Raw genomic sequence first — 144,179 nt, forward strand, 5'->3', positions numbered from 1 at the left:
TGTGCTTTTTGTCACATTTTTTCTTGTTCAGAATTGTCTTTCTTTGACAGACGGAACCTTTCTCAATATCAGCTAAAAAGGAAGGAAGTATGGAATGTATCCATTTGACAAGAAGGACTCTGCGTATGGAACTCAAAATAGTTAGCATTATAGGAGGATGATAAGAACAAAGTTAATTATTACAATGTGAAGGTCGATTTTTGGTATGTTTAACTATATCATCGGTAACTGTATGTATCTAACTATGTTTAGGGCATACAGCATGGACACAGGCAAAACTATCAGTTTCGCTACGCAAAGTTAGCATGTCGCAAAATGACAAAAAAATTGCTGGTCTTGGTAAGTAAACATTTGCACTGTTCGAAATATATCGTAGACACCTCATTCAAATGGTTAACCATGGATGTATGGAGTTGGCCCGCAGTACATCAGTGTCCACCATCCTGGATGTGGCAGGTCCGTCTTTGAAGTAATGATGTGTCCATGCGAGACGCATTGGGCCGCTTTTAAAGGAAGTGTCAAAGCGGCTCCTCCGCTTTGATAGGCAGCAAAAGTAGTATGCTTTATTCAAACCCACAGTGGAGCAGACCACTCTTTTTTTCAAATACGCCAGCTTGTGCGTGTCAGCAAAATTACGAAAACCTACCGCCGCATACACTTTCGCCACCGGATTTATGCTGGTCATGAAATTAGAGCCAATAGTGTTGTGGAGCTAAATACATACTGTCACAAAATAGTAGAGTCATAGTAGCCTACAAAGGTGCCTACATTTTCCCCTTAGTTTAAAGATGCCTTTTTTATACGTTAAGCATTATGTGTCACCCCAAAATAACCGCTGGTCTCACCTGGGCCACTTCACTGAATATTCTCTGGCTCTGCCTCTGCCTAGGCCTTCTGTTTTACCTGACTTATCCACATCTTAATACAAGCACTCTCAGCAATTATAGAAACCATCAATACTATACAAAACCACATCAGCAGAGAACTCTGGCACACACGTGGGGCCAGTTCAGAATCAATATTCTGGGGCTGTGTGGCGCAGAGGGTAGGTGTACCTCCTACAACCAGGGGGTCACCGGTTTGTATCCCTGACTGAACGCATGTTGTTATCCATAGCCAAGACACTTAACCCACATTTCCCAAGAATTAATGTGGTTTGCTGGTGGTCGAGTAACTGACGGTGTAGTGGTACACTTGCCTGACTTTGGTGCGGGAAGTGTGGGTTCAGTTCCCACTCAGTGACAATGTGAGTGTGAATGGTTGTCTGATCAGAATCAGAATCAGAATCATCTTTATTTGCCAAGTATGTCCAAAACAGATGCCAATATATGTGGCCTGCGACTGACTGGCGACCACTTCAGGGTGGAGTCTGCCTATTTCCCGAAGGGATGGGCTCCAGCGCCCCCTGACCCTAACCAAGATAAGCGGTGTTGAAAATGGATGGATGATGGTGGTCGGAAGGACAAAATATTTTGAAAGAAATTTCATTTACAATGCTTTTTTTCAGAAGCCAAAGGTAATACTGTGTATACTGTATGTAGGCTGTTGTACATATTAATCAGAATACATGATTAATAATTTGGAATATTGACAATGTGTGAATTTAATTGGTGACCGCTCAGGGCGAGCAAGGCCTTCTGTGCCGGACACAAGCAGAAGCAATGACCAACATTTACAACCTAAATTGTAATATTTGTTCCAGGAAATAGTATTAACATATTCCCGAAAGTCTATTCTCTTCATTCCATAGTAATTCTATTTGCTGGACCTTTTCCAGTATGGTATGTTGATGTAGGATATTTTTTGTGTGCAATTAGATTCCAGCATCTATGTGCTGCTACGTCAACCTAATTTGCTCAGGGCACTCAGAATCACTAGTGGTGGCTGATGTAACTTCGCCAGAAGCGACACCTGAGTTACTTCCAGTGTAGCGTAATTTTAAGTTTAATCGTTAAAATCAAAGTAATATTTCACAAAAAGGGGCACCACGTCACTTTTTATAAGTATAAAATTTTAGGAAAGTGACGAGAAACCTTTTTATCAGTCACGTAATCTGAAAGTTGCTACACTTTATGCAATTGTGAGTTCTAGATGACAGAGGTTCACTTAAACTCAGAACACACACAAAATACAACCAAGCGTCTAATTTTATGGTATATTTAATGACATCTACAAGGGATCTAGAGGGAAACACACAAAGGGGTCTAATTAAAGAAAGAAAACAACACTAATAATGGTAAAAAGAAGGAACATGGGCGTACGAAAAGGGAAATAGAACATTGTGTGTTGGACTAAGGTGGAAAACGCAAGCATTTAACACGTCAATTTCGGATGAGAGAGAGAGGACAAAGTAGAGATTTTGTCTGAAGCTAGTAATTTCCCCGGAATTATTAGGCACTAATATTGTCCGGTCTGGCAAAAGCTTGCCGTGTCTACTCACTAGCGTAGGTTAAGGCTGGTGAGTGGTAGTCTCTCTCTGGGCACATCTCAGGAAGCAAGGAGACAGATTTGGTTGAAGACGAAAAAGATGGATAAGAATGGAACAAAACAAAAGAGGCGGAAGAAGAAAAATAGTTGTTTGTCACGCCTTGTTGGAAGAGTATGATCGTTTCTCTTCCTGCGGCTCGCTGGCAATTTCAGAGCGGTCACGTGTGGCTGGAAGCGTACCTGGTACATTAGGAGCAGCTGCCCTGATCGCGTTGCGGTAGCCCACAGATATGCTGGGAAGCCGAGTCTGTTCTCATCCTGCCCTTCGCGGTTATTGAGCCGTGTGCCCGAACAAAGACTTGGCAGGGGTGGCTGAGGCCAGCCCGGCTGGCGATCTGCCAGCAAGACAAGACTTCAGAAGTCAGAGGAGAGAAAAACACAAGAGACCAAAAACACATAAGCGCCACGGTTAGTACCCCAGGGGCGGGTCGAAGAGGGACGGAGAAGACCACACCCATCAGCTTGAATCTTGTCTACAAATATGATAACATGGGTTTAAAATCATATATTAATATAAAATAACCTCAACTTGGTACTCTCTTTACTCAGAGGTCAAGCATATCAGACTGACTGTTTATACTTTAGTTTTGGCAAATCAACTGCTTATGGTGGAAATCACATTTCATGCTGCTTGGAGTCAAATCAAGATAAACAATTCTCAGAACCTCACACTTGCATTTGTAAAGTTCACACACTGACACAGACATCAAGGCATAAATTTGGAAAATTTCTGCAGAGTTCGTGAAATATCAAAACAGACGTTTATCCTTGGTTAAACACCAAATGAGAGTCCCCCCCCCGGTTCGACTTTGCAGTTCGCAGCAGACTTTGTTGCGGTTGTCGTTTTGTCCCAGCAATTGTTCCTATTCCCAGACAAGTGGTCCGGTGGCAACATCTGGGGGCATTTTGTAGTGTATACGGGTTAAATAAAAATGTAATTAATTTAGGAGAAAAAAATTAGCTGGAAGCGACGCCTGCGTTACTTCCGGTTTATCGTAATTTTAAATTACAGCGTTATAAATCAAGGTATTTTATCGATAAGAGGGGCACCACGTCGCTTTTTATGTGGATAAAATTTTGGAAAAGCGACAAGAGACCTTTTTATCAGTCTCGTAATCAGACGGTTGCTACACTTTATTAAACTTTGATAAGAGTTCCAGACGGCCAGAGGTTTATTTCCTCGAACCCAAACACACACAACAATGCAGGTAGTGAATTTTATGGAAAATTTAATGATCTAACATTGGGAATCTATAGGGAAACAATACAGAAAAACACAAAACAAACAAAGTACAGACAAACATTTGCAAAGGAAACTGATTTGTGATGTGTGATTGGTAGAATGAGCCTGTTCTCATTCATTTAAACCCAAATATGCACTAATCGTTCGCGTTGTGCCCACTTCCGTCCCCCCCGGGGTGAGCTCAGGCCCCCAAAAAGGGTAGCTCGGAGCGCTTGCAGGATGCTCTGCAGTCAGCGATGATCCGATGTGTCCTCGTCACCACATGGTGAGATGGGCGTCCTGACTGGGCCAGTCGTCGGCAAATTGGTCGGGTGAGACAAGAGCTGACGCAGAGAGCATAGCTCCAGCCTTTTTATGGCCAAAGCGAGCCAAAAAGGGGTAGTCCCCACCCCCCTTTCTTTCTTTCCCAAAAGGGGAGCTGGACCGCCTCAGATTGTTAATTTTCCATTTTGGGATTATTTCGTGGTTTAAAACCATTCATTCATCCTCCGTTCCGCTTATCCTCACTAGGGTCGTGGGCGTGCTGGAGCCTATCCGAGCTATCTCCGGGCGAGAGCCGGTGTACACCCTGACCTGGTCGCCAGCCAATCGCAGGGCACATATAAACAAATAACCATTCGCACTCACATTCATTCGGGAAATTTAGAGTCTTCAATTAACCTACACTGCATGTTTTTGGGATATGGGAGGAAAACCCACACAGGCACGGGCAGAACATGCAAACTCTACACAGGCAGGGCCGGGATTTGAACCCCGGTCCTCAGAACTGTGAGGCAGATGTGCTAACCAGTCGGTCACCGTTCCGCCGATTTAAAACCAGTGGAATAAAATATTAATTACTGGATTTAAGATAACGAGACCATTTCCCGCTTTGCATTGTCCCACGGCCATCCTGTTTAATCCCTGTAACTAACGTTTCAAGTGTTATGTGATTTGGTGAAAACTGTAATATTTGTATGGTGGCATTTGTGTGGTGTGGAGTAAAACATCTCACCTGGTTCAGTTGACAACAGATTCGACATCAGACATCCAAGTTTGCAGAAATACAGTCCCTAGTGGTGTGGCATGTAAAGTCCTTAAAATATGAACTCCCAGACAAGTCCGGTAAAGACTGTTTAATGCACCCGCGTCTGTACTGCTGTTCCGTTGCCTGTGGGTGTCGCTGTTGCTCTGTCCAAACTCCCATCTTGACTGGCTAAGTGCTGCGGTACTCAGCAGGGTGGAGACGCCTTTGTTGGTGAAATCCTCCGGGCTGGCTGGTGGTGGTAGTTAATGTAGTGTTCTAGTGCGACCTAGGTATCTTTGGTCTCCGCTTTGATGCTCCGGGTGCTGGACAATAATTGTTGAAGCTTTGTCGGTGGAATTATTTCCCATTCTTGCTTGATGTACAGCTTCAGCTGTTCAACAGTCCGGGGTCTCCGTTGTCGTATTTTACGCTTCATAATGCGCCACACATTTTCAATGGGAGACAGGTCTGGACTGCAGGCAGGCCAGTCTCGTACACGCACTCTTTTACTACAAAGCCACGCTGTTGTAACACGTGCAAATGTGGTTTGGCATTGTCTTGCTGAAATAAGCAGGGGCGTCCATGAAAAAGGCGTTGCTTGAATGGCAGCATATGTTTCTCCAAAACCTGTATGCACCTTTCAGCATTAATGGTGCCTTCACAGATGTGTAAGTTACCCATGCCATTGGCACTAACACAGCCCATACCATCACAGATGCTGGCTTTTGAACTTTGCGTCCATAACTGTCCGGATGGTTCTTTTCCTCTTTGGATCCGGAGGCTCTGCATAGTAGAGTTTCAAGTTGCACTTACAGATGTAGCGCCAAACTGTATTTACTGACATTGGTTTTCTTAAGTGTTCCTGAGCCCATGTGGTGATATCCTTTACACATTGATGTTGGTTTTTGATGCAGTGCCGCCTGAGGGAATCGAAGGTCACAGGGATTCAATGTTGGTTTCTGGCCTTGCCGCTTAGATGCAGCGATTTCTCCGGATTCTCTGAACCTTTTGAGAATATTATGGACCATTGATGATGAAATCCCTAAATTCCTTGCAATTGTACATTGAGTAACATTGTCCTTAAACTGTTCAACTATTTTCTCATGCACTTGTTCACAAAGAGGTGAACCTCACCCCATATTTGCTTGTGAATGACTGAGCAATTCAGGGAAGCTCCTTTTCTACCCAATCATGGCACCCATCTGTTCCCAATTAGCCTGTTCACCTGTGGGATGTTCAAAACAGGTGTTTGATGAGCATTCCTCAACTTTCTCAGTCTTTTTTGCCAGCTTTTTTGGAACGTGTTGCAGCCATAAAATTTCTCAGTTCTAAGTTAATGATTATTTGCTAAAAACAATAAAGATTATCAGTTTGCACATTAAATATCTTGTCTTTGTTGTCTATTCAATTAAATATAGGTTGAACATGATTTGCAAGTCATTGTATTCTGTTTTTATTTATGTTTAACACAACGACCCAACTTCATTGGAATTGGGGTTGTAATAGGAGGAGGTCTGTTTTAAATTTAGTGGTATAACCCATAATCTTACTTCTCCTTGCCTGTGATCGAATGCCATTGACATTCCATGACACAAAGGTTAAGTGTGACATATAATGGGTATTATGTGCGTTTTCTGTTTTGTTTTTTTTCTTTTGAGAGTTTGCAGCAAATGTTATGGTATTATGTTGATAGACGTTATTTAAATATGGTGATAAGGATGGTATATTTAAGTACAGCAAAGCCAGGGTACATAAAATGGTCGCAAACAAACATAGAAAACAAACAATAGTCATGATGGGATAATATGGTGTGTAATTGTTTGCAGTGCACGGGGAATGTGTTGTGAGGATTGTGTGTTTGGTGTTTGTGTGAGAACAAGAAGAGCAGGGAAACAGAGAAATGAGTGAGGATTTTGCTGGTGGTATGCGTGGTTCCGTTCCTTTGTTTGTCTAAGAAAAATAAAAGAAGGAAACAAAATACAAGCTTTCGACAATTAATTACGACAAAAAAATCACGAGAAGTACTTATCTAGAGGAGCCAGGGGGTGACGTTGGCATCACGAAACAGTTGACCATCGATGAACAGCTTGTTGACAACCAACCACGCTCATTTGACGTTCTCACTTTCTTTGTTCTTCATCAACCGGTACAAGATTGTGATTTCCTCAGGGAACTGGTTGTTCATTCCAAAAGATGGAATTTTCAGCTTTCAGCTCACAACCTTTTGTTTTCACTAACACTCGAGGGTTAAGGCGCCCTGCGGAAAGCCCAATACTCCAAACCAAATAGTTCGCAATCAATAATATTGTAAACATCAAACAGTTCAAGGTTTCAATCCAATGGTTCAAGATAGACAATATTTTGTGTCAGGTTATTCTCTGCCAGTATACACAAATCATTAGATCTGCCAACCCTTGAGCAACCAACATAAAACTGACCATGAGAAAAACATGGAGAACACAAATCCAATCCAGCAGCTTTCAGAGACTGACCTTGTGACTTGCAAAACAAATTGATATTGGAAACTGAAGCCTTCTGAGTTGAACTGGTAAATCATTATAAAATGGTATTCGGGGTATAAATGCTGTCTCACCTTTAGAAGGAACTGTGATTATATTAGCTTTACGTTACACAAACATCGATATACTTAAAGTTCAGACTTTGTGTGTCATTTGTCAGGGAGCTTTCTGGAGCGGGAACGTTTTCTTGCACGTTTTTGACCGCGTTCTGGCACGTTTTTGCATGTTCCGGCACATTTTTGCGTGTTCCTGCACGTTTTGCTGTAAGCCTCCACTTAAAGCCTCGTCATACTCCAGCGCTCGCGCGGCCGACAACGCCCGCATTGCATCACGTGACCGACGAATTGGCCCGGGCGGTCCCTCTGCGTCGCTTGACGCGCACACGGCAAAAATTGTTGCTGCGCGTAGAATGCCGCGGAGATCATCTCTCGTGATTGGTCCGTTTTAATCACATGCTGTGATGATATAATTTGTGTTCCTCCCGGTTCCATTTTGCGTCATAATTAAACGTATCATCTGGTCACCTATGTCCATTAGTTCTAGCAGACTCTGTTCCACGGCCACCATTGTTGTTGCTTTGTTCCTTGTTACGGAAAGGAAAATAAAAACTGCTACCGGAAATGGCCAAAAAATGCAGAGGAAACTCCACCCTGTGGCGTCCTAGCCAATACCAGCCATAGCGACACCCCCGACTTGGAGGAGAACTGCAGTACACTTTCAAAACAGCACGCGTGGGTGGCACTCGAGTATATGTTCCAAACAGGTGTTTGATGAGCATGCCTCAACTTTCTCAGTGTTTTTTACCATCTGTCCCAGCTTTTTTGAAACGTGTTCCAGCCATAAAATTCTAAGTTAATGATCCACCCATCCATCCATTTTCAACACCGCTTATCCTGTTCAGGGTCACAGGGCGCTGCAGCCATAAAATTCTAAGTTAATGATTATTTGCTCCAAACAATAAAGTTTATCAGTTTGAACATTAAATATCTTCTCTTTGTAGTGTATTCAATTAAATATAGGTTTAACATGATTTGCAAATCATTGTATTCTGTTTTTATTCATGTTTAACACAACGTCCCAATTTCATTGGAATTAGGGTTGTAGGTAATGCTTGGCTGACCATTTCCAGCTTTGCCTTTTCTTAAAAACTTGGCCTTTAGTTGGTCCACCACCAACTTCTGCTGGCCAATGTAGTTGTAACTTCTATCACTGGCTTAACTTTCAGCATTATCCATGACATTAAAAGTTTGCAGCAATGTGATACCTCATTGGCATTTATCACTCCTTTTATGCAATTGCTGCGATTGGCTGGCGACCGGTTCAGGGTGTACCCCGCCTCCCGCCCGAAGATAGCTGGGATAGGCTCCAGCAACCCGTGCCCCTAGTGAGGATAAGCGGTTAAGAAATAGATAATAGAACCCCCTGCTAAATCAGAATCAGAATCATCTTTATTTGGAATTTGTCTCCGGTAGTTGGAGCCGCTCTAGTACAACAGACAGCCAATTTACAGAACACTTTGGGGACATAAAGACATTGACAAAAAACAATTGTGCAAAAAGATGCAGAGTCCTCTAGCACTTAGAGCAGTTCGAACGACTAATATTGCAATAGTCCGGTGCAATGACCATTGTGCAAAGGGTGCTGAGACTTCAAGGAGTGTATGCGGTTTAAAGTGACGAGTAGTGCGATAATCTGGGACAATGTTGGTTGTGCAAATGTTACAGATACTCCTCAATCAGTGTGCAAATGGAGCAGATGCTACTCTGGCATGAGTGGCCAGTATATGCAAATAGTGCAGCATGGCGAGACAACTACAGCGCTGATTATTCCAAAATGGCAGCTAAACTTGACCGTGCTAATGCTGGCTTAATATTGCTAGTCAGTGATGCTATTTGGCTGAACTCGATTGTAAGCTGTGTCCCCTCATGCAAGTTCACAGGAAAGGCAGCTTCAATTCTGTAGGACACCCAATGCGATCGGTTTGAAGTTATATTTTTGGGAATGTACACTCAATTAAAAATAAAAGTACAATATTTACTTTTTTTTTTTAAAAACAATATTTATCCTAATTTCAGATACTCTCTTTTTAGCCTTTATGATTTCTTCACTCTACTTGTGTTTCCAAATGAGAAATAGACATTTTTGGAACTGCTGCCAAAGCCTCTTCGGCCGCCATTGTTCCCACAGATTTACTGCAAGGCTACTGGTGGAAAAGCGTATATACGTGAAATGATTGACACATTCCCGGGCCACGCCTCTAAGTCTGTACAGTATCTAATTGGACAATTCTCTCCGTCACAAAGACTTTGTAAATGAATAATAAAAATTAAATATGAGGCATTACATGAGTTTTCAAAAGATCATTTAAATATTTTCTTTTACTGTCAGGCTAAGCAGAGAATTGTAACATACTGTATTTGATAAAAAGTGTTGTTGTTTTTCCAATTACCCACTGCACCTTTAAATGGTTTGGCAGGACGGATCTGGCCCTTGAGTTTGACGCCTGTGCCCTAACTGATGAATAAAACTAATCTAAAACAATGTACTTTGGTCTTTACACAATCATCATTAACCTTTTCATGAATAAATTTACTTTCATGAGTGCAAAATATTTTTTGGGACCTTAAGCGTCAAACCACTTCTGCCATATGACTCTTACCCAGAGGTGGGACCAAGTCATTGCTTTGCAAGTCACAAGTCTCAAGTCTTTGCCCTCAAGTCCCGAGTCAAGTCCCAAGTCGAGACAGGCAAGTCCCGAGTCAAGTCTCAAGTCGTACACTTTGTAATTCGAGTCCTTTCAAGTCATTTTACAAAATAAAAATATATTTTAATATACATAATATTTATATTTAATTACGGCAAGTCATCGATTTACGAACGAGTTCCGTTCCTACGCTGGTGGCGTAACACGAATTTCCGCTTAAGTCGGATTTCACCATCGAAATTTACGGCGAAATACTTCTGTTACGGGTATTGTCCCACGTGATTGTGACAGCAAGCTCAATGTATGTGGGCGTGTGCGTCGATGTGTGAGTGAGACGGGACTGCGCGGGACTGTGAAGGAGGAAGGAGTGCGCGCCAGTGCGAGTGTGTACAGTAGCAAGTAGAGTGACGGCAACCGGGGAAGAGTAGCGATTAGCGGAGGACCGGTTGACGTTGAATGTGCAGAGGAGCTAATAAAGCTATTAAAGCAGCAAATGAGTGCTTTGTACCTTTATTGTTGCCGCCACCCAGCTCAGCTGTGCAACGAGAGAAGGGAGTTAACCCCTGCGTCTCCCGATCACAGTCAGGTGACCGTAGCAGGAAAGGTTAACAGTTCGTATAAAGAAACTAAAATACATTAAAATAAAAAAATAAGATGCTGTACTTTCCATTAATGCTGAGCGTGTGAAAAAAGGATGGCGAAAAAGGCAAAGATACTCCCGGCGCACAAACACAGACAAGCTGTATGGACTAGCTAAGCAGAAACACTATGGTGCTGGGACAAAATGGCGGACGAGGCACGGGCGTCGTAAAGTCGAAACGTCGTAGGTCGAGTACGTCGTAACTCAAGGACTTCCTGTATTCATTAATTCATTTATTTTCCGTACCACTTATCCTGACTCTGGTCGCGGGTGTACTGCAGCCTATCCCAGCTGACTCTGGGCAAGAGGCAAGGTACACCCTGAACTGGTCACCAGCCAATCACAGGGCACATATTAACAATCAACCAGTCACACTCACTTTCAAACCTATGGGCAATTTAAAGTTTTCATTTAACCCACCATGCATGTTTTTGGAATGTGCGAGGAAACTGGGGCACCCAGAGAAAACCCATGCAGGCGTAGGAAGAAGATGCAAACCCCACACAGGCGAGGCTGGATTTGAACTCAGGTCCTCAGAACACTGAGGCAGATGTGCTAACCAGATGTGCTAACCAGTTGTCCACCCTGCCGCCTATATTTAATTAATATGTATATATTATATCCTCTCCTTGAGCCGTCACCTTATCGTGGTGGAGGGGTTTGTGTGTCCCAATGATCCTAGGAACTAAGTTGTCTGGGACTATTAGGGTCACCCATTGGAAAAAAGGTCCCGGACGCGGTTCACCGGGGCCCCCCTCTGGAGCCAGGCCCGGAGGTGGGGCTCAAAGGTGAGCGCCTGGTGGCCGGGCACAGCCTGAAAGGGTAACGTGGGACCCCCTTCCCATGACCTCACCACCTGTGGGAGGGTCCATAGGGGTAGGGTGCAGTGTGAGCTGGGCGGTGGCCGAAGGTGGGCACCTTGGCGATCCGATCCCCGGCGAAAGAAAGTGGCTCTAGGGACGTGGAATGTCACCTCTCTGACAGGGATGGAGCCCGAGCTCGTGTGTGAGGTTGAGAAGTTCAGACAAGATATAGTCGGGCTTGCCTCCAAGCACGGCTTGGGCTCTGGTACCAGTCCTCTTGAGAGGGGTTGGACTCTTATCCACTCTGGAGTTTCCCACGGTGAGAGGCGCCGAGCAGGTGTGGCTATGCTTATTGCCCCAGGGCTCGGCGCCTGTACATTGGGGTTCATCCCGGTGGACGAGAGGGTAGCCTCCCTCGACCTGCGGGTGGGGGGATGGGTTCTGACTGTTATTTGTGCCTATGCACCAAACAACAGTTCAGAGTACCCACCCTTTTTGGAGTGCTTAGAGGGAGTACTCCATCGTTCTGCCTGTGGGACTCCTGAGGTAGCTGATGGGTACTGGCTTTGGTGGTTGCTGAGGCAAAAACTCGAGCGTGGGAGGAGTTCAGTGAGGCCATGGAGAACGACTTCCGGACGTCTTCGAGGAAATTCTGGCCTACCATCCGGCGTCTCAGGAGGGGGAAGCAGTGTACCATCAACACTGTGTATAGTGGGGATGGGGCGCTGGTGACCTCGACACGGGACGTTGTGAATCGGTGGGGAGAATACTTCGAAGACCTCCTCAATTCCACCGACAAGCCTTCCCATGAGGGAGCAGTGTCTGGGTTCTCTGAGGCGGGCTCTCCTATCTCTGGGGTTGAGGTCAACGAGGTGGTTAAAAAGCTCCTCGGTGGCAAGGCCCCGGGGGTGGATGAGATTCGCCCGGAGTTTCTAAAGGCTCTGGACTTTGTAGGGCTGTCCTGGTTGACACGCCTCTGCAACATCGCGTGGACATCGGGGACAGTGCCTCTAGATTGGCAGACTGGGGTGGCGGTCCCCCTTTTTAAGAAAGGGGACCGAGGGTGTGTTCCAACTACAGGGGGATCACACTCCTCAGCCTCCCGGGTGGACTTGCACGTTGCCAGAACCAAGACAAGAGCGTCCAAAATCCTCTCGGACCCTCCGCATCCCGGTCACCAGCTCTTCCAGCTCCTTCCCTCAGGTAGGCGCTACTGATCAATGCAAACTAGAACTAGCAGACATTCCAACAGCTTCTTCCCTCTTGCGATCAACTTCTTAAACACCTAACCTTCAATTTCATTACAACATGCTGGCAATTTTTTGACTTGAGTTTGTTGTCACATTTCTGTGGGGCAAAATATGTATTACTCGTGCACTCACTGTAGTTGTCTCGCCATGCTGCACTATTTGCATATACTGGCCACTCATGCCAGAGTAGCATCTGCTCCATTTGCACACTGATTGAGGAGTATCTGCAACATTTGCACAACCAACATTGTCCCAGACTATCGCACTACTCGTCACTTTAAACCGCATACACTCCTTGAAGTCTCGGCGCCCTTTGCACAATAGGCGCCTTTTGCAATATTAGTCATTCGAACTGCGAAGTGCTAGAGGACTCTTTTTGCACAATTGTCAAAAAACAAACGGCATTACATTACCAGATAACTAGCAACCCTTTACTGCTCAGTGACTGTTTTTTTTTTTTTTTTTTTTGTCAATGTCTTTCTGTCTCCAAAGTTTTCTGTAAATTGACTGTCTGTTGTCGTACTACAGCGGCTCCAACTACCGGAGACAAATTCCTTGTGTGTTTTTTGGACATACTTGGCAAATAAAGATGATTCTGATTCTGATACGGTCTTTTCAGTGGTGCTGGAGAGGAGGGTCTGTCGGGAAGTTGAATCTCAGATTCAGGAGGAGCAGAGTGGTTTTCGTCCTGCCCGTGGAACAGTGGACCACCTCTTTATCCCAGCAGGGTCCTCGAGGGTGCATGGGAGTTCGCCCAACCAGTCTACATGTGTTTTGTGGACTTGGAGAAGGCGTTCGACCGTGTCCCTCGGGGAGTCCTGTGGGTGGTGCTTCGGGAATATGGGATACTGAACCCCCTGATACAGGCTGTTTGGTCCCTGTATGACCACTGTCAGAGTTTGGTCCGCATATCCGGCACTAAGTCAGACTCGTTTCCGGTGAGGGTTGGACTACGCCAAGGCTGCCCTATGTCACTGATTCTGTTGATAACTTTTATGGACAGAATTTCTAGGTGCAGCAGTGACGTAGCGGGGGTCCCGTTTGATTGCCTCAGTTTTGAATCGCTGCTTTATTCAGATGATGTGGTTCTGTTGGCTTTATCATGCCATGATCTCCAACTCTCACTGGAGCGGTTCGCAGCCGAGTGAGCCTGGCAGCTCCATACTCATCACCCTTCTACCAATATACTCACTATCTCTCCTCTGGACGTGTCCAAACCATCAAAGTCTGCCCTCTCTAACTTTGTCTCCAAAACATCGAACATTGGCTGTCCCTTTGATGAGCTCATTTCTAATTTTATCCAACCTGGTCACTCCCAGAGAGAACCTGAACATCTTTACTTCCGCCACCTCCAGCTCTGCTTCCTGTTGTCTCTTCACTGCCACTGTCTCTAATCCGTACATCATGGCTGGCCTCACCACTGTCTGATAAACTTTGCCCTTCATCCTAGCAGAGACTCTTCTGTCACATAACACACCTGACACCTTCCTCCTCCCGTTCCAACCTGCTTGGATCCGTTCCTTCACTTCCTGACCACACTCACCATTGCTCTGGACTGTTGAGCCCAAGTATTGAAAGTCCACCACCATTGCTATGTCTTCTCCCTATATAACTCAACCTTCCCCCTCCACCCCTCTCATTCATGCACATATATTCTGTCTTGCTCTGGGTAATCTTGGGCTAATCTCTCTCTAAACTCTTTCTAGGCATGAAAGCATACGGTAGCTCGCAAATTCTCACTTTTGTCTTGAGTCTAGCCTCCATGACTCGTTCCCATAACTTCATCAGAAACAGAATCAGAATCAAAATCATCTTCATCTGCCAAGTATGTCAAAGGAATTTGTCTCTGGTTGTTGGAGCCGCTCTAGTACGACAACAGACAGTAAATTGACAGAGAATACTTTTGAGACATAAAGACATTGAAAAATCACTGAGCAATAAAAGATTGCTAGTAATCTGGTAATGCCGGTACAATTTTTTTTATTACAATTGTCCTCTAGCAATTAGAGCAGTTTGAAATGACCTTTGTGCAAAAGGCGCAGAGACTTCATGAAATGTATGCCGTTTTAAGTGACTAATAGTGCGATAATCTGATAATACTATCAGATAATCTGGGACAATGACGATTGTGCAAAATGGTGCAGATGCTACTAAGGCACATGAGTGGCCAGTATTGGTCAACAACAGATATGCAAATAGTTCAGTGTGGCGAGACTACTACAATGAGTGCACGAGTAATATATTATTGACAAGTTAATAGCAAGAGGGAAGAAGCTGTTGGAATGTCTGCTTGTTTAAATTTGCATTGTTCTGTAGCGCCTACCTGAAGGAAGAAGCTGGAAGAGCTGGTAACCAGGATGTACAAGAGGATTTTGCATGCTCTTGTCTTAGTTTTGGCAGCGTGCAAGTCCTCAAAGGTGGGTAGGGGGGTACCGACAATCTTTTCAGCACTTTTGATTGTCCGTTGCAGTCGGAGTTTGTCCTTTTTTGTACCAGCACCAAACCAGAGTGTGATGGAAGAACATAAGACTGATTCGATGACTGCTGTGCCGCAGCTGCCTCAACAGCTACTGTGGCAGGCCATGCTTCCTCAGAAGACGCAAGAAGTACATCCTGTGCTGGGCCTTTTTGAGGATGGAGTTGATGTTGATCTCCCACTTCAGGTCTTGAGAGACTGTAATTCCCAGGAACTTGAAGGTCTTGACGGTTGACACAAGGCAGCTGGACAGCGTGAGGAGCAGCTGTGGCGAAGGGTGCCTCCTGAAGTCCACGATCATCTCTACAGTCTTGAGCGTGTTCAGCTCCAGGATGTGTCGGCCGCACCACACAACATCGCACCGCACATCGACACTTCCTGTCGATACGCAGACTCATCACCGTCTTTGATGAGGCCGATGACTGTGGTGTCCTCTGAAAACTTCAGGAGTTTGATAGCTGGGTGCGTCGAAGTGTAGTCATTTGTGTAGAGAGAAGCGCAGCGGAGAGAGGACACAACCTTGGGGCACCCCGGTGGTTGTGGTGTGTGTAGATGAGGTGGCCTCCCCCAGCCTCACCTGCTGTGTCCTGCCCGTCAGGAAGCTGTGAATACACTGGCAGATGGCATGCGAGACGATGAGCTGGAGAAGCTTGGAGGAGAGTAGTTCGGGCATGATGGTATTGAACGCAGAGCTGAAGTCCACGAACAAGATCCTCGCGTAGGCCCCTGCGCCATCGAGGTATTCTAGGATGAAGTGCAGTCCCATGTTGACTGTGTCATCCACAGACCTGTTTGCTCAGTAGGCAAACTGCAGGGGGTACAGCAGGGGACCTGTGACGCTCTTGAGGTGGTCCAGCATGAGGCGTTCAAAGGACTTCATGACCACAGATGTCAAGGCGACAGGCCTGTAGTCATTCAGACCCAAGATTGCAGGTTTCTTGGGGACTGGGATGATGGTGGATCGTTTGCAACAGGATGGTACTTCACACAGTTCCAGAGGTCTATTGATGATCTGTGTGAAGACTGGAGCGAGCTGGTCCACGCGGACTTTGAGGCAGGATGGGAACACAATGTCTGGGCCTGCCACTTTGTTAATCTTTTGTTGTTTGAAGAACAACAAACACATGTTTGTTGTTCTCACATGTTGTTCGTGGATGGTCAACGCAAAACTCAGAGGGTTGTCGGTTATGCGGCTGGGTAGCTGGGGGGTGTCAAAGTGTCCTTTTCAAATCTGCAGTAGAAGGTGTTCAAGTCATTGGCTAGTCTTTTATTGTTCTCAGCTTGGGGGGTTGGTTGCTTGTAATTGGTTCGCGATTGTAATGCATGCCAGACTGATTTAGAGTCGTGAGCGATAAATAGTTTTTCTAACTTTACTACATAGTTTCTCTTTGCAATGTTAATTTCTTTAGTCAGCTGGTTTCTAGCGCTATTATATAGGGCCCTTTCCCCACTTTGATATGCATCCTCTTTAGCCTGGCGAAGTTGCTTAAGTTTGGCAGTGAACCACGGCTTGTTGTTATTGAACGTGCAAAATAACTTTGTTGGTACACACTCTTCAGTCTTCACAGAAACTGATATAGGATGTCAGAGTGTCCGTATATTCATCCAGGTTGCCAGCTTAATTTTCAAAGACACTCCTGTCTGTGCAGTCTAGACAGCTTTGAAGTTCTATCTTTGCTTCGTTGGTCCACCTTTTCACCTTTTTCACTGTAGTTTTCGTGCATTTAAGATCTTGCCCGTATCTTGGTATTAAGTGAATTAAGCAGTGATCAGACGAGCCCAGAGGCGCCATCGTGTGGCTCATCAGCTTTATTCCTCTATCGTTCCCACAGCTCTGCACATCACCCTTGTTCTTAAAAATGGGCACCAGCACGCTTTCCCTCCATTCCTCAGGCATCTTCTCACCCGCAAGAATTATGTTGAACAACCTGGTCAAAAACTCCACAGCCACCTCTACTTGATGCTTCCATACCTCCACATGAATGTCATCAGGAACAACTGCCTTTCCATTTTTCATCCTCTTTAATCCCTTTCTAACTCCCCCCTTACTAATCATTGCCACTTCCTGGTCCACCACACCTGGCTCCTCCGCTCTTCCTTCTCTCTCATTTTCCTCATTCATCAACTCCTCAAAGTATTCTTTCTATCCAGCACGCTACTGGCACCAGTCAAACATTTCCATCTCTATCCTTTATCACCCTAACCTGCTGCACATCCTTCCCATCTCTATCCCTCTGTCTGGCCAACCTGTATAAATCTTTTTCTCCTTCTTTAGTGTCTCACCTGGCATACATGTCATCATCTGCCTCTTGTTTGGCTTTTGCCACCTCTACCTTTGCCCTACGTCACATATCAATGTATTCCTTTCTCCTCTCCTCGGTCCCCTCAGTGTCCAACTTCTTCTTAGCTAACCTCTTTCCTTGTATGATTTCCTGTACTTTGAGGTTCCACCACCAAGTATCCTTCTCTCCTTTCCTGTCAGAAGATACACCAAGTACTCTCCTGCCTGTCTCTCTGATCAACTTGGCTATAGTGGTCCAGTCTTCTGGAAGCTCCACCTGTCAACCGAGAGTCTGTCTCAGCTCTTCCCAAAAAGCCACACAACACTCTTCCTTTCTCAGCTTCCACCACATGGTTCTCTGCTCTGCCTTTGTCTTCTTAATCTTCCTCCCCACCACCAAAGTCATTTTACACACCACCATCCTATGCTAGCCACACTCTCCCCTACCACTACGTTACAGTCAGTAACCTCCTTCAGATTACATCGTCTGCTCAAGATGTAATCCACCTGTGTGCTTCTACCTCCGCTCTTGTAGGTCTGCCTCTTCTGGAAAAAAATTTTCACTACAGCCATTTCCATCCTTTTTGCAAAGTCTACCACTGTCTGTCCCTCCAAGTTCCTTTACTGGACGACGTACTTACCATTAATTCTTCATCACCCCTGTTTCCTTCACCAACATGTCCATTACAATCTGCACCAATCATGACTCTCTGTCTGTCTGGGATACTCAGACCTACTTTGTCTAGCGCCTTCCAGAATTTCTTTTTCACCTCTCGGTCACATCCTACCTGTGGGGCATAGCCACTAATCACATTATACATAACACCCTCAATTTCAGGTTTCAGCCTCATCACTCGATCTGATACTCTTTTCACCCCCGACACATTCTTAGCTAAGACTTCTTTTAAAATAACCCCTACTTAATTTCTCTTCTCATCTACATCATGGTAAAATAATTTAAAACCTCCCCCTAAACTTCTAGCCTCACTGCCTACCCACCTGGTCTCCTGGACACACACTATATCAACCTTTCTCCTTATCATCATGTCAACCAACTCCCGAGATTTTCCTCTCATAGTCCCAACATTCAAATTCCCCACATTCAATTCTAGGCTCTGTGCTTTCCTCTTCTCTTTCGGCCTAAGAACTCGCTTTCCACCTGTCCTTCGTCTTCAACCCACAGTAGCTGAATTTCCACAGGCGGGTTAACGGTGCCGGGGGCGGACATGGCTAACCCGGGCCGCGACCGATCCGGTATGAAATTCTTTAAATTAATGTTCATATTTGTTTGGCAAAGTTTGGCAAAGTTTTAAGATGGATGCCCTTCCTGACGCTGCCTACAGTTTGCACTGGTGTGTGCCCCCCATCGAGCTGTATTAAGTCTTCTGCATTTCTATATTTAATATATTTTAAAATCTATATTTATTTATCAAAACAAATTTGATGAACAGGTGCGTTGAACCTTTATATGAAAAGAAGCGGGCTGATCAAAGTTTTTGCACCTTCAAAGGGGCTTAGTTTATTGACCCTTCAAAACCGATTCATAGGTTTTCAGTTATTCTATGAAAATACTTAACTTTTTACTTTTACCTTTTCTCACTTTATTTCTGAAGTGACATTAAACAGACCTGTTACAAATAAGAATTTGCATCCAGTAGTGCTGCAATTAGTAATCGAGTATTCTACTGACAATTATATCAGAATAATCAAGTATCAGGATAAAATATATTTTTACTTGGTTAAAGAGCAATTATAAATACACAAGAGAAAATGAGACAAAAATGAATGATGAATTGGTTTCTTCTTTTAGATGGTGAACAGCATTTTTCTTAAATTCACATTGTGCATATAGCAGGAAATTGCTAATTTTTTGGTCTGCAAACATTTCTAGTGAGGCAATTTCAAACACAAATAGATTTAAATGTAAACCTATCATTTCTTGTGAGTATCAAAAACACAAAAAAAGAGGAACACAAGTTTGTCATCTTGTTATAAAGGCACAATTTTATCCAGCTTTGGTATCTCAGTGACAACACTAGGTGGAACTACGTAAAGGTATTAGATCAAAAAGAGGCGAAGAAAAGGACACAAAGAAGAATATAGTTTCATATGGAATAGATGCTAGCTGTGTGCTGATTGATTGGTAAATAAAGTGAATAAAAAAATTAAAGAAAACCAGTACAAGACTGATTATTGAGAACAGTACACTGACTAAACCAGACTGTTATGTACAGGAAGTCCAGACAGCGCACAGCCGGCCCGTTGTGTAACTATTTGCGTGATCGCTCACAAAGCTAGCTACTAATGCTTAACAAAAACAAGCATACGTCACGTCAAGTCGTACTACAAATGCAATGTGGATTATATATATATATATTTTTTTAAATATTCAATTAACATCCTTATTGTTACGTTAATTGTCATTGTAGTTTCTGTGAATGTTAACAATGGTGCTTGGAATGTATTCCATATTTAGCTGTCCTATTGTTGATTTATGTTGTGCTGTTTTTATTTTTTTAATTTGTAATTTATTATTATTATTATTATTTTAAGAAATCATTACTTTAGGTAGTGTATGAAAGAATAACCTGTTGGTCAATTCCTATACCAGAGCGTGCCCAACTATCGACACATTAGCAATAATGGTGTGGGACACTTCGACCTAATAAATAATAATTATGACACTCAGCATTATTTTGTCACTCATCATATTTTCCACATTTGCACATATAACTATAGAAAGAGAAAGCAACAAAGTGTCGGTTATGCCGTGGTTTGGTCAGTCTTTTCAAGTCAGTAGGTTCAAGTCCAAGTAAAGTCACAAGTCATTGCGGTAAGTCCAAGTCGAGTTGGAATTCTTTTAACATATTGTCAAGTCGAGTCGAAAGTCATTAAATTCATGACTCGAGTCTGACTCGGTCCAAGTCAAGTGACTCCAGTCCACACCTCTGCTCTTACCTTCACAGATGCCATGAAATGGACTCCTCTCCCTAAATATTTAGAGAAATGGACATGGACAGTAAATAAACTGATGCCATCGAGAGTATGGCTCTAATAAAGAGCTGTCTCTAAAACTTTACAATATCCAGGCCATATAAAACAATAAACAATAACTGTAAAGTTCCCAAGCAAAAGAAACCTCATCATCATCTTCAGCATTTTCCAGGCAATATACAGCGTAAGAAAATTCTGAGATTTGATGCGACAGAGTGTGACATGCGTTACCAGATCGAAGACACCATCTGAAAAGCTGAAAAAGCTGCTGTCAGTGTGTTTAGGATCGATCTCAGCTCATGAATGTGGTTGAAGCAAGAACTGGTCATTTGTAGCAGGGAATCAGTTTGAATGTATTCTTATACATGTACTGAAGCATTTTTTGTTCCTTAACTGGATTGCTTGTTAGCTGAAGATCACTTTTGGAGCACACATGAATTTTGATGGACATGCTGAGAGATTGCAGAAATTGAGTTTGTGGCTGCCAAGTTACAATCTTCTGTGTAGGGTCATCTAAACCTAGTGGTTCCCTGATTGACTGTCAGCTTTCACCAATATGCTTCCACATTAAGAGAAACTATTCAATGACTTAACATTAAATTATATTTCTTATTTTGTTATGAAAACAAAAACAACACAAACCGTGCTTGATATTGTGCAACTTTTTCGACACTTGTTTAGTTATTAGTGATGGGCGGGGCAGTTCTTTTGAGTGTACTGAATCACTAGAATCAATTCATTAGGAAGGATTTATTCAAAAGTTTCGTTCACCGAATCGTTGTTTTTTCCCCCCACAAAATCATTCAAACACTTCCTCATTCAGTTCATAATCCAGCCCTGTGATTCACGTTCACTTAACACGTTCACAGAAGGACGATACGTTGTTGTTGTCGCATATTTCAAACAGTAAGAGGTAGTTAAGCATGAAGTGCGGGTGCTTGTGTAAGTGACACTGTCCACCACGGTGGAATGCAGAGAAGTCCCCGGCAGGAGGCTGGGTGGATTTAATGGGGACGAAGATGGATTCATGGGGTAGCTGAGCCCGAGGCACGTCATGGATGTTCACGAATCACGACCAAAGGATTTTTTTTTTTCTCTCCTCAGCTTTCTGAGTTATTGTCATCTGATTTGTATAAAGCACCATTAAGTGTCTTGAAAAGGGCAGAACATGCAAACTCCACACAGGTGAGGCTGGGATTTGAACCCCGGTTCTCAGAACTGTGAGGCAGATGTGTTGCCCCATATAAACATTTATTATGAATAAAAAAAAAATTCAATTCTTTATAAATCTGTGCTTGTTTTTTTTGCTTGACTGACTCGTATAGTATAGTTTGTAGAAACTGATGCCAATGAACGCTACGGTATTGTCAATGTATTAAAACCTAAACAAACAAAAAAAGCTGTTGCGTAAACACGTCGAGAGTGCCAGGATTTTAAAAAATGGCTAACAATGCAGATTGGCTGGCAACCAGTTCATGGTGTACCCCGCCTCCTGCCCGATGATAGCTGGGATAGGCTCCAGCATGCCTGCGACCCTAGTGAGGAGAAGCGGCTCAGAAAATGGATGGATGGATGGATGGATGGCTACCAATGCCATTGTTCTATGGATCCCTTTCCTATCATGTTTTCATCATTTATTAACAGTTACCCAAATATGGTCAGCTCCTTTAATGGCAGTATCAACAAGACAAAAAGGCTGTAGTGCCTTGCAGGCTGTTGCGCGTTGGTGCGTCTGTGTGGGTGTGCGGATGTCAGTGACCTGATACTCAGAAACACCGTGTCAAAATTGTATGTGCAGATCAAGATATTGTGCCTCAGATTTGAAAGAATTTGGTCTTATTTTGACAGTGAGCTTTAAAAGGCATTAGTAATTTCAGAGCTTGTGTTCATCCGGCAACTCACAGCTGCAGTGTCCTGCTTTCGCGATCAAGATTAACACACAAATATGTCACCAGGCAACGCACTCACTCAAATTGCGTTATCTCCGCCTCAGCTCCATCACTTTCCCTTCATCTCTTTCAGTTCTATTTGTCCCTTCGCTTGTTATGCTCTGGTATTTATTGTGCTGCATTACTGGTGAAGCCACGTGTTCTCTGTTTATCATCAAAAAGAGGAGGGAGAGAGAGATAGACAGCGACTCTCTCTCTCTCTTTTCTTTCCTAGTACGTCCATTGCACAGACAGACCCACACACCCTCAGTTACATACTCTTCCAATCCTCAGCAGCCTCAGGGAGATACACTCGACAAGACCAAAATTCCAGAATCTACCCATCAGAGAAATTCCTCACAACAGCACAGGTAGAATGAAGCTTTATCTCTTCACAATATATAAAATTAGCTTCCATTGATTCCTATTTTAAATCATATATCTAGGAAGGTCAACATGGAGCTGTGGTGCTCTTGCATGTATATTATTGAGGAAAACAGAAGGAGGGTGTAAAAATGAGAACAGGATTTTTTTCTTTTTTCTTTTTTTTTCTTAGTAGGACGTGTGTGAAAACCGCTGCTGATTTATCGTAGCCCAGACTCCTGCCACAGCACCACATAAACACCTCTCATTGCCAGACTCTGCACTGGCATGTTGACAGAGTGAATTGACTGAACTATGGAGCAGCATAGGGCACCATTTAAAGCATACCATAGCTGACGTTCAACATAACAAAAAAAGCTACTAACATAGAAGCAATCTAATGGAAGTCTGTGTTGAAATTGTTGGCTTACGTAAAACTCCTCCAATGGAAATACTCCACCAATTCTACTGGCATAAAAAGAATATGATTAAAAATAGTTTGGGTTTAATCCAAAGAGAAGAATGATTGTACATTTGATTATTCTGTGATTGTTTGCATAAGCAGTCCTCTGAAACTGCTTGCATAGTTTCAGTTTTCACAGTTCAGTTAACCAAACAGGGTAGATAGTATTTGTAAGAGAATATTGGAGAAGTGAGAGAACCATGTTTTTTCCATGCACAAACACAACACTTTTTCAGTTTTATAGCTGTAAAAACAAACAAAACCAAAAAATCAATGCTGCACTATCTTCACTTTCATCATATGAAATTGAAATCATCTCATTGAAAACCGATCTGTTTCTTAGCTCAAGGTTTATAAATAGAGTAATACCCTACTGTTTTTGCTGCAACACAAAAGCTTCACAGAGCCAGTGAGTGATTACACCTTACCTTTGTTCTACATACACAGATTTGCTCTCTCATTGTATAGAACAGAGGAGTAGTATTTTCCACAATACCCAACAACCATTTTAAACAATGTGGAAGAGGTGATTTGCTACAATAAAGAACAGTACTGTGCATAAGTATTAGGCCACCAGTGATTGTTGTTGACCATGTAATCATATGTAACCACAATGTGACTTAGAGTGGAGACCTGTTTGTTTTTCCATACCTATGTTAGTTATCAGACTGCTTGTCCAGTTCGTAGTTCGTACTAACATATCAACTCACACATTCTCTCAGAAGATAATAATAATAATAAAAAATAATCCCACCGCATCACTCGTGAGTAGCACTGCCTTGCTCATTTCCCCACATGCTGTCCAGTCTGTCCTCTCTCATCTTGTTTTCTTGGTTAGTTATTGCAAGTCCTCACCATGTGTCCGCCACCCCCCCCCCCCACCATCCCCCATCCACAAACACGAAAACGATTTGACCGTTGTAATATTACTTGTGCTCAAATGTCTAGACAGTCTCACTATTGATCTGCTTTGTTTGCACCCCTAATCCCCTTTTCCACTCTGTCTGTCCCCTAAAACTGTTTTCTGTTCATCAGAATAATAATAAAAAAAAAAGTAAAAATAAGCAGAGGGAGTATTTCAAACTCCCCTGTTGCACAGCAAAATTGTTCCAGCACAAAGGCATTTTGCACCATTCTGCAAGGCCATGCAGCTGAACAGGACAGGTTTAAAAGAAAACAAACAAAACAAAATTGAGCTGTAAAAGCTGTAATCCACAACTTTTTTTGTAAAACAAACAAAACAAAACAAAAAAACAATAATTTTCACGCAAGCCACTACTAAAGGAAACTCCTCTAACATCTTGTTGTATTTTTCAGTATCTTATTTTTTTATATTTAATGAATGCCCTAGTCATTTCCCGCACTGGCCCATCTCATGGCGCACTGCAAATGATGGTACGGAAATGACGCATGTCCTTCAAGACAGTAAAAATGTTGTAGAATCACATATAAGGGGCATAACATGCATTGCCTACGTCATATTGAAGCTACGGCTCTGTTATTTTGCTGTAATGCAGAATTGGAGCTTAGGGGGCTGCCAAAGGTTACATACTATAGCTTTAACGTACTGATACAAAGTTATTATAAATTATATCAAACTATCCATTTTCTATACGGTTTAACCTCATTAGGTTGGCGAGTGAGCTGGAGCTACCTCATCTGACTTTGGGCAAGATGCAGGGTACATCAAGACTGGTTGCCATTCATTCACAGAGCATGTATAGACAAACCATATACATTCAAAAATATGGACAGTTAAAAGTACAGTGAACCCCCGCTTGTGGATTTTTAAGCGTTTGTTTTGTATGGGTCTATACAGTGAAATAACATAGGCCTATGAGGAATGGTGTATGATCTGTTTGTATGTGTTGTTGCTCCAGTTGTGTTAAAGTAGCAGTTGTTTATATTATTGTGATTATACTGTATATTATATTTTTAATTACCCTATCATCAATGATCCTGTTTGTCCGTCAATTCCATTTCACATTTTATGTTTGTATTAAGCTAATAGACTTTTTCTTGAGACAAAATTAAACGGTTTGGTTGAACATTTTGAAGTTTAAATGTGTTTAATTCTCTTTTGTTTTACGCTGTTTTTATGTGTTGCTGCTCGGTGTGTTAAGGGAACAGTTGTTTAAACTTTTAGAATCAATGCTAAATTCCATTAGCCCGTCTAACATGTTTTCCATAATATGTTAGCATTCAGGCGGCACGGTGGACGACTGGTTAGAGCGTCAGCCTCACAGTTCTGAGGACCCGGGTTCAATCCCGGGCCCCGACTGTGTGGAGTTTGCATGTTCACCCCATGCCTGCGTGGGTTTTCTCCGGGCACTCCGGTTTCCTCCCACATCCCAAAAACATGCATTAATTGGAGACTCTAAATTGCCCGTAGGTGTGACTGTGAGTGTGAATGGTTGTCTGTGTGTATGTGCCCTGCGATTGGCTGGCAACCAGTTCAGGGTGTACCCCGCCTCCTGCCCGATGACAGCTGCGATAGGCTCCAGCACGCCCGCGACCCTAGTGAGGATAAGCGGCTCAGAAAATGGATGGATAGATGTTAGCATTCAGCTAGTGGACTTTCATTACATGAAATGATATGGTTTGTTTGAATATTTTGCTCTTTAAATATCCAATGTTTAACTCTCTTGTTTTATGTGTCAGTTTTTCAGTAAACTTCAACAGGGACAGATAAACAGCTTAAAGCAAGCACAATTTGCCTCTGATTTGGAGAACCGTGTGAGAGAGTCTTCTTTTCATTTCCTCGAGGTTATGTTATACGTACTGTACAATTGTCTGCCATTTCTTGACAGCAAGGGAGTGAGAACAGACAATAAGGAAAACTTTAAAAAGTTTTTGTGTGTGTGTGTGTGTGTGTTTATAAGTTCAAATAGGTTCAATGCGTGTGGGAGGAGTATAACTATTTAGAAAATATTTTCATATGGTGTCTCTATATTGCAAATTTCACACGTCGTGGGCTGATCTGGAATGTAACAGTATCCCCTGCGTATTGCAGGGGTTCACTGTATTGTATGTTTATGGTAACGTGAGAGGAAGCCGGAGTGCCTGGAGAAAACTCATGCAAACATGAGGGAAAACATGCAAACTCCACACTGCAGTGCCTTTATTGAGATTGCAGCCGTTTTTACATTTAATTAGCACTTCGTTGAGTTTCCAAGATTTTACAGGCGAGTGGACTGCAGGCCTGCTTGATATGTGCTAAACATAATGAAATTATATTATCCATGCCATCGACTTTGTAATGAGCAAACACTACAGTTACTTTACTGGCTTTACTTACTTTAACTTTACAGTAACTGCTTCCTGTTATGCTCAACTGATACACTCGTTTTGATGAGCTCATCAAATATTTCGATTTCAATTATTTTATTATCATTCCTCTTAACTGGCGACTAGCTGAAAGTTAATTGACAGGGGCTATCCTTTTTCCTCAGTCCTTGTTAGAATCGTCTTTAAGGTGAGCACATCCACACACTGGGGAGCCTGCTAGCCTTAGCCACACACACTGGGGAGCCTGCTAGCCTTAGCCACTGCTAGCCTTAGCCACATATTTTTCCAGTCAGCAAAATTTGGGAGTTTGGAAACACTGAGAGTTTCTTCGCTACCTCAGTGATGAGAGGACAATATATGACAAATTTTCATATTGGCGAATATTACTTACATTCACTCTGTGGTTTTGAAGCTTTGTAAGCCTTTAGGCTTACTCATAGTTTCTAGTTAGTTTTGTTTTGAAACAACTCTTGTTGCTACTTGAAGCCCACTTTCAGCTCCCACCTCCACCCCTCCTCCACTGCATGGCATTTGGAACAGCTGAACAATGGAGGTTGGCAGCGAGTGAGCTGCTTGGAAAAGCATTATTATTAACGTGTCTAGCATGCTGATAAAGTCTCTCTGTGCTAGATGCCACTTAACATTACCTCAACTCTCCTCTGACAAGTTTTACTTCATGCTGTGTCTTCTTGTATTGTAATTCTATGTATGACACTTAGTGCACCAATTTGAGTCCTATATAACTTAGCTTTCCCGAATGCGCGGGACCTGGATTGTTCAGAAACTTCTGCATGGGATTCTGGAAGGCTTTCGATCTAACTATATTATTAATTATTATTATTAATAAAGTAATCACACTGTACAGCACAGTGCCATACGAGTTTGTCCTATTACAGGCAATGGCATTATTGCCAATTGTCCCATTGTGTCAATTCATCAGCACAGTAGACTGTTTTCCATCCTGCAATCCTTCTGCTGCAGAAGTTAATACAACAGACACTGGAACAGGTCACTGGAATTAGACTGGGAGAAAAGCCAGGGCCATTGAAATACAAAATTCCTTCTTGGTAGCAACCTAAACGAGGCATGATGCTAGCCAGGGCACATTTTTTTTCCGAGGTCCAGAAGCCCTCTAAGAGGGCAACGATGTGTTTAAATATTTACTTCTTTCCTCATTTATCCAAAAACTGTGATGTAGCTATAGCCATGGTTTAATTTTATATGCATTTAGTACCACAGTGAAATGGGTACATGCATTTCCCAGCTGTTCTGACTGGTACACTACATAAAAACAAATACATCAGACTGTCAAACGTACTCTGGATTTGTTTGTTAATTTTGATTCCAACTTTGATTTAATTTATGAAATTAAAAAATTATGCAATTTTACCAATGCAATTAATTGACCCCCCCCCCCTCCCCAAACCATCATATGGTTTGGTGAGATTGTTCTAGCATGAAATATATCTTTATATGGATTTTTTTAAATATATAATGTTACACTTTTGACACAAATGCAGAACATTTTTTTAAAAAAAGCAAGGCCAGTTTTGTTTTACAAAATCTAAAATTGTCATTCATTAGAATCAACAATGATTTTTTTAATGTGTAGTTGTCCTCCTTTTTTGGCTGGCCATTTGTCCATTTGGATCAACAGAACCATTATCATCACAAGTAATTGATATTGATCCTCTTCCGGTGACAAGTGTCAAGTGTTGAAAGTGACAGGGCCAACACAGACAAAAAAAAAAAAAGGCAGCATAAATAATGGGTGAATGTTCTCCCAACTCAGTATTCCTGGTTTGGAGGTTTTGTTGTGACTTGTGCCTTAATCAACAGTTATTATTGTCTGACTACTGTCTCAGGGTGCTTTCGCACCTATATTTGGGTATCTCTGATCAGAAACAGCTGATGGGTTTGTACAACATGTCCTCAGAAGGTTTCTTTTCTTTCATGTGGAACCTGAAATGGAGCAATCGTTGTTGGAGTCCATTTCTCAACAAAAGATTGCATGACCTGAAAATTGTGTTATATTATTGTACTAAGAAAGCATTTTTTTGTCTATTTATTTTGCACACTTTATTTGAAATGCCAGCCTGCGTTCTTAATGTCAGGGTTTATTGTTTGAGACCGTCTGAAAAACCCTGTCCCACATAACTAATTAACAATAATAATTATTATTGTTTTTGTTGTTTTGCTGCAGTCAGACTGTGCAGGAAGAGACACAATCAAGTACATAAGAGACATAAACAAGTACATAAACATAAACCAAGTGGGCATGTGTGGAAAAAAAGCAACCCAACCATGTCACTATGTTGTATTGGTTTTGAAGGCTATTTCTTCCTTCTCTATGGACATGAGTAAAACCAAGAAGCAATTAAGGTTTTCTCAGGACCACATTCATCCCAGTGGCGGAGCCAGGAATTTTTCTGTAGGGTGGCCAGCAGGTGGACCGAAAATTACTGGGTTGGCCACAAAATAAAATCATCAATGGAGGTGGTGGGGTGGGTGTTGATGATTGTTGTGTTTGACTGGACATTTTTTTTCTTTGATTATTCTTGACACACGTGGTGTGAGAGGGGGCGGAGGGGGGCGTCGGGGTGGTGGCCACCTTGTTTTCTTTTTTCACCCCTGGCTCCACTCATGATTCATCCTCGCAGTGTGCTTCACTGAGCATTGATAGCTTGACATCTGGTTGTCTGTTCAGTTCAGGAAGGAGTCCAACATTCACTACCTTCCCCCTTCAGTTTATGACTGGTAGCCACCAAGTGTGACCGTCTGGCCTGCTGGCATCCAACCTGTATCCCTGTCAGTGGACCATTGACGCAACCACTACAGCTTCCTTTCGGTTGAAAATTTCTCATTGACTACGCTTGAAGGCACAAATTTATCAGGTTACTGAAAAAGTTAATTCCACTTTTGACACTCAGTAAAGTCCCTGTTTAATCATTGAATCATCACCAGACGTCTGCCTCCGCTATGCCAGGTGGCAATGAGATTTCTTCCAGCTTTAGTGGTAGGGGTTCAGTGAGGTTGAGCACAACAGTCCAGGGTCTCCGCTGTCATATTTTGTGGCTTCATAATCCGCCACACATTTTCGATGGGAGACAGGTCTGGACTGCTGGCAGGCCAGTCTAGTACTTGCACTCTTTTACTACAAAGCCACGCTGTCAAAACACGTGCAGAATGTGGCTTGGCATTGTCTTGCTGAAATAAACTGGGACATCGTGAAAAATACGTTGCTTGGATGGTAGCATATGTTGCGCCAAAACCTGTATGTACCTTTCAGCATTAATGGTGCCTTCACAGATATGCAAGTTACCCATGCCATGGGCACTAACACACCCCCATACCATCAAAGATACTGTTTTTAGAACTTTGCGCTGATAACAATCCAAATGGGCATTTCCCTCTTTGGGCCGGAGGACATGACGTCCATGATTTCCAAAAACAATTTGAAATGTGGACTCGGTAAACCACGGCACACTTTTCCACTTTACGTCAGTCAATCTTAGACGAGCTCAGGCCCAATTCTCAAATTCCTTGCAATTGTACATGGAGAAACCTTGTTCTTAAACTGTTGGACTATTTGCTCACACAGCTGTTTGCAAAGTGGCGGCCCTCAACGCATCCTTGCTTGTGAACAACTGAATCTTACGGGGATGCTTCTTTTATACCCAATAATGATACTCACCTGTTTCCAATTAACCTGTTCACCTGTGCAATGTCCCAAATAGGTGTTTTTGAGCACTCTTCAACTTTGCCAGGCTTTTGTTGCCGTGTCCCAGCTTTTTTGGAATGTGTTGAAGGCATCAAATTCAAAATGAGAGAATATTTTCACCCAAAAAAAGACAAAAACAATAATGTTCATGAGTTTGAATATTAAATAGCTTGTCTTTGTAGTGTACTCAATCAAATATAGGTTGAAAAAGATTTGCAAATCATTGTATTCCATTCTTACTCACATTTTACACAACATCCCAACTTCATATATTTATACACATCTATGAATATATATATGGTTTGCATATTTATAAGTGGGTGGCACAGTGGACAACTGGTTAGCACATCTCCCTCACAGTTCTGAGGACCTGGGTTCAAGTCCGGCCTCACCTGCGTGAGTTCTCCCCGTGCCTGTGTTATTTTCTCCGGGGACTCCGGTTACCTCCCATGTTCCAAAAACATGCATGGTAGGTTAATTGAAAATTCTAAAATTGAATGTGAGTGCGAAGGGTTGGTTGTATATATGTACCCTGCGATTGGCTGGCAAACAGTTCAGGGTGTACCCCACCTCTCACCGAAGGATAGCTGGGATATGCTCCAGCACTCCCGCAGCCCAAGTGAGGATAAGCAGTTTGGAAAATGGATGGATGGATATTTATAAGTTTCTTAAATCCATTCGATTGCCAATTTGTAAAACAGCACTTTAGAGAGATGCATTTTTATTTTATTTGTCCACTATTTTTGAGGACGCCATCAACACACGAAAGACAAGCACATGCCTATTACGCATGCCCTGCTTGAATGACGTGAACAACAGCCCATGTAGACTTGGGTATGCAATTGCATATGCAAACAGACAATTTCCTGTGTTAACCATTTGCACTACTCCTCAGACTTACAGTCCTGACAGTGGAGTCAGCAAAAAAATATTACGGGTACCCAGAATTCCTTGCTGTGATGTTTTAAACTGCAGTATGGTAGCTGTCGGTGGCATGGTGGGCGACTGGTTAGAGCGTCAGCCTCACAGTTCTGAGGACCCGGGTTCAATCCCCGGCCCCGCCTGTGTGGAGTTTGCATATTCTCCCCGTGCCTCCGTGGGTTTTCTACGGGCACTCTGGTTTCCTCTCACATCTCAAAAAAACATGCATGAATTGGAGACTCTAAATTGCCCGTAAGTGTGACTGTGAGTGCGAATGGTTGTTTGTTCTTATGTGCCCTGCAATTGGCTGGCAACCAGTTCAGGGTGTACCCCGCCTCCTGCCCAATGACAGCTGGGATAGGCTCCAGCACACCTGCGACCCTAGTGAGGAGAAGCGGCTCAGAAAATGGATGGATGGATGCTAGCTGTCAAAAATCATGCAAATCTTTGCTCCTTACTTCCATTTGTTCCTGTTGATATTGGTATGAGTGTGTGCATTAGCTATTCGTCGGGCTAAGGTTGGTATTTGTACATTAATTTCATTGAACTCTGACTGTGGCTTGTGTTTTAAACGGATAAGGTACTCACTAAGGTTTCTTTATCTGCTAAGAGACCAATTGACCTGTGAATCATTGCTGCCACATTCAAATCAATTGGCCTATAAAGCTGCTTGTATCATAAAATTGCACCACCTTGACCTTTAAAAAATGTGTGATGCATGGATTCCATAATAGCAAGATAGCAAGGGATTACTGTAGCTCATATTGAACACAGACAAGCTAGGCTTCCGTGTCCACTCGATGGATGGTTCTTCATCGTCCCCCCAGTACCTGGGATTGCTCTCTGTGGTGGTCACAAGCTGTAGACTTACACCTTGGAACTTTTCCACCTCTTGGGATGCCATCTGAAGGATGTCAAAAGAACGGGAATATCGGCCACAATCAGGAGGCGTCCAAGCAATTGCTCAGTAGCTACGTTAAATCTAAGGATCCACTCACCTGCACGTCCATGCAGAGATTGCAGAGCGGGAATACAGAATACTCAGTCTCCACCAGATCAGCAAAGCCGAACCGCTAATGGACACTGTCCTATTCAGCTCCACTCAACCAGAGCCTCGACCATCCACCAGTTCTGCTGTCGATGCTCCAGATCAGGCAGTTACCATCCCGCCAACAAGCACAAACCCAAACAACCGCGAATTCTCAGATTTATTTATTTATTTTGGGCGGCACGGTGACCGACTGGTTAGAGCGTCAGCCTCACAGTTCTGAGGACCGGGGTTCAATCCCCGGGCCTGCCTGTGTGGAGTTTGCATGTTCTCCCCGTGCCTGCATGGATTTTCTCCGGGCACTCTGGTTTCCTCCCACATCCCAAAAACATGCATTAATTGGAGACTCTAAATTGCCTGTAGATGTGACTATGAGTGTGAATGGTTGTTTGTTTGTATGTGCCCTGCGATTGGCTGGCAACCAGTTCAGGGTGTACCCCGCCTCCTGCCTGATGATAGCTGGGATATGCTCCAGCACGCCCGCTAGAGGAGTGTGGAGAAGCTGTTCAGAAAATGGATGGATGGATTATTTATTTTGCCCCTGCCCTGTGCTGTTTCACCCTCTGCTGTCCTCCTTGTAGATTTCAATATCCAGATCAACACTACTCACTGCAAACCTGCCATCGATTTTCTGGACTTGAACATTAAAGTTTTAGACATAAACAACATGTCAACTTCCCCACACCTTGGAGCTCTTGTTTAACTGGTCTAACACCACCCAAACTCACCAACATCAATCGCCATATCTCTGACCACGTGGCACTCTTTATGGACATCAGCATCCCTATCACCATTATCTTAAAAAGACAGACAATTTCATTTAGAAATCTTGAACCATTATATCGCTTAGTTCTCTCATTCTCCATCACCAGTAAGTTATTTGCCTTGCCTACCCCCTACTCTGACAACCCCATCGAACTTGTGCACCACTCTTAACTCAACCCTCTCCTCCTGCCTAAACAGACTAGCTCACATCAAAACAAAAACAGTCTCCTTCACTCACTCTCCCCCTTAATACAACCCTGAGCTCCACACCATGAAATCCTATTCATGACAACTGGAAGGGCTCTGCAAGTGAACAAAGATAACAGTTAAGCTCCCAGCCTACACTGATCACCTCCAATAATATAAGAACACTCTTAGCACAGCCCGGTCCAATTACTACTCACATCTCTTACTTGTTGGCTGCAACAACCCTCCAAAAAAAACCCTCTCAAACCATTAGATAACACCTAGCTATCCTGCACTGTTGAAAAGTGCAATTGATTCCTCTCATTCTTCCAAACAAAAGTCAACACCATCCATAGCAACCTAATCATCAGGCTCAGAGTCGAGCCACTGCTCCTTGAGAGGAGCGAGATGAGGTGGCTCAGGCATCTTGCTAGAATGTCACCTGGAACCCTCCTTGGTTAGGTGTTTTGGGCACCTTCCATCAGCAGGAGGCCCCTGGACCCAGGACACGCTGGAGGGACTGTTTCCCGGCTGGCCTGGGAACACCTTGGGATTCCCCCAGAAGAGCTGGACTACAGTAAGTGCTTAAGCTGCTGCCCCCGTGACCCGACCCCGGATAAGCAGAAGAAAACAGATTAATGGATGGATTGCAAACATATTTTAGTGTTGAAAACTCCTCTTTTAAGAATCAATATGCTTGTAGCATATATTGGTTTTGGATAAAACGTAACTTATTGAAGAAATAATTTCGTTGAAGGTGAACGCCTGCGTTCACTTCCGGGTTAGTTCGATTTACATTATAAAAGCAAAATCAAACTATTTTGGTCTCGTAAAGGGCACCACGTCTGTTGTTAAAAAAATTCTAGATAACTCTAGAACCCATTTACAAACCACATCTTCCATTTCGAAGTGATTATATAGCAGATATACAGCAGCTAAATCGATAAACATGATGCAGAATGCGGCTTCTGCTTTTTGCATTCAGCGCCTTCCGGTCTTCGGCTCTATCCGGCGCTGTGACGTAACATGGGCCAAACAGCCTGTTCATTCGCCATTGTGTCCAATTGTTCCATGCTGTTGTTCCCTTCCTTGTATATTTGTTGTTGTATGATTTAGCGATGTCACAATGGTTTATTGTGTGGCATTTGGTTGTACAAATTGCAGGCAGTGGCAAGAGTTTTTTTTTTTTTTTTTTTTTGGCTTTTCAAGTGAAAAAGGAATACGTAACCAGTGGATAGGGAAAGTCAATTGACAGGGGAGGAAACATGGTCAGCTATGTGTGGCTGCAAGCATTCCAAACTCTGTGCTGATCACTTCGAACCGGCGTGTTTTGAGAAAGAATTAGCAGAAAGCATTGGATACAGAGGTAGAGGCTGAAACTAGCTGCGATGCCAACTATTTTCCTGCGGCCATCGGTACCTCAACCGCCAGAAACAGAACTAAATCTTGCAGCCGCCTCGGTGCCCCGGCGAAGCGGCGCAGACAAGAGGTGAGGATTTCCTTATATATACCTACAACTTTATTATGGTTACTATGCACTGGGGAGTAGGAAAAAAAGACCCACGCAGTACTTTTCAGTACTGTCATCTGTACTTTTGAATATATGAAAAGCCAAAGGACACACGGCAAAGACTTTCTGTGCGGCGTGTTATAAAGCTACTCGAGCGAAGGGCACACAATATATAGGAACACTGCATACTATGTAAAAGCTTGTGCCGTGTCACTGACATATATATGAATATATAATACGTATATTCGTGCTAAGAAATATTGGCACCCCCATTATTTCAAGCCATGACTGTATAAAAAGGCATGCTTTTGACCTACTGTCACATCGACCCAGTGGCCTCTCTTTTTCTGTCAGTTTCCAACCTCCTGATCGGCACATGGATGTACGGTTCGACGATGCGAAGTTGGGTGCTCCTGTACGTCGAAATCCTCCTACTCCTCATATTCCAACACGTTGCTCGCCATTACGTATAGAGTATAGCACACTGTGTTTGTCAAATGCAGCGTCACTTCTGGTAGCCCTTGCGGTGGATAGAGTAACCACACACCGGTGTCTTGAGCTTTGGGTATGTTCGGGGAGGGCTCAATATGCGTGATAAAAATATAATTTTTAGCTAAACTATAATTGAAAACGTGCTGGAAGTTACGTGCATGTATTACAAAACCTATAAACAATGCAAATATTAATTTTAACTGACCCCATAACATATTTGTCATATGACCTTTAAGGTTTAATGGTTGAAAAACAGGATTATTGCGCGACCAGAAAACATTGTTGACGGTGTCAACTTGAACGGCCAGTTGGACAAGTACATTCGTGCCTAAGTAAGTTTTATATGGCAAATTGGGTACTACTAGGAAGCAGTGAGCTAACAAGCATTGGTTCCATTGCAGTTTCAGGGCGCACACGCCCACTGCATTGACGGCAGACGGCGGCACAGTATTAAAGGGAAAGCGCAAAGTTTTCCGCGTTAATTGAAGGTCAGGATGCTTAAGTTGTAGGGTGTCAAACAGTGCCTAAGAAATGGCAGATTTGTCCGCCCACAAGGCCAGGATGACTATATCTAGTCGGAACTTCTCGACCTCACACACCAGCTCGGGCTCCTTCCCGGCCAGAGAGGTGACATTCCACGTCCCTAGAGCCAGCTTCTGTATCCGGGGATCGGATCGCCAAGGTCCCCGCCTTCGGCCACCGCCCAGCTCACACTGCACCCGTCCCCTATGGCCCCTCCCACAGGTGGTGAGCCCATGGGAAGGGGGACCCACGTTACCCTTTCGGGCTGTGCCCGGCTGGGCCCCATGGGTGCAGGCCCGGCCACCAGGTGCTCGCCTTCGAGCCCCACCACCAGGCCTGGCTCCAGTGGGGGGCCCCGGTGACCCGCGTCCGGGCAAGGGAAAACGAACTCCATTGTTTGTCGTCATCATTAGGGGTCTTTGAGCCGTGCTTTGTCTGGTCCCTCACCTAGGAACTGTTTGTCATGGGTGACCCTGCCAGGGGCATAAAGCCCCAGACAACTTAGCTCCTAGGATCACTGGGACACACAAACCCCTCCACCACGACAAGGTGACTGCTCAAGGAGGGGGATGGATATATATATATATATATATATATATATATATATATATATATATATATATATATATATATACACGCACACACACACACACACACACACATGTATAACTGAATAGTGGGTTCATACTTGTGTGGTGTAGACACTTTTGCTTGAGATATTTGACATTGAGACATTTGAATGTCATTTTAAAGCCCCCTTCAGGGCTCTGTGATCCATTTCCATCAGTGCAGCTATTGCATGTTGTAGTGTTTGTTCACCCCAAAAAGGAAACACGACAACAACAACACAATAAAATATCATTTAAAAAATAATAACAAGAACAATTCATTTTGAGTAACTTTTAGACTACCGTTCTTTATGTGCTACCTTTCTATACATGAACATGAATGTTGGGTTGTTTTATATGAATGTGGGGGTGCAATGTTTATGAACCGAATAGGTCATTTTGAAGGGAGACATGGCTGGATTTTGATTAGAGTGGACTTTAAAGACAATATACAGAAAGTAAGGTTTCATGATGCTCTGTAATCTAACCCTGAGGAGGAGGAGGAGGAGAACAAGGAGGTGCAGGCAGTGAAATCATAAGAGAAAGCATGAAAAGGTTACGTGTGCAACTAAGATGTTTAATTTGGCAGACTTGCCAAATGAAAGTAAGAGGACTGAGAGCTAAGAAGGTTAGAGCAATATCACAGTTCTAAGGTATCATCTGCGCTTTCTGAATAACCAGTGCCAGACACATGTACAAATGTACGAGGCGTGTCAGAAAAGTACCAGGACTAGTATCACCCAAAAAGAGATATAATAGATATATAATCTATAGATATAGTTATATATCTATATATTAGTTATATAGGTGGCACGGTGGACGACTGGTTAGACCATCTGCCTCACAGTTCTGAGAACCGGGGTTCGATCCCCGGCCCTGCCTGTGTGGAGTTTTTTGTATGTTCTCCCCGTGCCTGCGTGGGTTTTCTCCGGCATACCAAAAAAATGCATGGAAGGTTAATTAAAGACTCTAAATTGCCCGTAGGTGTGATTCTGAGGGCGAATGGTTGTTTGTTTATATGTGCCCTGCGATAGACTGGCAACCAGTTCAGGGTGTACCCCGCCACCTGCCCGATGGTAGCTGGGATACGCTGAAATAAGTATTTAACACATCAGCATTTTTCTCACTAAATACATTTCTAAAGGTGCTATTGACATGACATTTTCATCAGAAACTGAGAACAACCCAAGTAATCCATACATACGAGTAGAACAAAGTAGAACAAATAAGATCAGAAATTAAGTTGTCTGTAATAATGTGAAATGACACAGGCAAAATGTATTGAAAACATGAAGGGGGGTGTAAAAAGGCATGAAAAGCCAAGACAAGAACTAAAATCTATCAATAATCAAACAGCAATCCAGCCCCTTGTCAGTGCAAATGAATATCAGCTGGTTCGGTCCTAATTGATAGCCAAGAAAAAAAGTCTCATTGCCAAGGTATAAGTCCATCTCATGATGGGTGAGCGCAAAGAGCTGTCTCAAGACCATCGCAAAGTAATTGTTGCACAACATAACGGTGGCATTGATTACAGGAGCATATAGAATCTAACCTTCTGAATGTTCCAGTGAGCACGATTGGGGCCATAATATGTAAGTGGAAAGCCAATCATACCACGATAAATTGGCCTCAATCAGGTGCTCCTTGCATTTCTGACAGAGGAGTGCAACGAATAATCAAAAGAGTTGTCCAAGAGCCAAGGAATACCTGTGGAGATCTTCAAAAAGACCTGGAAGTAGCAGGTACTGTTGTCAAAAGGAAAACAGTGAATAATGTACTTCGCCACCATGGCCTGTATGCACGCTCACGACGCAAGACCCCTGTCATGGTTGTCTCCAGCAGTCCCCTTTTTGGAGCTTGGGTGGCGCTTCGTGCCTCGTATCCCTCCCCCTGAGCAAATCAGCATCACCTTGGCCGCGCACCTGTCCTCTATCAGCACTCATCACTGATTGCGTAAAAGCCTGCCAGATTCAGGAAACCATCGCCAGAGTATTAACACGTTATTGTGTGTTCCTTCCAGATGGCCTACCACGCTTTGGTAGAATTTCTCCCCTGTCCTCGCGTCATTTGACTCATTTGCGGACAAGCTTAAAAAGTTTTTTTCGACCACCCCATCAAGGGTAGAGAAGGCACTCGGCGCCTCCTAGCCCTCACCCAAGGTTCAACTTCAGTGGCGTCGTACTCCAAAGACTTTAGAATACTCGCAAGTGAATCTGGTTGGGAGACCGCCGCGTTAAGTGGGATTTTTCTTAAAGGATTGTCAGAGCCACTTAAAGATGAGCTTGCAACCAGGGACAAACCCACCTCAGTAGAGGAATTGATCTCGTTAGCCATTAAGTTCGATAATCGGCTTAGGGAGAGAGCTCGAAAGCGAGGAATTCACACGCGCAGTAGAGCACAGTCCACTGGCACAATGGCTCCAACCACTCCGTCGCACCCTGAACCCCCCGTTGCCTCCTCTTCACCATCCACCAGACCTTCTGTCATTCCCATTGTCTTTTCTCGGCCGTTCCTCCCTCCAGTGAACCTCCACCACCAGCCACACCTGTGGATCTCTCCAGAGTTCCGGAGGAATACCACGAGCTCTTGCCAGTGTTCAGTAAAGACCTTGGCATTTCACCACCACCCCCACCGGCCCTATGACTGCACCATTGACCTCCTGCCCGGTGCCCCTCTCCCTTCCAGCCACCTGTTTAACGTGTCCCGTCCAGAAAAGTAAGCTATGGAGAAGTGTATCTGCGACTCCCTTTCCCCCAGACTTCTCCACTGGGGGCCGGATTATTTTTTGTCGACAAGAAAGATACCACTCTCTGGCCATGTATTGACTTCCGTGGTCTCAATGACATCACAGTGGAAAACAAAGCCCTCTGCCACTCATTGACCTTTCCTTCGAACCCCTCTGCGACACTCAAATATTCATTAAATTGGATCGACACAACGCGTATCATCTCATCCGCATTCGAGAGGGGGACGAATAGAAGACTGCCTTCAACACTCCCCTCGGACACTTTGAGTACCTGGTCATGCCTTTTAGATCAAGCAACGCCCCCGCAGTTTTCCAAACCTTCATCAATGACGTCCTCCGTGACATGCTCTCAACTGGTTCGTCTTTGTATATCTTGATGATATCCTCATCTTCTCTCGCTCCGCTGACGAAAATCGCCAGCACATCCGCCAAGTCGAAAACCGCCTTTTTGTTAAACCAGAGAAGTGTGAATTCTATCTCTCCTCTGTTCACTTCCAAGGATGCATCATTGCCAACCTGACCCGGCTAAGATCCAAGCTGCTGTCGACTGGCCCATTCCCTCCACCCGCAAGGAGCTGCAACGATTCCTACGTTTCGCCAATTTATACTGTCGGTTCATCCATGACTACAGCAAGGTTGCTGTCCCCCTCACCAGTCTCGTCTCCACCAGTTCCCTATTCCATTGGAATCGCAACCATTCGAACGACGAAAATAACTTTTCACCAGAGACACCTCGACCCTTCCGTACAGTTTGTCATGGAAGTTGACACCTCTGACACGGGGGGCTGGAGCCTTCCTCTCCCAGCGAGACCCTGTGTCCCAAAAATTACATCCCTGTGCTTTTTTTTCCTGGCACCTTTCCTCATCCGAGCGGAATTACAATGTGGGGAATCGTGAGCGACGAGCCATCGTCTGCGGACTGGAGGAGTGGAGGCACTGGCTGGAGGGGACCGCCGTTCCGTTTATTATATGAACCTCCCTATCTCCGTTCCGCCAAGCAGCTTAACCCCCGGCAAGCTCGTTGGGCCTTATTTCTCAGCCATTTTAATTTCAGCCTCTCCTTCCGCCCCGTTTCCCGCAACGGCAAGCCTTATGCCCTCTCTCATATTTTCTCACCCCCCTCCAGCCCAGTAGAACCGGAACACATCCTTCCTTCCTCTTGCTTCGTTGGGGCTGCCACTTGGAAGATCGAGCAAACAGTTACGAAAGCTCAGAGAACCCAACCTGATCCCAAGACTGGACCCCCTGACCCTCACTTTGTGCCCGACTCCACCCACTCAGAAGTACATCAGTGGGCACATAACTCCAAATTAACCTGTCATCCCGGAATCACCCGAACCATTAACTTCATTCAACAACACATCTGGTGGCCCAGTCTGGTCAAAGACATTCGTGAGTTTGTCCTAGCCTGCTCAGTCTGTGTCCGAGGTAAAGCCTCACATCAACCCCAGCTGGTCTGCTGCGCACTTTACCCATTCCGAGGAGACCTTTCCCTGGATTCCGTCACCAGCCTACCCCCCTCTGAAGATAATACCGTCATCCTCACTATCATAGATCGTTTCTCCAAGTGTGTCCATTATGTACCCCTTCCCAACTTGCCCTCTGCTTTTGAAACGGGGAACCTCTTAGTCCTCCACATATTCAGACCTAATTAACCATGGCATTCCAATAGACATTGTCTCAGACCGAGGTCCTCAGTTCTCCTCCCAGGTCTGGAAGGAATTCTACAAGACGGTGGGTGCGGCAGCCAGTCTGTTTTACGGCTACCACCCCCAATTCAATGGCCAGATGGAGCGGGCGAACTTCAGCCTGGAATCTGCTCTTCGCTGTGTTGCCACTCGCAATCCCGTTTCCTTGAGCACCTTCCTTCCGTGGGTGGAATATGCCCATTATTCCCTCACCAGCTCCGTCACAGGTATGTCTCCATTTATGGCCTATTACGGTTTCAAACCGCCATTATTTAAGGAACAGGAGCATACGGTGGCGGTTCCCGTGGTGAGGGACCACCTACAACGGGTCCAATCTGTATGGAAGGACATCTTTTATGAGATGCACGCTGACAAGAATGTGAAGACGCCAGGAGGCATCAGTTGACGGGGTGGTGGGGGTGGGTATTGTCATGGTTGGGTGGCCCTTCGTGCCTTGCCTCCTTCTCTCTCTCTCTTGCGTCCTCTCTCTCCCCCAGCAAATCAGCATCACTTTAGCCGTGCACCTAACTCTCCTTTATCAGCACTCATCACTGCCTACATAAAAGCCTGCCGGATCCAGGAAACCATCGCCAGAGTATTAACACGTTATTTAGTGCTCCTTCAGTCCCACCTGCTCCTTCCGTCCCACCTGCTTACATCCCCGCTTCCTGCTCGCTCCTTGTCCCGACGGTCCACCATCTTGCCCTGGATATCATTACCCTAAGCCAACCTTCAATAAACCATTCTAAATCTACTCCCTCCGCTTCAATCTGCTTTTGGGTCTAATCAAAGCTGATATGAATTAGTTTTGTGACAACCCCATTGCTGAAAAAATACCATGTCAAAGCTCATTTAAAGTTTGCCGAACAACATTTGGACAAGCCAATTAAATACTGGGAGAATATAGTCTGGTCTGATGAGAGCAAAATGTAACTCTTTGGATGGCATAATGCACAATAACAGTCAGAAGTGTCTTGTAATTGCTATGCCTACACCGTGGAGGCTGAGGACCCCACCTTACCCATCTGAGAGCAACCTGGTGGACGCGACACCGGCCGCACCGAGGCGTCCCAAAACCGGCCACCCAGAGGAAGCTTCAGGCGGCCAACCCCACCCCCTTAGAGCACTGCGGTCCGACACCCACATCTTCCTGACCTCACACCAGCCCCCTTAGAAACACTCAGTATGTGTGTGTGTGTGACTGGATGTGACTAGTGACAAAAATATTTACAGTGAATGGTGTGAGTGTGTGCTTAATGAGTGATTTAAGAGGCATGGCTCCTGCAGGCCGGGCCCATCCAGGGCGGGACAACACAGGGAGAGAGGACCGCCACACTCAGCCACAAAGTACCACCCCACGGAACGCCCCCCAACCCCCTCCATCCCAGGCAAAACCCGTTACCCGCCCCAGAGTGTGGGAGGTGGACCTGACTCCAGACCAGGCAGCGACAAAAGCTCACAGCAGGCCCTATGGCCAGCAGGGATCCCCCCCATGCTCCATGCGAGAAGAGGGGGAGGAGACTGCAGCTGGATGCAGGAGAGGAGGAGGAAAAAGGAGGAGGAAGCAGGCCCGAGGTGGGGACCCACCGCCCCCCACCAGCAGCTGGCACGGGGAACCAAGGTGGACGCCAGTTGGCACCACCCCAGCACCCGCTGTAAGGTATTGTAATTGGTTAGCTAAATAATAGGGTTCTTTCTTATTCTTTGAAAAAGAAAATGGCAGAATCTAAGGCTTGGAACCACTTTAATGTGGGTTTAAATGGAATTATTGAAAACAAATAGTTTATTTGAGGTAAGGTTTTAATTTATAATGTAGCTATTCTTCCCACAAGTGATATAGGTAAGTTATTCCAGCGTTTTAAGTAAGTAGAGATTTTTTTTCCAGAAATTGTGTGAAGTTGAGACTGGTTCCCTTTGTGAGTTTTTGCAAAATATTAATACCTAAATACTTAATGTCCTATAGGAATGGGGTCTTTGTAGTGTATTCAATTAAATATAGGTTGAACATTATTTGCAAATCATTGTATCCTGTTTTTATTTATGTTTAACATAACATCCCAACTTCATTGTAATTATGGTTGTAAAATAAATGTAAAGTACCGGTAATAATAAATGTATATATGTACACACACATATCATCCTGTCAGTGTCTCTAATGTGATTATTAAAGCTTTTTGTTTAATAATAATAAGGTGTGAATGGTTGTTTTTTTACATTTGCCGTGCAATTGGCTGGCGACCAGTTCAGGATGTACCCCGCCTCTCGCCCGAAGATAGCTGGCATAGGCTCCTGGATGCCCGTGACCCTAGTGAGGATCAGCGGTACATAAAAGGGATGGAATAATAATCCCTCCATCCATTTTCAACACCATTTATCTTGGTTAGGGTCGCAGGGCGCTGGAGATTATCCCAGTTGACTTCGGCCGAAAGGCGGACTACACCCTGAACTGGTCGCCAGTCATTCCCAGGGCACATATAGACACGGACAACCATTCACAGTCACATTCACACCGTCATTGAGTGGGAACTGAACCCACGCTGCCCACACCAAAGTCAGGCAAGTGTACCACTACACCATTAGTGACTTGGAATAATAATAATAATAATAATAATAATAATAATAATACAAACATATAGTGCTTCTCAAGACTCAGACACCACACTTACTACACTACAGGCAGACACTACACAGATGACAATAACAGTAAGGTGGCTGTTCTGGAAGCTTGGGTGCTGGTGTCAATGATGCTGTCCTACACGATGGAATGCAGACAAGTCTCACTGGCCAACGGGAGCCTGTGTGGATGTCGAGGGGACGCGGAAGGATATAGTATGTGCGATAGCTGAGCTCGCCGAACGGATGTTCACGAGCCACGACCGAAGCCTGGTGTTTGAGAGCGAGAGGTAGGTAGATGATAACTTACCTTAAGTTTTTTTGTTTTGTTTTTGTTTTGCTATTATTATTATTTTTAATCTCCCCGCCTTTTTACAATACATGACAACAACAACGCAGAGTCCTTCGGTGAACGAATGAACGTGTTGAGTGAACGTGAACCTGTCCTGAATCATGAATTGAATGAGGAAGCACTTGAATGATTCTGTGAAAAAGGACTGAACGATTCAGTAAACGAACCTTTTGAAATAATCTTTTTAATTAACTGATTCTAGTGATTCAGTACACTCAAAAGATCTGCCATGCCCATCACTAATATTATGTCAATTCATGCAGCTGTTTGCTATGCTGTTCTGTTATCAGCTACACACTCACAGCAGAACCTCTAACCAAATTGGGGTGAATTGTTCCACCGGCGGGACCAGAGGGGATACCCGGGCTGGCTTGAGCAGGCTGACGTGAAAAGCAGGGTGGACCCGCATCGACCTTGGGAGCCTAAGCTTCCCGGTGACAGGGTTGATTATCTTTGTGATGGGAAGGGCCCAACAAACCTGGGAGCGAGCTTCCGGGACTCCACCCGGAGTGGAAAATGCATGGAGGAGAGCCAAACTCGCCGAGTTCTTTTTTTCAAAGAATTCCCTACGCAGAAAATGCGCGATAAAGCATCTGGCTTACCATTTTTAGAACCAGGTCGGTAGGATAATGTGAAATTGAATCTCGTGAAAAACAGAGCCCTTCTAGCCTGCCTCGCATTTATTCTCTTAGCAGACTTAATATATTCCAGGTTCTTGTGATCTGTTCATACTAAAAACGGAGTATGTGCCCCCTCTAGCCAGTGCCTCCACTCCACCAAAGCCACCTTGACTGCCAGCAGTTCACTGTCACCAATGTCATAATCTCTCTCGGCTGGGGTCAGTTTTTTGGAGAGATAATCACAAGGATGTAATTTACCATCCTTGGGACATTTCTGGGAGCGCACCGCTCCTATAGCGGCATCAGACGCATCGACTTATATCACAAACTGCTGTTTGAGATCTGGCAAAGTGAGGATGGGATCGGAGGTAAAGCTCGATTTAAGATTCTGAAAAGCTGCCTGACAAAGCGGGTTCCATACAAAAGGTCTGTGTGGCGAGGTAAGATCATGCAAAGGAGAGGCTATAGAACTGAAATTTCTGATACATTTTCTGTAGAAGTTTGCGAACCCTAAGAACCTTTGTACATCTTTGCGCGACATGGTAGTTGGCCAATTAGTCACGGCATCAACTTTGCAAGGGTCCATTTTGATTTCACCTGGAGCCAGCATGAACCCCAGAAAAGAAACGGACACCTTGTAGAACTCACATTTCTCAGCCTTGACGTATAGTTCCTTCTGCAGTAACTGCTGCAACACAGAGCGGACATGAATGATGTGAGTCTCCTCAGAAGGGGAGAATATCAAAATATCATCCAAATATACAAAAACATACACATTCAACATGTCACGCAGGACATCATTGACAAAGTTCTGGAACACAGCTGGAGCATTAGTTAGTCCAAAAGGCATCACCAAATACTCGTTGTCCCGTTGGTGTGTTGAATGCTGTTTTCCATTCATCCCCCTCCTTTATCCTGACTAAATAATATGCATTTCTTAAGTCGAGTTTGGTGAAACCCTTGGCTCCCTCCAGGAACTCAAAGGCAGGGAAGATGAGAGGAAGAGGGTACCTGTTCTTCACTGTTATGTCGTTGAGACCCCGGTAATTGATACAGGGTCGCAGAGTGTTGTCCTTCTTGCCCACAAAGAAAAATCCGGCTCCCGCAGGGGATGAAGATGGGCGAATAATCCCGGCTGCCAGTGATTCATCCACATACTCCGTCATAGCCTTGTGTTCCAGCCCTGAAAAAGAGAATAACCTCCATCGTGGGGGTGTGGTTCCAGGCAACAGCACAGTCATAAGGTCTGTGGGGTGGAAGGGATTTGGCCTTAGATTTGGAAAAAACATCTTTAATGTCAGGAGGCCATTTAGGATCCCCAGATGGGGTTTTATGTAATTTCAACCATGGGTTCCCCAAAATAAGGTCATGATTCATGGCGACAAAAACATGAAAACTAATGCGTTCCGAGTGAGAATCAGGAAATGTCAATGTGAGTGTTTGGGTGCGGTGAGTGATCTGCCATCTGCAGCATAGGGATTGCGGTGGCGTTTTATTTGAAAGGTTCTAAGGTGCATACGTCTAGCAAGGAGGGAGTTGAGTAAGTTTGCGTCAGAACAAGAGTCAATTAATACAGGTGTATGAATTTCTTGATCAGAAGAGCATAGTGTCACTTTAGGAAGAACTTGGGCAGGGTCTTCCTTAGTGAAATTCAGACTCACCTCTCCCGTGCCCTTGCTACCGGTACTGTCAACCTTGACGTTGCTCACGGAATGACCCAACTGCCCGCAGTAAGAGCACCGCCCTTCCCTCAGCCGGCATTGACGTTCCTCAGGGGAGAGTCGGAACCTGCCCAGTTGCATGGGTTCATCCGTGGTAACGCTAGCCAGTGGGTTGAGACCGGAAACAGGGGATCTTCCTTGGTTTGGCTGGTCACCGTGGCTCGTCCTCCAAGTGCGCAGTGACACAGCCCTCTGCCAAACTCCGTCCAGCTCGCGATCCAAAAGCCTCTTGTAGATCTTTACAGCGAGAGCGATGAGAGTGTCCAAGTCGGTCGGCAGGTCTAGCGGGACCAAATGATCCTTGACGGTGGGGGATAGTCTTTGAAAAAATGCATCGAGTAGTGCCCTATTATTCTACTGACTCTCAGCTGCTAGAATGTGAAACTAAATCGCGTAATCTGACACCCTGCGCTTGCCTTGTTGTAAGGTGACAAGGGAGCGAGCTGCCTCACGATCTGGTGTGGAAAACTGACAAATTTGCTCCATAGTCTTTACGAACAAAGACCACGAATCACACGCAGCGGAATTGTGGCTCCATTCAGCAGTAGCCCACGGCTCCGCACGACCAGTCAGGTGGGAAATGACGAAAGCGATTTTTGCCCGCTCGGTGGGGAAGGCAACTGCCTGCAACTCAAAGTGGAGTTCGCACTGAGTGATGAACGGCTTAATAGTCCCAGAATCTCCAGAGAACCACTCCGGTCGAGAGCGCTGTGGGCAGAAAGCAGCGAAGGTGGCTGCTTCTCCAGGAAACGATGGTACAGTGGCGGCATCGGGTGCTGCGCCAGCTGGTTCCTTCTTTTGAAGCATATTCAGAATCAGAATCATCTTTATTTGCCAAGTATGTCCAAAACACACAAGGACTTTGTCTCCGGTAGTTGGAGTAGTACAACAGACAGTGAATTTACAGAACACTTTGGAGACATAAAGACATTGACAAAAAATAATTGTGCAAAAAGATGCAGAGTCCTCTAGCACTTAGAGCAGTTCGAAAGACTAATACTGCAATAGTCCGGTGCAATGACCATTGTGCAAAGGGCACTGAGACTTCAAGGAGTGTATGCGGTTTAAAGTTACGAGTAGTGCGATCATCTGGGACAATGATACTCCTCAATCAGTGTGCAAATGGAGCAGATGCTACTCTGGCATGAGTAGCCAGTAAATGCAAATAGTGCAGCATGGCGAGACAACTACAGTGAGTGCACAAGTAATACATAATTGGCCCCACAGAAATGTGACAACGAACTCAAGTCAAAACATTTCCAGCTTGCTGTAATGGAATTATAGGTTAGGTGTTTAAGAAGTTGATCGCAAGAGGGAAGAAGCTGTTGGAATGTCTACTAGTTCTAGTTTGCGTTGATCGGTAGCGCCTACCTGAGGGAAGGAGCTGGAAGAGCTGGTGACCAGGGTGCAGACGGTCCGAGAGGATTTTGCACACCCTTGTCTTAGTTCTGGCAGCGTGCAAGTCCTCAATGGTGGGTAGGGGGGTACCGACAATCCTTTCAGCAGTTTTGATTGTCCGTTGCAGTCGGAGTTTGTCCTTTTTTTTAGCAGCACCAAACCAGACTGTGATGGAAGAACACAGGACCGATTCGATGACCGCTGTGTAGAACTGTCTCAGCAGCTCCGGTGGCAGGCCGTGCTTTCTCAGAAGCCGCAGGAAGTACATCCTCTGCTGGGCCTTTTTAAGGACGGAGTTGATGTTGGTCGCCCACTTCAGGTCCTGAGAGATTGTAATTCCCAGGAACTTGAAGGTCTCGACGGTTGACACAAGGCAGCTGGACAACGTGAGGGGCAGCTGTGGCGAAGGATGCCTCCTGAAGTCCACGATCATCTCTACAGTCTTGAGCGTGTTCAGCTCCAGGTTGTGTCGGCCGCACCACCGCTCCAGCCGCTCCGCTTCCTGTCGATATGCAGACTCGTCACCGTCCTTGATGAAGCCGATGACAGTGGTGCCATCTGCAAACTTCAGGAGCTTGACAGTCGGGTTCGCTGAGGTGCAGTCGTTCGTGTAGAGAGAGAAGAGCAGCGGAGAGAGGACACAACCTTGGGGCGCCCCAGTGCTGATGCTGCGTGTGGATGAGGTGGCCTCCCCCAGCCTGACCTGCTGTTTCCTGCCCGTCAGAAAGCTGTAAATCCACTGGCAGATGGCAGGTGAGACGCTGAGCTGGAGAAGGTTGGTTGAAAGGAGTTCAGGGATGATGGTGTTGAACGCTGAGCTGAAGTCCACGAACAGGATCCTCGCGTAGGTCCCTGCACTGTCGAGGTGTTCTAGGATGAAGTGCAGTCCCATGTTGACTGCATCATCCGCAGACCTGTTCGCTTGGTAGGCAAACTGCAGGGGGTCCAGCAGGGGACCTGTGACACTCTTGAGGTGGTCCAGCACGAGACGTTCAAAAGGACTTCATGACCACAGATGTCAAAGCGACAGGCCTGTAGTCATTCAGACCAGAGATTTCAGGTTTCTTGGGGACTGGAATGATGGTGGAGCGTTTGAAACAGGATGGAACTTCGCACATTTCCAAAGATCTGTTGAAGATCTGAGTGAAGACTGGAGCGAGCTGGTCCGCGAAGACTTTGAGGCAGGATGGGGACACATGGTCCGGGCCCTGCCGCTTTGTTAATCTTCTGTTGTTTGAAGATGCGTCTCACATCCTGTTCATGGATGGTTAATGCAGAAGTCAGAGGTGTGGTTGTGGTCACGAGTGCGGCCGGGTGGGTGTGTGGTGTGAAACTGTCCTTTTCAAATCTGCAGTAGAAGGTATTCAAGTCGTTGGCTAGTGTGCTATTGTTCTCAGCTTGGGGGGATCGTCGCTTGTAATTAGTCAGCGATTGGAATGCATGCCAGACTGATTTAGAGTCGTTCGCGCTAAACTGTTTTTCCAACTTTGCTGCATAGATCCTCTTTGCAATGTTAATTTCTTTAGTAAGCTAGTTTCTAGCTCGATTATAGAGGGCCTTGTCCCCGCTCTGATATGCATCTTCCTTAGCTTGGCGAAGCTGCTTAAGTTTAGCAGTGAACCACGGCTTGTTGTTGTTGAATGTCCGAAATGATTTTGTTGGTACACAAACCTCTTCACAGAAACTGATATAGGATGTGACAGTGTCCGTATATTCATCCAGGCTGCCAGCTGAATTTTCAAAGACACTACAGTCTGTGCAGTCTGAACAGCTTTGAAGTTCCATCTTGGCTTCATTGATCCACTTTTTGACTGTTTTCAATGTAGGCTTCGCACATTTAAGTTCTTGCCTGTACGTCGGTATTAAGTGAATTAAGCAGTGATCAGACGAGCCCAGGGCTGCACGAGGTATAGCACGGTATGCGGTTTTTACCGTAGTGTAGCAGTGGTCTAAAGTATTATTTTCCCTGGTAGGACAGTCGATGTGCTGCTTGTATTTAGGGAGTTCGTGGTTGAGTTTAGCTTTGTTAAAGCGTTAGCGATGCGACGTTCGTGTTAGCTTGCGGTGTAATATAGACTCCAGCCAGTATAAACGATGCAAACTCACGTGGCAAGTAAAATGGTTTACAGTTCAGAAACAGCGACTCCAAATGCGGGCTGCAGTGTGTGCTGAGCACCGTGACGTCCGTACACCATTTTTCGTTTATATGGAGGCATATCCCGCCGCCCTTCGTTTTTCCCGATGATTCCATGTCGCGGTCCGCTCGATGAATGTTGAAGCCGGGAAGCGTGACGGCGCCATCGGGTACAGCGTCGCAAAGCCAGGTCTCCGTGAAGCACATGGCCGCGGAACGTCCGAAGTCTTTACTGGTCTTTAACAGAAGATGAAGCTCGTCCATTTTGTTGGGTAGGGAGCGTACATTCGCGAGGTGGATCGACGGGAACGCCAATCTGTGTCCTCTCTTGCGGAGTTTCACCTGAATGCCGGCTCGTTTTCCTCTCCTCACGCGGTTCTTATTCATGTTCATGACTGAGAATGTCTTCTCACTCAAGTATGTCGAGCCAAACAAGCTCAACATTTTCTTAGCAAATGTACGAATCTCTTGGAACCTGTCTTTATCCAGCTGCTGGTAAAACTTGACAAGAGGTAGTTGTTGGTACCGGCTGCGACACTCTGTCACACTGCAGCTCAATGAGCTCCAACTGCAGGTGGGCTGGAACGTCACTGAGATCCACGGAAACGGTTGGCACATAGAACTTTTTGGTGAATAATACAATGGAGTTTTTTAGCTTTACCTCCTTCTTCGCTTACTTTGTTACACACTAGGGTTGATAATCCACTGTGCTCGCCAACCATGGCAGGTGCGCCATCCGTAATAATCCCCGTGATTTTATTCCACTTTAATTTTATGTCATGTACGGCGGAACAAACAGAAGCAAATAAATATTTCCCTCTTGTTTGGTCCTTAAGGCTCTGGAGGTCAAGTAGCTCTTCACGCACGTTCATTTCACTGTCCACTCCTCTAAAAAAAGTCAGTAACTGAGCTCTGTCGGATGCATCCGTGCTTTCGTCACAGGCTCACGAAAAAAATTCAAACACCACTCCTTTTGCGTCCAACTGTCTCTTAATATCAGAAGAAACTTCTTCGATCCTTCGTGACACAGTGCTACGAGCCAGGAAAACATTGGCGAACTGTTGCTTTTTCTCAGGACAAATGTTCTCCACCATTTTCATCACACAGTCTTTAATAAATTCACCCTTAGTAAAAGGTTTGCAGTGCTTGTCAGCGTTGCCACCTCATAGCTTCCCTTTGTTGCATTTTCATTCGACTCACTGGCTCTTGTGAAAAAGTGTTGCTGTGCCGTTAAACCAGCTTCCAGTTGCTTCAATTTTTCACTGCGTTCGTTCCCAGTTAACTTGTCGTAATTAGCATGTTCCGTCTGGTCGTGCCTCTTTATATTGAACTCCTTGAACACAGCCACAGTCTCTTGGCAAATTAGGCAGACGCAGTTGTTTCTAAACTCAGTGAAAAAATATTCAGACTTCCATTTGTCCCGGAAACGTCGGCCCTCGCTATCAACTTTTCTTTTCTTACTTCCAGTTGCCATTTTAGAAATGGCCAAAAAACAGATCATGCGCAAAACGGCCCCGCGAGAGTTCAGCCACAAGTTTACTGCCATCCTGTGGTGAAATATAAAATTGCGCGTGTATTTTGGACTGCCGGGCCACATATTATTGGTTTTATGACAGGCTTCGGGCCAGTGGAAATATGAACACGGGCCGGATTTGGCCCGGGGGCCGGACTTTGGGCATGTCTGCTCTAGATGAAGGTGGAGCGCAGCAAGCTGCTCAGCCTGCTTCAAGAGGCGTTGACCCTGCGCTTGAAGGGCTTTGCGCACCAGGTCGGAGTCTGCTGGGTCCATGTTATGGCCAGTTCCTTCTGTCATGAACGGAACAGAGGATAGGACCCAAAAATGCATGACTCCAAAACAAATGGACAGTTTCAAGAAAGAGAGGTTAAATATACGGGCAGAGTTTGGTACACAAGCAGGCAATCCAAAAAATGCAACAGTATCCAAAAACATGAGGCAAAAAGGCGAGGTCAAGAATCGGAACAGGGTCTCGTCTTACTGTGAGTCATTGACGTGGAAACAAGGAATGCTGGAACGTGACGACAAGGTACAACGAACTGGCGACGAGAAAGAATGAGACACGAGGTTAAATGCAAGGTGTAATTAGGGTGAACGAGGCACAGGTGGTGAAGATGCTCTCAGGAGCAGGTGTGTATGAAACGGGGAAGACAAAAACCGGAACACACAACCATGACAGTCAGACATACACCACACTCACCAAGGCAGGAGGCGAGGTACACCCTGAACTGGTTGCCAGCCAATCGCAGGGCACAAACAAACAAACAACCATTTGCACTCACATTCACACATACGGGCAATTTAGAGTTATCAATTAACCTACCATGCATGTTTTTGGGATGTGGGAGGAAACCGGAGTGCCCGGAGAAAACCCACACAGGCACGGGGAGAACATGCAAACTCCACACAGGCGGGGCCGGGGATTGACGCTCTAACCAGTCGTCTACCGTGCTGCTCTTGAACATACAACATACCGTAAAACATCGCATGACTCTTTTTTTAAATCAAAGTAAAGCCCAATGCAAGTGATCACTGTCTACCGTGTTTTCCACCAGCTAGATTGTTTTCATATTTCATGATGAAATAGGTCAACTGAAAATAACCCAATACTAAAAAGAGTAACAGGTGACACAGCTTCACTCATGTTGGTAGTGACGTACCTAAGTGTGTACTTATGCAACTGAAGTCGACAAGTTTCATTATTTAGTCGAGCCATAGTTGATTTTTGACTGGTGTAGGTTCATGCGAAGTCTTTGTATCTACTGTATATTGGTCTACTTTTCTTACTCCACAGCATCGTTTGTCCTGTTTGTTCTCTCTCTGGAATTCATCCAGCACAATCTGCGTTTTGTATCTCAAGCTCTAAAGTGACAAAGCCCAGATGTCACTTCCAGTTACTCCCAGCAGCTGATGAAGTGTGTGACCCTGGGGTGTCAGTGCCAATACTTACAGTGGAAAGTACACAACATTCCAGCACTGTTTTGTGTGTTCTTTCTTTAACTTTACATATACATTTTACAAGTAAAAAATATTAACTATTAAATATAATTCAGCTTGGTTAAGAGTCAACTTAAACAACCCCAGAAAGACAGTGTGACTGAGCAAAACTAACATTTCCTAAATTGAAGGTTGTGTTTAGAAAATTATCATTTCAAATAAAAAAAAACAATGTTAAAGGAACTTAAAGGAAAAAATATGAATACAGTATTTAGATTTCTTACATTATTTTGTGAGAAACTACATTTGCAAAATGTGCGCACTTTGGGTGGAGTGACGCTAAAGGCCTCTTTATATTCCTGCGTTAGTGCGGGTGACAGCGCCCGCATTGGATGATGTGACCGATGCATTGGGCCGTGCAAGTTGTTGCCGTGCGTAGAATGCCGCAGAGATCATCTCGTGATTGGTCTGTTTTTAGTCACATGCTGTGATGACGTACAGCTTTCCCCTTGGTTCCTCAATACCGCCGTCTTTTAAATACAAAACACCTACGCCACTGCCTTCTTGATCGATTTTGCAATATAATTAAACGCATCATTTGGTCATCTAGGTCTATTTGTTCTAGCAGGCACTGTTCCACGGTCGCCATTGCTGTTGCTTTGTTCCTTGTTCCGGAGAGTAAAAACAGCTACCGGAATTGGCCATAAAATGCAGAGGAAACGCCACCCTGTGGTGTCCTAGTCAACACCAGCCGTAGCGACACCCCCGACTTGGAGAAGAACGGCAGCACATTTTCAAAACACCGCGCATGGGTTGCGCTAGAGTATAAAGGAAAATTGCGGGCGGGATAGCTGCAGAGACGTCAGTGCGGTCGCCCCCCGCGCTAGTGATCGGCACAGCAGTTCTTTTTAGTGTACTGAATCATTCGAAGCAGTTCTTTAACAAGATTTGTTCAAAAGATTCGTGCAGTTCTTTTTCACAAAAACATTCAAGTGCTTCCTCATTCAGTTAATTATCCTTCCCTGAGGTTCACGTTCACTCAACACATTCACCGAAGGACTATGCGATGTTGTTGTCACATATTATAAACTAGGAAAGGTGGGGAGATTTAAAAACCATCCATCCATCCATTTTCTGAGCCGCTTCTCCTAACAAGGGTCGCGGGCATGCTGGAGCCTATCCTAGCTATCATCGGGCAGGAGGCGGGGTACACCCTGAACTGGTTGCCAGCCAATCGCAGGGCACATACAAACCAACGACCATTTGCACTCACATTCACACCTACGGGCAATTTAGAGTTGTCAATTAACCTAACATGCATGTTTTTGGGATGTGGGAGGAAACCGGAGTGCCCGGAGAAAACCCACGGGGAGAACATGCAAACTCCACACAGGCGGGGCTGGGGATTGAACCCCTGTCCCCAGAACTGTGAGGCAGACGCTCTAACCAGTCGTCTACCGTGCCGCCATTTAAAAAACAAACAAACAAACAAAAAAAACAACTAGCAAAATTATCACCTACTGTACCCATCTCTGGCTTCGGTTGTGACTCGTGAACATGCATGCAGCGAGCTCAGCCACCGAACATCCTTCCGCTTCCCCTTACTTCTCGCTAGGCTCTCACCGGTCGGTGTGACTTTTCTTCATCCCACCAGCACCCACCACCTGGGCTTCCTGCTCACTCACCTTACTGTTATTGTCATCTGATTAGTGGAAAGCATCTTTAAGTGTCTTGAGAAGTGCTATATAAGTTTAATGTATTGTTGTTATTATTATTATTATTATTATCAGAATCAGAATCATCTTTATTTGTATGTAAGTATGTCCAAAAAACACACAAGGAATTTGTCTCCGGTAGTTGGAGCTGCTCTAGTACGACAACAGACAGTCAATTTACAGAACACTTTGGAGACAGAAAGACATTGACAAAAAACAAACAAAACAAAAAAAAACAGTCACTGAGCAGTAAAGGGTTACTAGTTATCTCCAAAGGGCGCTGAGACTTCAAGGAGCGTAAGCGGTTTAAAGTGACGAGTAGTGCGATGATCTGGGACAATGTTGGTTGTGCAAATGTTACAGATACTCCTCAATCAGTGTGCAAATGGAGCAGATGCTACTCTGGCATGAGTGGCCATTATATGCAAATAGTGCAGCATGGCGAGACAACTACAGTGAGTGCACGAGTAATACATAATTGTCCCCACAGAAATGTGACAACGAACTCAAGTCATAAAATACAAAAGATTGCCAGCATGTTGTAATGGAATTGTAGGTCAGGTGTTTAAGAAGTTGATCGCAAGAGGGAAGAAGCTATTGGAATGTCTACTAGTTCTAGTTTGCATTGATCGGTAGCGCCTACCTGAGGGAAGGAGCTGGAAGAGCTGGTGACCGGTGTGCGGAGGGTCCGAGAGGATTTTGCACGCCCTTGTCTTAGTTCTGGCAGCGTGCAAGTCCTCAATGGTGGGTAGGGGGGTACTGACAATCCTTTCAGCACTTTTGATTGTCCGTTGCAGTCAGAGTTTGTCCTTTTTTGTAGCAGCACCAAACCAGACTGTGATGAAAGAACACAGGACTGATTCGATGACCGCTGTGTAGAACTGTCTCAGCAGCTCCGGTGGCAGGCCGTGCTTTCTCAGAGGCCGCAGGAGGTACATCCTCTGCTGGGCCTTTTTGAGGACGGAGTTGATGTTGGTCGCCCACTTCAGGTCCTGAGAGACTGTAATTCCCAGGAACTTGAAGGTCTCGACGGTTGACACAAGGCAGCTGGAAAACGTGAGGGGCAGCTGTGGGGAAGGATGCCTCCTGAAGTTCACGATCATCTCTACAGTCTTGAGCGTGTTCAGCTCCGGGTTGTGTCGGCCGCACCACAGCTCCAGCCGCTCCGCTTCCTGTTGATATGCAGACTCGTCACCGTCCTTGATGAGGCCGATGACATTGGTGTCATCTGCAAACTTCAGGAGTTTGACAGTCGGGTTCGCTGAGGTGCAGTCGTTCGTGTAGAGATAGAAGAGCAGCGGAGAGAGGACACAACCTTGGGGCGCCTCAGTGCTTATGCTACGTGTGGATGAGGTGGCCTCCCCCAGCCTGACCTGCTGTGTCCTGCCCGTCAGAAAGCTGTAAATCCACTGGCAGATGGGAGGTGAGACGCTGAGCTGGAGAAACTTGGATGAAAGGCGTTCAGGGATGATGGTGTTGAATGCTGAGCTGAAGTCCACGAACAGGATCCTCGCGTAGGTCCCTGCACTGTCGAGGTGTTCTAGGATGAAGTGCAGTCCCATGTTGACTGCACTTCATCCTAGAACACCTCGTTCGCTTGGAAGGCAAACTGCAGGGGGGTCCAGCAGGGGACCTGTGACACTCTTGAGGTGGTCCAGCACGAGATGTTCAAAGGACTTCATGACCACAGATGTCAAAGCGACAGGCCTGTAGTCATTCAGACCCGAGATTGCAGGTTTCTTGGGGACTGGAATGATGGTGAAACTGTCCTTTTCAAATCTGCAGTAGAAGGTATTCAAGTCTTTGGCTAGTGTGCTACTGTTCTCAGCTTGGGGGGATCGTCGCTTGTAATTAGTCAGCGATTGGAATGCATGCCAGACTGATTTAGAGTCGTTTGCGCGAAACTATTTTTCCAACTTTGCTGCATAGTTTCTTTTTGCAATGTTAATTTCTTTAGTCAGCTGGTTTCTAGCTCGATTATACAGGGCCCTGTCCCCTCTCTGATATGCATCCTCCTTAGCTTGGCGAAGCTGCTTAAGTTTAGCAGTGAACCACGGCTTGTTGTTGTTGAATGTGTGAAATGATTTTGTTGGTACACACAGATCTTCACAGAAACTGATATAGGATGTAACAGTGTCCGTATAGTCATCCAGGCTGCCAGCTGAATTTTCAAAGACACTCCAGTCTGTGCAGTCTAAACAGCTTTGAAGTTCCATCTTGGCTTCATTGGTCCACTTTTTGACTGTTTTCACTGTAGGCTTCGCGCATTTAAGTTCTTGCCTGTACGTCGGTATTAAGTGAATTAAGCAGTGATCAGACGAGCCCAGGGCTGCACGAGGTATAGCACGGTATGCGTTTTTTACCGTAGTGTAGCAGTGGTCTAAAGTATTATTTTCCCTGGGAGGACAGTCGATGTGCTGCTTGTATTTAGGGAGTTCGTGGTTATATAAAAAGCTTTCATAATCACATTAGAGACACAGAGGGAATGATATGTATTTATTACGTATATACATTTATTATGAATTTACAACCCCAATTCCAATTAAGTTGGGACGTTGTGTCAAACAAATAAAAACAGAATACAATGATTTGCAAATCATGTTCAACCTATATTTAATTGAATACACTACAAAGACAAGATATTGTTTTTAGAAAATAATCATTAACTTAGAATTTTATGGCTGCAACAGGTTCCAAAAAAGCTGGGACAGGTGGCAAAAAAGCTTTGCTGTACTTAAATATACCATCCTTATCACCATATTTAAATAACGTCTATCAACATAATACCATAACATTTGCTGCAAACTCTCAAAAGAAAAAAAACAAAACAGAAAACGCACATAATACCCATTATATGTCACACTTAACCTTTGTGTCATGGAATGTCAATGGCATTCGATCACAGGCAAGGAGAAGTAAGATTATGGGTTATACCACTAAATTTAAAACAGACCTCCTCCTATTACAACCCCAATTCCAATGAAGTTGGGTCGTTGTGTTAAACATAAATAAAAACAGAATACAATGACTTGCAAATCATGTTCAACCTATATTTAATTGAATAGACAACAAAGACAAGATATTTAATGTGCAAACTGATAATCTTTATTGTTTTTAGCAAATAATCATTAACTTAGAACTGAGAAATTTTATGGCTGCAACACGTTCCAAAAAAGCTGGCAAAAAAGACTGAGAAAGTTGAGGAATGCTCATCAAACACCTGTTTGGAACATCCCCCAGGTGAACAGGCTAATTGGGAACAGGTGGGTGCCATGATTGTGTATAAAAGGAGCTTCCCTGAATTGCTCAGTCATTCACAAGCAAAGATGGGGTGAGGTTCACCTCTTTGTGAACAAGTGCATGAGAAAATAGTCGAACAGTTTAAGGACAATGTTCCTCAACGTACAATTGCAAGGAATTTAGGGATTTCATCATCTACGGTCCATAATATCATCAAAAGAGAGAATCTGGATTCATTGCATGGAAGCGGCAAGGCCGAAAACCAATATTGAATGCCCGTGACCTTTGATCCCTCAGGCGGCACGGCATCAAAAACCAACATCAATGTGTAAAGGATATCACCACATGGGCTCAGGAAAACTTCAGAAAACCAATGTTAGTAAATACAGTCCGGCGCTACATCCGTAAGTGCAACTTGAAACTCTACTATACAAAGCAAAAGCCATTTATCAACAACACCCAGAAACGCTGCCGGCTTCTCTGGGCCCGAGCTCATCTAAGATGGACTGATGCAAAGTGAAAAAGTGTTCTGTGGTCCAACGAGTCCACATTTCAAATATTTTTGGGAAATTGTGGTCGTAGTGTCCTCCGGGCCAAAGATGAAAATAACCATCCGGACTGTTATGGACGCAAAGTTCAAAACCCAGCATCTGTGATGGTATGGGGCTGTGTTAGTGCCAATGGCATGGGTAACTTACACATCTGTGAAGGCGCCATTAATGCTGAAAGGTACATACAGGTTTTAGAGAAACATATGCTGCCATCTAAGCAACGTCTTTTTCATGGACGCCCCTGCTTATTTCAACAAGACAATGCCAAACCAGGCGGCACGGTGGACGACTGGTTAGAGCGTCAGCCTCACAGTTCTGAGGAGCGGGGTTCAATCCCCGGTCCCGCCTGTGTGGAGTTTGCATGTTCTCCCCGTGCCTGCGTGGGTTTTCTCCGAGCACTCCGGTTTCCTCCCACATCCCAAAAACATGCATGACTTGGAGACTCTAAATTGCCCGTAGGTGTGCATGTGACTGGGAATGGTTATGTGTTTATATGAGCCCTGCGATTGGCTGGCAACCAGTTCAGGGTGTACCCCGCCTCCTGCCCGATGATAGCTGGGATAGGCTCCAGCACACCCTAGTGAGGAGAAGCGGCTCAGAAAATGGATGGATGGATGAATGCCAAACCACATTCCGCACGTGTTACAACAGCGTGGCTTCGAAATAAAAGAGTGCGGGTACTAGACTGGCCAGCCTGCAGTCCAGACCTGTCTCCCATTGAAAATGTGTGGCGCATTATGAAGCGTAAAATACGACAACGGAGACCCTGGACTGTTGAACAGCTGAAGCTGTACATCGAGCAGGAATGGGAAAGAATTCCACCGACAAAGCTTCAACAATTAGTGTCCTCAGTTCCCAAACGTTTATTGAATGTTGTTAAAAGAAAAGGTGATGTAACACAGCGGTAAAAATGACCCTGTCCCAGCTTTTTTGGAACGTGTTGAAGCCATAAAATTCTAAGTTAATGATTATTTGCTAAAAACAATCAAGTTTATCAGTTTGAACATTAAATATCTTGTCTTTGTAGTGTATTCAATTAAATATAGGTCGAACATGATTTGCAAATCATCGTATTCTGTTTTTATTTATGTTTAACACAACGTCCCAACTTCATTGGAATTGGGATTGTACATTTATTTTAAATATATGTGCTCTTTTTCATGTGCTTGAGTGACTCAACATTAGCTGTTAGCTTGAAGAAACGGCTGCCTGTGAAAGCTATCCCTGCTTAGTACGTCGTTCATTGCTCAAACGAATCACTCATCGTACTAGTACATCGCTCTTAGTCAGTTCAGTCAGTTCACTTAAGTCCCTCCCCCACCTGCACGGTGCTGCCTTGACGCTGGCTGTTCATTGGTCATTCGCTGAAGTGAAAACGCTGGCGAATCGTAAATCACATGGCAGTACGTTTAATGAAGTCCCCCCCCCCCCCGCCTGCACTCTGGCTGCTTATTGGTCATTCATCGAAGATTCAGAAGTGAGTGACAGAAAGCTTCAGCAGTTCCGTTTCCGCTCCCAGTCAACTCAGTCACCTGACGCCGGCAGCCAAGCTAAAGTCATTTTATAAACTGATCCGGTTCAGTTTGTTTACTAAAAAGATTTGTTCTTCTGAACGAAACGTTCGCACACGAAACATAAAAGAAGCCTTAAAGTGTGGGTGAAGCACATTTCCTCTTGTGCGCTCCCAGAGGCCGGAGTAAGTCTAGCGCCCCGGGAAGGTGTAACATCATATTGCACATTTTGATTCGCTCCTACAGCTGCTGGAGGCCCGGCGGCTGACTCGACGGCTGACGGACACCTGCCCCTCACCGACTGCCCAATGACTGTGATGTGTCCCTGCTACATTACACTGATCGACGACCAAATGCCGACATATTATGTCAAATTAATTAACTAATTGTCATGCACAAGCCGCGAGTGGTACTTTCGTTTCAAACATCGCTGGATGGAGACTTGTGAGTTTGTCTGTAAGCGCAGCTCACAACAACTGCAGTAATCTGGATGGCGTGACGGTGTGTTAGTTTTGGAATCATTTTGTTCATTTTTGGTTATCGTCAGTCGTAAAATCCGTTTAAGTGATGCGCCGGCATGTGTGGCGCTGGTATGGTTGCTGGGGATCGGTGATCAACAATTGTCTCACTTGCTTTATTATTTATGGCTTTCCAAACCCGGATTAAACTACATATATTGTACAATATGTATTTAATAAAGATTAGAGAATACAAAAACATATGCGCCTTCTAAGTAGTCTGTTAGTTGAGTGATGGCCACGTCTCACTGGGGACGGACGCCTAATTTCTGTATATCAGTACGGGATTTAACATTTGAAGTGAGACATTTTCCCCAGATGGATTTCAACGGCATGTCTCACGAAAAGTCCACATTCCGGGAATTCTACCCGCCATGCAGACTTCAATGAGTCACGCCTCTCAAGTCGTTACGCGCAAACTATGCGGGTACGTGTGGTGGGTGTGTCAGAAATCAAGACCAGAGAATACCCGTACCTTGAAACTACACAAACCAGGTGCTTAGAATACAGACATATACACCAACGGGACAATATGGCCATTATTGACAAAAAAGCATTAAGTCACAGATTCATATCTTTGCGTGGTAGGTTGATTGAAAAACAAATTGCCCGTAGGTATGAATGTGAGTGTAAATGGTTGTTTGTTTATGTGTGCCCTGCGATTGGCTGGCAACCAGTTCAGGGTGTACGCCGCCTCCTGCCCGATGATAGCTGGGATAGGCTCCAGCACTCCCGCGACCCTAGTGAGGATAAGCGGCTCAGAAAATGGATGGATGGATGGAGGAAGCAGGGGTAACCTACTGCACCCGGGAGGCCAGAACTAATCGCTTTATAAACTTTCATGATGAGACATCAGAGCTGCATGTATAGAATTGTGGAGGCCATATGGTTGGGTATTTGTTTCGATACCAGTTCCAGAAAGGATATTTTTCCCTCATTTTCCTGCAACAAAGTCAGGATGAGAATGTGTTCTACAATACCAGGCAGAGGACATAGTAGGACTGATGCGAAAAGGTACAGCAGCCTAATTTTGGTAAAATGTCTCCAGCTGTCCCCATACTTACTGTATAATCCATAGGTGGAGGGAAGTTGGGTGCATCATTATCAGTGATGCAAGTAACACGTTACTCCTAAATACCGCCATTTTGAGTAACGAGCAAAGTAACGCATTACTTTTCCTGGGAAAGTAATTAGACTACAGCTACTTCTTTAAACCAAAAAAAGTTACTTATGCATCATCAATGTCTCTCACCAAAAACAGATTTGAAGCTGGTGAGCCGAACAAACAACCGTCTTGCTGTGCAGATGCATTTAACGAAGACTGCATCTTTTCTTTTCTTTTCTTTTCTTTTCTTTTTCTTTTCTCTTTTTTTTTTTTTTTTTTCAACAAATAGAAGCTAGCGATTGGGAATTGACAGTTTATTACACAGTGCACAGTGACGGTGCAGTACCATAAAAGTGCAAAGAAATGCACAATTTCACTGTCACCACACTATTTTCTGTTATTTTCCTTAGTAAAAGGTGTATTTGATTGTTGTTACTTTTTATTTACACATTAAGAATACAGTTTTACTGCCGTGTTAAACGCGCAATGCATTGTGGGTTAACTATTCATACCAAAGAGCACGGTCATAAATCGGTCATGAAGGGTAAGGACTGACTCACTGAAGGACGAACAATACTTAGCTTAAATAATATTTACAATGAAAAGTGACAACTTTCAACTTCAAGACTGTGAGCTGGTTTAACACGCTGCACGGCTGACGTCGCGTAGTAAGTGCGAGTAAGTGCAGCCAGTTATAATGGAGGAGAATTTTCAGGATTAATAAAATAACATTCTCACAGCTCAAGGTTCCTCATCTGGTGACATTCTTTTATTGTAATAGGGCCACCTCCACACATACTATGTTAAATTTAGTCAACCAATCAAGCCTACTACAATAGAATAAAATAGCCCTTGGGTCACCTTTGTTTGAATTGTGTTCCTGAGGTGGTTGCCAATCCCTTTGGTAGTGTAATTGTCATAACAGTATCTGAACCCACTCTGTGACTAGGTTTAGATACTATATGGAAGTGTGTATTAGTGTCCTTCCCTATGACAATGTGTGTGTTGTGTCTGTGCCCTTAAACACAAGACAATTTAATTAGCCTCAGAAGCCTTGTTATTGTGAGGACAGTTGACTGCACTTCCACCGGCATCAGATAACAGTATAATCTTGGGTCAGTAAGCAGCCAAGGTCAAAAAGAATTTTAAATGTGATTATTATTATTATTATTTTATTTTACAACGTAGAAAAGACGTAGCCAAGAGCAAATCTTAGTTGTATTTTTATATTTATTTTTTATTTGATGTCACAATAATTCCTCAATGTATCCTTTAGTTCAGTTATGACTGAACTAAAGGTGTACTGTAAATATATATATATAAATATATAGTGAAAAATATAGTGATTATGGTGAAATAGTTAAATTAACTTACATCATCTTTATCTACAAGATGGAATTTACTAATTTAAAGTATTGTCCTTTAAACCTACTGTATATGTACCACTATATTTTTTTTCACCAATCTCGAAATTAGATTGAGACATAACTGTGTACAAAATTAAACGAATGAAACCATCTCGATTTCGATTTTTGGCAGAAACCACATTTGATCATTTTAAAGCTTACTTTTGAGTATAAATAGGCCTCAATAAAATCATTAACCCTAACCACATAAAACAAACTGCCATGAAATAATGTTATTGGCAAAATAGAGTGTTGTCTGAATGTATGCGTATGTATGTGATTTCAGGTTACTGCCCAGGATGGCGGGGATGAAGGAAAAGCAGTTCCCTGAGGAAAAGCCCTTGCTCCCTGAGCAGCGAGGAACTGATCCAGACTTGGTCAGTTAAGATAACCTTTATTAGTCCCACAATAAGGACATTTGCAACTACAATGCACAAGTTAGCTTAGTACACTATTACGACTGCTTTATTTCTATATTTAGTCTATCAAGTATTTTTCAAAAAAGTACTATTTTTATTGCAGCATAAAATGCATTTGTGTGGTGGTTAGACTGCTTTAAAACGTTGTACTGTAATCATATCAACAATAGGAATATGATTCAATCTTTTAAAGGTGAGTAGAGGTTGAGGACAGAGAGAAGTATACACAAAAAGAGATTAGCCTTTTGGTACTTATCGAAAGGTCAATCTTTGTCCATCCATCCATTTTCTTCTGCTTATTCGTGTTCGGTTTGTGGGGGGGAGCAGCTTTAGCAGGGTAGCCCTGACTTCCCTATCCCCAGCCACTTCCTCCAGCTCTTCCGAGGGGATCCCGAGGCATTCCCACACAAGCCGAGAGACGTAGTCCTGGGTCGTCCAGCGTGTTCTGGGAGGTCCCCGGGGTCTCAATACCCTAAAAGATGGTTGAATAGTCCTGGCATACATACTGCATGTAAATTAATGCAGGCTAAGCCATTCTAGCGTAACGTATATTAAAGACATAATTTTCTTCACTGATATTTCATCATACAGTGGGTACGGAAAGTTTTCAGACCCCCTTAAATTTTTCACTCTTTTTTATAGTGCAGCCATTTGTTAAAATCATTTAAGTTATTTTTCCCCCCTCAATAATGTACACACTGCACCCCATATTGACAGAAAAACAATGTAATTGTTGAAATTTTTCACAGATATATTAAAAAAGAAAAACTGAAATATCACACATTCATAAGTATTTAGACCCTTTGCTGTGACACTCATATTTAACTCGGGGACTGTCCATCTCTTCTGATGATCCTTGATATGGTTCAACACCTTCAGTGGAGTCCAGCTGTGTTTGATTATACTGATTGGACTTGATTAGGAAACACACACACACACACACACCTACACACACACCTACACACACACAAAAACACACACAAACAAACAAACAAACAAACAAACAAACACACACACACACACACACACACACACACACACATACACACACAAGGTGGTGGGCACGATGGAAGTCGCGGATCAACGACTTGCACAGGATCAACCGCGCATGGACCCAACGCCGCTCCTCCGGACCATAGTCCTCCCGGTCAACCAGGTACTGCAGGCCGCGACCCCGGCGACACACATCCAGGAGCGTGTCCACGGCCCAAGCGGGATGGCCAGCGATCAACAAGGGAGGAGGAGGGGATGGCACAGGGGGGGACAGAGGACTGTAAGAAACCGGTTTTATCATGGAAAAATGGAAGGTGGGGTGAATGCAGAGAGAGGCAGGGAGCTTAAGGTGTACCGCACATTGATTTACCACAGCCACAATCTAATAGGGGCCAATGAACCGGGGGGACAGTTTTTTGGCTTCAACCTTGAGTGCTTCATACTGAGCCACACTTTCTGACCAACCGTGTAAGCGGGCGCAGGGATGCGGCGACGGTTGGCTTGTACCTGAGACATGGCAGAGGACCGGAGAAGGGCAGCGCAGGCCCGCTTCCAGACCTTGGTGCACCACCGTATATGGACCTGCACTGAAGGGACTGCAAGCTCATGCTCCTGCGATGGGAACAGTGGAGGTTGGTAGTCTAAGGAGCATTGAAAAGGGGACATGGCCAAGAAGGTGCTGGGCGTCGAATTATGGGCATACTCAACCCAGGCAAGGTGGGTGCTCCATGAAGCGGGACGAGACTGGGATATGCAACAGAGCGCCGTCTCCAGCTGTTGATTGGTGCGCTCACATTGCCCGTTAGTCTGAGGATGATAGTCAGAGGATAGACTAACACCTATACCAAGCGCTGTGTAAAACGCTCTCCAAACCTGCGAGGTGAATTGGGGGGTTCCTGCCAGAGACTATATCAGATGCCATGCAGGCGGAAAACGTGCTGGACCTACAGGTCGGCAGTCTCCTTGGCAGATGGAAGCTTGGAAAGTGCCAGAAAGTTTACTGCTTTGTAAAAACTATCCACCACAGTGAGAATGACTGTGTTCCCATCTGACGGGGGAAGCCCAGAAACGAAGTCCAGGGCGATGTGCGACCAAGGGTGTCTGGGAATGGGAAGTGGACACAGTATACCAGAGCTTGGTTTAGAGGATGTCTTATTTTGATCACATACTGTGCATGCAGAGACAAAGAACTGGGTGTCATCTTCCATGGTGGGCCACCAGAAGCGTTGACAGAGGAAGGCCAATGTTCTGCGGTCAAAAAACAATGCCCACCTGGCTTGACGGGAGCTCAGCCTCTTAGCAGAGCGGATGTATTCCAAATTCTTGTGGTACATCCACATGATGAATGGGTGTTCGGTGTATTCGAGGAAATGCCGCCATTCTTCCCGGTCTCTGATCCCATAATTTTTCTCCGCCTGAGACAACTTGCGAGAAAAGAAGGCGCGAGGGTGGACCTTACCATCAGTCTGTGATCACTGAGACAGCACCGCACCAACCCCCGCCTCTGGTGCATCGACCTCAACTATGAACTGCCTCTGTGGATCTGGATAAATGAGGATAGGAGCTGAGGAAAAAAGTTTATTTAGCTCACAGAAGGCCATGTCGGCCTTCTGAGACCATTGAAAGGACGTTAGGGTTGATGTGAGCACAGTGAGGGGTGCTGCCACCCGGCTGTAGTTCCGAATGAACCACACGTAGAAGTTGGCAAAGCCAAGGAATCGCTGCAGCTTCTTTCTTGTGGATGGCGTCGGCCACTCAGTGACTGCAGCTACCTCGGCGGGGTCCATTTGAAGCTGCAGGGGGAAGGGGTACTTATTCTTAATGGTGATGTTATTAAGGCCAAGATAGTCCACACATGAACGGAGGGTCATGTCTTTTTTCTCCACAAAAAAGAAGCCAGCCCCCACCGGTGAAGAGGAGGGCCGGATAATACCTGCGGCCAATGACTCGCTGATGTAAGTCTCCGTGGCCGCCCGCTCTGGATGAGAGATATTAAAAAGACAGCTTCTAGGTAGCAGTGCACCGGGCTGTGGTTCAATAGCGCAATTGTAAGGCCTGTGTGGGGTAGAGAGGTGGCATGGTGTTTGCTGAAAGCTGGAGCGAGGTCATGGTAAATCGAGGGGACACCTGATAGGTCAGATGATTTACTCCGACTTCAGCCACTTGGGGGCAACGCAGCAGATCGCAAGGAGTTCTCATGACAGAAATTGCTCCAAGATGGCGCCTACCAGTGTGGTCGCCTCGGTAACGCGCTCTCTAGTATTGTCTTTGTTTTTGTGTTTTTCGTCCGTCTTTGGAGACCTTACACGACTCACTTACACAAGGGGAGACCTGCTAACCATCAAGGAGGCTACTCCGGACTTTCTGTCACCAACTTTCGAAAATCCGCTCAGTTTTTTCCCCGAGTTACTCACCGGAGCGGCGTCCGCGGTTTTCGGCGCATGGATGCGGAAGCGGCGCCACAGAGGAAAACGAGCCGGCATTCAGGTGAAACTCCGCAAGAGAGGACACAGATTGGCGTTCCCGTCGATCCACCTCGCGAATGTACGCTCCCTACCCAACAAAATGGACGAGCTTCATCTTCTGTTAAAGACCAGTAAAGACTTCGGACGTTCCGCGGCCATGTGCTTCACGGAGACCTGGCTTTGCGACGCTGTACCCGATGGCGCCGTCACGCTTCCCGGCTTCAACATTCATCGAGCGGACCGCGACATGGAATCATCGGGAAAAACGAAGGGCGGCGGGATATGCCTCCATATAAACGAAAAATGGTGTACGGACGTCACGGTGCTCAGCACACACTGCAACCCGCATTTGGAGTCGCTGTTTCTGAACTGTAAACCATTTTACTTGCCACGTGAGTTTGCATCGTTTATACTGGCTGGAGTCTATATTACACCGCAAGCTAACACGAACGTCGCATTGCTAACGCTCGCCGAACAAGTCAACGAAATTGAAAAAAAACACCCGGACTCACCCCTCATTATTCTCGGGGACTTTAACAAAGCTAAACTCAACCACGAACTCCCTAAATACAAGCAGCACATCGACTGTCCTACCAGGGAAAATAATACTTTAGACCACTGCTACACTACGGTAAAAACCGCATACCGTGCTATACCTCGTGCAGCCCTGGGCTCGTCTGATCACTGCTTAATTCACTTAATACCGACGTACAAGCAAGAACTTAAATGTGCGAAGCCTACAGTGAAAACAGTCAAAAAGTGGACCAATGAAGCAAAGATGGAACTTCAAAGCTGTTTAGACTGCACAGACTGGAGTGTCTTTGAAAATTCAGCTGGCAGCCTGGATGAATATACGGACACTGTCACATCCTATATCAGTTTCTGTGAAGAGGTTTGTGTACCAACAAAATCATTTCGGACATGTGTTCGAACACAAGTGAACACTGGACCAAAAAGGTGCGACAAGACCCTAGATTGCCGTTGTAAGGGGCTGGTGCAAGTACATACGGTTCACCCATTATGTGGGTGACGGGGGCAGTGGGAGCGGTGGATGCTGCAGTAGGCGGCTGTTCGCAAGTTTGGAGTGAGGCAAATTGATTTTGGAGGGATGTGAGTGCTTGTGAGAAGTCACGTACCTTTTGAATCAGCAGGGTGAGGGCTTGGTCGTGTTGCTCCAAAAGCATGGGATCCGTCTCCGCTGGGTCCATGACAAGCCAGACTATGCTGTCAGGATTCAGGTTGTAAGTTGGATCCAGATGTAGATAGGACAGGGAGGTGAATAAAGGTTTATTGCAGCTTGGAAGTGAACAAAGGAACTCAGAGAACTAAATCCGGGATTGGCAGTGTTCCAACGAGGACCAGTCTGGCAGGGTTGTCGGTGGGCCGCAAGAGATGAGCACTGGTTTGCAGGGAGCAAGGGCAGATGGCAGACTGGGGACAAAACACAAGAATCAGGTAGAGGTAACTCACTAGGTGTTCAGGAAGCAAAAAGATAGGCAAGGTGGCTAGGCTACGAACTCGATATAGAGCGTTGATAGTCTGGTGACGAGTTGGAGTCCCACAGCGTCTTAAGAGCAGTCAGGTGTAATTAGGATGACTAGGTGCAGCTGCTAGACTCCAACACGTCAACCCTGCAAAGCACCCATGACACACACACACACACGGGTTGGACTCAGGGTGCTGAAACAGCAGCCCTGACTGTACGCTTCCTAGAGCTGGCCGTCCGGCCAAACTGAGCAATTGGGGGAGAAGAGCCTTGGTGAGAGAGGTACAGAAGAACCCAGTGATCACTGTGGCTGAGCTCCAGAGATGGAGTCGGGAGATGGGAGAAAGTTCTAGAAAGTCAACCTTCACTGCAGTCTTCCACCAGTCGGGGTTTTATGCCAGAGTGGTCCAACGGGAGCCTCTCCTCAGTGCAAGACACATGAAAGCCTGCATGGGGTTTGCTAAAAAACACCTGAAGGACTCCAAGATGGTGAGAAATAAGATTCTCTGGTCTGATGAGACCAAGATAGAATTAAGGCCAAAAAGTTCTCAGTGGCATGTGTGGAGAAAACGAGGCACTGCTCATCACCTGTCCAATACAGTCCCAACAGTGACGCATGGTGGTGGCAGCATCATGCTGTGGGTGTGTTTTTCAGCTACAGGGACAGGGAGACTGGTTTCAATCAAAGAAAAGATGAATGTGGCCAAGTACAGGGATATCCTGGACGGAAACCTTTTCCAGAGTGCTCAGAACCTCAGACTGGGCCGAAGGTTTACCTTCAATAAAGACAATGACCCTAAGCACACAGCTAAAATAACAAAGGAGTGGCTTCAGAACGCGGCACGGTGAATGACTGGTTAGAGCGTCTGCCTCACAGTTCTGAGGACCGGGGTTCAATCCTCGGCCCTGCCTGTGTGGAGTTTGCATGTTCTCCCCGTGCCTGCGTGGGTTTTCTCCGGGCGCTCCGGTTTCCTCCCACATCCCCAAAACATGCATGGTAGACTCTAAATTGCCCGTAGGTGTGAATGTGAGTGTGAATTGTTGTTTGTTTGTATGTGCCCTGCGATTGGCTGGCAACCAGTTCAGGGTGTACCCTGCCTCCTGCTCGATGATAGCTGGGATAGGCTCCAGCACGCCCGCGACCCTAGTGAGGAGAAGCGGCTAAGAAAATGGATGGATGGATGGATGGCTTCAGAACAACTCCGTGACTGTTTTTGAATGGCCCAGACAGAGCCCTGACTTAAAACCAATTGAGCCTCTCTGGAAAGACCTGAATAATGACTGCCCACCAACCTTCACCATCCAACCTGACAGAACTGGAGAGGATCTGCAAGGAGGAATGGCAGATGATCCCCAAATCCAGGTGTGAAAAACCTGTTGTATCATTCCCCAAAAGACTCATGGCTGTATTAGCTCAAAAGGCTGCTTCGACATTTTTTCTTTTTTTCCCTCCCCCATTCTGTTTGACCTAACGGCCGAACAGGACAAAAAAATAATAATCTACTAATTACTAAGCAAAGGGTCTGAATACTTTACTGAATTTTCTTTTTTAATAAATCAGCAAAAATTTCAACAATTCAGTTTTTTTTTCTGTCAATATGGGGTGCTGTGTGTACATTGATGTGGAAAAAAAAAAGGCAAATCTTAGTAAATGGCTGCAATATAAAAAAGAGTGAACATTTTAAGGCGGTCTGAATACTTTCCGTACCCACTTTGTATGACTACACAGAAACAACTACAGTGATTTCACAGTGTGGATAGCAGACAATTCTACAAAATGACAATAAATAAATAATAACATAAATAGAATTAGATTACTTATGGAAAACCAAATGATTTTGTCACACCACTGAATATAACAATCCTAATGTAATGCACATAAACCAGAAAGAAACAGGTTATCGACAGTCTCATTGATTTTGTGTGTTGTGAGTGCCTGACCCATTTTACTGTTCAGCGACAGTGAAGCTGGCTCAAAAAAAGCCGAAACACAGCGCCAGTGTAATTTTTCCTTTCGCAAACTATTTCCCTTCCAATTACAAAGGGAAACATCGATTCAATTCACCATTCATGTAACTCACCAATTTGTAGTTTTATAATATACAATTATAAATAATATCCATATGAAAATAATGTACAATTTGTATATGAAGCAATAATGAATGTTTTGTGTTTGCATGTTGTTTTAAAACACAGCAGGAGAAAGGAGAAGAGGCATCAGGAGGGCAGCCATGCCCTTCGAGCCTGAAGCCCTTTAACAACCCCGCTTCCCACAGTCGTCCTACTCATCGTTGGCATGTCATCGCACGGCACTGGCTCCGCCAGACCCGCCATCGGACGAGCGGGACCCTTCCGGTAACAATCATAACAAGCAAAAACACAAAATAAAGCACCGGTACACAATATTCATTTAAGAAAAAATACACGGCACAAATTCTACATTTCTCTTACACCCAAATACATTCAATGCATATTTTTCAGAAAGTTGTAGTAAACATATAAGCTTGGCAGTGTTCCTCATCAAATGAAGGTTAAGGTTTATCTGTGACTGTATGATGCATATGCGACCAATTCAGTTAAAAAAAACTCAACAGAAATGTAAGGGGTAAATTAAATGCCTGAGACATTGCTAATGTCAACATATGCTGTTTCTAATGAGGTAGAATTTGAGATAGTAGGTAGGATTGAAAGTCACTGATGGTGTAGTGGTGCACTCGCCTGACTTTGGTGCGGGCAGCGTGGGATCAGTTCCCACTCAGTGACGGTGTGAATGTGAGTGTGAATGGTTGTCCGTGTCTATATGTTCCCTGTGACTGACTGGCGACCAGTTCAGGGTGTAGTCCGCCTTTCGCCCGAAGTCAGCTGGGATAGGCTACAGCGCCCCGCGACCCTAACCAGGATAAGCGGTGTTGAAATGGATGGATGGGTAGGATTGAAGAAAACATTCATAGACCAATGGGGTGTGAGAGGTATGAAAATAAAAATGATGGTACACTGTAAATGCTAACATATACATTAATTACAAATGACAAATGAAGCAAACTTGCCTTTTCTCAACTAGCTGTGAACACACATATAGTGCCACCATATAGTGCCACCAGAAATCAGTCACACCTCTTCACGTTTTCCACATTTTGCTATGTTACAGACTTATTCTAAAGCTGATTTGAGTATAGTGTCATGATTCATGCCTTGGAGTTCCTCTTTTGGAGCTCGGGTGGCGCCTTGCACCTTGTCTCTCTCTCTCCCCCTCTTTCTCCCCAGCAATCACCATCACCTGTACAGCGCACCTGTTTTCAAGCAGCCCTGATTACTGCCTGCATTTGAGCCTGCCAAGTCCAGCAAACCTTCGCCTGAGTAGTGACACTTGTCTGTGAGTCACTGGCCAACGCTTGTACTTCCAGGTTTATGTGGTATGCGAATAATTATCCGACGACCCGCATCTGTACTCACCCGATTTTGTTCTCTACCGTCTCCAGTGTTCCTTCCGTGCCTTCCCCACCTTGTTGTCTGCTCCAGCCACGCCGCCAAGTCACACCACCTTCCCACGTTCCCGCTTCGTGCTCACTCCTTGTTCCCGATGGCCCACCACCTCGCCTTGGATATCCTCACCCTGAGCCCACCTGCCCTGCAATAAACCATTCTAAATCTATTCCCTACGCCTCAGTCTGCTCTTGAGTCCAAACCAACTCACATCCGACTTCGTACCGTGACAGAATACTCAGGCCATGACGGACCCAGTGACTACTGAAGCATTGAGGACAGCGCTTGCCCACCAAGGCGCTCATACAAGCAGACAGGACAAAACCCTCCGTGAGATCATGGACTCGTTAAATGTCCTTACACAAGAAGTATCCCTGCTGTCGTATGTGAGTATTCCTCCAGAGCCCACAGCCTCCGCTCAACCACTTCTCCCGTATAAAGAGCCACATGTTCCTCCTCCCGAACCTTACTCGGGGAACCTCAGTTCATATAAGCAATTTTTGCTTAACTGCAGTCTAATATTCGACTTACAACCGCTAAGCTATCGAACCGACAGATCTAAGGTCTCATACATTATCAACCTCCTGCGCAGTAGAGCTGCCAAATGGTCCACTGCGCTTTGGTATAATTCCTCACCGGTACTCACCTCAATAGACTCATTAATGTCCGAACTCAAGAAAGTTTTCGATCACCCCGTTAAGGGTAGAGAAGCCACTCGGCGCCTCATAGCTATCACCCAATGTTCGAGTTCCGTGGCATCCTACTCAATTGATTTCCGGATACTCGGTAGTGAATGCGGGGACGACGACGCAGCGCTAAGGGGAATTTTCTTTAAGGGGTTATCCGAACAACTTAAAGATGAGCTTGCGACCAGGGACGAGAATTTAATTTTCATTAGTTGCAAAACTTGACAACCGCCTCTGTCAGAGAGCTCGTGAGCGGGTAACTATGAGACATAGTTTCACCCCCCCACAGGGGCTGCGCCTCCCACGACTTCGCCGCACACTGAATCCCCTGCCCCCTCCTATTCACCCCCCATTGGACCAGAGGAGCCAATGCAACAAGGCATGACCCGGTTAGACCCCCAGGAACGACACATTACCTCTGAGTGAAGCGGCACTATCTATTATGGACAGCCTGGTCACTTTATTGCTATGACTGTTTCCCGCATGCTTTCTTGGTCCCGTTCGCAACTCACCAGTCTCTACCCTTAATGACTCTGGCGCTGATGATAATTTCATCCATAAGGGCTTGGCGTGTCAGCTCTAGCTTCCCCTCGAGCCCCTCCCATCCCCTAAGAAGGTTACAGCTCTGGACGGGCGACTCATCTCCCCTGTCACCCACCAAACTGCAACATTCAACATGCTAATTTCTGGAATCACAGTGAAACACTCCAGTTATTTGTCATCCCTTCCCGAGAGACGCCACTTGTCCTCGGCATCCTTTGGCTAAAACAACACAACCCTGCCATAGATTGGACCCACCTGTCAATCACTGGTTGGAGTCACTTCTGTCATTCCCACTGTCTCCTTTCAGCCATCCCATCCTCCAGCACACCTCAGCCACCAGTAACACCCATCGATCTCTCCCAGGTCCCAGAAGATTATCACGATCTATCCCCTGTGTTCAGCAAGGACCTAGCCTTTGCTCTTCCCCCCCCCCCCACCCCTATGATTGCGCCATTGACCTCTTGATGGGAGCCCTTCTTCCCTCCAGCCCCCACTTTAATCCCGTCCCGAAAAAAAGGCAATGGAAAATTATATCCATGAATCCCTTGCTCCTAGACCCGTCTTCGTCTCCCATGGGGGCGGGATTCTTTTTCGTGGAAAAGAAAGATACCACTCTCCGCGCCTGCACTGATTTCCGAGGCCTCAATGACATCACGGTAAAAAACAAAGCCCCACTGCCCCTTATTGAACCCTCTTTTGAACCCCTCTGCGACGCCCAGGTTTTCACGAAATAGGATCTACGCAATGCATATCATCTAATCCGCATTAGAGAGGGGGATGAATGGAAAACGGCTTTCAATAACTGCCTTGGACACTTCGAATACCTGGTCATGCCGTTTGGATTAGAAAACGCCCCGCCATTTTTCAAACCTTCATCAATGACTTCCTTCGTTACATGCTGAACCGGTTAGTTTTCGTCGATCGAGACGACATACTCATCTTTCCCGCTCCCCCGAAGAACATCGCCGGCATGTCCGTCAAGTCCTCCAAAGCCTTCTTGAGAACCGCCTTTTCGTGAAACCTGAAAAATGCGAATTCCAGCTCTCCTCCGTTCAATTCTTGGGATACATCATTGCCAAAGGACAGTAACAACTGGACCCAGCAAAGATTCAAGCAGTCGTCAACTGGCCCATTCCCTCCACCCGCAAGGAGCTTCAACGTTTCCTAGGTTTCGCAAACCTCTATCAACGTTTTATCCGTGACTACAACAAGGTTGCCGTACCCCTCACCTCCACCATGTCCCCTTTCCATTGGACCCCTGCCGCATCGCAAGCCTCAATGAACTGTTCACCAGTGTTCCCATCCTGCGACACCCTGAGCCCTCCCTTCAGTTTGTGGTGGAGGTTGACACCTCTGACACGGGGGCGGAAGCCGTCCTCTCCCAGCGGGACCCAGTCTCCCAAAAACTTCACCCCTGTGCCTTTTTTCTCCCGTCGCCTGTCTACATCTGAGCTGAATTATGACGTCGGGAACCGTGAGCTGCTACCCATCGTTTGGGCCCTGGAAAAGTGGAGATACTGTTTGGAGGGGACCGTTACAACCTTTATAATATGGACTGAGAATGGACACAAGAATCTGGGTTATCTCTGTTCCGCCAAGCGGCATAATCCCCGCCAAACTCGCTGGGCTTTATTTCTCAGTCGGTTCAATTTCTCTCCTTCCGCCCTGGTTAGCACAATGGCAAGCCTGATGCCTTCTCCCATATGGACGCACCCCCCTCCAGTCCAACAGAACCAGAATCCATCCTCCCTTCCTCATTCTTCGTGGAAGCAGCCATTTGGAAGATCGAACAGGTAGTTAAAGAGGCTCAGAAGATACACCCGGATCCCAAGACAGGACCTCCTAACCCACTGTTTGTACCCGATTCCACACGCTCTGACGTCCTCCAGTGGGGCCACAACGCCGAGCTCACCTGTCATCCCGGCATCACCCGCACTATCCATTTCATCCAGCAACACTTAGGGTGGCCCAGCTTAGTCAAAGACACCCGAGAGTTTGTCCTAGCCTGCTCCGTCTGCACCCGAGGCAAGGCATCAATACCCAGCTGGTCTGCTGCACCCCTTTCCCATTACGAGCTGTTCTTGGTCCCACATCTCCCTGGACTTCGTCACCAGCCTACCCCCATCTGAAGGTAAACCCGTCATCCTCACCATTAGTGACCGGTTCTCCAAGTGTGAGTCTCCTCTTCCCAAATTGCCCTGTGCGTCTGAGACTGCAAAGCTTCTTGTCCTCCACGTGTTCAGACTTCATGGCAGCCCTGTTGACACTGTATCGGACCGGGGTCCTCAGTTCTCATCCCAGATCTGGAAAGAGTTCTGCAAGGTAGTTGATGCATCAGCCAGTTTGTCTTCTGGCTACCACCCCCAAACCAAGGGCCAGACAGAGAGCGCAAATCCAAACCTGCAATCCACTCTTCGTTGCGTCACTGCTCGCCATCCCGCCTCCTGGTGCACCTTCCTCCCATGGGTGGGATATGCCCACAACTCCCTCACCAGCTACGCCACAGGTATGACTCCCTTTCTGGCATGCTATGGTTTCCAACCTCCATTGTTCAAAGATCAGGAGCATACAGTAGCAGATCCTGCAGTGAGGGAGCATCTTCGACTGTTCCAGTCTGTGAGGGAAGACGTCAGAGCTGCTTTAACTCAGTCGTCGGAGAAAAATAGGTGGCTGGCGGATCTTCATCGAACTCCTTCTCTGGAATACAAGGTGGGTCAGATGGTTTGGCTCTCCTCCCATGACCAACCACTCCAAACGGAACACCGTAAACTCACTCCTCCCTACATAGGTCCATTCTCTATCACCAAACTCATTAATCCCACCTCGGTTAAATTAAAACTCCCCCAATCCCTCAAAATCCATCCAACATTCCATGTGTCTCTGCTTAAGCCGGTCTCCCCCAGTACCCTTAGTCCTCCGACCGTACCCCCTCCACCCCCCCTTGTGATCAATGACCATCCTGCCTTTACGGTGGCGCGCATCCTGGATGTGCGGCCCTAGGGTAGAGGTTTTCAATTCTTGGTGGACTGGGAGGGATATGGCCCGGAAGAACAATCATAGATTTCGCTCAAGTTTATTTTGGACGACTCCCTTATTAGGGACTTCGATGCTGCTCACGATGGGAAACCTGGTGGGATGCCTGGAGGTGTCCGTTGAGAGGGGGGTGCTGTCATGATTCATGCCCTGCAGTTCCTCTTTTGGAGCTTGGGTGGCACCTTGTGCCTTTATCTCTCCCGCTCCCCCTCTTTCTCCCCAGAAATCAGCATCACCTGTGCAGCGCACCTGTCTTCAAGCAGCCTGATCACTGCTTGCATTTAAGCCTGCCAAGTCCAGCAAACCTTCGCCTGAGTATTGCCACTTGTCTGTGACTCACTGGACGATGCTCGTACCTCCAGGTTTCTGTGGTATGCAAGTAATTGTCCGACGAGCCACATCTGTACTCACCCGATTTTGTTCTCTCCCGTCTCCAGTGTTCCTTCTGTGCCTTCACCGCCTTGCTGTCTGCTCCAGCCACACGGCCAAGTCACACCACATGGCCACATTCCTTCTTCCTGCTCGCTCCTTGTTCCTGACGGCCCACCACCTGGCCTTGGATATCCTTAACCTGAGCCAACCTGCAATAAACCATTCTAAGTCTACTCCCTCCGCCTCAGTCTGCTCTTGGGTCCAATCCAACTCACATCCAACTTCGTACCATGACATATAATTTTCTTTAAAAAAAATCTACATCAAATGTCCCATAATGACAACGTAAAAACATATTTTTAGACCTTTGTGTACATTTGTAAAAAATGTCAACATTCAAAAATAATAGGTACGTAAGTATTCACATCCTTTTCTATGACACTCAAACCTAAGCTCAGGTGGGCTAAGCTCTTGAATGGAGTCCACCTGTGGTAAATTCAGTTGATGAACATAATTTGGAATGGCACACAACTGTATACATAAGGTCTCATAGTTGGCAATGCATATCAGAGAAGAAACCAAGCAATGAAGTCTGAGGAATTGTCTGCAGACCTCAGAGGCCAGATAATGTCAAGGCACAAATTCGGGGAAGGATACAAAAGATTTTCAGCAGCACTGAAGGTCTCGAAAAGCACTGTGGTCTCAATTATTAGGAAATGGAAGACGTTTGGAACCACAGGGACCTTTTCTAGGTCTGGCCATCAGACCAAGCTGAGTAACCCGGGAAGAAGGGCCTTGGTCAGAGAGGTGAACAAGAACCCTATGGTCACTAAGGCGGAGCTCCAGTGTTCCCTTTTGGAGATAGAAGAACTATCTAGAGGGTCAACCATTGCTAACGCACTCCCCCAATCAGGCCTTTAGGTAGAGTGGCCAGACGGAAGGAACTTCTCACTAAAAGGCACATGGCAGCTCGCTTGGAGTTGGCCAAAAGGCACCTTAAGGATTCTCAGACCTGCAAAAACAAAATTCTCTTGTCTGATGAAACCAAAATAGAACTTTTTGTCCAGAATTGCAAACATCATATTTGGAGAAGAAGAGACACTGCACATCACCTGGCTAACACCATCCGTACTGTGAAGCATTGTGGTGGGAACATTATGCTGCAGGGCTGTTTTTCTGCTGCAGGAACTGGGCGACTAGTCCGGATAGACGGTAAGAGGACAGCTGGTAAATATTGGAAAAATCTTCAAGAGAACTTGCTCCAGGGCTACTCTGGAACTCAGGCTAGGGCGCCGATTCACCTTCCAACACGACAATGACCGAAAGCACACAGCCAAGATAATAAAGGAGTGGCTTCAGAAGCAGCCTGTGAATATCCTCGAGTGCCCCAGCCAGAGCCCAGACTTGAATCCAATCGAACATCTTTGGAAAGACCAAATAATGGCTGCCCACCGACGAAGCCCATCGAACCTGTCTGACCTTGACAGGATCTGCAGAGAAGAATGGGAGAAAATGCCCCAAAACAGGTGTGCCAAGCTCGTAGAGACATACCCAAGAAGACTTGAGGCTGTGATTGCTGCCAAAGGTGCTTCAACAAAATATTAAGCCAAGTGTGTGAATACTTATGTACCTATTATGTTTAAATATTCAGATTTTCAAGAAATTGGCACAACTCTGTGAAAATAGATTTTTACTTTGTCATTATGGGATATTTTATGTAGATTTAAAAAAAAAAGAAAACTATACTCAAATCAGCTTTAGAATAAGTCTGTAACAGCAAAATTTGGGAAAAGTGAAGGGGTGCTAATACTTTTTGGTGGCACTGTATGTGAGAGAGAGAGAGAGAGAGAGAGAGAGAGAAAGAGAGAGAGAGAGAGAGAGAGAGAGAGAGAGAGAGTCTCGTTTCAAGCCTAGCTTATCCTCCCCATCATGACTTTCTACATGGTAGACAAACAAATACCGATAATGTGCTCTACATCAGCATTTTCAACAGTAATCTGTGCACACAAAAAGCCCATTTCTCTCAAATATTGTTCAGTCTGTGTTAGTGAGGTCAACCTGACTTCGACCCACATTCAGCTACTGTGGGTCGAACTCAAAGAAGAAGAAGAGGTGGAAAGCGGGTTCTTTGGCAGAAAGAGAAGAGGAAAGCAAAGAGCCTAGAACTGAATGTGGGGACTTTAAATGTTGGGACAATGACAGGAAAATCTCTGGAGTTGGTTGACATGATGATTAGGAGAACGGTTGATATAATGTGTGTCCAGGAGACCAAGTGGAAAGGCAGTAGGGCTAGAAGTTTAGGGTCAGGGTTTAAATTATTTTACCATGGAGTAGATGGGAAGAGAAATGGAGTCGGGGTTATTTTAAAAGAAGAGTTGGCTAAGAATCTCTTGGAGGTGAAAAGAGTATCAGATCGAGTGATGAGGCTGAAACTTGAAATTGTTGGTGTTATGTGTAATGTGATTAGTGGCTATGCCCCACAGGTAGGATGTGACCTGGAGGTGAACGAGAAATTCTGGAAGGAGCTAGACGAAGTAGTTCTGAGCATCCCAGACAGAGAGAGAGAGTCGTAATTGGTGCAGATTCCAATGGACATGTTGGTGAAGGTAATAGGGGTGATGAAGAAGTGATGGGTAAGTACGGCATCCAGGAAAGGAACTTGGAGGGACAGATGGTGGTAGACCTTGCAACAAGAATGCTAATGGCTGTAGTGAACACTTTTTTCCAAAAGAGGCACGAACATAGGGTGACCTACAAGAGCGGAGGTAGAAGCACGCAGGTGGATTACATCTTGTGCAGACGATATAATTTGAAGGAGGTTACCAACTGTAAGGTAGTGGTAGGGCAGAGTGTGGCTAGACAGCATAGGATGGTGGTGTGTAAGATGACTCTTGTGGTGGGGAGGAAGATTACGAAGACAAAGGCAGAGATGAGAACCATGTGGTGGAAGCTGAGACAGAACGAGTGTTGTGTAGCTTTTCGGGAAGAGGTGAGACAGGCTCTCAGTGGACGGGAGGAGCTCCCAGAAGACTGGACCACTGCAGCCAAGGTGATCAGAGAGGCAGGCAGGAGAGTACTTGGTGTATCTTCTGGCAGGAAAGGAGAGAAGGAGACTTAGTGGTGGAACCCCACATTACAGGAAATCATACAAGCAAAAAGGTTAGCGAAGAAGAAGTGGACCATGATGTTTGCAGATGACATTGTGATCTGCAGTGAAAGCAGGGAGCAGCTGGAGGAACAGGTAGAAAGATAGAGGCATGCACTGGAAAGAAGAGGAATGAAGATTAGCCGAAATAAGACAGAATATATGTGCATGAATGAGAGGGGTGGTGGGGGAAGAGTGAGGCTCCAGGGAGAAGAGATAGCAAGGGTGGAGGACTATAAATACTTGGGGTCAACCGTCCAGAGCAAAGGTGATTGTGGTCAGGAAGTGAAGAAACGGGTCCAAGCAGGTTGGAACGGGTGGAGGAAGGTGTCAGGTGTGTTATGTGACAGAAGAGTCTCTGCTCGGATGAAGGGCAAAGTTTATAAAACAGTGGTGAGGCCAGCCATGATGTACGGCTTAGAGACAGTGGCACTGAAGAGACAACAGGAAGCAGAGTTGGAGGTGGCGAAAATTAAGATGTTGAGGTTTCGCTCTCGGAGTGACCAGGTTGGATAAAATTAGAAATGAGCTCATCAGAGGGACAGCCAAGGTTCGATGTTTTGGAGACAAAGTTAGAGAGAGCAGACTTCGATGGTTTGGACACACCCAGAGGACAAATAGTGAGTATATTGGTAGAAGGATGATGAAGACGAAGCTGCCAGGCAAGAGAGCTAGAGGAAGACCAAAGAGAAGGTTGATGGATGTCGTGAGGGAAGACATGATGGCAGTTGGTGTTCGAGAGGAGGATGCAGGACATAGGCTTACATGGAAAAGGATGACGTGCTGTGGCGACCCCTAACGGGACAAGGAAAAGAAGAAGACTTCTGTTGAACAACCTGGTCAAATACTCCACAGCCACCTCTCCTAGATGTTTCCAGACCTCCCCAGGAATGTCATCAGGACCAACTGCCTTTCCATTTTCCTTTCTTACTTTCCCCTTACTAATCATTGCTACTTACTGGTCCACCGTACTTGCCTCTTCTACTCTTTCTTTGCTCTCATTTTTGTTTGGCCTTTGCCACCTCTACCTTTGCCCTACATCACATCTCAATGTATTCCTTTCGCCTCTCCTCTCAGTGTCCCACTTCTTCTTAGCTAACCTCTTTCCTTGTATTTCTTCTACTGTGAGGTTCCACGATCAAGTCTCCTTCTCTCCTTTTCTGCCAGAAGATACACCAAGTACTCGCCTGTCTCTCTGATCACCTTGGCTGTAATGGTCCAGTCTTGTGGAAACTCCTCCTGTACACCGAGAATCTGTCTCACCTCTTCCCGAAAAGCCACACCACACTCTTCCTTCCTCAGCTTCCACCACATGGCTTTCTGCTCTGCCGTTGTCTTCTTAATCTTCCTCCCCACCACCAGAGTCATCTTACACACCACCATCCTACGCTGTCTAGCCACACTCTCCCCTACCACTACCTTACAGTCAGTAACCTCCTTCAGATGGCATCGTCTGCACAAGATCTAATCCACCTGCGTGCTTCTACCTCCTCTCTTGTAGTTCACACAATGTTCCTGCCTCTTCTGGAAAAAAGTGTTCACTACAGCCATTTCCATCCTTGTTGCAATCATCTCTCCCTCCAAGTTCCTTTCCTAGATGCCGTACTTACCCATTACTTCTTCATCACCACTGTTTCCTTCACCAACATGTCCATTACAAACTGCACCAATCACGACTCTCTCTCTGTCTGAGATGCTCAGAACTACTTCGTCTAGCTCCTTCCAGAATTTCTCTTTCCCCTCCCGGGCACATCCTGCCTGTGGGGCATACCCACTAATCACATTATACATAACACCAACAATTTCAAGTTTCAGCCTCATCACTCGATCTGATACTCTTTTCACCTCCAAGACATTCTTAGCCAACTCTTCTTTTAAAATAACCCCGACTCCATTTCTCTTCCCATCTACTCCATGGTAAAATAATTTAAACCCTGCCCCTAAACTTCTAGCCTTACTGCCTTTCCACCTGGACCCACGATATATCAACCTTTCTCCTAATCATCATGTCAACCAACTCCAGAGATTTTCCTGTCATAGATCCAACATTCAAAGTTCCCATATTCAATTCTAGGCTCTGTGCTTTCCTCTTCTTTTTCTGGCTAAGACCCCGCTATCCACCTCTCCTTTGTCTTCGACCCACAGTAGCTGAATTTCCACCGACGCCGTGCAGGTTAACGGTGCCGAGGCGGACGCTGTTAACCCGGACCACGACCGATCCAGTATGAAATTCTTTAGAAGATGATTATTGCATAAGTGTAACTTAGGACTTAGCTGTGCAGTTTTACTGTGTTGTAGGGCTGCCACAAACGATTATTTTGATAGTCGATTAGTCACTGAGGTATGGAAGCATCAAGGAGAGGTGGCTATGGAGTTTTTGACCAGCTTGTTCAACATAATTCTAGCAGGTGAGAAGATGCGTGAGGAATAGAGGAAAAGTGTGCTGGTGTCCATTTTTAAGAACAAGGGTTATGTGCAGAGCTGTGGGAACTATAGATGAATAAAGTTGATGACCCACACAATGAAATTATGGGAAAGAGTAGTGGAGGCTAGAATCAGGACAGACGTTAGTCTATACAGACAGTATAGTTTTGTGCCAAGGAAGCGTACCATAGATCCATTATTTGCTTTGAGGGTGTTAATGGAGAACTACAGAGAAGGTCAGAAGGATCTATATTGTGTCTTTGTAGAGCTTGAGAAATAATATATGACAGGGTACCCAGAATGCAACTGTGGTACTGTGTTCGGAAGTCTGGAGTGGCAGAGAAGTATGTTAGAATAGTACAGGACATCTATGAGGGGAGTAGAACAGTGGTGAGGTGTTCTGTAGGTCTTTTAGAGGAGTTTCAGGTGGAGGTGGGTCTGCATCAGGGATCAGGCTTGGGCCCCTTCCTGTTTGCAGTGGTGATTGATAGGCCAACAGATGAGGTTTGACTGGAGTCCCCGTGGACCAAGATGTTCGCAGATGACATTGTGATCTGCAGTGAAAGCAGGGAGTAGGTGGAAGAACATATAGAAAGATGGAGGTACGCACTGGAAAGGAAAGGAAAGAAGATTAGCCAAAGTAAGACAGAATATATGTGCATGAATGAGAGGGGTGGAGGGCAAAGAGTGAGGCTACAGGGAGAAGAGATAGCGAGGGTGGAGGACTTTAAATACTTGGGGTCAAGAGTCCAGAGCAATGGTGAGTGTGGTAAGGAAGTCAAGAAACTGGTCCAAGCAGTTTGAAACGGACAGAAGAAGGTGTCAGGTGGTTTATTTGACAGAAGAGTCTCTGCTTGGATGAAGGGCAAAATTTACAAGACGGTGGTGAGGCCAGCCATGATGTACGGATTACAGACAGTGGCACTGAAGAGACAACTGGAAACAGAGCTGGAGGTGGCGGAATGAAGATGTTGAGGTTCGCTCTTGGAGTGACCAGGTTGTATAGGATTAGAAATGAGCTCATCAGAGGGACAGCCAACGTTAGATGTTTTGGAGATAAAGTTAGAGAGAGCAGACTTTGATGATTTGGACATGTCCAGAGGCGGCACGGTGGACGACTGGTTAGAGCGTCAGCCTCACAGTTCTGAGGACCGGGGTTCAATCCCCGGCCCCGCCTGTATGGAGTTTGCATGTTCTCCCTGTGCCTGCGTGGGTTTTCTCCGGGCTCTCCGGTTTCCTCCTACATCCCAAAAACATGCATGCTTGGTTAATTGAAAACTCTAAATTGTCCGTAGGTGTGAATGTGAGTGCGAATGGTTGTTTGTTTGTATATGCCCTGCGATTGGCTGGCAACCAGTTCAGGGTGTACCCCGCCTCCTGCCCGATGATAGCTGGGATAGGCTCCAGCACGCCCGCGATCCTAGTGAGGAGAAGCGGCTCAGAAAATGGATGGATGGATGGACATGTCCAGAGGAGGGATTGTGAGTATGTTGGTAGAAGGGTGATGAGGATGGAGCTGCCAGGCAAGAGGGCTACAGGAAGACCAAAGAGAAGGTTGATAGAGGTAGTGAGAGAAGATGTGAGGGCAGGTGGTGTTCGAGAGGAGGATGCTGGAGATCGATAACGGGACAGGACGAAAGAAAAAGAAGAACAGGCTAAATGGTGTGTTTTTCTGACACTGATGTACCTTGACTGTGGAGTTCCCTTCTAATCGCTTTGAAAGTTGTTTTGGATTATTTTGTTACCATTCCTATTAGCCAGCTCTAATTTGTCTTCAGTTTTCCTCTACCGGCCACGGCGACGGAGGCTGGCCACAGTTCAGTGGACCTTAAAACTTTAATTTAGTCTGTAGTCACAGGAAAGCTTCAAATCTCCTGAGACAGCTCTCTCCTTAGCATGTTCAGTGTGGTTTTGACAATGTCTAATTTCCAACATTTACATCTTGAAATCAACTCAACTGACTGATTACAACCTTAAAAACGCTGTCATTGACGGCTTTAGAAGTCAAATATCCATGTGAATTCGGAAGGCTGGGAATGAATGAGTTTTAAATTACCGGTCACACCTTACCACAACATGTCCCTATGGTCCAATCTTTTCATCAGGTACAATCTTTTTTTTTTTTTTTTTTTTTTAAAAGGTCTGTATTTAAGCAATAATTGTTTAGGCTTTACACGTTCAGGACTTTTGGGGCCAATCACCGATCAGCGAGTTTAAAAAAAAAAAAAGATAACCGATCACTTATCTCCATCACAAGATGGAGCAATGTGTCTATTTAAATGACTTGTTCAGTTACTGTATATACTTGTGTACTGTATACTGCTAATCTTCTTGTAGTCTGATCCACGCATTACGTGTCGTCTGTCACACACCACCGACGTGTTTTAAAAAAAAATAACTTTCTTTACTGTCGGATATTTACAGTAATCAGACAAATGACACGGGACAAGGCTAAAAATAAACTAGCCTTTGGATATACTTTACATGATGGCGATGCAGAGTAAATGTCTTTTGCGCCATTGATCTGATCGACGAATTACGACATTAAAGCCGATCAGCAATAATAATGCTAATTATCGGCCGATACCGATCAGATTGGTGTAAAGTCTATAATTGTTATTGGTCAGGAAAAAAATGGTTATCAAGCTTCACAAAAAAAAAGCTTCACAAAAATCCAGACCCAAACTGCAGTCATACATCCCTTCACAATCTCGTACTCAAATGTATGTAACTATGCTACTGTTTGTGCGCAAACAAAATATTTACAGGAATTTGGTAAACATTTGTAACTGTTGCTAAATGGGACTCATTGTTCAACATACCTTTTTCTCGTCATCCATCCATCCATCCATTTTCTGTACCGCTTTAGCCTCACAAGGGTTGCGGGCGTGCTGGAGCCTATCCCAGCTAACTTCGGCGAGAGGTGGGGTACACCCTGAACTGGTCGCCAGCCAATCGCAGGGCACATACAAACAATCAACCATTCGCGCACACATTCACACCTAAGGGTAATTTAGAGTCCTTAATCAACCTACCATGCATGTTTTTGGGATGTGGGAGGAAACCGGAGTGCCCGGAGAAAACCCACACAGGCACAGAGAAGATGCAAACTCCGGTGAGGCCAGATTTTAACCCCGTTCCTCAGAACTGTGAGGCATATGCGCTAACCAGTCGTCCCCCGTGCCGCCCTTCTTCTCTTCAACATCCACAATATTAACAAATATGTAAAGTGCAGACATACATATGACTGTGGTAAAACAGTCATAGTAATATGGAGCATGAATAGGACACGTTCTTTCTCTGAATTAAATATAGACACTCGTCACAGTTGTAGGGTGGCTAATACTGAAAATAAAATAGTGCCACCTGGTGGTCCAACCACTGCTCTGCTGGTATTATATTTTCTACTAAAATCTTGTTCTCATCAGTGTCTTTGAGCTGGACCTTATCCTAGGTAGGGCCAAGCGATGGCCAAGCGATGGGGTACACCCTTGTCAATCCATTGTAGGGCACAGAAGATGGACATTTTGAGTAAGCCCGAAACAAAACTAATCTCACATTGAGTCTGACATTTGTCCAGTAAGCTTCATGAGGTCATGTGAAAAATAATGAGGTCTTCATTGCCTGTGCTGAAGTAACATAGGTTGGAATGTGAGCCATAACTATTGAAACTGGAACTAGTGAAATGATGTGTTATTTGTCAGCACTTTTGATTGTAACAGGCACAGATTTCACCATAGCGAACCATAATACTCCATTTGTCATCAGGTTAATACATATCACATTCAAATTTTTTTGCTGACATAAAACTAAAAGTGTTGGAGGCTGGCATTTTCAAATTTTGGCCATTTTGCCTGAATTTTGAAGCCACCTTGCCCTTCGTATGTGCCTTTGAATATTTAATTGTATTTTGGCTGTGAAGGACGCCCCCTGCACTGTTACCAAATGACTAAATGTTATTTTTACTCCCCCATTTTATATTCCAGCACACTTTTACTTATCAATTGCAAATGACAAATTATAAATAGCGAAAGAATGTTGGATGTCATAGCTTTTATAATACATTCAGACACACTTGTGACATTATCAGCATTTTGTGAGGTAGAAACTGACCAGCGTTATTGAAGCCGGACTAGATGTTTGGTTTACATAGTTTGTGAACAAAACCAACCATCCAGTAATTGTTTAAACATAGACGGATCAAGTGTTTTGAGATAAATATGCACAGCTTGTGATGACCCATGTCATGACGATTTTTAATATGTGATGTGTCTCAGTTTGAAAGAAAAACATGTTCCACCATTACTGAGTGTTTTTTCTTCCTCTTTCTCTGTCTCTCTGCAGGAGAGCTGTGAACAACTGATGCCAGTAGGCGATTGGAAGGTATACTGCTATTGTAGTCTTGATCTCTTAATCTTTTGCAGTCCTGCCATCTGTGGTACATTCTATAAAATTTCTTGTATCATTTCAATCCTTCTGGTTTCCTGGGGGAATTCAGTACGGGTCGTAGAGTAAATATAGAAAAGTAGCGGTTAGAATTGTCTTAAATATGCATATGCATTTTAAGGTAATGGAATAGATTGTGATAAAATTGTTTTTTAAAAAAAATGTTTTCCTCCTGTTCGGCTGTTATATCAAGCAGAAAGGAGGATCTGTACCCCATTTATGCCGTTGTACTGTGTCACAGTGGACTTCTTAAACTACCACTGTGGTTTCTATGTATTCTGATGGATATTTATTGAGAATTACAAGTTTTTAAAGGGGAGTGACAGAAACAACAAAAAGGAGATAGAGTGAAGAGATAACTAAATAATATAGGTAAAGAAGACAACAAAAGACACTATCTATAAACAAGATGAGGAAAGTAAATCATTATACACCTAGTACAATGACACATCAGAATCGAGTTTTGTATGGGGCAGTCGTGCTGCACCCTGTGAGGGAAGGACAGGACAAGATAGGACAGGACTGGACAGGACAGGGACATAAGGGAAGGATGCAGGACAGAGGTTATGGCGCTGGCTGTACAATTGAAATGTGATGGGATAGCTATGTACTTGTAAATTATAAACATCTATAGCAGTGGTCACCAACCCCCGGTCCGCGGACCGGTACTGGTCCATGAGGCATTTGTTACCAAGTCGCATAGAAGGAATGGCCGTAGGCTCCAGCAGCCCACGACCCTAGTGGGGATAAGCGGTAAGAAATTGGATGGATGGATGGATGATTGCGTTTTCGCGTGTCACATGTTTTATTTTGGAAAAATGACCGGATCTTCTCCACTGCAACAGCTGTACGTTGTAATTGACAAGTCAAGACTGCACAGAATGGTGCAACAGTTCCGTTTACGCTCCCAGGCGACTCGCTGTGTGTGACAGAGAGAGAGAGAGGAAGGGGATACACGGTAGATGGCCTGTGCCTCAGTAGAGCTTTATGCCTAGCAACGCCTCTGGTGAGCGGGTACCCTTATTAAATATAGAATGAGCTGGTGATAATCGCTGGTGACTTTAATATGTCCGCTGACCTCGTGTGTCTATCCCCACCACTGATCATTTGTGTGCCGCCCCCTGCCCTCCCATTGCTATGCTGGCCAGTGAGGTGATTTGAAAAATATAATAATATCCATCCATCCATTGTCCATTTTCGTCACTAGGGTCGCAGGTGTGCTGGCGCCTATCTCAGTTGACTTCTAGACCAGTGGTCTACTTAATATGCTGGATTTATGTGGTTTTAGCAGGCATAAGTTTAGACCAGAGGTCTGCAACTTTTATTATCAAAAGAGCCATTTTGCCCCCTCTTCTACCAAAAAAATAAATAAAAAATAGTCGGGAGCTGCAAAAAATAACAAAGCTTGTGAACTTTTAGAAGTTTTCATCTTTTATTTATTTTACCTGTTACAACCACTGAATATAACAAGAGAAGTGCAGCGTGCATTTGTTGCCGTACTTTGAAATAAATTAAACTGTGAACTGTAGGCCTATTTAAATGCTTCCTATATTTGTGTAAAAGTAAAATAAAAACTACCCCACTTTAATATAAATAAAACATTTAGCTGCAGCTTAGCAGCTTTAAAAATAAATATAAAATTAGGAGCGTCTTTGACAAGTCCATGTCAGTGTTTTCTGGTCCTCTCAGGGTTTTTTTCTCAGCCTGCAATCAACTAGGCACCTGAACATACAAAAAAACCTACATCATCTGATCGAAGTCTGAAATAAATGTTTGTTTTTTGGGGGGGGGGGGCTTTTTAAATGCTATTGTTCTTGCCTGTTTAATGTGACTTCTGTGTCTGAGGTTCGCTGCAGATCTTTCCTATGTTGGGGCTGTAAGATGTGACTTTAATCTTTACACAGGACTGTAGGCTCTCATCTGTGAGGCGGGAGCGGTGTTTGGACTTTATGAAGTTGATGCTTGAGAAAACTTGCTCACATAAGTATGTTGAGCCAAAGATGGACAGTACTCCAAATGCATTCTTTTTAATGTTAATATACATGTCTGGAACAAAAACAAGTTTGTCGGGGTGTGGGAATTTTTCCATATCACTCCATTTGTGCTCTTTAGCGAGAATAGCCTTCTGACGGGCGATTTCTTCAAGTTCCGCTGTCAGTGATTTGAACTTATTTACCCACAAATCTTTATCCACTATGTCAGCCAGTTCAATTTCTAGATCAGGCTGACTTACTCCGGTGAATGCAACTGTGGAAGGGATGGGTCGATGTCCAGCGGTGTGACAGGGAAAGAAAGAGTAGGTTTCTCCTTTCTGAAATCACTGAATCTTTCTCCAAATGTAGCTTGCATTGAATTGATGGCACGGTACAAATAATCACAATTTATTCGATTGTTCGCTTCTTTGAACTCTCTTAGGGAGGGGAAGTGAAAGAGTGTACCTTTTTGTGCATCTCTTGCAAACACTGTCATCTTGCGCTCAAACGCCAAAATATCCTCCAGCATCTGCAGGGCTTCCCGTTCTTTGGACATTTTTATTCAGCATGTTCAAGTGACTTGTCATATCTACCATGACGTAAAACTTTCCCAGCCAATCGAAGTCTTCCAGTTCAGGATAGCTGAGGCCTTTTCTTTCCAAGAAGGTTTTTACATGCTCCAGACAGGTAACGAAGCATTTCAGCACCTCTCCCCTGTTGTACAGCAGGAGATCTGAATATGCCTTGTTGACTTCTTCTAACAATGAACAAAACTGACAGTGGCTTAACCCGTTCACAATTATTTTGTTTACTATCTTGATAACGAGGTTCCTAACTTCCACACATTCAGGGGGGAATGTTTGTGCGCACAGTGCTTCTTGGTGTAGGTTGCAGTGAAACGTCATTACCTCCCGATCCAGTGACTTTTGAAGTAAATTCACAATGCCCTTCTGTGCTCCTCTCATACTGGGTGCCCCATCAGTAGACACTGAAGCCAGGTAAGTGGTCTTTATTCCTTTCGCTTCTAGACAACTCACAACAGCTTCACAAATGTCCTGCCCCTGTGTTTGGCTCTTTAGCGGTATGAGTTCAATCAGTTCTTCCTGCGGCCCATCAGAGTTGACATATCTGCATAATAGTGCCGTCTGCTCAACATCGTTTACGTCACTTGACTCATCACAGGCAATTGACCATGCTTGAGCTAAATTGATGTCCTCAGTTTGCTTTCTGGTGATGTTTTCTGCCATTTTAATGGTCCTGTTCTTGACGGTCTTTCTCTAATTTTCTGAACAATTTCCTGGTTGTTTATAAAGTCGGAGAATAGATGCTCTGATGTTATTATGAACGATTCTTTCATATATTCTCCATCTGTGAATGGCTTTCCCCTCTTTACGATCTCCAGAGCTGTCACAAAACTTGCAGTGCGAGTTGACTGTAGAGAGGTAATCCACTTCTTGAAAGATAGTTTGCTCTCTTTAGCTTTTCGTAGCAATTCCGAAATTGCTCTCTTTCGTTCATCTTTGGTTGGGTATTTTTCAGCGAAGGCAGAGTGGTTGTTTTAAAAATGTCTTTCAACGTTACATGTTTTGTTGTTCGATATTTTCTCACCACATAGCAAGCACAAAGGTAAGACAGGGTCATTGGCGAGGAAGGCAAATAAATATGTCCACGCTGAATTAAACTCTCTATTTTCTTACAAAACTTTTATTTTTTGGGATTATTTCATGGTTAGGCTATTGCAGGGTTCGCACACTACAAAAGCCGCCAGCAGGTAAAGGCGAAGGCTGATGACGTTGATGTGACGTATATTTTCATTGACAAATTATAAATTAAAAATAGCTCTTTTAAAATTAGATGGCAGCAACTCAAACTTCAAGATAACTGCGCAACAAAATAAAGTAATAATGATAATATTTTATATGACTAAAAAATTATCTAAGAAATACAATTTATTTATGTTCGGGTTTTTTTGTTTTCTCAAGGCCAAAGGGAGCCGCTACAATGAGGGTGAAGAACGCCCAGGTTGTGCCAGATCGTTCTACCAAATTGGCAAACGCGCAGCGAGCCTTGCGCTTGCAGGGAAATCAGGACATTTGCGCCTGTGGCAGTGGTGCTGATGCAAAAGGATGCCTAAAAGACTGACAATCATGGTAGCCAATTGTGTGACAGATTGTGAGATAGAGAGGCAGACGCAGAGTTCTGAGCCAGTGCTTGCCTGCCTACACCACCCCCATGCTATTGTTTCCTATAGAGTGTGAGACGAATGGGAGCCGAGGGGGGAGGGCATCAACTTAAAAGTCTGGATGCGGGTAGCTTCCAAGCAGACAAAGACACTGCAGCAGTGTGCAGCATCTATCATCCAGTCTTCTCATTTTCCAGCGGGTGTTCATCAGACACAAGTCCTGTAAAACAGGAGAGGCCTGGCTGCTCGTCTACCTGTCTACACCTTCCTTCTTTTCTTTAGACACAGAGAACATTTACTGTGGAATCATGCCTGAATGCTGGGACGGGGTGAGTGGACGGCATTTAGGGTTTACTGTATGCCGTGGCGAGTGTTGCGTGTGATACAATATGAGTGATATAGGTTGTGATATGGTGGATATGAGTCGCTTATTGTTATTGGAATTTGTCATTATTAATCATTGGTATTTAATACAAAATTATTGCAGTATTGTGAAATTTAATATTTCTATAAAACCCAGAAGAAGTAGTTGCAGAACTAATTTTAAAAAATTATGCAGTTGGCGGGGGCTGGGGGATTTTCAGGCTGTTATGTACTGTACAATGCTGTTTTACATGTTGTATGTTTGTCCTACTGACACAGTTGAGCATGCTGCCACTGATGCGCTTTTCCTCTGCGGATAAATGTGTCTACATGTACGTGTGCCTACGTGTTCGTTTACATGTGTGCGTGCGTACCTGCTTGTTTCAAGAAACCATCCTCTTTGCAGCCATGTTGTTAACCTTGAACTAAACAAGTAATTGCACAAAAAAATAGCTTGCTGAATAAAATGAAACTACGATTGAATCTGCCCCTCTGATTGTGATCATAATTTAGCGCTTTTGGTTAACACGCATTGAGTATGTGTGAAAATAAATGATTTCTAGAGGTCAATGCGGAAAATTGCGGAAAAAGATAAGAGGCATCTCCGAAGAGTCCCCATTCTGGACATCTGAAGGTCATCACATTAAATAGCACCCCTTAATATTTGCTATGTGTAAGCAAATCCTAAAACAGTTTGCTAATAAAGAGTCTGACGCAGTAACTGCCTCAAATAGAATGCTGATTCTATCGCATGTTGATCCTGATTTAAAAACAATCTTACTAAATTCGGTCCTAATGAATGGTTGACTGCAATATTATCTGCAGCCAAGGAAGAGGGGATTATGCAGTGTTTTTCATCAATCACTTTAAGCATTAATTTTCTTTCTGTCTGTTGTGATTCATTTGGAGGTTATAAAAATAATACCAAAACAAATGTGTATCGTGTTGAATTGAAATTGTGGGCATGCAACATTGGAGGTGCTACATTGAGGTTCCGATCAACAAGAGCTGGTTGGGGAGATTCATTGTTAGCTGTTTTTCTGGTGGAGTGTGACATAATGATAGGAAGAGAGGAGAAATTGTAATTGCCTTTTGAGAGTGAAGCTCTACAGTATGTGCTGACCATCAGTAGGGTTAAATGTCTAAATTGGTCAATCTGTTCTGCATATGTGTTCTTTCTCTGTGTGGTTATGCAAACATGTATCTTCGCCTCCATTTTCATTTTACTGGCTTTGATCGACTGACAAAATGTGGGTCAGGTCTACGCATCTCAGAATTATTGCAGATCATGTGTTCGTTATAAAGCGCTAGAAGCAATCTTTATCACCGGCAACACAGACAGTTTCATTTTAGAGTAATATTCTATTTACCGGCTTTTATTAACACCTGAAACTATGTAAGATTCATTTTCATTTAATTTGATCAATAACGGTAAAGACACGGTCGACTGAATTTCATTTGAAAATCAATTATTTTTGGCAATTGTCATCCATCAAAAGGTCATAATTGTTTCTAAGATACAAAACATTCTAAAGCAATATTTTCAAACTTTTAATGCCAAATTGTCTTTACTGTTATGTGTCTGAAATGAAGTTTCATGATATGCTACATGTTTTCTGAGGAGCCTAATTACATATTTGGATATGTAGGCTTTTTCTCCTATTGCTTAACATGCCTTTTCCTTGAAAACAAGCACACATCCATCTTAGTATCTGCAGAGTTGCTTTTTTACAAACGGTCCTTCTTTTTCACTCAAGCTGTCTTTTCCGTTAATGCCACCGGAGAGCGCCTCATTATGTTGTTGCAATACATCACAGGGATCTGTGAGCTGAAATGCCAGGATGAGGCAGCCATTTTGCGTTCCCATAATAGCAGAAAGCAAAATAACATTATTTCTGAGATATGAATGTATATGTATGAATTTGTGATAGTGTCCGAACTACTGCATGTCTTTACCGTTATTACGATTGTATAAAGACAAGTGTATGATGGTTTTAATGAATAGTTAGGATCATTTATACACTTTGGGCAACACGTAAATTGTGCAACTCACATACTTTTTAAAGAAGCTGCTTTTACCGTTATGATGTCTTTGCCAGTATAGTTCAATGGGCCGCCACTATTTGTTCTGTCAATAAAGAGTGCCTTTATTATGAATTCCTAAAATTTTAAATTAATATTTTTTTAAAAATATCGATTTAAGCATGGATGTTTCAGCATGGAAGACATTTACTCATAGAAAACCAAGGCAGCATAAAAAATTACAATATATATGTATTTATTTATTTTTATCAGTGTCTTTACCATCCATCCATCCATTTACTGAGCCGCTTCACCTCACAAGGGTCGCGGGAGTGCTGGAGCCTATCCCAGCTATCATCGGGCAGGAGGCGGGGTACACCCTGAACTGGTTGCCGGCCAATCGTAGGGCACATATAAGTGTCTTTACCGTTATTGCCCAAATTGTATGAAAAAGGCAGAAATGCCTTCATATTCTGTATGAGCGGATGTTTGTTTTCAGAGGAGCAGGTGAACAAGAGTGTTTTCCTTCACAGGAACATGATGTTGAGACCCCTTATGGGATGCTGCATGTGGTTATCCGCGGGGCACCCAAAGGGAACAAGCCTGCTATTCTCACCTATCATGATGTGGGACTGAACCGTGAGTAGTGTGTATTTCTTCCTTGACAGATGTGGCAGTTTTATTTATCTATTTATTTATTTGTATTAAAAGGTGTTTCTGCGCTTTACAGACATGATAATTGGCTACATGGACAGCTGCTTTCCTTCACACATACACACACACACTCACACACAAAGTAAGAAATTTGGATCACCAGTGTGACACCGATACAGATAATAAGAAATTCAGAGGCAAACAAGAGAAACAACACATGTATGTTTAAAGTCCACCGTGCAGCCCAATCACATACAATGTTACAGAATCCAGTAACCATTGAGCAGGTGTTAAGATATCACAAAATAAGAAAACATTTTGAAGAAATGAAGGAAGAAGGCCGCTGTATGAATGGGAATGACAAAAATACAAATGTCGAGGAGATAAGAAAAAAAATGAACAAGTGAGTGTGTAAAACAGTGATGAAAAGTAGGTCAGAAAAACATCCATGTCCCATGGAGGGAGGAGGGGCGGAGCCAATAGCGATGCAGATGCTTTATCGGGAGATGTGGGGGTTGGAGAATAGCATGCTGTCAGATGGCGACTTCTTTTTTGATGTTTGTTTCTGAAAATAATGACAATCTTGACATTAAAACCAAAAACTAAAAGTAACAAAAGTAACAACAAATAAAATACAAATAACTAACTAGTCCTCTGTACCGGTGTAGCGTAAAATGTACACTTAAAGCCATAGACATGTAATGATGATTTGTATTCACTAGCAGGTAATAAAACACCTGATGTGCACAAAATCTCACAGAAAGGAATGAGGTGGGGGAAAAAATTAATCACGTTTAAAAATAAATCAATATCATCTCAATCAGCAGATAGTCTGCCTGGAACTCAGTAGAAAGGAGAATAAAGACAAGGGAAACATGACATGAACGTAAAAATAGGAACTAAAAATGTCCATGGATTCAGGGAACAGAAATGAGGTCACAAACCATAACTGCAAAATTAATACACAGATGCGTTCGTGTGTGGTGATGGGACTGCAGAGGAAAGAGGAGGATGAGGAAAATAAAGAGAGAGGGAATCAAATTGAGAGGAGAAAAAAGTGTAGAGGGAGAAAGTGGGTCACGGAGTCAGTAAAAGTGCAGACTGTAAGCTGCTGATGAATAATTCACCAAGAGCAATTTCTCACCTATGTCGTTATTCTTGCCGACATCATAGAATGCGACAAACAGACATGAAGCCGCAGTGTTCCCCGGGCCTCATCTGTTTTCCATGCATCACCCAGATGTCAGGCTAATTAAACCTTTTAATTAATGATGCTCAGTTCAAGCCTAAGGAAGACGCAATGTTGCTGCATGGTTACGCCAAGGCTGACATGCATGCAGGCTCAAGGCAGGACAACCAAAGCCAGTAGGAATGAAGCCACATAGAGGGCTGACATCTATTATACGTGGAAGTAATTCAGAATTATATTTTATGATCTGGCTACAAATATTAAAGCGATATTTACAGTTGACGGGGAGATCCTAAGTGACTTACTCTAATAAATAGTATTTTCTCATGAACAATAAAACCGTTTATTTTTTGGAGCGCTATCTGTACGAAATCAATATTAACTGATTGTTTTGTTACCAGGCGGCACGGTGGGCGAATGGTTAGAGTGTGTACTTCACAGTTCTGAGGACCAGGGTTCAATCCCCGACCCCGCTTGTGTGGAGTTTGCATGTTCTCCCCGTGGGTTTTCTCCGGGCACTCTGGTTTCCTCCCACATCTCAAAAACATGCATGGTAGGTTAATTGACAACTCTAAATTGCCCGTAGGTGTGAATGTGAGTGCGAATGGTTCTTTGTTTCTATGTGCTCTGCGATTGGCTGGCAACCAGTTCAGGGTGTACCCCGCCACCTGCCCGATGATAGCTGGGATAGGCTCCAGCACGCCCGCGACCCTTGTGAGAATAAGCGGCTCAGAAAATGGACGGATGGATGTTTTGTTACCAGCCTACTCATAAAAAGCATGATTCTCACTTACGGTGTATGAGTGACCACAAAACAAGTGATTCACTAAGAATCAGGATCAAAATGTCAAATGGGATCACATTCCTCAGCATATCAGACTGGACGTCAGCCTTTTCCCTCTCCTCTTTCCTGCAGACAAGCTGTGCTTCAACACTTTCTTCAATAATGAGGATATGCAGGAGATCACCAAGCACTTTGTGGTTTGCCACGTCGACGCGCCGGGACAGCAGATTGGAGCGTCACAGTTGCCACAAGGGTACACAAAAGCAGATTTGTAAAAATGCTTTCATTGCACTTAACTTACGTTATTTAATAAAGGAAAACAATGCTTTTTTTTATAGATAGACGAGTAATGCAAAATTGTTAAAGCGTCTATGAATTAACAAATATAACGAGAGTCATTGATGTAGGGATTCAGTACATACATGTCCTTTCCTTCCACAGGTATCAGTATCCCACTATGGACCAGTTGGCTAGTATGCTGTCCACTGTGGTGCAGCATTTTGGGTTGGTGCATTTTATTTTTCAGTCATACTCGCCAATTTTTTTTATTGCACCAGCTTTGCCATCGACTAGGACATCATGTTCTTGTTTTGCTCAGAAAGCTGGCAAAGATGATGCACTGTATTTCTCTGATACACTGCAGGAAATCTGTTAATTAAAATGCTTTTGAGTTACACACACTCAGTCAGGGTTGATTCTTTAAATTTCAATCCTGTCGCTAGATTTAATACAAAGCATTAATATTGAAATTCATTCCTTAGATTTTGGAGAAGTAAACAGACTATGTCTCGTATAAAGTACCTCTGCAGTGTAGCTTTTTTTTGTGCCAAACTTTACATTTTTCTAATGTTTTAATCTATTTATTTAAGTCACTAACAGTGAGATAATGGTAAAAAAGAATAGAAACGAAAGAACAAAAGAAAAACAGTGTTGATTATTAGTAACGTCACATCCTGTCAAAGTACTGTACCGCACGCATCTGATTGTGATGCGCTAAGGCGGGGGTGAAAAAGAACAATAAATTTTTAGAAGGGGCCATGTGAGAAACTTGAATGGTTGTCGAGGGCCACACCAACATGCTGACTTCAGTTTGCATGTTCTCCCGTGCCTGCGTGGGTTTTCTCCGGGTACTCTGATTTCCTCCCACATCCCAGAAACATGCATGGTAGGTTGATTGAAGGCTCTAAATTTCCTGTAGGTTTGAGTGTGACTGCAAAAATTTTTTTTGGTTTATATATGCGCTGCAATTGGCTGCCGACCAGTTCAGGGTGTACACTGCCTCTCGCCCAAAGATAGCTGGGATAGGCTCCAGCACGCCCACCACCCTAGTGAGGATAAGCGATACGGAAAATGGATGGATGGATGGATTTTTTATAACGCAGTAATTAAAAAAAATGGTTTTAATAAGATGCTACTTGTGCAGCTATGACAAATGTTATGATTAGGAAATGAAATTAAAATATATCCGTCCATCCATCCATTTTCTGTACCGTTTTATCCTCACAAGGGTCGCGGGCGTGCTGGAGCCTATCCCAGCTATCTCTGCGCGAGAGCCGGGGTACACCCTAAACTGGTCGCCAGCCAATTGCAGAAATTAAAATATATACTGTTAAAAAAATATATATAATCAGTCAGATTCAAAATGACATACAGGTATCTACTTATATTAACGTTACATCACTATTTAATCAGCATTCACAAAAACATGGTCAAAAACCTGGAGAGGCAAAAGCTTAAATTTCAGCCTGTGCTGCTAATAATTTATGTAACAATATAATGGCAAAAAGGAAATTTAGCAATGGAAGTATCACTCTCAAAATACAATATTATAGATTACATCTATCTTAAAAACATCATAACCGTTGAACTGTTTTAGATTCAAGAGTATCGTTGGGATTGGCGTTGGAGCTGGATCGTACATCCTGGCCAAGTTTGCTGTGAGTCTCAATCACATATAAAATATCCCTGAAAGTGGACAACCTGTGAAACAATGTTTTTTTTTTTTTTTAAATCTATCTAGCTGATCTTCCCTGACCTTGTGGAGGGTTTGGTTCTGCTCAACATTGACCCCAATGGCAAAGGTTGGATTGACTGGGCTGCCACAAAGGTACCTGATTTGAAACTGTGACAGACAATGCTTTTGGAATATTTCATAGTACACTGTATATGGTTCCGCTCTCTTAGAATTTGCAATCTTTGTCTTTCCTCTAGCTGTCAGGACTGACAAGCGCCCTGCCAGATACTGTACTGCCACATCTTTTCAGTCAGGTACGTTGAGGATACCTTGTAACACCAGTTCTTGCATAACGAGCACAAAATATCGAAGCTTTTATTTGTGAAAAGGAGGAGCTGATGAACAACACCGAGCTGGTGCAGAGCTACCGGCAACAGATCAACAACACCATCAACCAGTTTAACCTGCAGCTTTTTTGGAACATGTATAACAGGTAGAATACTTGTATGTTTATCATTTCAACATGTATTGATCCATTGCCTCACCCAGAACTCTCCCAACCCATGCCTTTCATCGAGCACTCATCTTTAGATGTGAATAATCCAGACACACTACTTTTCAGAGAAAACCTGTTGAATAGCATAACATTGTATTATTATTGTCTTTTCTAGTCGGAGGGATTTGGAGATGAACCGCAGCGGGACTGTGCTGAATGCTAAAACCCTGAAGTAAGTCCAACATACCTGTATGTCATAATGCAGTGATGGCTGGATCAGTGGATTGACATTTCATGCTATGAAGACCTTGCTTCAGTCATTAAGGGGAAGAAATGTTGGGTACACGGTGGTGTTTTTCAGTGTTTATTGTAATGAATAATTATATTCCAAATATCATTGAAATAATACACATTAGTTCAGTAAATGTTTACCATAAATGGTGGGTTTGTTTTAGGTCTCCGGTTATGTTGGTTGTGGGGGACAATGCCCCTGCGGAGGAAGGAGTGGTGAGTCCATCTTTGTTCTCTTTCCACATTGTCTAACTCAGTGTTTCCCAACGTTTATTGCATAAGGGGAAAATCTCACGGCACACCAACAAGAAAAAAATGTCGCAAAAAGTATGAAGAGTAAAATAATGATGATCTCGTCTCAATTTAGTTACAAATTGACTGAAATCTGGTCCTGTTTCATGAAACACACATCTGATCTACTTGAAGGAAGCCATTACTTATTCTTATGAATGAATGGCAACAGGTAGATATTATGCCTTTTCGCATAATGGAAGAGCATTTCATTGTTCTGCATGTCATTATACTTTGCTCACATAGATAGTTGAGCAAACATATATTTGTCATTAATAAATAATAATGTTCAGACAAATTAGGTGAAATTGGATAATTTCCCACGCATCTCTGATGATGTCACACTAGTGCGCCATGGCACATGGGTTCACTGGTCTGACTGGTGTATATATAAATATATAACAGGAAGTCAAGTTAAAACTTGTACATATAAACCATTCGATGCGATAAAACAGTCGCAAATAACTTTTTAACAATGGTGTATTTAACTTTTGGCTGAAAAATTCATAAATGGATATTAAGTCAATTGGGTTAGTTACACACACATTGCCTTTTAGTTCATCGGTCTAATATTGATACTGGCTATAAAGAACCCTGAGTCAAATGTTCATTTTAGTTATGCTGTGGGCTGAAAGAAAATGAAAGAAAGAGAAAAAGAAAGAAAATTGATGTTCATATTTTGGACACTCTTTATTTAAACCATGTCAACCTTTTTGATCCAGGCCCCTAAAACCATCAAAATAATTGTTTGGAACCGGAATCAAAATGAGGAACTGGAATCAGGACTGGAATCGTTCAGATTCAAATGACGCCCAACCCTATTGGCTACCAACTCTAAAGTCAAGTCAAGTTTTTCCTCAGTATTTGGCAAGCAAGTCGCAAGTCATAAAACTGGCAACTCGAGTCAACTTGAGTCAAGTCAATTGACTCAAGTCCCCCCCATCTCTGATCTTTAGGATTATTGCTGTAATTAATATATTGAGATATTTGTATCATACCTACTTAATAACTGTGAACTAGGTCAAAAACATTCATGATGCAGATTCAAAAGTATAGTTCCAATTTGATCACTATTTGTGCTCTGTACAATGTTATGTATGTTTATCCATTGCATGTCTGTAGTGTCTGTCTTCATTTCCCACATGAAGCAAATCAGTCACACAGCCTAATTCATACTCACCACAAGCATACACTACCTTCTTATTGTCATGTCTGCATGTCCATTTGTGTGAGTGGGTGTCTCATGCCTTTATACGTGTGCACGTGCGTGTGTACGTGTGTGTGTGTGTGTGTGTGTGTGTGTGTACGTGCATGCATGCGTGTGTGTGGTGTTGTGTCGGGGGCCAGATGGTCTCGTTCCGGCTCTGAAGTCTCTCAATTTGAAATGGTGTCACTTATCTAGGCTTCGGTGTTAGTTGATCTGCTGCATGAGAAACCTTAAATAAACCTCTTGCTTCAAAAGCAGGAGAAATATGGAGTCAGGGTAGGAGGTGAGAATGAGGAGAGATGTTACAAAAGCACCTGCAGAATGATGGCGAGATAAAAACAGCATGAGGAGGCGAGATTTAAACATTTTTAGGCATGACAGGTTGAGGTCATATCTGTTGATGTGAGCAGTTCAGGCAGTGTTGGCTTCTAAATATGTCTTTTGCTTGGGATCAACAAAGGGTGGGAGAGAAAGGAACACCTTAACGTTTTATTGTCATCTGTATAAGCTGGCATTTGAAATTCCAAAATTGATTTGGCAATCTATTTGGGGGATTTTGAATAAACATAGCAGGATGCAGTAAGCAAAAATATGCCGTCCACACGAATAGCACTGTTTGAGTGTGCATGCATGCATGCATGCGTACGTGTGTTCTCAGCCCACTGGAGTGAGTCATCGCTGCAGCACACTGCAGTATCTGGGTCACTCATATGCCCTTTTTAAATGGGCCCCATGCGTTTTACGTATATAGTCAATTCATTGTAGTGTATTGTCCTTTTTAAAAGTTACAATTCGCTCACAATGGTTTCAAACCCTTCTTGTTAACGACGTCTGTTTCACGTTTTCTCAAGGTTGAGTGCAACTCCAAGCTTGACCCTACAAACACCACCTTCCTAAAGGTAACCACAGTGTTTGGATGCCCTACAGTAATGTGAATAATAATGTCCATGGAATGTGTTTAAGATTTACGTGGTCCCCATGGGCAGCAGTTTATGTTTTTTGTGTTACAAAAAAAAATAAGATTAACTTTACCTACAATGAAAGTCAAGTAACAGAATAAACACTAGGATTTAGAATTATAGCCCAAGCATTGCATGTGACGTTCTTTTTGCAGTAATCGTATGGAACTTCAGAAATCCTTTTGCTGCCACACTTGTTGTTTATGTGGCATAGTATCTGCCATTGTCAACCATCACCTCAGAATACCTACTTTATTGGCCTCTAATATCAATCAGCCTGAACTTCTTTCATGCTTTATTAGTACTGTAGGGTCAAAGGTTTTATAATTTTACGAAGGTTTTACAAATAATTGTGTATTCTCTATATTGGCATGCAGGACTGTTATTCAGCCGTGATATTTCTTTGCACTGGGGATCACAATTTTTGTTGAGTTAGGTCTGACAGCTGTTTTTAATTAATTTTTGGGTGCGGAATCCAAAGCTATTCTCAGTTTTTGAAGAAAGTGAGAACAAAGAGGAACAAAGGAAATATATACCTATGTAAATAAAACACTAAAATGGAGTAGTTCCAAGTTTGGAAACTACAAAAACAGCATAAAACGAAATAGAACTTACAACGGTATGCCCATGGTTTTGAGGTTAAGAGAAAAGCCAGCACAAATCCTCTTAATTCCTACTATGCTAGCTTTCTGTCGGCAGGTATTGATAGTACTGACCTATTGGGAGCTGCACACACCTCTCACCACACTGTCTCAATTGGAACTGCACAAACAAGTTGCCAGGTAGCTGTAGATGAGTCCAATTGTAATCAGCTGGCAAGTCTTACTACAGCTAATCAGTGGAATTTTGCTTATCTGGAGGGTAAGCTGTGGAGAAAAAACTTGACGTGCTAGAAAAAAATTGACTGCAATTTTGGAATCAGCTTGCCAATTTATGTTTTAATCAGCATAAAAATCTAACTCAAAATATTTTGTTTTTCAAATTGTTCCCCAGTGATTTCTACATTAAATTATAGAATGATAATATTTACTCATTCCATAGGGTTCAGAGCTACATGGGGACAATTTTTGATTTAAAAAAAGTGTCATTGATAAGGTGGACAAGAGTGACAGAAGTAAATGACATATACAAGCAGAAATCAGCACTTACAGTATGATGCCACTTTAAAATTGCAAAGATGGGTTTTCAGTTACAAAGAACTTGGTTCATGGCTCTTTTCTTATGACAGATGGCTGACTCTGGTGGACTACCCCAGCTTACACAGGTATCACGCCAACTCTTATCACAGAGCACTAAACCACTTTAAAAAATAGTACAATTGAATGTGGCTGTCTTGTTTTTTACAGCCTGGGAAGCTCACTGAAGCATTCAAGTATTTCCTTCAAGGAATGGGCTACAGTAAGTATTCACAACTATTGTAGAGGAGATTTTATCTTTATAGATGTGGTTTTTTTTTGTCACAATGTGGGTGTGAAAATACAAACCCCAACTCTAATGAAGTCGGAATGTTACGTAAAACAAATAAAAACAGAATACGATGATTTGCAAATCCTACATGAAATGTTTTCTGATAACACCATATCCTGTCTTTTATGATCACTGGACTTTATTTTGTCAAACCAAACACTGTCAGGGAGGCATGACCAGAAAATGTGACACCTTTCACCTCAACCAGAGACAACAGTTACCATGGAGACAATAAGTTGTTGTCAAACGATGGATTGCTGCGGCAATGTTGGGAACAAAATGAACAAAAGAGGAAAAAAATATGCGGTGTCAACTGGTGCTCGAGAGAGGACGTTTTGGGCTATCCATTCAAGGAGGGCTTGAGGTATGTTCAATAGACTCAATACAATGCAAGGAGGCAGCAAAACATTATGTAGCCTAGCAAGGTAGTGGAATCCCTAACGTTTCAACGTAAAAGTGCCGGTGTACTGTCGAATCATGCTCTGAAGAGCTTCAGTAAACATCGTGTGAATAAATGTTAACAACGGCGACCAAGTATGTTGAAAGTGGCAAGCACAGTAGGCGATGCACCGGTCACAATTTACAGTCCTATTGGTCTCCGTCAAGGTATGCTGTCGGAGAGTTGTTGTTGATATGTCACACTACACGGAAGATAGCTAAAAAATAAAAAATATCTAACCTGCTCGACTTTTCAGATCGTTAGTCGTGGATTATGTCACACCACAAGAAGTTTTGTCGAAAATATGACGGGCCTTATCTGGCCAATATCGGGGCTAAAAGCCTGTAGTCTCATCTAGGCATTAGTGCATGGCATGGGTAACTTGGACTTTTGTGAAGGCACCATCAATAGTGAAAGGTACATATAGGTTTTGGAGCAACATATCCAAGCATTCTTTTTCAGGGACATACCCGCTTATTTCAGCAAGACAATGCCAAGGCACATTGCAAGTGTTGCAACAGTGTGGCTTTGTAGTAAAAGTGTGCGAGTAGTAGGCTGGCCTGCCAGCAGTCCAGACCTGTTGAAAATGTGTGGGGCATTATGAAGCGCAAATTACGACAACGGAGACCCCAAAACTGCTGAGCAACTGAAATTGTACATCAAGCAAGAATGGGAAAGAATTCTGTTTTAACATTAAACATGTTGTCTTTGAGGTGTATTCGATTGAATATAGGTTGAGAAGGATTTGCAAATCATTTTATTTTGTTTGTGTTTACATTTTACAGAATGTTCCAACTTAATTGGAATTGGGTTTGTACAATTTAGCAGCAGTATTTGAGGCGAGATTTTGTTCAGAGACAGTTCTATTAATGTTGGCCTCTGTCTCCCTTGCCCTATTCTCTCAGTCGCTTATGTGAAGGATCGGAGGTTGAGTGGAGGGCCAGGTACTTCCTCCTCCACATTCACCTCTGACCTCTTCTACTGCCCTGTATGATGCTCTTTTCAAACATTTATTTTATTTTGTTTTAAATGCAGTGTTTTTGTTTTTTTCCGTCATTTCTGGCATCTGCAAGACGTAAAGGCCCTCATCTCTGAATATTTTTTTCCTTCCATGGAAAAATATACTGTCCTTTCTTTCCCTCCCCTCATCATCCCATTTCCGAAACTGCTCTTTGCATGCAACAACGACAAATGCAAGTATTTTGAAATATCAATATGCAATTTCAATATTTTCAATATTCAATTTCAATATTCTTATTTCTGTTCATATACATACACATATATTCATATAAGTCATGCATCTCCTCGTAGGTGTCTATTTCAGTGCCCAAGGGCCAGATGCAGCCTGCCACATCATGTTATGTGGCCCGCTAAACCAAATCATGTGCGTCTATTTTTTTTTTTTAAATTAAATTAAATTATTATATTGATAATCATTCAAGGGGATATTACATCTACACTCTGCTGTTTATATTAATGGTAATGCGTCCCACACACATAGAAACTTCGTTTTTGTTCTTTTTTTGTGCTAACATCCATACCAAATTAGTAATTGCCTTCGCTTTTGATAACGTTGAGATATTGTAAAAAAAAGATTTTTTACCATTCCCTGTTTTACAATTAAACAATAGATGAACAAGCTATTTATATATATAATATATATATGATGATACGATTAAACGTTTTTATGGTTTCACACTCATAACGGCCCTCTGAGTGAAACCATAACTCGAATGTGGCACATGACAAAATGATGGTCTGCGTGGTCACATTGTAAAGAATAAAGCTGATTACTAGTTCGCTCAAAAAGGAGTCGAATGCATTTCAAAGCACCTCAAGAGACATCGTTATCTTTTCACAAACAAAATGAAAATTCTGAAAATGATAATGTTCACTCTTTTCAGCAATGAGCTCAACATTATTAGGAAATAAACCCCAACCCCCGCAATTGCATGCTGCTCATAATGCATTTGTGAGTAGACTGACAACACCAACTGCTACATTGACTAAATCCAGGCTGTTGTTTGTTTATCCGTGGCATAAAGGGGACATTTTAATACCCCCAACAGCATGACCCCCCATATCAGCAATGTGAATCACATAAACACAGTGTAATGTTTTTTTTCTTTACCCCATCTGCTTGTCCTCTCAGTGCCTTCCGCCAGTATGACTCGTCTGGCTCGCTCCAGGACCGCCTCCCTGACAAGCGCCAGCTCCATGGACGGGTCGCGCTCTCGTGCCTGCACCCACTCCGACAGCACCGAGGGAGTTGGTGCAGTCACCCACACTATGGAGGTTTCCTGCTGAAGTGTCAAAAGAAGAGGGGAGGAGGGGGTGGAGGGTACAGAGAGAAGCCATAGGGGGCAACAGTAAAGAAGCCCGTATTAGGGTATTAAACAGTTAATCGGATAGGATGAAGTAAATACCCATGATCGCTCTCTCTGTCTTCATCCTCTAGATCCCTTATCTGCTACCTTCTATCTTCCTATTGTAAAAGATGTTAATGTACAGTTACGGTCAGAAGTATAAAGTACATAACTCATGGGGCATGAATGTCATCTTAATTTTGTACTTTTATTGATTTTTTTTTTTCTTTATCAAGGGTGGAATAATTAATCAATCGAAAATACATCTTCAATGAGTTTTGAAAACAAGAATCTAAGATATACATCCATCATTCCATCCATTTTCTCTACCGCTTATCCTCAGTAGGGTCGCGGGCTGTGCTGGAGCCTATCCCAGCTATCTTCGGGCGGGAGGAGGGGTACACCCTGAACCGGTCGCCAGCCAATCGCAGGGCACATAGAAAAAACAACCATTCGCACTCACATTCACACCTACGGGCAATTTAGAGACTTCAATCAACCTACCACGCATGTTTTTGGCATGTGGGAGGAAACCGGAGTGCCCGGAGAAAACCCACCCAAGCACGGAGATAACATGCAAACTCCACACAGGCGGGGCCTGAACCCCAGTCCCCAGAATTCTGAGGTAGATGTGCTAACCAGTCGTCCACCGTGCCGGCTAAGATATACATACCTAAATCTTTCTATAAAAGTTTTGATGAAGGTTCGAGAATGTCTTTCAAATTGACAGGGCCAAAGCCGTATTAACTTCTTGCTGTGCATCGTCATGGAATGCAGCAGGTCGTTTCTCTTTGCCAGCATAAAAATGAGTTGTATGTCAGTACCCATTGGATTGACCAAAACTCAGAAACTTGGGAATCAGATCCAATGAACTTGGCAAAGATCAAAGAAGAAGAGAAAATTGTTAACTTGTTAAGGGAAACTTAACCAATATTAGTGGGGTTTGTAGCCTTCTATGTATAATTTTGACTTGTGGATCAGAGAAATTCAAAATAAATTTAAATAAGGACCCAATTCTTGCTTTTAAAACTCATTGAAGATGAAAAGTTCAAATCATTCATTCAATATCCCAAATGTATGATACTCATGCCCATGATGAGTGTTTGCAATCTTCTAATCGCAACTTTATATTGCTATAGCCCCTTTCACCTTTGTAATACATTCCCCTCAAACTCAATCTTGTTGCCCAGCATTTAAATTTGTACTCTTGACCATCTCATAGTTGTTTTCTAAGTATTCCCTTATTGGCTTGAACCCCTTTCACCCCCCCCCCCCCCCCCCCCCCCCCCCTCCAACACATAAACACAGACACATCAACCGTCTCTGTAGCCATATTCAATAAAGAGCTTCTGAAGTAATGATATGAAAAGGAGAATGCGAAGAAGTCAAAGAACATGTACGGGGTGCTAAAATCTGTTTTGTATCAGCACTTTACACAGTGGTCATAGGATGTCCAGAATTTGACAGACTGCAGAACACAACCAACTATGTTGTCCCAGGGGTGCTTAGAATTGTGTGTAATTGTAAGCTTGTTAGGGAACAACACACGCACACACACACACAGTGATAGGCCCATAACAAGGACAGCTTTCCCCGTTTGGCCAAGTTGAGCAAACGTCATCGGACTGTCCCTGCAGTAAGCACACCGAGCAAGAGGATTTTTTGCTCTAGCTGGAAATACCATCATGACACATCAGGCGAGCCTTCAGCCAGCCCATATCAATGCTCCTGTGTTCTAATGAATATAGTTCATTTCCAAGCATTCCCTCATCCTTTGATTTTTTATTTTTTTTTAAATTATAGCACTGTACTGAAAATAGATCAGTGATCTCATCAACGACTAGTTGACGTCGACTTGACTTTCATCACATTAGTGTCAACTTGACAAAAATCTGAGGTCGTGCAACCCTTTCTGTGTGTACTACCACTACAGGCTAAAGTCAGCTCATCATTTTTATTTACTTGTTTTGAATGACATATTTGCCAAAAATGTGGCGCAACTATAGCCATGTACAATATATTCATCAAAAACACAATTTTCCTGATTTCCACAGTGAAATAACAATGCATGATTTGTGAGCTGATGTTTATACATTATGATCGCATCCTGAACAGATATTAACTTGACATGGAATTTATTTACGCTGTTACTGAGAGCAGCTTTAAGATATATGCCATTCTAAGTCTAAGAAATCCATAACAGTAATATAGTATAGAATTGTATTTTGTAACATCTATATGTACGTGATGTCTAATCTTAGGGTGCTTTAGTATATATATATATATATATATATATATATATATATATATATAGTCTAGTGTTAGGGTATACAGTACAATGTTAGACCTCACATGTGGTTACTTTATAGAGCCATGTTTGTAACTAGCATCATCAGTCTGTAACTCCACTGCATGGTTGTGGTTCTGGTTGTAGTCAACTCTGTGTGGTCCCCACGATGACAATCGCATTCTGATCCAAACCAAACAAGACCAGTGGGACTGAGGCCGAACCAGACTTGTCCCCTTCTTTTTGCTCGGTTGCCCACCACCAAAAAAAATTAAAAAATAAAATCGAAACTTTTCCTTATTGCAACTAGCCCCTCTCCTTATATGTACCAAAGTTACACAAACACACACGCACATACACACTCCCACACATAAATATAAGTAGAGTACTGATACAAAAACTGCATGGGCTGGGTGTTGAAAGGGAACTGAGACCAGGAAAAAAAGGCGTAAAAAGTCATACATTAGATTAGTCAGTTTTGTGTGTGTGTGTGTGTGTGTGTGTGTGCTGTATAACCATAACCTCATCAGTATAGTACATGTACAATGTGTATTTAGAGCTTTAGAGTAGGGAAGTTGTGTGCTGTTGCCTGCTCTTTTACTGGACCGCAACGGTTTCCCTGTTTATTGGATTAATAATGTCCAACGGCGATGCACCGTAGTCACCAATGTCTCCTGTTACGGAAATCCCGTGGTCAGGTCAGTCATAGCGTTCAATTGCTGAGGTGTGCACATCTCTGAGATGGCCTGTGAGAAGCGGGGCTGTTTTGGAGCCATTTGGGCGCCAAGCTCAGAATGTAGGGCAACCCCCGACCACCTTGAAAAAATTATTCCCACTCCCTAAAAAAAGGTGCCCCGATTCTCACAGGTGAACCCAGTTGCACCCTAAAGGGCTATCAGCTGAAGTCACTTTTACGAAAACGTCTGCCACTGGATGCGTTTCTGAGCACTGAGGGACTGACAAAGACAGATAAGAGAATGTGATTTTAATGATGCTGGAGAGTAAATTGACATGGAAGGTTACATTTTAAACTGTACAATTCATGTAAATTCCCATATTCATATTCATTAAAAATGTGAAATAGAGGCGTTAGGATAGTATATTGCATGGAAAACAAACACCTAATTTTTTTGCATGGAGTAGAGAGTTTGGACTGTATAAAGACATAATTCAAGACAAACTGCCTAGGGGGCGGGGGGATTACGGGGTATGGTGTTCTCCTGAATGTATTTTGTCCCTTTTTTGAAGTGCTGTACAGTATTGTCACCCCAAAACCTTATCCTACCAGAATTTCTACACTATACTTTGTACATTCATGACGTCATTATTTCCCCTGTAAAAGTAGTGACGGTGACTTGTGCTTTGGCACTGAAGGAATTTAGACTTTGGCCCTCCTTGCACTTGTAGATATTTTTTATTTCTAGAGCAGGTTACTAACACCCAACACTGATGTTACTTTATCGTGAAATTTCTGTTCTTGCCTTTGTGTTTTTAAACGCCATCAGTAAGGTGAAACCTTATATTAGTAACGTGATTATTTGTTCATGTGTATTAATACAGTTATTCTTATTACAGTCATGTCAATTGAGCAATAAGTATTTTTTCTTGTTTGGAGTGTTTCATAATGTCTTCCCTATGAGCAGTCACAACAGTAGACAGATTCTTACCTGCTTGGCTGTCATGTGTAATGTAAAGTTGAAATATGTTATACATACAATATATATACAACATAAGCTGTCACTGTCCATGTACTAACCAAGTAACAATGCATAAATAAAGACCTAATGTCAACATTTGTAATGTAATCAAATTTTCATCTGTTTCTCCATACTGCATTTATTTAGTGAGGTGTTTGTGATCCACATTCAGTATTTTATAGGTCCATACGTATGTTAGTCCGCAAACTTCAATTTAAAGATAAGAAAGGTTTCTGTCCATCCATCCATTTTCTGAGCCGCTTCACCTCACTAGGGTCGTGGGCAGGTTTCTGTTGTGATGTCAAAAGGAATTGTCATTACTTACAAGAGTATTAATTAACACGTTTTGATCTCGCGTCTCTTTGACTGATTTGACCACACATATGTTGGTCCAGTTTATTGTGCATACAGTAAGTGCACTTAAGTATAGTCGTACCTGAAATTGATTATAATTTAGTTTTGATGTACTGATGTGAAATGTACAGTATACTGTACTAAATAAAACTACAATGAAGTCTAGTTTGTGAACATTGGTTGTACCCTGTCACTATTGAGTGATTTCTTGATTGAACAGGTCTTGGGGTAATCAGGCTTGGGTTTGTTCAGTGAAAAATTTTTTAGCTTATCCCAAAAAATTTAATTAGGCACAGTTAATTCATGATTTAACAAGCATTCCTTTTTCACACAGGACCAGGTCGCTTTGAATAGTTTATTTTCCTTATTAACAACAACAATTCATTTAAAAACTGCATTTTAGGTTTATAGGTGGAACGATTGACGACTGGTTAAGCACATCTGCCTCACAGTTCTGAGGATCGGGGTTCAAATCCCAGCCGCGCCTGTGTGGAGTTTGCATGTTCTCCCCGTACTTGGGTGGGTTTTCTCCGGGTACTCCGGTTTCCTCCCACATCACAAAAATATGCGTGGTAGGTTGATTGAAGACACTAAATTGCCCGTAGGTGTGAGTGTGAATGGTTGTTTGTTTCTATGTGCCCTGCGATTGGCTGGCGACCAGTTCGGGGTCTACCCCGCCTCTCGCCCGAAGATAGTTGGGATCCAGCACGCCCTAGTGAGGATAAGCGGTGCAGAAAATGGATGGATGAGATGGATGGATTTTAGGTTTACTTGGGTTATCTTTGTCTGATATTTACATTTGTTTGTTTATTTACATTTTGGATCTTAGACAAAGGGGGCAAATACTTTTTCATGGCACTGTATAGCGCCCCAACTAGGGAAAACTCCACCAGGCGCTATTGTTCCTCACCCTACCAGCACTTGGGTCACGTTAGGCTGTCTTCTACAGATTTGCGGTCAAGGTTTGCAGGATGATATGGCCAACAGCTTTCTGCCCAGACAATCCATGACAGACTTCACACAGTCAATCTTCAGTCTTGCAGGGCTGCTTGAAAGCCTGCCATGACTGCCCTTCACCATCAGGGCCATTTGTGCTGATGTCACCAACATGTGCACTGGAAAGCTGAATATGTGGTGGAATGGTATTTTCAGCGATGAGTCCAGATTCTGTCTATGGGTCAAAGTGGGAAGAAGACCTGAGGAATTCTATGCTGGTTGCAAGATGAACATCTTTCTGTGGAGGCACTGTAGGAAGGCATGTCACTAGAAACACAAGGCTTATCATCATTGGAGGCAATCTCAATGCAGAGCGATATCACGATAAGATCCTGGAGTCAGTGGCAATCCCATATCTCCTCATCCCATATCTCCACAGTGTAGGACGGAAATCTATCCTCCAAGATGATCACGCTCGCTCCCACAGAGCACGCTTATCAGAGACAACCTCCAGAATTTGTGAGTGGAGCGGACAGAATGGCCTGTGAGCAGTCCTGACCTCAACTCAATTGAACACTTGTAGGATCGTCTTAGGCGTGCTACTCATGCCAGAGTGACTACCACAGAGGCACATGGCACGCCACAGCAGTGTGTAACCAGACTGGTGAACAACATGAGGAGGAGATGCCTGTGTATGGTTATTCCACACACTACTGATTGTTAAATGAATAAATTATTAAAGTGTAAATGTGACTTGTTTCTTGAAAATTCAAATCGTCCCATCCACCAAACACCAAACAGTCAATAGCAATAGAAAAATAAGCAGTTTGGCACTGTCAAAGAAGATCTGGCAATTTTTTTATGGCCTTAACCCACATACTGAGCTCTGCTGCCCATCTGAAAAAATGCATGTTCCCTACAAATTTAAAAGGGTAATAAACAGGCTTTCCAATGATATAAGATTTATTGCCAAGAAGCATAGTCACAACAAAAGAAATCATGTACCAAACACACATTTCCTTAATTTTGGTACTATATGTGTACGAATGTGTGTGTGTGTGTGTGTGCGTGCGTGTGCGCGCGCATGTGTTACTACCATGCACATGGTAGTAACTGTTTGATCAGGTTCTATGGCTGATGGTGGCAGTATTTATTTATTCAAACAAAGCCTTATAGGAGACCATGTTAGCATCACAGTAGACATGCAACATCTGGTCTACTGGGCTGTAATTTAGGAAGAAAATGTTAGGGCACATCTTGTTCATGAAAATGCCAAGGTTAAACTTCTCCACTCCGGTTGATGTGTCAAATGAGTAGAAGATCTCTTCCATGTCCTTATTTATATAACGTGTAGCGTAGAGGATGCCACAGGCCATGAAGGTGTTGGTGACTGCCTGCTTATAGACCGAGGTGTGCCAAGTTTGGCTGAGCATCGGTGGATCTCCTTCTTCCACCTTAGACAAAACCAGGTTACCGAAGTTGTCTGTGGTGCTGTAGATGAGCCACACACCTGACTCATCTATTGCAAGGTCTAAATCAGTGTATGGGTAACATTCATCTACATGACAAAAGTTTCCCTTTGAATTGAACCTGTAGAAAAAGAGATTAGAAAAAGAGAAAGAGAGTATTTATTTATTGATTTTTAGTTAACAATTTGGTTGTCTCACACATACTGTACATTATGAATATTGCGTTTAAGGGTCATTTCCGTATAATTGGATCAATAAAGACATGGCCCACTGAATTTCCTTTTGAAAAACAAGTGACTTTTCATACTTTTTAAATGTCAAAATGTCTTTACTTAGAAAAAATGAAGTTTCATGATTTGCAGCATTTTTTCTGAAGATATAGGATTTTTTACTGTGCCCTTTCCATGAAAACTAACACAAATGCATCTTAATGTCTTCAGAGTATCTGTGATCTGAAGTGCCAGAATCAGGCAGCCATTTTTCATTCATACAATAACAGACAGAAAAATAAATGGTGTTATTTCTGTGATATTAATGAATCTGAAATACAGTATGTATTAATTTGTGAAAGTGTTGGAAGTATTGCCAGTCTTTAACGTTATAATGATTTGTTTAAAGACAATAGTGTAATAGGTTTAATGAGTAGTGACGATCATTTATGCACTTGTATTTTCAGAGTTTGAAGGGCAACACGTTAATTGTGCAACTAACACAATTTTTATAAAGCTGTTTATGTCTTTTCCGTTATGCACTTTTGTCTTTACTGTAATGCAATAAGTGTATTTTAGTGTGCCATGACCATTGGCTCTGTCAATAAGGATTGTCTTTACAATGTATGCCCAAACTTTTAAATCATCAATAACTTTTGGAAAATCAGACTTTAAGAATGGCTGTTTCAGCATGGCACATATAACACATACACACATCTAAAACCAAGGTGGCATGTAAACATTTCAAAATTGTATGATTTCTTTTATTTATGTACTTATTTATTCATTCATTCATTCATTTATTTTGAGTGTCTTTACCATTATTGATCAAATTATATGAAAATGACCCATAATATAACAAGACAAAATGGAAAATGAACCTGGTGCCTTTGGGTAACTGTAGGTTGGAAATGGTTTTGGATGTTATGTTGAAACGACAAAGTTGAGCATTGTTATAACAATTGTAGTACAAGGCCTCGCCATACAGAACAACATTTGGTCCCTGAATGGTGTTGGTCGTTGGATTGGCTGAATGGATGTGGACATTACCTGAAATAAGACAAGAATGGGTGACTTTTATAGTCTGAATGACTAAAATAAACTTAACTTAGAATATTGCCAACATTCTTAAAATAAATTGCACTTTCCTCACAATACTGTGAAATCTGAACATTGATTGAGAGTAACCAATTTATTTTCTGTTTATGATATTGACTTTGCTCTCGCAGAAAAAATCCCATATTGTTTGGATTGTGTGAATATGTGGAGAGAGAGTGAGGGGGAAACAAATCCTGATTTCCTAACAAATCGTGTTTGATAGGACAAGGTTTAAATAGGCAGATTAAGAAATATACTGGTTTTGGTGCAGACTAGTAATCATATTGATTATTATTATGATGATTATTATTATTAATATTATTTTTCCCTCCTTGAGCTGTCACCATATCATGGTGGAGGGGTTTGTGTGTCCCAATGATCCTAGGAGCTAAGTTGTCTGGGGCTTTATGCCGCTGGCAGGGTCACCCATGGCAAACAGGTCCTGGGTGAGGGACCAGACAAAGCACAGTTCCAAAAACCCCTATGATGACAAACAATTCAGGAAGACATTTTCCCTTGCCCGGACGCGGGTCACCGGGGGCCCCCTCTGGAGCCAGGCCTGGATGGAGGTGAGGCTCGAAGGCAAGCGCCTGCACCCATGGTGCCCGGCTGGGCACAGCCCGAAAGGGTAACATGGGTCCCCCTTCCCATGGGCTCACCACCTGTGGGAGGGGCCAGAGGGGTTGGGTGCAGTGTGAGATGAGCGGTGGACGGAGGTGGGGACCTTGGCTATCCGATCCCCGGCTACAGAAGCTGGCTCTAGGGACGTGGAATGTCACCTCTCTGGCAGGGAAGGAGCCCGAGCTGGTCTGTGAGGTCGAGAAGTTCTGACTAGATATAGTCTGGCTCGCCTCTAAACATGGCTTGGGCTCTGGTACCAGTCCACTCATGAGGCGTTGGACTCTCTTCCACTGTGACGTTGCCCACGGTGAGAGGCGCCGAGCAGGTGTGGGTATACTTATTGCCCCCTGGCTCCACGCCTGTACGTTGGGTCTCACCCCGGTGGATGAGAGGGTAGAATCCCTCCGCCTTCGGGTGAAGGGACTGGTCCTGACTGTTGTTTGTGCCTATGCACGAAACAGCAGTTCAGAGTCCCCACCCTTTTTGGAGTCCTTGGAGGGGGTGCTGGAGAGCCCTCCTTCTGGGGACTCCATCGTTCTGCTGGGTGCCTTCAATGCTCACATGGGCAATGAGGGTGAGACCTGGAAGGGCGTGATTGGGAGGAACGGCCCCCTCGATCAGAAAATGAGCGGTGTTCTGTTATTGGACTTCTGTGCTCATCACGGATTGTCCATAACGAACACCATGTTCAAACATAAGGGTGTCCACTTGTCCATTTGGCACTAGGACACCTTAGGTCGCAGTTCGATGATCGACTTTGTGGTTGTGTCATCGGACTTGCGGCCGCATGTCTTGGACACTCGGGTGAAGAGAGGGGCGGAGCCGTCAACTGATCACCACCTGGTGGTGAATTGGCTCCGATGGTGGGGGAAGATGCCGGTCCAACCTGGCTGGCCCAAACGTATTGTGAGGGTCTGATGGGAATGTCTGGCAGAATCCCCTGTCAGAAGGAGTTTCAACTCCCACCTCCGGCAGAACTTCACCCACGTCTCGGGGAGGCGGGGGACATTGATTCTGAGTGGACCATGTGCCGCGCCTCCATTGTTGAGGCGGCCCAATCGAGCTGTGGCCGTAAGGTGGTCGGTGCCTATCGTGACAGCAATCCCCGAACCCGTTGGTGGACACCAACGGTGAGGGATGCCGTCAAGCTGAAGAAGGAGTCCTATCTGGCCTTTTTGGCCTGCGGGACTCCTGAGGCAGCTGATGGGTACCGGCTGGCCAAGCGGAATGGGCATGGGAGGAGTTCGGTGAGGCCATGGAAAAAGACATCCGGACGGCTTTGAGAAAATTCTGGTCCACCATCCGGCGTCTCAGGAGGGTGAAGCAGTGTACCATCAACACTTTGTATAGTGGGGATGGAGGGCTGCTGACCTCGACTCGGGAGGTTGTGAGTCGGGGGGGACAATACTTCGAAGACCTTCTCAACTCCACCGGCACCCCTTCCCATGAGGAAGCAGAGTCTGGGATCTCTGAGGCGGGCTCTCCTATCTCTGGGGTTGAGGTCACCAAGGTGGTTAAAAAGCTCCTCGGTGGCGAGGCCCCTGGGGTAGATGAGATTCGCCTGGAGTTCCTAAAGGCTCTGGATGTTGTGGGGCTGTCTTGGTTGACACGCCTCTGCAACATCGCATGGACAGGGTCCTCGAGGGTACATGGGAGTTCGCCCAACCAGTCTACATGTGTTTTGTGGAAGGCGTTCAACCGTGTCCCTCGTGGAGTCCATGGGTGCAGGCGCTCGGGCCACCAGGCGCTCGTCTTCAAGCCCCACCTCTAGGCCTGCCTGGCTCCAGAGGGGGCCCCGGTGACCCGCATCCGGGAAAGGAAAAACGTTTTCCTTTGTTTTTAATCATCATAGGGGTATTTGGAGCCATGCTTTGTCTGGTCCCTCACCTAGGACCGGTTTGTCATGGGTGACCCTGCCAGGGGCATAAAGCCCCAGACAACTTAGCTCCTAGGATCCATCCATTCTATTTCAACACCGCTTATCCTGGTTTGGGTCGCGGGGCGCTGGAGCCTATCCCAGCTGACTTCGGGCGGAAGGCAGACTACACCCTGAACTGGTCGCCAGTCAGTCGCAGGTCACATATAGACATGGACAACCATTCGCACTCACATTCACACTGTCACTAACTGAACCCACGCTGCCTGCACCAAAGTCAGGCGAGTGTACCACTATACCATCAGTGACCCGCTCCTAGGATCATTATTATTATTATTATAATTATTATTATTATTATCATCTTTGTGATTACTTGGGTTTGTCCAGTCCTTAAAACAATAACATTGTCAGTATGTGTGAATGGTTGTCTGTCTCTGTCAGCTGTGGGGCAGCCGAGGCCCAATGGTTAAGATCATCACCTACCACCGTGGGGGACCTAGGTTCAAGACCCTGACTGGACCATCCCCCGGACTCACAGTTGTGGTGTCCTTGAGCAAGACACTGATACCCCGAAAGGCTCCACGGGTGCTTCAGCTGCCCCCTGCTCCAGTGTGTTCCACTAACGTGTATGTATCACTGTGATGGGTTAAATGCAAAGAACAAATTCTGTGTGCATGCATGTTCATCACAAGGTGATTCTTATTATTATTCTCTTTGTCGTTGACAGGCGATTAGTGCAGGGCGAACAAGAAGTGGTACAGGAAACGCATATGTATGGATGGCTTTCCGAGAGATGTGATTTGGAATTCTAGGTTATGGAGTAGTGCCATCATCAGTGGATGTATACCTGCTGCGTTAATTCCTACAGTCAGAGAACTCAGGGAGGAGTAGAAACTGATATAGTTTCCATATATGTTGATGTTGGTCAGCATCACTCTCCAATACCAGTTCTTTTTCCCCAGCCCTGGTTTGGGGTCACGGCCCCAGCCTCCATACTTGGAGGTGGCAGGAGCGTTTCCTGCTGAGTAGAACCTTGGCCCGGTAATGTTCACAAACCTGCCATGGGGACAGAAACCTACAGAAAAAAAGGAAGTTGAAACAGGGATTAAATGTACTGACAATAATCAAGCCTATGCAATACAACATATCTTAGCATTATTTTTTTCTTGCAAAACGTGAACAGGAGTCAGGGGGATTAAAATTATGCTGTTTTCTTGTGGATATGCCATCTAGAGACAGTTGAACATGGATATTTTCTCTAGTCTGCATACTGTCTGGACGATGTGTGGGCTGTGGTTTGAATTCGTGTTCAATCCCTGCACTCGTCCAGGGCTCTCTTCAGGCGGTGGTTGTCTTTACGTCTCTTTTCTACCTGAAAGGTGTCATACTGTTCCATCTCGTGCAACTCTGCTCTCAGTTGCTCCAGCTGAAACAAAACAACAATAATAATAATAATTAATAAAAAAACGGTATGAATGAAGGCGGCACGGTGGCCTGACTGGTAAGAGCGTCAGCCTCACAGTTCTGAGGACCCGGGTTCAACACCGGCCCCGCCTGTGTGGAGTTTGCATGTTCTCCCCGTGCCTGCGTGGGTTTTCTCCGGGCACTCCGGTTTCCTCCCAGATCCCAAAAACATGCATAAATTGGAGACTCTAAATTGCCCGTAGGTGTGCATGTGAGTGCGAATGGTTGTCTGTTTGTATGTGCCCTGCGATTGGCTGGCAACCAGTTCAGGGTGTACCCCGCCTCCTGCCCGATGACAGCTGGGATAGGCTCCAGCACGCCCGCGACCCTAGTGAGGAGAAGCGGCTCAGAAAAATGGATGGATGGACGGTATGAATGACTACATCAGTGACCGCAGGGATTTGGATTTTAACTCCAAAATAAAGAAACATTAATTGAAATGTGCGCTGTTTATTGTATTAGGAATCTGCAAGGTCGGTAAGCTATTGCAAGTCAGGCATTCCAAGTGATCATGGAAATCATTATTAAATACTGTGAATTCTCTTCTATTTTGTCTCAAATGAACTTCAAAAAGTCAATGGGCATAGTAGAAACTGTCTTTTTTAATAGGTTAACTGGTTATACTTGCCACAAAAGTAAACTCACTTGTCTGACAGAGCCAGTGGTAATGCGTTGATGTCCTTTGGTGGATGTGTTCAGCCTGTCAACCATAAGTTTTATCTCAGTGAGCTCATTCTCTATCACCTGGAGGCTGACAGCTCCATATAGCGCTCCATCATCCTCCTTCTCCAGTATTGACACTTCTTTTATTAGTTGGGGCAAACGGAGCTCCAACCCGAGCATCAGACTTTCAAGTTCCAGTGCCTGCAAAGTAAAAAAAAAAAAAAATAAAAAATAAAAAATAATAATAATATATATATATATATATATATATATATATACACAAACACACATACAGACATCACAGTACAGTCTTCAGTATACAGTAATTGTGGCAAGTTACTTTCTGTGGGGTGACATTGTGAGAGCATTTTAATGCCTTGTCGTTCACTGAGTTCAGGTTCTCATGAGGGAATGGCTTCTCTTTGTTGGTCAGCTCACACATACAGCGATCTTGTAAATTTAGCTGACAGAACGGAGACAAGTTCAGATTATATATATATATATATATATTATATATATATATATATATATTGATTTTAGATGATATTTTAGCAATTAACAAAGGATTATAATGGACATAAAAATATATCTCACCTGTTGCGTGAAGTTGAACAGAGAGCACAGTAGAATGATCGTGTTAAGCTTCATGATGGCTTAGAAGAGAATGAAGCCACCACTGTCTTATTAACATCGCATGTAGATTGTGCATGTGTGTGTCTTTGCAGTGTTTATGTGTTGCATAAGAAACATGTTCTGAAAAAATTATCACTTCCTCCTTCTGGTTTCAGTTCCATAAATCCTGGGATTGGTTTGGATGTGAAGAAAACAGATCGAATCCAAGTGTACATTTTGTACTAAAAATTGTCTCACATGATCCACCACCATCATCATTCACTTAGAAAGTAAAGAATAATGGTCAGGACAGGTTTGATTTAATTGTTTCTTACTAATAATACTATTGCAAATATTCCATTCTATTTTATGCTATTTTTATTCTTATCTAATAGTTTGGTATTCCAATTCATGAGATCATTTTTTAAGGCAGCTATAGATTATTCTGTCCTTATTCTCTGATATTTATTTTCATTTAATTCCCTCTTTTCTAAAATTATATTCATAAATAAGATATAGGCAGTTGATCACGAATGTCATTCATTAATATTCCACTTATCACTTTGCTTTCCATATTATTTGTAATATGTATTATATTATATTATTATATTATATATTATTATACATCATTTCGATCAATTCCTGTTGCTTTATGCTTATTTAGAATCAGTAAATCAATGTTATAACCCCCACAAATATAAATACTTATTTGTTTTGTTGAGTTAATCTTTCCTTAAATGAGATAAATATGTTGGTGTTAGACCCTGGTTTTCTATCAATACGCCTGATTACATTTTTCAGTCTCACTGATTCTATTTCAGTCCTAATACTTTCCATTGCATCATCAATGGATACTGACAAGTTATCGAGAAACTTGTGAGAGACCTTCTTCAACAAAAGAGCCACCACCACCACCAGGTCCATTTTCTCTATTGGTACTACTGGTACGATGAAACCATCCATCCATCCATTTTCAACACCGCTTATCCTGGTTAGGGTCGCGGGGCGCTGGAGCCTTTCCCAGCTGCCTTCAGGCGAAAGGCGGACTACACCCTGAACTAGTCGCCAGTCAGTCGCATGGCACATACTAGGAACCCCTTATTCCTTAATAAATAAATAGGACCCCCTTTCTGCATTTATTCCATGTTTCTGATACAAACTGATGGGGTTTGTTGCCTTGCTCAAGGAGACCTTGACAAGACAAAAGAGACTAGTATCACACAAACAACGAGTTGCAATTTCTTGTGTCAACAGCGGTCTTAAACCCGGATTTTTATGGACGAAACTACTGCTACCCCAATTATTAATACGACTGCAAATCGACTGCGCGTCATCCTTTTCCATGTAAGCATATCTCCTGCATCCTCCTCTCGAACACCAACTTCCCTCATGTCTTCCCTCACGACATCCATCAACCTTCTCTTTGGTCTTCCTCGAGCTCTCTTGCCTGGGGGCTCCATCCTCATCATCCTTCTACCAATATAGTCATTCTCTCTCCTCTGTTTTTCAGGTACTTGATTATTTATTTCTCTGGCAACTTTTTACTTTTACTCCTTACTTTTTAACACAAATACCTGTACTTTCTACTCCTTACATTTTAAAATTGAGCTCGCTACTTTTAAAACCTTCTAAGGTTAGCGATGAAACGGTGTAAAAATCGGGAGATGGGGGGAATAGCTGACTTGTTCCAGTATTTTTTTAAAATAGACCTTAAAAACTATTAAACGGGTATGGCGGGCATCGCTACACAGCCATTTTTTTTCATCACGTACACCGCTGTAACAGACTGTCTATATTCAGTATTATGGTAGTTTTTGTGATCACGTGACCATAATGACCTAAATAGTTTGTTTTGCGGAAAAGATTTGCAGAATTCGCAGCCAGAAAAAGAGAGTTTTAATAAAATGAATGGATGGCCGAGTACTTTTCTATTCTTCCAGAAGCCAGCTAAAAACTGTTGTCTCATATGTTGCAAGACTGTGGCTTTATTAAGATTAAGCAGTTCTTCCAAATCAAAGACATACCCTAAGTTTAACCAAACATATCCAATAAACCCGCTGGTGAGAGCTGAAAAGCAAATGAATATTCCTTCTGGATAGCATGGATTTTGGGACAACGACAAGCCTTTAGGGACATTTCGGTCATAAAAGAATGTAAAGGAATGTGTCAATGCACCTGCCAAGACTACTCAAACTCAGGTAAATAAAATAATTTTTACTTGAAATGTGCATCAATGACCAACCTGTTTTACTCGAATTGCATGTTCAGTGTTACTTCAGTTTCAGTTTCAGTTTATTTTTGAAAGGGGACAATGCAATTTCATAAAACACATGAAGTACACATGGTTAAAAAAGCCAGAATTAGCCAGAAGGCTAGTTTTCATCTGTAGTCCCCTGGCCATGATGTAAAAAAGCAGTAGAATACATCTACAAGACAATATAATGCAGGATACATAATCAAACTATACTATTAAGGGAGAATGAAACCATAATTTTTTTGATCGTAACAAAAAAACAACATAACATACTTGTCTTTTAGTGTTGGCAGCTATAGGTGTTAACTAGCCACATTTTCAGTTTTTTTGTGAAGGCTTTGTATGTTGTAAGCAGTTTAACCTCCTCGGGTACTGAGTTCCACTCACTAGCGCTTCTCACTGACCAGGCTGACTTACTGAAAGTGCTCCTGTGCAGAGGAATGAGACAGTCACCTCTGACAGAGCCTCGAGTGACACGCTTAGAGCTGTTTCTTTGGCTGATGAACTCAGCCAGAGGAGCTGGGGCCAAATCATGCAGTACTTTATAAATCAAATTTAAATCTGCAAATATGTGAAGACTGTCCCAGTTTAAAAGACGGGTATTTTTTTAAAATTGCACAGTGATGATAGTGCCTTGGTTTTTTATCCATCACTTTAATAACTTGTTTGTACAAAACTTCCAATGGTTTTTTTGCATTCTGACCAGCCTGGGACCAAGTGGTTATGCAATAGTTAAAGTGACTAAGAATCATTGAATGCAAGTAAATTTTTGCAACTTCAGTTGACATTTCATTTCGAATTGCACGAAAATTTGCGAGGTTTAATTTGATATTTTTACACAATTTGTCAATATGGGCTTTAAAGGAAAGCTGTGAATCTATTATTAACCCAAGATATTTGTATTGGCTGACAATTTGCATTTTTTCTCTATTAACAAGTATGTCGGGGTCAGGTGATACTCTATTTGTTTTAGTGAAATACATGCCTACAGTTTTAGAAACGTTTAGCTGTAGACAGCACTCCTGCAACCAAGTTGTGACACAGGACATTGTATTAGTGAGTTTAGCAGCAACAGTATCTTTGGAGCGACCATGAACAAAGAAAACTGTGTCGTCTGCATACATTACGCACTCTGCTTCAGAGCAAACAGTGGGCAAATCGTTGATATAAAGACTAAATAAAAGGGGGCCCAATATTGATCCCTGAGGGACTCCAGAGGTTAGCCTAAGAGGCTCTGATCTGCAGTTGTTAACTGATACAGATTGTGTTCGGTCATGCAGATATGATTCAATCCAGCTCACAGCTTTGCGAGAGAAGTTAAATTTTGAGAGCTTGGTAAGAAGAACAGAGTGATTTACTGTATCGAAAGCTTTCCTGAGGTCCAAGAACACCGCCCCTACAACTCCACCCTTGTCGAGAGAAGATTTTATTTTCTCAATGAAGAGGCATGTAGCCATTTCAGTGGAATGCTTGGATCTGAAACCAAACTGCATGGCGTGGAGGGAGGGGGAGCTGCTGTTTAAATAATGGACAATCTGCTCTGACACCCATTTTTCTGCAACTTTGGAAATGGCTGGAAGAATGCTTATAGGTCGGTAGTTATTCAGAGAAGTTGAGTCACCGGATTTAAAGACAGGGGTAACAATAGCAGATTTCCAGGCCTTTGGAAAGTGACCAGATGAAATTGAAAGATTAATGATTGAGGCAATAGGAATAGCAAGAGTTGAACCTAGATCTTTGAGCATGCTCGTGTCCATTCCAAAAACATCCTTTGCCTTAGATGGTTTGAGTGAATGAATTAAATCGATAACTTTGGTCTCAGTAATATTTGTAATAGTAAAGAACTGCGTTGCAGACAATGCAGGGTATTCCTTCCTTTGTTTTACTGCAAACTTAGAAGAGATTTCTGACACAGATTCAATGAAGTATTTGTTAAAAGCATCAGCCATCGCTTGAGGTTCCGTCAGGATGTTTCCATTTAATTTAATTTGCATTAGTTTTGTTTTGTTATTTTGTGTATCACCCAATAGTTTCTTAATATAATTCCAAGTTATTTTTGAATTTCCCTTCGCACTAGTTCAGAGCAGTAATGAAAAAGTCAGCTTTAGATTTTCTTATTTCTTTCACTACCCTAGTTCTCAGTGAACTAAAGTGCTGTCTATTGTATCCTGATTTGACCGACAACTTCAAGGAATGATCGCGTTCTTTCATCGGTTTCAGAATAAATGTGTTTAACCAAGGAAGGCCATTCTTTCTAGCTTTTAGTTTAATTGTCCGTGTAAATTGTATAATAATTTCTTGTATTTTGTTGGCAAATTTAGAACAATCCTCATCTAAATTTTATCAGCGAGTAATACATCCCAGTTTACTTCTTGGATAGAATCTTGGAAGTTTTGTTGTTCATGTTTTGGTATCCTATTGGATTCAGTGGTGGCCAAGGGTTTGAAGCGCTTTTTATTTAATTTTCTTGTGACCATTATAAGATTGTGATCAGACAATCCTGTCTAACCTCAACAACAACAAGCCGTGGTTCACTGCCAAACTTAAGCATTTTAGACCACTGCTATACTACGATAAAAAACGCATACCGTGCTATACTTCGTGCAGCCCTGGGCTCGTCTGACCACTGCTTAATTCACTTAATACCGACGTACAGGCAAGAACTTAAATGGGTGAACAGTGAAAAGGTGGACCAATGAAGCAAAGATGGAACTTCAAAGCTGTTTAGACTACACAGACTGGAGTGTCTTTGAAAATTCAGCTGGAAGCCTGGATGTATATACGGACACTGTCACATCCTATATCGGTTTCTGTGAAGATGTGTGTGTACCAACAAAGTCATTTCGCACTTTCAACAACAACAAGCCGTGGTTCACTGCCAAACTTAAGCAGCTTCGCCAAGCTAAGGAGGACGCATATCAGAGCGGGGACAGGGCCGTGTATAATCGCGCTAGAAACCTGCTCACTAAAGAAATTAACATTGCAAAGAGCAAGTATGCAGCAAAGTTGGAAAAACAGTTTAGCGCTTACGTCTCTAAATATGCATTCCAATCGCTGACTAATTACAAGCGACGATCCCCCCCAAACTGAGAACAATAGCACACTAGCCAACGACTTGAATACCTTCTACTGCAGATTTGAAAAGGACACTTTTCCAACCCACACCCATCCGGCCGCACTCCCGACTACAATCACACTTCTGACTTCTGCGTTTACCATCCACGAACAGGATGTGAGGCGCATCTTCAAACAACAAAATATTAACAAAGCGGCAGGCCCAGACCATGTGTCCCCATCCTGCCTCAAAGACCAGCTCGCGCCAGTCTTCACTCAGATCTTAACTAGATCTCTGGAACTGTGCGAAGTACCATCCTGTTTCAATTCCAGTCCCAAAGAAACCTGCAATCACGGGTCTAAATGACTACAGGCCTGTCGCCTTGACATCTGTGGTCCTGAAGTCCTTTGAACGTCTCGTGCTGGACCACCTCAAGAGCTTCACAGGTCCCCTGCTGGACCCCCTGCAGGTTGCCTACCGAGCGAACAGGTCTGCAGATGATGCAGTCAACATGGGACTGCACTTCATCCTTGAACACCTCGACAGTGCAGGGACCTACACGAGGATCCTGTTCGTGGACTTCAGCTCAGCGTTCAACACCATCATCCCTGAACTCCTTTATCCAAGTTTCTCCAGCTCAGCGTCTCACCTGCCATCTGCTAATGGATTTACAGCTTCCTGACGAGCAGGTGAGGCTGGGAGAGACCACCTCATCCACACGCAGCATCAGCACTGGGGCGCCCCAAGGTTGTGTCCTCTCTCCGCTGCTCTTCTCTCTCAACACGAACGACTGCACCTCAGCGCACCCGGCTGTCAAACTCCTCAAGTTTGCAGATGACACCACTGTTATCGGCCTCATCAAGGATGGTGATGAGTCTGCATATCGACAGGAAGTGGAACGGCTGGACCTGTGGTGCGGCCGGCACAACCTGGAGCTGAACACGCTCAAGACTGTAGAGATGATCGTGGACTTCAGGAGGCATCCTTCGCCACACGTTGTCCAGCTGCCTTGTGTCAACCGTCGAGACCTTCAAGTTCCTGGGAATTACAGTCTCTCAGGACCTGAAGTGGGCAACCAACATCAACTCCGTCCTCAAAAAGGCCCAGCAGAGGATGTACGTGAGCTGATGAGGCAGTTCTACACAGCAGTCCTGTGTTCTTCCATCACAGTCTGGTTTGGTGCTGCTACAAAAAAGGACAAACTCCGACTGCAATGGACAATCAAAACTGCTGAAAGGATTGTCGGTACCCCCCTACCTCCCCTTGAGGACTTGCATGCTGCCAGATCTAAGACAAGAGCGTGCAAAATCCTCTCGGACCCTCCACATCCCGGTCACCAGCTCTTCCCGCTCCTTCCCTCAGGTAGGCGCTACCAATCAATGTAAACTAGAAATAGCAGACATTCCAACAGCTTCTTCCCTCTTGCGATCAACTTCTTAAACACCTAACCTACAACTCTATTGCAACTTGCTGGCAATTTTTTTTTTACTTGAGTTCGTAGTCACATTTTTATGTGACCAATTATATATTACTCGTGCACTCACTGTAGTAGTCTCGCACACTGCACTATTTGCATATCTGTTGTTGACCAATACTGGCCACTCATGCCGGAGTAGCATCTGCTCCCTTTGCACACTGACTGTGGAGTATCTGCAACATTTGCACAATCAACATTGTCCCAGATTATCGCGCTACTCGTCACTTTAAACTGCATACACTCCTTGAAGTCTCGGCGCCCTTTGCACAATGGTCATTGCTATATTAGTCATTCAAACTGCTCTAAGTGATAGAGGACTCTGCATCTTTGTACAATTGTCAAAACAAAAAAAAATGTACCGGCATTACCAGATAACTATTAACCCTTTATTGCTCAGTGACTGTTTTTTTTGTCAATGTCTTTATGTCTCAAAGTGTTCTCTGTCAATTGACTCGTCGTCTGTTGTCGTACTCGAGCGGCTCCAACTACCGGAGACAAATTGTGTTTTTTGGACATAATTGGCAAATAAAGATGATTCTGATTCTGAACAATAGTAGACTAGCCGACGACTTCAACATCTTCTACTACAGATTTGAAAAGGACACTTTCAAACAGCGGCCATCTAATCAGTCCTGTGTTCTTCCATCACAGTCTGAGTTGGTGGACAAACTCCGACTGCAACGGACAAAAACTCCTGAAAAGCTTGTCGGTAACCACCTACCTACCCTTGAGGACTTGCACGCTGCCAGAACTAAGACAAGAGCATGCAAAATCCTCTTGGACTGTCCACATCCTGGTCACTCGGTCTTCCAGCTCCTTCCCACAGGAAGGCACTAACGAACAATGCAAACTAAAACTAGAAGACATTTCAACAGCTTCTTCCCTCTTACTATTAACTTCTTAAACAGTTAAATTACAATTTCATTGCAACAGTCTTGAATTTGTTGTCACATTTCTGTCTGGCCAATTATACATTACTTGTGCACTCACTGTAGTAGTCTCGCTTCGCTGCATTATGTGCATATCTGTTGTTGACCAATACTGGCCACTCATGTGGCTGAGTAGTATCTGCAACATTTGCACAATCGACATTGTCCCAGATCATCGGACTACTCGTCACTTTAAACTGCATACATTTCTTGAAGTCTCTGCGCCCTTTGCACAATGGTCATTGCACCGGACTATTGCTCTATTAGTCATTCAAACTGCTCTAATTGCTAAAGGACTCTTCACCTTTTTTCACAACTGTCAAAAAATAATAATAATAATTGTACCGGCATTACCAGATTACTAGCAACCTTTTATTGCTCAGTGACTGTTTTTCTCAATGTCTTTATGTCTCCAAAGTGTTCTCTGTCAATTGACTGTCTGTTGTCGTACTAGAGCAGCTCCAACTACCGGAGACAAATTCCTTGTGTGTTTTTGACATACTTGGCAAAATAAAGATTATTCTGATTCTGAAAATATCAATTTACATTTTTACATAAGTATATTTATTAGTGTATACTTTTATACTTTTACTTAAGGGAGTGTTGGCACTACTTTTACTTCTACCAAAGTTTTTTTTTTTTAAGTATCAGTACCTTTACTTAAGTACTGAATACCAGTAATTTTCACACCTCTGTACATTAAATAGGCTCAGAGAAGTGTTTATTATTTAAAATGGTAATTATTTAACCGTTAGGTCTTAAAAGAAAGCGTGTAAGTGATTCAAGACAGCTGCCTCATTATCGCCAGGCTACTGTTTCTTGACACTGTGAGGAGCCATAGCAGTAACACAGTAATAACAGCGTGTAGGAAATTGATTTGTATTAAATTAATAAGTTTATTAAATTCAACAAACTTAGTTGCAGCAGCAACACAAATGTGCCTTCACTCATCACTCTTTATTAGCTATAATGTTGTTCGAAAAACAGGGCCATCCGCTGTCCCCCACCATGGGAACGTTGTGTTCTTTCCCAAATTATGAATGTTTATGAAGATATTGGTTGCCCAACTATGATTAAATTAGGCACTTTTCCCTTTTCTAGTTTCACATCTCTTTTTTTGTTTGCTGACTCAGTGGGAATAAGAAGTGAGTTCTGCAACCTATAACCAGGTTTGTCATGAAGTGCACACGAGAAATGTGGGAGGAAGTGTAGTCGGATCATAGTAACAGTTCAACTCAGTGTCAGTGTACTCTTCATTATTTCATCCCTCGACATGCTGCTTTTGCTACTCCTGCTGGCATCCACAGTGAGTAACATATGTTCCGTGCTGCATAACTTAAGTATCTGCAATCATTTTAATTGTACCACTTTTTAATATTTTTTTAGCAGCTAAAATGTGTGAATGTAAAAGTTCAAATATTAAAAAAAAACAATATTGTGTAAATTCTGTGATACAAGACTTGGCGCGCATTATATTGTGAATCAAAAACATTTATTTTTCACAATGCTAGATAGTCTTCAATGAACCTAACATAGAGTCTATGTGTTTGCATTTTGGGAGGTAGTTGATTTACCTAAAGAGAACCCACAATCATTGGGAGAACATTTAAACTCTACATATGCCAGAGTTAACATAGATTTTCTGAGTATATAATGATAGCATTGCCATCTCTCACTACACTGAATTAGTACAGGAAAGTTAAGATACAGAACCCCTATCATAATAATACATCAAAATAAGTTTATAGTATGGACCTTAAAAGAGAAATTCACTGTATAAATGCAGGCCCTAACTACTGACCATCACCAGAGGTTTATAACAAACAATAGCTGCCCAATCAGACGAAAAACACAATGCAGTAATGTTATCTGTAGCAATGTTTTTTGGGAGCATTTTATATAACGTAACTAAAAACTGATATGATATGCAGTCATGTATTAACCAGTGTTATAGTCTTCAGTGTGATAGTCGTTGTTTCTTTGGCTTAGTAATGGTATTTTTCAGCATTCTCGTGCAATTTTTAGCTGTTGTTGATTTTTAAGAGAGCAAACCCTTTGTCCAACATCTCTTACTTTATGTTTGATGGCAGGGTAACTGCCAGGTCCAGCATGTGTCGGGTCAGATGAAAAATAACTCATGTGCATGTGAGGTGAACACCAACATGTGGTTGTTCCCTGCTGAGAACTATGAGGCCACACTGCTACAAGTTGAATCTTGCGAGGATTCCTTAAAAAGGCTACAAGAACAGGTAAGGTTAAACCATATTTCATCTGTCAGACAAACAACCTTTAGTTGAAGCACATTTGCAATGTTCACTAACGTTTTTTTGGAATGTTTACGATGCATACTTGATTTGCCACTTCATCCAGAGTCAGTTATCAATAGTTTTCTTTTCCATTAGGTGCATCTGTCAAACCAGCGTCTCCCTGAGATCCATACACTGGTTGATAACCTAACACAGCGGCTGGAGCCTTACCAGTACCTAAATTATAAGGGCCTATATTCTCCTTTGTCTCTGCGGCAGCTGGGTGAAGAACTCAGCAAGCTGGAGACCAACATTAATAGCATCTCCGTTCAAGTGAACAACGCCGAAACAACAAAACTCTCAAAAGAGGTATACCAGACCATGTAGCAACCAATCACAAATGTCAGGAAATGTTATCCAAAAGACTGGAGCACAAGAACAGTACACACCATGCATAAAAACTTATATATATATTCAGCTTTCAGGTGAAATTTCAGGATGAAGCTAAAATCCATTTTTACCTTTACAGGTGAACTGAAATTGACCTTCTCCAAAGTTTTGAATGCACATGTCCAACTGTTCAGCGTTTTATACAATTGCATAAAGGAACTGAACGGCAAAATTCCAAATAGGTTTTTGATCCATGAATTGACCAATACATTTCATGGTTCAACTAGAATTGGTATTTAAACAGTCCTCTTTATCATGCTGTTCACATTTTGACATAATGAGACCAAGACTACTAACAAATGATCAACAGTGCGTTATCAATGTGAGGCTTCAGACAGGATGTTCTCATAGGGATCTGAGAGTGTCACAGAGTGTTTTGCACCAGAGACACAGCGAGACTGGAAGACTCACAGAAAACACAGAAGTGGACGTCCTTGTAAATTTATTGGTCCTATCATGGATCAAAAACCTGTTGTGAATTTTGTCGTTCAGCTCTTTGTTAAAAAGCAGCAAGTTATGGAAAAACTACTGAAACACTGACCAGTTGGAAATGTGGATTCAAGTTCAGAGAATGTCAAGTTTAGTTTCAGCCTGAAATTTGACTCAAAAAGTGACACAAAACCAAAAGCCAAATATCCCCACCTGTTTTTGAGTAGTATATACTCGATTATTGAACCTTAGTGTCACTATAGGTCCACAAACTGCGAAGAGATGTTGACATGATGCATATGGCGAACTCAATCAACATGAAGACTGTAAAAGAGAAACTCCGCTACCTGAAAAACAGTGTTGAATCATGCTTGTCAATCCCCAGAGACTTCACAGGTATTTTTTTCGACTGTCATAGTTTGAAGTTCTTCTTTATTGTAATGTTATATGGATACAAATCATTCTTGTGTAATAGTGTGATGTTTAATTTTAGATTAATCACATTTCCTTGAATGTTTCCAGGTCAACAAAGGTATTGCCTTAAAGGCCTCATCACCAATATCAGCGCACCAGTCACAACTAAAATCAGTCCATACGGTAAAAACATCATCGCTGGGTCATGGGGCCAACAAGCCCTCATGGACAGCGAAGGCCTGAAAAACAGCATCTGGATTCAACCTTTGCTCTACAGCCACATCTCAGGCAATGTCCTGAGACTGTATCAATCTTACGAAGACTTCATGGCCTCTGCTAACCACAAGGATGTTCTCGTGGCTCCATCCACCATCCACGCCAATGCTGTCGAAGGCCCCAGTGCTGTCTTGTATGGAGAGGCTCTGTACTATCACTGCTACGGCTCTGCAGATATTTGCCGCTATGATATAAACAACAAAGCTGTCACCAGGGTTGAACTACCCCGAATTGGGAAGGATTACAGAAGGTTCCCTTATTGTTACTTTGACTGTCAGGCCAATAGTGATGTGGATGTGGAGGTAGATGAGACAGGGCTATGGGCCATATATGCCACTGCTGCTAGCCATGGTAATATAGTGGTAAGCAAAATATCGTGGGATAATGAAGCCGAAACGCTCAATGTCACACAGACGTGGGAAACGAGGCTGTTTAAGAAGGCAGCAACCAATGCTTTCATGGTGTGTGGTGTGTTGTATGCTACTCGCTTTTTGGATGATTACAATGAAGAGGTGTTCTATGCCTTTGATACAGCAACAGGCAAAGAGGACAACACACTTGCGCTGCAGCTGGAGAAGATCGGTAAAGGAGTTGCCAGTCTGAGTTACAATCCAATCAACAGGCAGCTCTACATGTTCAACAATGGGTATCTTCTAGCCTACAAAGCCCAGTTTTAAAACAGAATATAAACCTAAAACAGTACTACAACAATATGTAACATGCATTAAACACATATTCATCATGATGGTTGCCATCAGAGAGCTGTTTGTAAACTGTATACAGGGGTTCCTCTCAGTTACAGAGTAAACTCCAATTTCCGAATGTGCCATAGTCTATCACTAACATATGCTAACACAGTGGTAAAATCATGATTACAGTCAATGTTTGTTTGAAAAACATTCAAATTCAAAATGACAACTGCAGCAGTATCTGAATGTGCATTCTTGTGCCCTGTGACGATGTTTTCTTAACCTTATATCAGGACCATCGTAGCGAGTAAAAATTTCTTCTCCAGAATATAATATTGTGGAATCGCTGTTGCATTTTTATGAATAAGTATAAAATTAACTTTTTTTTTTTTCCTAAATGTGTTTTGTTACTACTTTTGAAAGTCATTTATCATGGTTTAAAGTTGCATATATAGGCACTATATCTATGGTAGTTACTAAAATTCAGAGATCAACATGCATGTGACAAATTATATATACAAAAGCTAATTGCCTAATGAATAATAAATTGCAGTCTGAGTTGTATGTTTTTAACCTTCAGTTGCCTTTCTTGGTGGCTCAGTTAGCAGACTTTTCTGTTTTTTGGTTTCAACGTGTGGACTTCGACTAAACTTCACCGAAGGACAGAAAGGCATAATGGTCTCGAGGGGAATTTCCGGGTCTGAGGAAGCATTTTCGTTGGGTAGAAGCAAAGAATACGTCGAGACACAGGCATTTGGGCTAAATCAGGTTTATTGAACAAGCCTTTGTTTTATAACAACTGTTTTCAAATCCCGCGTGAAATTCTCAGTCATAAAGTTATAAACTCTTGCATCTGTGGGCATATTCTTAAGTACTGCCCTGAAACCTGATTGGTTCACTCACCTCCCACACTCTGGGGAGGGTAGTGGGTGCTGGCGGGAATGTGCTTGGGTGCCCGGGGTCGGTGCTGCGGGTCTGGGTGGGGTGGCCCTCTTCGTCGGTGGTTGTCCGGCCTAATGGGCCGACCTGCAGGATCCATGCCTCTTAATCAGTCACTTAGCACACGCCACACACGCACCACTCACTGTATATATTTTTCTCACGAATCACATCTGGGCACATACACATATCAAAGGGTTCCCAGGGGACTGGTATGGGATCGGGAGAGTGTCGGATCGGGTTTCAGCACGTCTGGTAGGCAGTAGTGCCTGGCAGCCCTGCCCCCACCCACTCGGCTCACTGACCTCTCCAGATTTTAATGCACCAGACCACTCGGGGGTGGGGGGTTGGTCACTGATTTACGGGGCAGGGCCAATGGCTGCCAGTCGGGGACCTGGCAGTCATAGTAACAGGGGAGGAGGTGGTTCTCACTTACTTGCATGGCGGTGCTCCAGAGGCCGGATGACTGCTTGGTGTTGAGGCTGACCTCTCATGGCCCGCGGGTGCTCCTTGGGTTTCCCCCCCCCCCCTTATAGTTCCCTTGGTGGGTGCCCCTATCCACCCTCCTTTCCAACAAACAAGGGACAATCTCCCGCCCTCAGGCTGGGTGGGGACTGGCTGCATCGCGGGCCCTGCAGGTTGGGGTGAGCGTATGGCTCTCCTGGGGGTGGAGGGGGTGGTGGGGTGTCGGGGTGTGTGTGTGGTGGTTGGGGTGGGGGGATGTCTGCGGCCCCCACCGGGTGGTCAGTTGTTGGGGTGCCTCGGTGGGGCCGGCAGACCACCCTGTGTCCCTCGGTGTGGGACATGTCATGTCCGCCGGGCTGCTCTCGGGTGGACTCCTGGGCCTGATCCCGCCCCTCGATTGATTGGATGGGGTCCTCAGCTTGCGCGGTGCGGCCACAGCAATTACAGGACACTTCTGTCTGTCTTTGTGCATGTAAAACGGTGTCAATTCACTTGCATGTATCCGCAGGCACACACACACAGGGTCACGCACTTACGACAAATAACTGAATGAATATGCAAATGGATTGTTTATCACCTCACTTATACTCTCATCTTGTAGAATTTTATAACTTACATAATTAATGCCACCACACTTCAGTTGTACAGCCGGGTTTACGACCCTTTTCCTGCATGCTTCTTCTCTTGTCCTTGTCCTGTTCTATGTTGTCCTGTCCTTCCCTCACAGGGTGTAGCACTACAGCCCGATGCAACACTCATATTTAATGTTTCATTGTTGTAGATAATGTAATGATTTACTTCTCTCATCCTGTTCCCAATTAGTGCTTTGTCTTTTGCCTTTGTTTCTCTCTCCCTTCTAGAAACTTTGTTCTATTCGACTGATCAAGTCTGATTCTTAATAAACCTCAATTATAATACTAAGAGACCACAGCAGAAGCTTAAAAATGCCACTGTGACAGTAAATCTGTTCCGGCATAAAAGGGATACCGATTTTCTATTCTGCTTGACCTAACAGCTGAGCAGAAAAAAAAAAAAAAAAAAAAAACTCAGTGGGGTTTAATAGTAAAGCTACACCCACTTATCTATAGTTGGTGTCACTTTTGTCCACAAGGTCTCTGTCATTAAATCAACCATACGCCCTGCCTTTTTTGGTGCCTCAAAGTCTGTAATCTGTCTATCCGTCTGCAAATTTGGAGTTTAAACCTCCCCATGTACGAAATGGTAATCACTCCTTTTGATATTACCATGGCAGTCCCTGTTTATGGCTTCGACCAAGAGGACCCAGAGCACGTACTGTCCTGTAAACAGCAGGGGGGGACCTGCTAGATAAGCAATTGGTCCCAAGAATGCAATTGAAGCAATCACTCACTTACATGTATTCTGCTGTACTGTGAAAATATCTAAATAACGTGGTATTAAAAATACACTAGTTTTTTTCTGCTTTAAGCACAAACACATGATGACCAACAAGCACATAAAGTATTTGGTGTCTAAATATATAATAGTTTGACATCATCACTTGACTTATATGTAATGCTATCTTTTAATTGGAAGATTGCTGGTTTGACTACTGGAGTAAAATGCCCAGTTTCTTCCTACAGTAGTCCTCTTTACAATTTGAATTTACCATCGTGGGAATGTAAGAGATTCATTCATCTGGTCACCAATCAGTTGCAAGGTGGTGTAAAAGACATTAATGAATTATAGCCATTTATATACTGATTTAGTTGAGAACATAATAACCAATCATCTCGGTGTTAACGCTACTGTGCAAGTTAGCTCACCAGCCCGCTAGCTGGCTCGCGAACCGGCGGCAGGATTGTCTGGTTCGTCGCCACCTCGCTCAGTGTGTCATATGCATAGGTGTGTAGTAACGCGCTACTATTTACTCTATTACATTTACTTAAGTGACATTTTGGACAAATTGTACTTGTCAAAGTAGATTTAATGCACCATAATTTTTACTTTTACTTGAGTATTTCTGTTAATAAGAATCGATACTTTTATTCCGTTACAATGATCAACATGCTGCTCGCTACTTTTATTTATCCATTACTGTGTACGCAATCTGTTTTTAGGTTGAATGATCGACTTCCGCAGAGGGCACCGTTGCGCCAGTCCAACATTACCACTCATGTCATTTGACTACAATTCACCAATCAGAATGGAGCAAGGCAGCCACATGACCGCACGCGAAGCCTTTTGTCGGCCAATCAAAGTCACCAATTATGGGGTGGCGGGGGCGGGGGCGGGGAGGTGGACATCCCTCGCGAATGTTTACTTTACAGACTAGAAAAAACAACAGCTTTATGATGCGGTGTAGTCTTGCGTCTGGCCAAACATGGATATTTCATCCCACTTCTAACTTGAAAAAACACCTTGCAGTAAATTTGCTAGATGTTTCTGTTGTTATTTTGGAGTGCATCTTGGCAACAATAGCCCGATTTTATGGTAACCAAAGCATTCCTAGAACGAATGACGCCCGATGCGACGGCAACCGATAGTCAACGTGGGATGGGGTTTGATGTTCTTCCAAAAGAAATTAGGTTCGTAGTCTGTACAGGCACCATATGCGATCCCCGTCAAGAGCGACCCCCCCCCCCCCCCCCCATGGTGGCAGATTTTGTGTTGGTTTAGCTTCATAAAACGTCTTCAAAGTGTATGTGCCATGTGCACCGACCATCAACTCCTCACCTCTGGATGATTGTTGGGTGGGTGGGTTGCTGCCCTGGGTGATTACCCATATTGCCACTATAAGTCACTGTAAAACATGCTTCTTTGGGGATGTGATGTGATGTCATCTATCTCTCTATCTCTCTCTCTCTCTCTCTCTGTCTCTCTCTCTCTCGCTCTGTTTAGCACAGCGCTACACACACTATCAATGAGTCTGGTCAGCAAACAGCTTCTTCATTCAGTTATTATTTAACTGAATAAGCAAATAATGTTTCTACAGGGCCCAATGCATGTGTTGTTGTTTTTTGGGCACAAATACTGAAATAGTGTCAGTTGCATGTGTGGACTCTCATATATTATTATTTTTTATTTTATTTGATCTTCATGGTGTGATTTAAAAAATATATATCCGAAGTTACTCACCAGTTACTTTATTTGAGTGTTTTTTTTCTCCGTGTACTTTCTTACTCAAGTAAATATCTGGAGGCAACTTTTTATTTTTACTTGAGTCATATTCTAAAGTAACAGTACTCTTACTTGAGTACATCATTTGGCTACTCGACCCACCTCTGGTCATATGTGGCTCCACATAATAACACTGTACGGAGAATAACACCAAACACGGAGCACTTCAGAGAAGATGCATTTTTTCGGGTTGTAAGCACAGCTTGCTGGCTAACTGCATGCTGCATGGGTAGAAATTTGCCAAGTTATTATTACGAAAGTAACTTGGAATTGCGCCGGACAGCCACTGATGGAATGAAGGCGCTCAGTACTTATATAGGGAGAGAGGGTCAACTCATGCTAGAAAGCCCAAGTGCATACCTAGGCTTTGTTTTAGCCACACACCCAAAAAATTCCAGATAGCTCAAATGGTAAAAAAAAGAGTGTAACGCTATAGCTCAACCATTCAGTACTGGATTGTTTTTCATGTTTATACATGTTTTCAGTATAAATTTAATTATCTTCAAACACATATATGTAATGCTTTTAGAAAGATATGTCTAAATTCACTTTACAGGGTCTTTAACAGAATCTCTGGGGAAGAAGTGGGCTACTTAACTGTTTTACCACCAGTGTGTGCTGCTAGCCTGAATAATAAGAGCGAAGCGATAGACTTGAGAAAGCAGAAATACTAAAGTATCCTCATGTAGCCTACTGTTGTTCATTTCTCAGTGTGAATATGTTGTTGATAACAAGCAGTCTATAACTGTACTGAAAAACTACACTAGAGGGCAATGTAAGCCACCATTGAGGTCTCCAACATGGACAGCTGTTTCCTCCATCCATCCATCCATTTTCTCTACCGCTTATCCTCACGAGGTTCACGGGCTACTGGAGCCCATCCATCCATCCATTTTCTGAGCTGCTTCTCCTCACTCAGGTCGCGGGCGTGCTGGAGCCTATCCCAGCTGTCATCGGGCAGGAGGCGGGGTACACCCTGAACTGGTTGCCAGCCAATCGCAGGGCACATAGGAACAAACAACCATTCGCACTCACAGTCATGCCTACGGGCAATTTAGAGTCTCCATTTCATGCATGTTTTTGGGATGTGGGAGGAAACCGGAGTGCCCGGAGAAAACCCATGCAGGCACGGGGAGAACATGCAAACTCCACACAGGCGGGGCCGGGGATTGAACCCAGGTCCTCAGAACTGTGAGGCTGACGCTCTAACCAGTCGGCCACCGTGCGCTGCTGGAGCCTATCCCAGCTATCTTCGCGTGGGAGGCGGGGTACACCCTGAACCGGTCGCCAGCCAATCCAGGGCACATAAAAATAAACAACCATTCACACTCACATTCACACCTACGGGCAATTCAGAGTCTTCAATCAACCTACCACGCATGTTTTTGGGATGTGGGAGGAAACCGGAGTGCCCGGAGAAAACCCACCCAGGCACGGGGAGAACATGCAAACTCCACAAAAGCGGGGCCGCGATTTGAACCCCGACCCTCCAGAACTGTGAGGCAGATGTGCTAACCAGTCGCCCACCATGCAGGCCAGCTGTTTCATTTTCTTTTTTATTTTCTTTTATTTTTTTCAACTTTCTGGCTGCTGCTCAGATACGCCCAAATCTCTGCTCTCATAATGACAGAGGCAACTCCCTGCACTGTTACAGAAACTCAAACAGCAATCGTCTGGCTAAGAACAGAACATAATGAGCTACTCTTTACTCTATGTGTGGTTCTGCTGATTTGATGTTTCTTTGAATGGAAGAGGGGTTCGGGCAGGGGTGGGCAAACGTTTTGGCTCAGGGGCCACATTGACTTTTAAAATTTGACAGGCAGGCCAAGCCAGGACCAGAGGCTTACATATAAAAAAAAAATGTAATCCTTATATTTACTTTTAATGGGAACAAGTGTTGTTTTGTTGATCTCCTTTTTTGCCAGTGCATCAAAGTGTGGTGTTAGTTTTGTTGTGGCAATTCACAGAACACATCTGAGGTGTTCATCACTCAGCCAGGATCTGTAGGATGTTTTGTTGGTGTTCATCACACTAAAAGTCTGTTCACACACATATGTAGAGCCAAACACCACCAGCATCCTCTGCGCCATCTTCCGGATTTTTGGAAATTTGTCTGTGCTTAATGAAGCATAAAGCTGTCAACTGATCACCACCTGATTGTGACTTGGCTCCAATGATGGGGGAAGATGCCGGTCCAACGTGGCAGGCCCAAACGTATTGTGAGAGTCTGCTGGAAACGTCTGGCGGAATCCCCTGCCAGAAGGAGTTTCAACTCCCACCTCCGACAGAAGTTTGCTCCTGTTCCGGGGGAGACGGGGGACATCGAGTCCGAGTGGACCATGTTCCGCGCCTCCATTGCTGAGGCGGCCGACCGGAGCTGTTGGCCGTAAGGTGGTCGGTGCCTGTCGTGGCGCCAATCCCCGAACCTGTTGGTGGACACCAACAGTGAGGGAGGCCGTCAAGCTGAAGATCTGTTTAGGATGCCTCCTGGATGCCTCCCTGGTGAGGTGTTCCAGGCACATCCCACCGGGAGGAGACCCCGGGGACACCCCAGGACACGCTGGAGAGACTACATCCTTCGGCTGGCCTGGGAACGCCTCGGGATCCCCCCGGAAGAGCTGGATGAAGTGGCTGGGGAGAGGGAAGTCTGGGCGTCCCTGCTAAAGCTACTGCCCCCCCGACTCGACCTCGGATAAGCGGTAGAAAATGGATGGATGGATGGACATCACCTATTATGTCTTGTATGAGAGAAGAATATGGAGAGAAGTCTGTGGAATGCGTGGAGATGTGAATAAAATAATGTGGTTTCCCAGCAACAGGGAGCCTGTGTACAACAACTAAAAAAAAAAAAAAGAATGTCGGTTGAGAAAGAACAAAGAGTTAGGTCGATGCAAGAAGATGCTTTTATTGTTGAAAGAAGGGACATTGGATACACATTGGTTCAGAGACTGTCCGTAGACAAAAAAAAACAAAAACAGTTCGTCTGACCTCTGGCTGACTCCCGCCGGCCCCAAAGACAGAGCAGCGAAAAACAGACACATACATTCACACACACACATACATTCACCATGGCTGTTTCTATTTGGTATTTTACTGCAATGAAGACGCGCTTGGCACTGATAACACTGCTTCGCTTAGGTTAGTTATTTAACGTACAGTCACCACGAGACATTCATATACACACTTATGGAGTTAATGTACGCAACTATGAAGTATAGTTGCTAAATGTCCTTTGAATTAGAAAGATGTCCTCCCCCTCTCCAAAACCAGCCCAAATTGACAGAATTAGCATTATATTTGGATCTCTCAGCGCTGTTTGTTCTTTTTTTTTGTGTTTTTGTTTATTTTTGTTATCGTGACAACAAAAGACAAGGGATAACAAAGATAATTATTAAAAATTCATGTTTTTAATTAATGATTGAATTTATTTTAAATTAACAAAGGTTTATTATTTTTTGGTTTTAGGTAAATCAAAATTCTGGTTAAAATCATGGTGAATTCCACTGATATAAATAAATTAACAAATGTGAAAAGCAACATGTTAACTACTTACTGTGAGGGGTGAGAATATCGGTTTTGTGAAAATGCGCATTTCACAACACTGAGTTCAGAACCACGATTTGTTTGCACTCACAGAGTTAACAGTTTCGTCTGAAACTGTTTGTTTCAAATGCTGCTACAAAAGCTTTAAAAGTATTTGAGACTGAAGATATAAGAAAATCCAACTGACAAGACGTGTGTTCAATTTATGCACGAAAAGGACTTGGTGTGAGTGACTGTGCGGTCTCCTGATTACTGATGTGTTGGTGCGTGTATGTTTATGTCTGTGTGTGGTGTTTGAGAGACAAATGCTGAAATCTTCGGCGTGTGTTTGGTGAAAGTGCGTTGTTTGATTACAGCAAGATCTATTGTTCGCTGTGGCTACTGTATGTACTTGTGTGCGTGTTATTACTTATGTAATCCGTTGTGAGCTGTTGCTGCAGGGGAAAATATTTTTTTTTTTTTTTTTAGGATTGGTGGTTAACTAGTGTAACGCTGTGATAGTGTAGATCAAGAGTTTTGTTTTGTTTTTATGAAGTAGTGAGAATGAGGCAGGAAAAGCGTAATGATAACAAAATACATTCCAGTGGGGGAAAAAAAAAGCAGAAAAGGAGGCCGCTCAAAATTTTAGAACAGTGCACCTCAATGTTCAGACAAAATTTTATTTATTGGATTGCGTTCTTAGATTGGGATTATAGTGTGTATTCAAATTTAAATATAGTAAAATTTTAACAACTTCAACATCAAACAGATATTGAATTTTTAAAAGGAATGTTATATTCTGCAACCTGCAGTCATGACTTATGCGCAGCTGTGTGTGTTTTTTTTTTTAATGTTGTGTTGTCTGTGTGTATATGCGCAGCTGTATGTCTTATGTGCACATTTCTCTGGCGGAGCAAACCTCCGCGCGATTACAAGAATGTAAGCCTTTTGCTTATCTGTCGGCGCACGACTAATTGAGCACGTTTTTGTTTAACTGTCAAAGAACACAGATTTTTCACAACATGGATACGTGCTTTGCATTGTGTCCTTCTTACGAATTGAAATTCATGTGCAATGTTCTTTTCCGCTTCCTTGACATTTCCCAAGTCCCAAGTCAAATCCCGCCGTTTGGGCTACCAGCAAATATAGGGTTAATCGTTTTGGTTGTTGGGAATGTTTTTGTATTTTGCTAAAGTGAGCATGTACAGGACATTGTGTCACTTTATCAAAAAAGGGGGGAGTTTTGTCTGGAATTGTTTGTTTTTGTTCTTTGGTTTTGTCTTGTTTGGTGCTCTGGAGTACAAAGGTCGCATCACATGTTGCATTATTATGTTTGACACATAATTGATTGCCACAAAATCTGAATTTATAGATTCACTTAGAGGCAATTAAACAGGCTGCAAACACAGCACTGATATTAGCATTATTACAGTGATACATATGATGATTATTCTACAAACATTTAATGTCAATAATTTTGACCTCATTATGGAACATTCACCGATTTGGGTTGACATATGAAGCGATATAGACTAAATTATGCACATTTGTCATTTGGTCAACATGTTATGATATAATGGCTATCCACATGTGGTATACATATAACAAATTACACAAATTATTAGACATGTAGACTATAGGTTGAAAAATGAACACAGAGGCCTTACTGAAATTCTTAGCTGATAGTGGCATACAGTCAGCAAAGATACGTTTGAACTGCTGTTTGAAAAACACATATTTCTAAATGTCAAACCCCCCAACCTTCAGACGGAAAATCTAATAATGGTACAGATGTTATTTTGGGGCATGACAAATTATTGCAGGTCCTGGATCAGTAATTATGCTTAACTGTCCATGTCATTGGCATCCCTTGGACAAAAAATGCTGAGGCAGATTTTATCCAACAGAAGAAAGTCCTTCGATTGCCAGACTACTCAAAACCCTTCACTTGTTATTTACATGAGCTTGTGTTGACACAGACACAGGCTTTTGGGGGAAAGGAAAAGTACCGAGTTGGAGATTTTATTCCACCCAAATTTTTGTAATGTGTCAAGAGCACTTTTTGTGTATTTACATTTAGTAATGTTTTGATTATCGGTCTCAAAGATAATGATAATTTTTTAGATTGTCTATGCAGGAACTCCATTGGACCAGATCCATTCGAGTCTAACCAAAGCCAGATCTGCCATTGGGCATTGAAATCGTTCAGGTATTGCACATTATCGACAAATCAGTTTGAGGAAACAAGTCCAATCAGCAATCCTAAGGCTGGCCGACGGACCCTTGCATGGTATCAAATGCGGTGATTTTGTGCTGATTAAAACTTCTGACAGAAAACGTGGCGACATCAGCACTGGATGGGGGCTTTCCAAGTCCTCCTTGTGAGACACACTGCAGTGGAAGTCGCTGAAAGTGCTACGTGGGTTCACGCGTCACTGCAAGAAGGTCGCAGCGCCTCCTATGGTCTCGACTCCTCCACTTCCCTCACCTTCTACGATGGATGACCGCAAAGGTCGGCCTAATGAGGCTGAGTAACCACTTCTAAGAAAGATGATTCAGTTTTAGCATACACTTTTAGCTACAATCAGTGCTAGCAAATGATTGCGCGTTGATAGGTCATAGAGGTGCAGAAGATAGGTCATAAAAGCCGAGCAACAACCAATCATCTGTCTGAACTGACCCACACACACACATACACACACGTGTGGAATTGCGTAACTCGGCAGAAGAAAAGCAGACAACGATGACATCTTCCGCGGGTCTCCTTGATGGTTTGGCATTAATGGTTATCGTGATTAAATTGTGTATTGATGCTCCCACTTTGACAGTTGACACAATTTTGTACCTTACAAGATGTGACGATTATGACGAATTTCTTTGGTTCCATACGATCGCCACTACTTATGCTAATTGCACCTCCTACAGCATGAATGTTTGGTTTCTGTATGCCTTTCATTTGGCACGGTCTCAAAATCGTTCTAACTGCTATGTTTTTTCTTTCATGCCGCATTTTCCTGGCGATACAGGCATCATAGCCAGTGGCATTAAAACCACGATGTCATTGCCCGCGAAGAGGTGCTCAATTCAAATTGGTTCACTGGGCTTCGATGGCAAGCTTGGCTGTATCGCTTTGCACTTATGGTTTGTATCGCTTTGCTTGTTCATTTTTTGATATTCTGTTGTTTGGTCCTTTCATAAAATCTCTAGTCTCTCGCATGATTGACACAGCATTTGTTCACAACGCACGACTTCACAATTCAGTCTCTGATGATTGCTTTCTTGACCATTTCCCTCAATTTGACGTCTTGGATGACAATGACGACTAAAATGATGACCATGATTCCTATTCCTCAGTCTAACTTTGTTGTATGACTGACTTACAACCCGCTTATGAAACTTATACACAACTCAGGTTCTTAAACCTGAGTTGTGTATTTCTGCATGACTGTAGGATTGTTTTGTTAATTAATTATTTTATTTATTTATTTATTTTAACGATTAATTAATTATTTTTGTTAATACATTTTATTCTGTTACAGAATAAATATATACATATATATATATACATATTTTGATTAACTTTTAATGTTTTGATTAGTTAGTGTTAACTTTTAGGTATTTATGATGTAACAATGTTTTGGAATTTTCCTTTTTTTATGTGATTAATAATAGATTGTTTAATATAATCAAAAGGGTTTAAAAATGTATGTTTTATATATACCGAATATTACTTCTATTAGATTTATACAACGTTCACATGCTTTATTGTTCCATGTTGTGACTGCTGACTGTTTTCCAGCCATTTTGTGCGTCCTGGTTGTTCCCAGTCATGTCGTGACTACGAGCTGTTTTTCACTAAAGATCAGTTGAGTGCAGCTGGACAAAAATCATTGTTTTGCTTTCCTTTGTTTCTCTGTATCTCTCACTTCTGTATAAAGGGGGGTAATTGTTTTGCTTAGACTTCAGTAAGGAGTGACAACTCGAAAGACTTTTCCTCTCTTTGTAAAGGCTTTTCTTTCTTTTTTGTAATAAAAACCCACAAAGACAAGATTGCTTCCTCACTTATTCTGTGGGAAAAAAAAAAGATTTGCCAAAACACTGTTAACGACACTGCACCAGATTGGCGAGGATTACAATTGCTAATCAACTACAAGTGATCATCTCCCCAAGCGGAGAACAATAAAGGAGTGCAAGACGACTTGAATACCTGCTACTGCAGATTTGAAAAGATCCGCACCACCGACGCCCACCATCATACCTCTGACTCCCCCTTCTGCATTGACCATGCACGAACAGGACGTGAAACGTGTCTTTAAACAACAAAAGATCAACAAAACGGCAGGCCCGGACACAGTGTCCCCCTCCTGCTTGAAAGTCAGTGCGGAGCAGTTCAGTACAGTTTTTACACAGATCTTCAATAGATTTTTGGAACTGTGGAAGTCACGTCCTGCCTCAAACGCTTCACCATCATCCCAGTCCCCCAGAAACATATCGACAGGAAGTAGAGTGGCTGGAGCTTTGGTAGGGCCGACACAACTGGAGTTGAACACGCTCAAGACTGGAGAGATGATCGTGGACTTCAGGAAGCATCCTTCGCCACAGCTGCCCCTCACGCTGACCAACTGCCCTGTGTCAACCGTCGAAACTTTCAGGTTCCTGGGAATTACTGTCTCTCAGGACCTGTAAATGTACTCATGTGGGTTCTGAGGAAGTACGGCCTGCCACAGGAGCTGTTGAGGCAGTTCAACACAGCGGTCACTGAATCGGTTCTGTGTTCATCCATCACAGTCTGGTTTGGTATTGCCAGAAAGAAGGACAAAATCAGACTGCAACGGACAGTCAAGGCTGCCGAAAAAATCATTGGGACCCACTTACCTCCTCTTGAGGACTTGCACGGTGCCAGGACTAAGACAAGGGCATGCAAAATCCTCTTGGACTCTTCACATCCTGGTCACTACCTATTCCAGCTCCTTCCCTCAGGTAGGGGCTACCGAACAATGCAAACTAAAACCAGCAGACATTCCAACAGCTTCTTCCTTCTTGCCATTAACTTCACTACACATTGCTCAGTGACTCTCCGTACTCGTGTGTTTATGTCCTAAATGTATATTTTTTCATAGTGGCTGTTTGTTGTCATGCTAGAGTGGTTCCTACTTCCCGAGACATATTCCTTGTGTGTCTTGTTACATACTTAGCCAACAAAGCTGATTCTGATTCTGATTCTGATTCTGATCTAGGAATTTGTTTTCTTTGTCATTAATCAATGTTTTTTTGTTTTGTTTTTTTTTTTAATTGTGAAAGTTTTACATTGTTATGACAGCATTGCCATCAAAAAACCACAAATATAATAGTTGTCTAATCCGGTGTCCCACCCACAATTTATCCAGTAAGTGAACATCAACGGAGTTCTGCTTTATTGTCTGTATTGTGTATTCGGAAAGCCGCCTTCCTTCTAGACCCAATGCCGAACAGGAAATTTGTTGCAGACTGACCACCCCTATATTACACTATTTATCATATCCCATTAATAAAGCTACATTTTCAACCATTTTCTTAGTCAATCCCATTTTTTTTAAGTACAGTACATCACTTAAGTGAATTTTGTTTGTTACAACTACTTTATTGTGTGTTATTTAATATCATCACACCAAACCGGACCCCCTCTACGCCTCGGCTGTGCCTAGAAATTCTGTCCATAAAGTTTATAAAGTTTATGAACAGAATCGGTGACAAAGGGCAGCCTTGGCGGAGTCCAACCCTCAGTGGAAATGAGTCCGCCAGCAATACGGACCAAACTCTGACACCGGTCGTACAGGTACCGAACAGCTCATATCAGGTGGTTCGGTACCCCATACTCCAGAAGGACCGCCCACAGGACTCCACGAGGGACATGGTCGAACACCTTCTCCAAGTCCACAAAACACATGTAGACTGGTTGGACGAACTCCCATGCACCCTTGAGGACCCTGCCTCAAGAGCTGGTCCACTG

At 43.6% G+C, this 144,179-nt stretch overlaps 3 protein-coding genes across 8 annotated transcripts; 2 read left to right on the forward strand and 1 right to left on the reverse strand.

The window, feature by feature from the left end:
* The first annotated feature begins 22,587 nt into the window (after window positions 1–22,587).
* On the forward strand, window positions 22,588–108,704 carry ndrg4 (NDRG family member 4). Of its 6 annotated transcripts, none has more exons than XM_061677313.1 (18): window positions 22,588–22,702; window positions 62,776–62,866; window positions 70,049–70,207; window positions 85,883–85,921; window positions 93,058–93,163; window positions 95,284–95,404; window positions 95,593–95,655; window positions 97,028–97,088; window positions 97,172–97,258; window positions 97,363–97,419; window positions 97,495–97,598; window positions 97,777–97,833; window positions 98,057–98,108; window positions 100,242–100,289; window positions 101,578–101,613; window positions 101,696–101,747; window positions 103,161–103,199; window positions 104,408–108,704. In XM_061677313.1, the coding sequence occupies exons 2-18, from the start codon at window positions 62,789–62,791 to the stop codon at window positions 104,560–104,562; spliced, it is 1,314 nt and encodes a 437-aa protein (XP_061533297.1). In that variant the 5' UTR covers window positions 22,588–22,702; window positions 62,776–62,788; the 3' UTR covers window positions 104,563–108,704. The 6 variants fall into 6 exon arrangements, with proteins under 6 accessions (XP_061533297.1, XP_061533299.1, XP_061533298.1 ...); XM_061677315.1 differs by lacking the exon at window positions 103,161–103,199 and adding an exon at window positions 102,025–102,180 and having other exon boundaries at window positions 104,408–104,490; XM_061677314.1 differs by lacking the exon at window positions 103,161–103,199.
* Window positions 108,705–110,840: 2,136 nt separating this feature from the next.
* On the reverse strand, window positions 110,841–118,016 carry si:ch211-194m7.5 (olfactomedin-4). Its single transcript, XM_061677320.1, is given in 8 exon segments — window positions 110,841–111,485; window positions 112,455–112,623; window positions 116,016–116,243; window positions 116,440–116,479; window positions 116,481–116,594; window positions 117,278–117,496; window positions 117,636–117,758; window positions 117,890–118,016. Coding segments are annotated over 8 exon segments (1,383 nt in total). The 5' UTR covers window positions 117,944–118,016; the 3' UTR covers window positions 110,841–111,049.
* An 8,764-nt stretch (window positions 118,017–126,780) lies between these two features.
* Window positions 126,781–130,699, forward strand: si:ch211-194m7.8 (olfactomedin). The gene is made up of 5 exons (XM_061677474.1): window positions 126,781–126,928; window positions 127,713–127,871; window positions 128,025–128,237; window positions 129,011–129,143; window positions 129,270–130,699. Exons 1-5 carry the CDS (start codon window positions 126,896–126,898, stop codon window positions 130,112–130,114), a joined length of 1,383 nt encoding a protein of 460 aa, XP_061533458.1. The 5' UTR covers window positions 126,781–126,895; the 3' UTR covers window positions 130,115–130,699.
* Window positions 130,700–144,179: the final 13,480 nt, after the last annotated feature.

This window comes from Phycodurus eques, chromosome 5, assembly GCF_024500275.1.
Source record: "Phycodurus eques isolate BA_2022a chromosome 5, UOR_Pequ_1.1, whole genome shotgun sequence".
NCBI lineage: Eukaryota > Metazoa > Chordata > Actinopteri > Syngnathiformes > Syngnathidae > Phycodurus > Phycodurus eques.

What these genes read in the sequence shown, in the direction of transcription:
- si:ch211-194m7.8 (XM_061677474.1), top strand. Translation starts at nt 126,896, where the DNA reads ATGCTGCTTTTGCTACTCCTGCTGGCATCCACA. An exon ending in TACTCCTGCTGGCATCCACA is followed by an intron (nt 126,929 to 127,712) that starts GTGAGTAACATA and finishes GTTTGATGGCAG; the next exon opens with GGTAACTGCCAGGTCCAGCA. An exon ending in TAAAAAGGCTACAAGAACAG is followed by an intron (nt 127,872 to 128,024) that starts GTAAGGTTAAAC and finishes CTTTTCCATTAG; the next exon opens with GTGCATCTGTCAAACCAGCG.
- ndrg4 (XM_061677313.1), top strand. Translation starts at nt 62,789, where the DNA reads ATGGCGGGGATGAAGGAAAAGCAGTTCCCTGAGGAAAAGCCCTTGCTC. An exon ending in TTGACTGGGCTGCCACAAAG is followed by an intron (nt 97,259 to 97,362) that starts GTACCTGATTTG and finishes TCTTTCCTCTAG; the next exon opens with CTGTCAGGACTGACAAGCGC. An exon ending in TTTTGGAACATGTATAACAG is followed by an intron (nt 97,599 to 97,776) that starts GTAGAATACTTG and finishes TGTCTTTTCTAG; the next exon opens with TCGGAGGGATTTGGAGATGA.